This window comes from Corythoichthys intestinalis, chromosome 13 (assembly GCF_030265065.1).
Source record: "Corythoichthys intestinalis isolate RoL2023-P3 chromosome 13, ASM3026506v1, whole genome shotgun sequence".
Taxonomy (NCBI): Eukaryota; Metazoa; Chordata; class Actinopteri; order Syngnathiformes; family Syngnathidae; genus Corythoichthys; species Corythoichthys intestinalis.
Genome location: NC_080407.1, coordinates 4,734,791 through 4,845,718, shown reverse-complemented (window position 1 = coordinate 4,845,718; position 110,928 = coordinate 4,734,791). Strand labels below are relative to the sequence as shown.

The 110,928-nt window shown below is 40.2% G+C and overlaps 5 protein-coding genes across 8 annotated transcripts; 1 reads left to right on the top strand and 4 right to left on the bottom strand.

Annotated features, from left to right (window-relative positions):
• Positions 1-24,407: 24,407 nt before the first annotated feature.
• On the bottom strand, positions 24,408-41,222 carry pfkfb3 (6-phosphofructo-2-kinase/fructose-2,6-biphosphatase 3). Of its 3 annotated transcripts, XM_057855912.1 has the most exons (15): positions 40,962-41,221; positions 37,148-37,276; positions 36,987-37,083; positions 35,427-35,493; positions 35,285-35,359; positions 35,146-35,202; positions 34,056-34,180; positions 33,771-33,978; positions 33,550-33,696; positions 30,994-31,098; positions 30,804-30,933; positions 30,609-30,736; positions 28,626-28,808; positions 28,506-28,528; positions 24,408-25,276 (listed from the first exon to the last, which is right to left on the bottom strand). In XM_057855912.1, exons 1-15 carry the CDS (start codon positions 41,038-41,040, stop codon positions 25,270-25,272), a joined length of 1,560 nt encoding a protein of 519 aa, XP_057711895.1. In that variant the 5' UTR covers positions 41,041-41,221; the 3' UTR covers positions 24,408-25,269. The 3 variants fall into 3 exon arrangements, with proteins under 3 accessions (XP_057711895.1, XP_057711897.1, XP_057711896.1); XM_057855914.1 differs by lacking the exon at positions 33,550-33,696 and having other exon boundaries at positions 40,962-41,222; XM_057855913.1 differs by lacking the exon at positions 28,506-28,528.
• A 3,872-nt stretch (positions 41,223-45,094) lies between these two features.
• Positions 45,095-52,874, bottom strand: rbm17 (RNA binding motif protein 17). The gene is made up of 13 exons (XM_057854945.1): positions 52,713-52,874; positions 52,451-52,582; positions 52,227-52,343; positions 49,268-49,434; positions 49,088-49,200; positions 48,968-49,018; positions 48,720-48,858; positions 47,904-48,055; positions 47,777-47,821; positions 47,446-47,519; positions 47,289-47,387; positions 47,129-47,201; positions 45,095-45,319 (listed from the first exon to the last, which is right to left on the bottom strand). Exons 2-13 carry the CDS (start codon positions 52,571-52,573, stop codon positions 45,222-45,224), a joined length of 1,251 nt encoding a protein of 416 aa, XP_057710928.1. The 5' UTR covers positions 52,574-52,582; positions 52,713-52,874; the 3' UTR covers positions 45,095-45,221.
• Positions 52,875-52,880: 6 nt separating this feature from the next.
• il15ra (interleukin 15 receptor subunit alpha) lies at positions 52,881-86,168 on the top strand. Of its 2 annotated transcripts, XM_057854947.1 has the most exons (7): positions 52,881-53,236; positions 53,916-54,107; positions 54,169-54,216; positions 58,236-58,328; positions 58,530-58,599; positions 58,677-58,762; positions 86,141-86,168. In XM_057854947.1, the coding sequence occupies exons 1-6, from the start codon at positions 53,125-53,127 to the stop codon at positions 58,747-58,749; spliced, it is 588 nt and encodes a 195-aa protein (XP_057710930.1). In that variant the 5' UTR covers positions 52,881-53,124; the 3' UTR covers positions 58,750-58,762; positions 86,141-86,168. The 2 variants fall into 2 exon arrangements, with proteins under 2 accessions (XP_057710930.1, XP_057710929.1); XM_057854946.1 differs by lacking the exon at positions 86,141-86,168 and having other exon boundaries at positions 58,677-60,473.
• On the bottom strand, positions 85,999-103,046 carry fbxo18 (F-box DNA helicase 1). The gene is made up of 21 exons (XM_057854944.1): positions 102,629-103,046; positions 102,397-102,546; positions 101,940-102,316; positions 101,752-101,876; positions 101,545-101,692; positions 101,253-101,479; positions 101,114-101,188; positions 99,572-99,663; positions 99,082-99,250; positions 98,803-99,016; positions 98,613-98,700; positions 98,453-98,548; positions 96,812-96,948; positions 93,125-93,221; positions 92,888-93,054; positions 91,045-91,111; positions 90,776-90,970; positions 90,583-90,708; positions 88,179-88,285; positions 86,577-86,702; positions 85,999-86,487 (listed from the first exon to the last, which is right to left on the bottom strand). The coding sequence occupies exons 1-21, from the start codon at positions 102,645-102,647 to the stop codon at positions 86,383-86,385; spliced, it is 2,907 nt and encodes a 968-aa protein (XP_057710927.1). The 5' UTR covers positions 102,648-103,046; the 3' UTR covers positions 85,999-86,382.
• Positions 103,047-105,632: 2,586 nt separating this feature from the next.
• Positions 105,633-110,571, bottom strand: nudt5 (nudix (nucleoside diphosphate linked moiety X)-type motif 5). Its single transcript, XM_057854948.1, has 10 exons — positions 110,489-110,571; positions 110,224-110,285; positions 110,083-110,150; positions 109,947-109,999; positions 109,771-109,878; positions 107,787-107,882; positions 107,606-107,707; positions 107,417-107,425; positions 106,318-106,371; positions 105,633-106,232 (listed from the first exon to the last, which is right to left on the bottom strand). Exons 2-10 carry the CDS (start codon positions 110,275-110,277, stop codon positions 106,123-106,125), a joined length of 654 nt encoding a protein of 217 aa, XP_057710931.1. The 5' UTR covers positions 110,278-110,285; positions 110,489-110,571; the 3' UTR covers positions 105,633-106,122.
• Between the last annotated feature and the right edge of the window lie 357 nt (positions 110,572-110,928).

Genomic DNA, 110,928 nt, shown 5'->3' with positions numbered 1-110,928 from the left:
TTAGGGTGCGTGTTATAAACGGGTACAATAATTTTCCCTAGATTTTACAAGTAAATTTGGGGTGCGCATTATACACGGGTGCGCCTTATATTCGGGAAGTTACGGTGTTTTGCTTGCAATGAAAAAACACAAAAGAGAATGGGGAAAAAATTTAATCATTATCATTTTACACCAAACTCCAAAAATGGGCAGGACATTATTCCATGACATAGTATTGGCACCCTTCGAAAAATCATGTGATGCTTATTTAATTTGTGTAATTAACAGCACTTGTTACATACCTGTGGCACATAACAGGTGGTGGCAATAACTAAATCACACTTGAAGCCAGTTAACATGGATTAAAGTTGACTCAACCTCTGTCCCGTGTCCTTGTGTGTACCACACTGAGCATGGAGAAAAGAAAGAAGACCAAACAACTGTCTGAGGACTTGAGAGGCAAAATTGTGAGGAAGCATGGGCAATCTCAAGGCTACAAGTCCATCTCCGAAGACCTGAAGGCTCCTGAGTCTACTGTGCGCAGTGACATCAATAAGTGTAAAGCCCACGGCACTGTGGCTAACCTCCCTAGATGTGGATGGAAAGGAAAAATTAATGATTTCTACGAAAGATTGTGCGGATGGTGGATAAAGTACCTCGACTAACATCTAAACAAGTTCAAGCTGTCCTGCTGTCCAAGGGTACAACGGTGTCAACCCGTACTATCCGTCAGCGTCTGAATGAAAAGGACTCTATGGTAGGATACCCAGGAAGACCCCACTTCTGACCCAGAGAGATAAAAAAATCCAGGCTGGAGTTTGCCAAAACTTACCTGAGAAAGCCAAAAACGTTTTGGAAGAATGTTCTTTGGTCAGATTAGACCAGTACTTCTCAATTACTTTCTGTTACGCCCCCCCCAAGGAAGATGTAAATGTTTCGCGCCCCCCCCCCAAACTCTGCCGCCACTGTAAATAGTATCATTTGTCTATAATATTACTATTATAAGTACGCCTCTGCCTCATATTGTGTCCTTTTTTTCTATTACAGAAAATAACAGATCAACTTATAAAGTATAACTTTATCAACATTGTTTTGTTTGTAACAGAAAAGACTAAACACGCATCAATTTGCCTGAATTTAAAAAAAAAAAAAAGTCACATCCAAATTGTAAAAATACACTCAAGGTACATTTTTAACATTTGATACTGAAAAATAAAATCAGTAAACAATAACAAATTCAAATTGATTAGAAACATTAACTCACGAGGACAATATGCCAAAAAAATTTGACCGAAAAAACAAAACTGAATAAAAGAAGAAAAAAAAAAAGTGTCTTTGGACAGAAGGACAGCTTTTATTTTCACTGCTCCCAGTATCACCTCCAGTTTGCAATGGTGTGAGTTATTTTCCACTGAGCATGCTAACAGTGCTCACTGGTTTACTTATAACACTGACAAAGCGGGACAATTATTGGCAATATTCGGCACGTTTTCGCTGAAAAACAACCAAGCGGCTTATCAATGAGATTGGGGTCTAATGTCTTTAAGTGGCGTCTTAATTGATTTGGCCTCCGGCTGTCCGCTATAATCATTTTTAGACACAGTAAACAGTGGTCCTTCCTCACCTACCACTGTATTAAATGTCAAAGCCAAAAGGCAACCGGCCCGAAAAACGCGCATTCTCGGCGGCTGAGGAAGAACCATAGGTGAGGGCGGTCGCCGTGACGATCCCAAGCCGAAAATGGCACTTCTCCAGCGGACACGTGAGAACCGGAGAAGACAGTGCATCGCTGCGTGAGTCCAGCCGGGAAATGGCTTTCGAAAACGGCGCACAGCTCTCTCGTCTGTGTGCTCTTGCTTACTTCAAAAATACTGCGCGCACTTTGAAAATGAGAGCGCCACTGCCACCCACTGAGTGGATGCGCAAGCACACTTTATTCTAGTACGGAAAAAAAAAAAAAAAAAAGCATGTTCCCCGAGGTCACATGCGCCACCCCTGGCATTGCTCTGCGCCCCCCTGGGGGGGCGCGCCCCACTATTTGAGAAGTACTGGATTAGACAAACGTAGAGCTTTTGGGGAAAATGCATCAACATAGAGTTTACAGGGGGGAAAAAAATGAGGCCTTTAAGAAAAAGAACACATGGCGGATGTTCCCTGATGATTTGGGGTTGCTTTGCTGCCTCTGGCACTGGATTGCTTGACCGTGTGCATGGCATTATGAAGTCTGAAGACTACCAACAAATTTTGCAGCATAATGTAGGGCCCAGTGTGAGAAAGCTGGGCCTGCCTCAGAGATCATGAGTCTTCCAGCAGGACAATGACCCAGAACACACTTCAAAAAGCACTAGAATAGGGTTTGAGAGAAAGCACTGGAGACACCTGTGGAGATCTGAAAATGGCAGTTTGGAGAAGGTCTAAAATGGTCTAAAATTCCATCAGAGCATTGTAAGAAACTCATTGATGGATACCGGAAGCGGTTGTTCGCAGTTATTTTGTCTAAAGATTGTGCTACCAAGTATTAGGCTGAGGGCGCCAATACTTTTGTCCTTTGTGTTTTTTCATTGCAAGCAAAATAAATGAAGATATTACTACCAATGCATTTGTAATTGCAAACATTTTTGGGGAGAAATTGAGAATTATCTGACAGAATTGTAGGGGTACCAATAATTTTGGCCAGCAGTGTATATCGTCCCTACCAATGTTGACACCAAACCTACACCCTTGGCTAAAACGATTCAGTTCATTGCTGAGAATGGTGTCCGTTTCTCAGGTCAAAGTTCTTTGCCTGCAGGTTTTCGGACAATATTAAAAAATAAAGAGCATGTGAGAGACTTGTCCAAACCTGGCCCCGTTGACTGCTTCTCCAACTTCCTCTCAGCATTCCACTCTTACGTGTGCTTGCGTGCTCGCTAATGCTGCTTAACAAACCGAAGTCGTCCCAATTGTGGAGTGTGCCGACAGCTTCAATTGACAAATATTGAGATCAAGCGCGGCGTAATGTGGGAAATCCCGATAACGTGCCGTGAAATTGCGGGGTGCGTGTTTACGTGTAAAAGCTCCTCGAGAGGTCCGTTTGAAAATGTTTTTGTGTTGGATGTAAAACAAACTGAACGCAGTTCTTTTTTTTTTTGTCTATTTATGGTTTGGAATTCATCGCTTGGCTTGAAATAATCTGTTGGCAATTGGTTTAGCGCTGTTGGATGACAAGGATTGAATGTTTTCTAGATTTTTTTTTTCATTCTATTCCTGGCGCGGTGGTCTGAGATGCAAATTTGGTAAGTGATCCTTCAAGGGTCTGGAGTGTCCCTGGACCCATGGGAAATTTCAAAAGGAAATGGGGAGGGACATTGGAAAGGAATTCAAAAGGTGAAGTGAAAAGTGTAACTTGTTAAGCGATGATTGTCAGAATATTGCAAAAGTGTGACTAAAACGGACACATTTCTTAGTGACATAAATCACACAAGGATTATAAAAAAAGCAAGGAAATATGAGCCCAAGGGTCTACGAGTTGTTGCGGGCATTCTGGGGTTGTATCTGAGGGGGCTTGTGAAAATTTGACACCTGAACTTTGCCGTTTAAGTTCAGTTAAATTCAACCAGCAATCTAAGAGAGCAGACCTCCGCCTAGGCAGTCAAACGCAACCTTTTTCCGACCTATTTGACCTCTTGACCCCAAAATTTGAAGACATACCTGTGAAGGTATACGGTTTCGGCGTAATTTGTACAAGTGAGCACTGATTTTTAAATGTTACGTCGTGCGGCTGTGGCTCGAGGGCCGGGTGGGCGGGCGGAGGTGGGCGTGGGTTTGGTGGTGCGTCCCCTCTTGCCATTCTGAAGGCCGGTTGAAGGGTGCGCGGGTGGCTATTTACATTACATTGCATGCTATTGGCATTACATTTACATACTATTTTAAAAATTGAGTTTTATTTTTGTTTCATATTGCGCATTTCATATAAAACGTAAGTAAAGATGTCCCGATCGATCGGGTCCGATCACGTCATTTTCAAAGGATCGGAATCAGCCAAAAAATATCGGACATGCCTTTTTTTAATATATATGTTTTTTAATTAAATTGGTTTCTAATTGTATTTAACGTTACAGACAAAATGTCTTACACTCATCCAGAGTCTTAAGTTTTGGCTTAAAGTAGGGCTATAAAATTTATCGCGTTAACGGCGGTAATTAATTTTTTTAAAATCATGTTAAAATATTTAACGCAATTAACGCATGCGCTGCACGACCTAGTCACGCAATGTTGAGTTCAATCTATAATGGCGCTGTTTTACCTATATATAGAGCTAAAAGGCAGTGTAAAATGAGTAGAATGAATTTTGGCAGCCTTTAGAGCTTTTTTTCTAATTGGCTAAAGCCTTGCTATCCCTCTCTCGACAATTAGAAATATCGTGGGAAGCAATGTGGGGAAGAAAGGTAGTAGTTGATCTTTTTCTTAACACCCTAAGTTATTTCCCAACGCAGAGAAGATATATCAATTGGTGCCACTGCGCACAGTCATGGTTGCACTTCCCATCATGCATTTGGGCAGAACAGTTAAATGGCTACAGTATCATTTACTGAAAGCTCAACAAATACACTAGATGGCAATATTTAGTAACATTATACAAAGTCACATTTATCCTTTGAGAATTACAAGTCTTTCTATCCGTGGATCCCTCTCACAGAATGTTAATAATGTAAATGCCATCTTGAGGATTTATTGTCATAATAAACAAATACAGTACTTATGTACTGTATGTTGAATGTATATATTCGTCAGAGTTTTATTCATTTTTTTTCCTAATGCATTGCCAAAATGTATATGATCGGGAAAAATTATCGGGAATGATCGGAATTGAATCGGGAACAAAAAAAAAAGCAGTCGGATCGGGAAATATCGGGATCGGCAGATACTCAAACTTAAAACGCTCGGAATCGGATCGGGAGCAAAAAACATGATCGGAACAACCCTAGTTGTTAGTCACTAATATGTAAGGGCATACGTCACTATTTGTAAGATTGCCAACGGCCTCGGGTTGACAGGTATGTAATCACCTCTCCTGTTTCGTCTTACAAACATTCTACAAGTTTGATAATAATCCCTTTTTTCGTTCTTGAGTTATCCTAAGCACAAACATACGCGGTTTTCACCTACTAGCGGAGGTAAAAAGCTTCTAAATTGACCTATACTTCTGTTTTACCCCGTTAAATATGTTTATAGCATTCCATAATCTTCCAAAAAATAAAAACAATCATCCTGAAATCTGTAATGAAAATGATCAAATCTCCATCCGATGTCGACTCCAAATCCAAAATCTCCAAGCTGGCCAGACTCATGATTATTTAGCCTTGTGATGATTATTGGATGAAATGTCTGTCTGGCATAGTAGAGGAGGTCGCCGTCCCTCAGTCGGTCACATCCGCTTGACACTGTAATCACGCGACGCTCATACTAATCCGACCGGAAGTAAAGATGAGTGTTAATCACTGCTCAGATGGCTGCACGCAAAGATTACACATTGGCTCACTGTATATCAGGGCCGTGCAGGGATTGATGGAGGGGCAGGTGCTCATAAATCAAAAGGGGCACATGAACAAAAATTTAATTCACCTGACAACAACATATCTTCCAGTTGAACCAGCTTTACGTAATAATTGGCTGTGACTGTCACAGACTTTAATTGGGAGGGGGGAACAGAAATTAGAAATCAACACTGTCATCAACACTTTCTGGCTGTGACTCAGTCTTTGCCTCTTCCTTCAACCTCTTTATCAAAACCTTCTTACTCAACTTGTTCATCCGACAACAAACCAAACTAGATGTGAACTTAACTAGAACTTAAAGATGTGTACCTTTCTAGATGAGAACAGACAAATATGGTTGCCTATAGAGCAGTGTTGTTTTCGTCAACGATGACTTTAACGAAACTATTTTGTCGGCGAAATTTTTTTTTCATGACCATGATGAGACGATAACAAGCTAAAAACCTATCCTGGGAGACTAAAACATAACCACACGAATGCCAGTTTTTGTCTGATGAGACAAAAACGAGACGAAAATGTGCCATAGTTTTTGTCCCATGTTTACAATGTGTGACATTTTATGTGTAGTTAGCCTGCCTGGTTGTGTCACTCGTGACATGCTTCAACCCCCCAACTCACCTACTAGTCTAGTGTCCTTTTCAGTCTTCCCATTGCTTGTTTTGAGACACACACGGTAAGATTTGTCGTCTTATCTTGGGAAGAGAGAATATGCAATATTGTTTTAGCCTTTAAAGGTCTGTGCTAAATGTGACTCGTAGCGTTAGCATAGCATTCACGTTCATGTTAGCATTAGGCTACTGCTAACGGCGAGCCTCCTAAACTCTCAACTTTTTTTACATACAATTCGTGGCGTCCAGGTGGGTATAACTAATTAAAAATAATATAGCCTACTGTTTTCTTGCTGACTGTGTATTATCATGTGATAGATTTGTAGACGCTACAATATGTGCTCGTCTGTCAATGTTCATTGGAAACTTTTTCTTAATTTTGGAGTGAAATTTTCAAATTTTACAGATGAAAATATTGACTTAGTGTCGATCAAAACCAGACGGAATTAGTCTGAATTTTTGTCAACAAAAACTAGACGAAGACAAACGTATTTTGAAATGACTAAAATATGACTAAGACTAATAAGTGTTATCATCCAAAAGACTAAAATTAAGACCAAAATTAAAATGGCTGTCAAAAATAACACTGCAGAATAGAGAGTAGAGCCACACGGGTCGAAATAGCCTTGGGGCTTTGGGGTAATTCATCATTAAAGTCGAAAACTAAGAGAAAATTGCATATTGTTATTTTTTGAAAATCCCCACAATAAACCTGGTGTACGAATGTTCACTACAGTATTTGCTCGAACACGGTTTAATAGGGTAGCACCGTTTGTTTTTCAACCACCAGATGTCCTCAGACTCCTCACCACACATCCAGGTCTCAGAGCAACAGCATGCAGGTGGAGGGGGGTTCTGCGTCGGCTTAGCAGCACACAGATGGCTTTTTTTTTTTTATAATTGATTTTATTTATTTATTTATTTATTTATTTAAAAAAAAACTTTTTGGTCTTTTCGGTGTTCAAGTAAAGTACTTCGTAAAGTGCCTGCACACTCGGCCAGCACACACATACGCACAAAAAAAAAAAAAAAAAATCCCAGTCAAGAGGGGCACTTTGGGCAAGTAGGGGCAAAGGGGCAGGTGCTCAAGCACCCTCCGCCCCCCCTCTGCACGTGCCTGCTGTATATGCACGGATGCGTACTGTCATTGGTTAGCTTTAATTATGGCCCGCTGCTGCCTTTATTGGATTTATTTGGTATTGCAAGATATGTTCTCCAAGTTGGATGAACTCTCCTCTCTGAGCTTGCTATCCCTGATGATGTCGTTTGTTTACGGGATAGTCATCTTCCCAATTTTGGAGAAACTGGCTGCTGTGAGAAAAAATGAAAATAACCTATGGGGTCGTTCCAGTGATGCACAGATGGGAGAGAAGCCAGTCCTCCCATCCTTTTTGCTTTTTGGAGATTTTTCAAGTATTTACAAATAGAGTGCCAGTGCTGGCTGCTTCTGTAAAAAATTGAATTAAATACATTCTTTTGAGCTGAAACTCGCAATAATTCTTCTCTATGATTGTGGAAAGTCAGATGCTCACTCTATTTTAGTCAATGGAATTTTAGTTGGAGTGCTTATTGACTTTTACTGCAATTCCCAAGGTAAAATTGACTATAGATGGGAATGGTTTACCCTTCTTATGACAGTGACGGGTTTATGATGCAGCAGAAATGTAAAACCCACCGAGGAAATAAATGCAATGCAAAATACGAGAAAAACTATACATCCCTTTTTTTGTGATTTATGTCTAGAAAAGAAATGACTAACTACAGAAGTGTTTTCTCATCATTGTACAATAACTTATTCCAAAAACTGTACAATTTATAGCCAAAAATGTTCTTTTTTTAGTAAGCGGGCCACAAATGGCAAACCTTTCACCGTATCGTCATTATGTGCACGTTTTCTGCCATCAGGCGGCTAACTAGAGCACTGCATGCAAGACTCTAACAATATTCCCCCCTTATCATGTTCGTGCCATTGACCATAGACTTCATAACCTATTGACATGACACGGGAAACGGGGCCGATTTGTAGGCGGCTTATTTTCAAAAACTTCAAATATTTTCAAATCCAAAGCTGCTACCGACCTAAACCAAAAACAGGCCACCTACCTTAGCCATATATGAGTCTCCATGAGCAGCGGCATCAAAAAATTCAGTCGTTCCCGAATAAAATCCCGATTAATGATTTTTTACATAACTATAACAAAACCTAAAATTGCTATAAAATTCTCAGATTTTACACTCGATGCAGAAAAAAATCACCAAAATGCAGAGATAATCACCTATATTTTCTAGATCAATAGCAATATTTAACATAAGTTTTTGCCCAAAAGACCTATTTTTCTTTCATTTACTGCATGTTTTCAACAGCTAATAAATAACTCAATTTTCACATCAGAAACTTAATACTTGAGGAAAGCATGCAGAATCAATTATAACATATAAATTAGGGCTGTCGAAATTACCACCCGTTAACGCGATAATTAATTTTTAAATCACTTTAACGCAATTAACGCACATACCCCGCTCAAACAGATTAAAATGACAGCACAGTGCAATGCCAACTTGTTACTTGTGTTTTTTGGAGTTTTGTCGCCCTCTGCTGGCGCTTGGGTGCGCCTGATTTTATGGGTTTCAGCACAATGAGCATTGTGTAATTATTGACGTCAACGATGATGGGCTACTAGTTTATTTTTTGATTGAAATTTTTACAAATTAAAACGAAAACATTAAGAGGGGTTTTAATATAAAATTTCTATAACTTGTACTAACATTTATCTTTTAAGAAGTACAAGTCTGTCTATCCATGGATCGCTTTAACAGAATGTTTAATAATGTTAATGCCATCTTGTTGATTTATTGTTTGTAATAAACAAATACAGTCCTTATGTACCATATGTTGAATGTATATATCAATTTTGTGTCTTATCTTTCCATTCCAACAATAATTTACAGAAAAATATGGCATATTTCATAGATGGTTTGAATTGCAGTTAATTACGATTAATTTTTAAGCTGTGATTAACTCGATTAAAAATTGTAATCGTTTGACAGCCCTAATATATAATATATAGCTGTTATAACTGTGCTAAAACAGTTTTCTTTGCATTTTAGTAGTTTAAGAGGTTTGACCCCAAAAATAAATAAATAAATAAATAAATATATAACATTTCTGGATCCGTGGCGACCTTCACGTTGGGGAGTTCCGGCAAGAAATTCTAGCCACTTTCACCCCTGATTGGACGTCTATCGTCGTCAATGACACTTGAACATGATATTTGACGTCCGTAACTCATATTCAGCCTTTTATCCATTCTATTTTCACCTTATTTCCACAAGAGGGCGCAATTTACCTATATAACGGCAAAATGGAACAAGTGGGAGAGTCTTTCCTATCACATGGTTATCTGACTCATTCATACCTTAAGTGCTAGTAGTAAAAGTGAGTCATAGGAATCTCTTCAAGTATTTTCACGCAAAACTAGTATGATGCGCTCATATACGGCAAGATGCTTTCAACCCAGATTATCTCAACGCAGACTAGGAGATTAAACGGGACGCGCCTGCAGATTCACACGCAGACATCCACTAGGTCATGGCAAAAGTGCACTCCCTGACCTCGGCGGTGCACATAATCTGCAGGTCGGGTGGACATGTACTTTAGGCATGGTGAATGAGCTTAAAAGATGTAGCAGATGTGTTGCTGTGTCTCAGTACATCCCGCTGTACATTTGACTTTATGTAACGATTCGCTCATGTGGAACACGGACTAGTATTGAGCTATTGACAGGTTGGCATGAATGTCATCACCATATAATCAACACATTTGCAAGTAAATGTTTGCTTTTTCTGCATGGACACACTCACAAAAGGTCAACACTTGAATTTACATGCGTTTTGCATGGAGGCAGAGGTTCATATGGTTGCGGATTTTACATTGTAATTTTAATATTTTTTCCTCAAATTTAGTTTTAATCAGTTTTTAAAAACTGTTTGCCCTTTTTTTATTTTTATTTTTTTTTTTCAAATGATTAGTTTTAGTATTCGTTTCTCAAACTTGGGGTTATTTGTTAGACAATAAATTACACTAAACAAAAGGCAACATTTGAAAAACGTCTTGGGTCGCTGAATTTTGTCATTACACGTGTGTGAATATGGATAAAATATAAAAACAAAATTGGTTTTAAATTTCAGTTTTAGTATTCTAAACACACAATACATTGATGTATGAATGTGTGCGTGAAAGGGTAAATGTGTGCTAATGTAAAGTGCTTTGGGCATGGTTAATATGTTCATAAATATGCTATATAAGTACTCACCATATACTACATATTAAGTATGTTGATTCATGTCATTTATATTCATTTCAGTCAACAAAGTTTCCGTTCACGATCAAAACTGTGATGCACTGTTGTAAAAAATGTAGGAAAAATGGCAGTCCATTAAATACTGTATGTACTGTACTGTGAAGTTGCCTTGTACAGTGCATCAAACTGGCTCTTTTCCCTCCAATTGGGTGCTTTTTATGATTGCCGTGAACCGTTTTAAATTGAGCACCGAGTTGGTTTCAGTCAAATACAGAAAGTAATAAATACAGTGGTATGAAAAAGTATCTGAACCTTTTGGAATTTCTCACATTTCTGCATCAAATCACCATCAAATGTGATCTGATCTTTGTCAAAATCACACGAATGAAAAAACTGTCTGCTTTAACTATAACCACGAGGGTTGTTCCGATCATGTTTTTTTGCTCCCGATCCGACCCCGATCGTTTTAGTTTGAGTATCTGCCGATCCCGATATTTCCCGATCCGATTGCTTTTTTTTGCTCCCGATAATTTTTCCCGGTCATATACATTTTGGCAATGCATAATGAAAAAAATGAATGAAACTGATGAATATATACATTCAACATACAGTATATAAGTACTGTATTTGTTTATTATGACAATAAATCCTCAAGATGGCATTTACATTATTAACATTCTGTCTGTGAGAGAAAGACTTGTAATTCTTAAAGGATAAATGTGACTTTGTATATTGTGACTAAATATTGCCATCTAGTGTATTTGTTGAGCTTTCAGTAAATGATACTGTAGCCATGCCCAAATGCATGATGGGAAATGCAACCATGACTGTGCGGAGTGCTACCCAATTGATATATCTTCTCTGCGTTGGTAAATAACCTAGGGTGTTAAGAACAATTACTACCTTTCTTCCCCACATTGCTTCCCACGATATTTCTAATCGTGGGGAGAGGGATTGTACAGCTTTAACCAATTAAAAAAAGGCTCCAAAGGCTGCCAAAATTCACTCTACGCATTTTATGCTGCCTTTTAGCTCTCTATATAGGTAAAACGGCGCCATTACAAATTGAGCGCGACAATGCGTGAGTGGGTCGTGCAGCGCATGCATTAATTGCGTTAAATATTTTAACGTGATACATTTTTTTAAAAATTAATTACCGCCATTATCGGGATACATTTGATAACCCTACCTTAAGCCTAAACTAAAGACTCTGGATGAGTGTAACATATTATGCCTGTAACGTTAAATACAATGAGAAAACGATTTAATTTAAAAAAAAAAATATATATATATATATATATATATATATATATATATATATATATATATATATATATATATATATATATATATATATATATATATATATGTTAAAAAAAGGAATGTCCGATATTTTTTTGCTGATTCTGATACTTTGAAAATGACGTGATCTGGACATCTCTAATAACCACCCAAACATTTATAGGTTTTCATATTTTAATGAGGATAGCAAGCAAACAAAACCAATTTTTACCAAACATTTAAGTCAGGTGTGTGCCCAATCACTGATGAGTGGTTTTAAGCTGCCATGCCCACTATAAAACGCACACCTAGTAAGAAATGTCTTAATGAGGAGCATTGTCTGATGTGCATCATGGCTCGGTCAAAAGAGCTGTCTGAAGACCTGCAATCAAGGATTGCTGATTTGTATGAAGCTGGGAAAGGATATAAAACCATCTCTAAAAGTCTGGATGTCCCTCAATTGACAGTCAGAGAAGTTGTCTCCAAATGGGGAGAATTTGGCACTGTTGCTTCTCTCCTAAGGAGTGGTCGTCCACTGAAGATGACGCCAAGAGTTCAGCGCGGAATACTCAGAGAGGTAAAAAAGAACCCTAGAGTGTCTGCTAAAGATTTGCAGAAATCACTGGTACAGTCCCATATCTCTGTGCACACATCAACTATATGTGTATATAACTAAACTATGGCCAAGAATATTGTTCATGGGAGGATTCCACGGAGGAAGCCACTGCTGTCTTAAAAAAAAAAACATTGTTGCTCGATTAGTGTTCGCAAAAAGGCACTTGGACACTCGACAGAAGTTTTTGCAAAATGTTTTGTGGACTGATGAAACCAAAGTTGAATTGTTTTGGAGTAACGCACAACGTCATGTGTAGAGGAAAAATGGAATTGCTGACAAACATCAACACCTCATCCCCACCGTGAAGCATGGTGGAGGGAGCATCATGATTTTGGGCGGCTTTTCTGCCTCAGGGCCTGGACAACTTCTCATCATTAACGGAACAATGAATTCAAAAGTTTTGCAGGAAAACCTGAGGCCGTCCGTCAGACAGTTGAAGTTAAAAAGAAGATGGATGCTGCAACAAGATAATGATCCAAAACACAGAAGTAAATCAACTTCAGAATGGTTTCAGAATAACAAAGTACACATTTTGGAGTGGCTAAGTCAAAGTCCACAGACTTGAAACCCATTGAGATGCTGTGGCATGACCTAAAGACAGCGATTCATGCCAAACATCCCAGGAATCTGACTAAACTACGGCAGTTTTGTCGAGAAGAATGGGCCAAGTTTAGACCTGATCGATGTGCCAGAGTGATCCGCAGCTACAGGAAGCGTCTGGTTGAAGTTATTGCTGCCAAAGTGGGTGGCAAAAAATATTAAATGTGATGGTTCACTTACTTATTTTTCCCCCTTCTGTTATTGTTTGCGTACAATCCTCATCAAAATATGGAAACATATAAATGTTTGGATGGTTTTAGTTAAAGCAGACACGTTTTTCATCTGTGTGATTTTGACAAAGCTCAGATCACATTTGATGGTGATTTTATGCAGAGATGTGAGATATTCCAAAAGGTTCAGGTACTTTTTTTCATACCACTGTAAGTACAGCATATATCCCCTTGAACAAACAGTTGTCAAGTGAAGAAGCACATCTTGGTGTAAGTTGAGATGTTTACACGCAATCCCAAGAAATGTCTAGGACATTCAGAGCATAGAGCGTCTTCACATAATGAGTCATCCGAGCTGAAAACAGTGTCACACATTGGGGAGGAAATTGTATTTATTATGTTGTAGGAAAATGGAGGTCAGGTCTGGCATTGTCGTGTCAAAACGTGACTGAATCAGTTCCACAAATGAAGCGCCACAACAGGAAGCTCTTTTAGATTGTCATCCTGACGCAGCCGTTTTGGGTTCACCCGGTGAACTTTTAGTGTAAACTAGTGGACTTCCTATTCACCGCAGCTCTGAACTCTTTACCGTATGCGAATTGAGCCTGACGGTTAAGACGCTGGCAGCAGGACGGCGTGTTCTTGAGAGCTGTTACGTAAGCTCATAAGTCAACAGCAACTGTTTGTACACACAGCGAACAGGTGGACCTCAGCTTGAACCTCTGACATAAGGGTTGCCAACATAGAGGACTCCTAACCCTTCTTGGATGGCTTTCGGGGTCACGCGTGGTCTCCGATAAAACCAAAATCATCCCCAAAAGTTTAGCTAAGGTGTTTTTTTTCCCCTTCGCTAAAATGCGACCTCACTGCAAAGTTCAGTGTACATGACGTTTTTGTGAAATCCTGCTCTTGGATACACACAATGGCAGAACAATAAGTGAACTTTGGGTGCCCTGAGGAAACATCGACTTCTAAATTCAATCCATTGCAGTGTTTTTTTCTATTCTGCCCTGTCACGACAACCCTCATTTGTATGTTTTCTGTGCAAAATATTTGAGTGATTCTTTCATGTACCCCTAGAGGGAGCAAACCAACAGCTAGCATGCTTTTTTTAAATGGATCCTCTATTTTTAAGACAAGTAATTCTTAAAAGATAAATGTTAGTATGAGTTACAATAATTTGATATTAAAACCCCTCAATGTTTTTGTTGTAGTTTGTAAAATTATTTTAAGTGATAGGTCGTCATTCTTGTTACGTCGCAGTGCGTGACGTCACTGGTCCCGTTGCCGAAATTCCAGCGTGTCACTTGTTAGCTTTCCCAACATGTCGTCAGTTCTACCCTTCATATTTGAACCAGATCTGAAAAGTTAAGAGCAGGACAGCACTGTTGGTCGTTCACAAGACGAGCTTCAGGGAAAAATGCGTGCAGCAAATACCTGATAAGACAAAAGTTGGGCAAAACTGGTGATGCGAGAGAGTCCTGTTGGGAACTCCGGTTGGGAGCGAGAGTGCATGCTGTTGGGATTCGGGAACTCCGGTTTTATTAGCAGATATTCAAGGTTAGCATATTGCGTTTTCAAACTTATCCCAATATAATTATGTAGATTGTTAGCATCCAGAGCTGTCGTGTGCTTTACATACAGTACAGGCCAAAGAGCACACCTTGTGTAATCCATATCATGTACATTGTAATGCGTGGTAGCTAGGATACGTGTAGTGTAAAAGTACCAAAAAGGGGAGAAGCTTCCACTTATGCACATCTTTTTATTCACAAAAAATATTTCCACCTTGACCACTCTTCACTCGGGAGCTCAGCAGTACGCAAACACGCGTTTCCTGACGAACTCCAACATTGTTGTAAGGTCCATGTCAGAGTCACTGTCGTCACTGTAGCGTGCCGTAGTGCTTAAATTATTTTGTATGATTTGGAAAACTCCCACGAAGAATAGTCAACAAAAAAGATAGCAATAGTAATCCAAATCCACGTTTTTTTACTCAAAGATCCAGGAATTAGACCGATCCCATGGCAACATCGCAGCCAAATAAAATAAAAAACAAAATAGACTGATCCGAAAAGCCGCTGTGGGACTGACGAATCAGAAAAATGTACAGATCCAAAACCAATTTTGCAGACGTGGTGGGACCGTCGGATCCAGAAAATAGACGGATCCCTTACTTGACTGAGGATCCAGGAAAAATGTTTGGCCGCCAGTTGTAACGCATGGTGGGTAGGATATGTGAATACAGGGACCAAAAAGGGGGAGAAGCTTCCACTTATACACATTTATTCACTAAATATTTCCTGGGGAAAATTATCGAAAGGGTTGTGTTCGAACAGATCCAGACTTTTATGATGCAAAACAATCTTTTTAACTCATTTCAGTCTGGATTTCGGCCACAACACAGCACCGAGACCGTGCTTATCAAAGTCCTAAATGATATTCGTCGGAATACCGATGCCGGCAAATCATCTGTTCTGTTACTATTGGATCTCAGAGCCGCATTCGACACGGTTGATCACAACATACTACTCAGCAGATTGGAACAGTGGGTAGGGCTTACTGACACTATTCTTCAGTGGTTCACATCCTATTTACATGATAAGGATTTCTTTGTGTCAATCGGAAACTATCAGTCAGAACGAACCAAATTCACGTGTGGAGTCCCTCAAGGGTAAATTCTTGGACCACTCTTATTTAACATCTATATGCTTCCGTTAGCTCAGATAATGGAACAGTATGACATCTCCTATCACGCCTATGCAGATGACACACAACTGTACATTTCTGTGTCCCCACATGATTATAGTCCCTTAGTCTCCCTGAGTAAATGCATTCATCAAATCAATGAATGGATGTGCCAGAATTTTCTCCAGTTAAATGTGGAAAAGACAGAGGTGATCATTTTTGGGCCAAAAAAGGAAAGGTCAAAGATAAGCAGGCAACTTAGCACAATGTCACTTACAGCTACAAATCAAGTCAGAAACCTTGGTGTAATTATTGACTCAGACCTAAAATTTGATAGCCATCTAAAGTCCGTCACTAAATCCGCTTATTACCACCTAAAAAATATAACCAGAATTAAGGGGCTTCTGACTCAGCAAGACATGGAAAAACTTATGCATGCATTCATTTTCAGCAGATTGGACTATTGCAACGGTATATTTACGGGTCTTGATAAAAAAATCAGTCAGGAAGCTGCAGCTAGTACAGAATGCTGCAGCCAGAGTCCTCACAAATACAAGGAAGCTGGACCACATTACACCGGTTTTGAAATCGCTACACTGGCTTCCAGTGAGTCAATAAAATACTACTGCTCATCTACAAAACACTTAATGGCCTTGGACCAAAATAGATGCTTGATTTGTTAGATTCCTATGAGACATCTAGACCCCTAAGGTCGTCTGGAACCGGTTTTCTGCCCGTTCCAAGAACAAGAACCAAGCAGGGTGAGGCAGCATTTAGTTATTATGCTCCTCACCTCTGGAACAAGTTACCTGAACGTCTGAAGTATGCTCAAACTGTTAGCTCTTTTAAATCAGGGCTAAAAACGCTTTTGTTTAGCACTGGCTATATATTTCAATCTACCTGCTTTCTATTCCTCTTGTGCTTATCTCCATTGCTGATTTCAATTATTATTAGTAGTAGTAGTTTTTGTTATATTTTTATTCTATTTGTGATTAAATGCGATCTTTTGTCTTGGTTTTTACGTTGTATTGATTTAAATGTGATTTTTATGATCTTCATGTGATATAAAGCACTTTGAATTGCCTTGTGTTGAATTGTGCTATATAAATAAATTTGCCTTGCCTTGCCTTGCCTAAAGATAATAATTCCACCTTGACCACTCACTTCACTCCCCTTTTTTCCATTTGACTGGAAATCGCATCCAAAAGCAGCAAATCGTGGCATTTTACTTCGCGAGTTTAGGCAGCAATAAACAATTGTTGAACACGAAAGATCCCAATGACGTCATCACTGCAGGCCGCAAACCATGGCGCAAACAAACGGTCAAAATATGGACTAAATATTATTGATTGATTTAACATTTTATGTGTTTCTAACAACATATTTTAGTACAAGAGAACAATTGTGGTTTATTAGAGCCTACATGTATTTAAGTTAGAGGATCACTTTAAAGTTAGAATTGAATATTGGTCATTTTAGAAATACGTGTGTCAGTCCTCAAGGTTAGTTATTCATGGTGAGGGATTAAGAACGAGATGAGGGAAGGATAGAGGCTGAAATGGAGTTCTTAAAGGTGACCTTGCGTGGAATTGATTTTTTTCTCCCAGTTTCATGCATCAGATAGGTGGAGCAGATTCAAAATCGGTGACAATGTGGTGTCACCCAGCGCTTTATTATGCAAGTGCCTGCCTACTTTTTGCTTTCTATTCGCCTCTATAGCGAATAGTTTAAATTCAAACATGAGTGATATTGGATCCAGTCAGCCACTGACTAAATACGGTATAATAAGCCAAACTTTAGCATTGTGTATATGCCTAGAGTACATGGAGTATGTTTGTGTACCTCCACTCATCGTGCAAAACGGCGAAATTGTTCTTTCTTTCTTTGTTTGCACGGGCTATTGATGGAGAGATTTCCGTGTGAATGGAGCGGGTAAGTCTTTCATGAATGGAGCGGAGCAGATTAAATATCCCCGATTACGCTGGCCCGCAAATAAAAGAGCCTTTTACGGCATTCCTCCGCACTGTTATGTCACCCACACAAAAGGCACAAAAGCTCGTCTTGATGAGTCACCCAGCATGGGTGTCATCTTTATTGTTGTGTGTCAACTGTCAAGTTGGCATTCTCCTGACTTTGTGCGTTTGTGCATCGGAGCTCCCTTAACGTAATTGGCTTACGTCCTGTTATATCGCTGTCCTGAAAGCCTCACAAAGTTAATGGATTTATTCGAGCTAATGGGACGCACCAAGGGACCGACTGGGTGGGTTGGGCGGGAATGATCATATCGGTGCCATCGACAGTGATGGATGTCCAAATTTGTTTATTTGCTGCCAGTCAAAATCATTTGGATAAAAAAAAAAAAAAATCAAAATGGTCTTGGCTCTTTTTTTAATGTTTTTTTTTTTTTAATTAAATTTGATTAACCATTTGAAAGCACACTTTTAACATTATGAAATCTCCCCGAAAGTAACTTTTGAACTTTAATATCTAGAGCCATTACCATAGTTTGTTTTTTGTTATACGTGTATTACACTATTATGATTTTTAAAAAATGGTCACTTGCCCTGGACAGCATTCAAACTAATTACCGTAATTTTCACACTATACGGCGCACCTGACTACAAGCCGCCACCCACCAAATTCGACACCAAAACAACATTTGTTCATAGATAAGCCACACTGGAATATAAGCCGCAGATGTCCTCACTGTAATATAGGATATTTACACCAAAAGATATTAACCGATAACACTTTATTTTACCGAGGCATCATAAGACCAAATGAACTACCATGAAGCTTTGAACAAATTGGCTGCTAAGCTTCATTGCTTCAAGAGGCTTCATTTGGCCGTCACTGCTCCCTTGGGGGTGACAGTCCACCTCTGCTGTCAACACTGTTGTTTTCCAACATGCCTCCTAGCTAGAGATGATCGATCGGGTCCGATCACGTCATTTTCAAAGTATCGGAATCGGCAAAAAAATATCGGCCATGCCTTTTTTCTTTTTTTTCTTTTTTTGTATTAAATCGTTTTCTAATTGTATTTAACGTGACAGACATAATATGTTACACTCATCCAGAGTCTTTAGTTTAGGCTTAAGGTAGGGTTATCAAATTTATCCCGATAACGGCAGTAATTAATTTTTGAAAAATGTATCACGGTAAAATATTTAACGCAATTAATGCATGCACGCGCCGCACGACCCACTCGCGCATTGTTGCGCCGAATCTGTTATGGCGCCGTTTTACCCATATAGAGCGATAAAAGGTAGAGTGAATTTTGGCAGCCTTTGGTGCCTTTTTTAATTGGCTAACGCCTTACAATCCCTCTCCCTACGATTAGAAATATCATGGGAAGCAATGTGGGGAAGCAAGGTAGCAATTGATCTTTTTCTTAACACCTTATGTTATTTCCCAACGCAGAGAAGGTATATCAATTGGTAGCACTACGCACAGTCATGGTTCCACTTCCCATCATGCATTTGGGCATGGCTACAGTATCATTTACTGAAAGCTCAACAAATACACTAGATGGCAATATTTAGTCACAATATACAAAGTCACAAGTCTTTCTATCCGTGGATCCCTCTCACAGAAAGAATGTTAATAATGTAAATGCCATCTTGAGGATTTATTATAATAAATAAATAATAAACAAATACAGTACTTATGTACTGTATGTTGAATGTATATATTCGTCCGAGTTTTATTCATTTTTTTCTTAATGCATTGCCAAAATGTATATGATTGGGAAAAATTATCGGGAATGATTGGAATTGAATCGGGAGCAAAAAAAAAGCAATCGGATCGGGAAATATCGGGATCGGCAGATACTCAAACTAAAACGATCAGGATCGGATCGGGAGCAAAAAAACATGATCGGAACAACCCTACTCCTAGCATGCATTGCAGCGCTACAGATGTAAATAATAATAAAAATTCATGTTCTGTGCTAATTATTCCTTCAGTTACTGTTCCAGTTGTTTCATTGATTGCTATTCATTAATTGCTAGTCATGGTATTTGGAAACACTTTATTTGACAGTGGCGCCATAAGACTGTCATTAGACAATCATAACTATTATATGAGACTGTCAGGAGCATTAATGAATGCTTATAACACATGTCGTTTAGTGTTATCCGGCAAATTATCTCTCTTTTGAATTGCTGTAAAAGATCTGAGTTGGACCGAGGGGTGAAAGTGGGCCAGAACGGTCAGGAACGCAGTTCCGGTATACGATTCAGGGCCGGAATGCTGTTCCGGTACACGGTGCTTTGATTCCGAAAAAATGACAGCAACTGTTAAAACGCTATGTAAAAAAAAAAAAAAAAAAATGCTAAGCTACCAGACATGCATTTCATCTCCAAGAAGAAAACAATCTACCAACATCAGATTTACATACACAAGTGTTAACAACAAGCATAATAAAGTGCTTGTGTAGCGTAATCCGTTTCCACCAATATTTGTTATTGATTTTATTCCACGGACGGCATGGAGGTTTCCCCAGCTGCTGCAGTTGTCTGAGTCTGACGATGATGAGTCACATCAGTGTGCGAATGCACTCACTTATTTGTCATATTTAGTTTTATTTGCTCAGATGGGAAGGTTCAGAACATCTTAGCTGTCAATGTGCACTTTGGACTGATATTTGTTCATTTATGTTAGGCTATTTATTCATTTCCTTATGATTAAAAAAAAAAAAAAAAAAAGTCAATGTTTGCGCGATCTTCAAAATATATTACATTTCACTCTGCATCATATAAGTCATTTGTAGCCTACTTGTTTTTCCTGAATGTATGTTATTTGTATCTTTATAATTAGAAAAAAATGTTTACATTAACTTCAATTTTAATATATATCCTATGTTTTTAAGTCATTAAAATTGAGATTTGGCAATTAGTATGTGAGGAAATGAGGGAAATTTTTTAAAAAATTCATTGAAAAATACAATTTTGATTGAAAAATATATAAATAAAATTTCTGGCTCTGTGGCGACCTTCATGTCGGGGACTTCTGGCAAGAAATTCTAGCCACTTTCACCCCTGGCTGGACCTAAATAGGGTTAGTGACATAATTTGCCGGTTAACACTTAATAACATCTGTCATAAGCATTCAGTAAAGCCCATAATAGTGTTATGTCATAATTATGACACCGGTGTCAAATAAAGTGTTACCTATTAACCGAAATAAATAAACAAATAACTAGGACTAGAAGCCGCAGGATTCAAAATGAAGGAAAAAAGTAGCGGCTTACAGTCCGAAAATTACAGTAATTATTTTTTCCAACGGCTTCTGTTTGTTTCTAGGCCATTTGTTTACTCCCTTTTTTGGCTTTGAAGCACTCTAACTAAATAAATATGTATTCTTTGAAACTAGCGGAGCATGCTCGGAGTCTGAGCAGCGCAACCTCATCCAGTAAACTTCCACACATGTGTGCGTGTCCATATAATGTCATAAAATTGCGAAAATCACACAAACTCACATTCCTGAAATGCTGTCACGCGTATCTCTGTTTGCGCGTGTGACTTTGAAATAGGTCGACTTCATTCATGTGTGAGTGTTTGTGTACTTCAGTGTCAAATGAGACACGCCGGTCACATGCACAGCTAATAAGGAAGAGCTAATGAGATATAAGAGGCCCGGGAGCTGAGTCATGATAAAGGACGGCGAGGTTTGAGCGAGTTGAGGTCATGTTGTCTGCGCAAGTTGGCAAAACGGCGCCAATGTGAGGATGTTTCCAGTGTGAAACACTGCTGGCTTTACTTGAAACCTCAACGAGAGAGCGTTAATTTGTCGAGGCCAAATTAAGGCTGCTATTCGTGGAGCGACTGGCTTACCCCGGTGCCGTGTTTTCCCATTCAAGAGCCTGACACGGCAGCTCCTCAGATGACGCATGCGGACGTGCTACAAAACACATACAGTACTTTACATCCATAGTGGGAAAACATGAGCATATTTATACAGTGGTATGAAAAAGTATCTGAGCCTTTTGGTATTTCTCACATTTCTGCATAAAATCACCATCAAATGTGATCTGATCTTTGTCAAAATCACACAGATGAAAAAACCATGTCTGCTTTCACTAAAACCACCCAAAGATTCATAGGATTTCATATTTAAATGAGGATAGTGTTCAAATGACAGAAGGGGAAAAATAAGTAAGTGAACCATCACATTTAATATTTCGTGGCCCCCCCTTTGGCAGCAATAACTTCAACCAGACGCTTTCTGTAGCTGCAGATCAGTTTGGTACATCGATCAGGACTAATCTCGGCCAATTCTTCTCTATAAAACTGCTGTAGTTCAGTCAGATTCCTGGGATGTCTGCCATGAATCGCTGTCTTTAGGTCATGCCACAGCATCTCATTGGGGTTTGAGTCTGGACTTTGACTTGGCCACTCCAGAACATGTATTTTGTTCTTCTGAAACCATTCTGAAGTTCATTTACTTCTGTGTTTTGGATCACTGTCTTGTTGCAGCATCCATCCTGTTTTTAGCTGCAACTGTCTGACAAACAGCCACAGGTTTCCCTGCAAAACATCCTGAAAAACCTTTGAATTCATCCTTCCATTAATGATTGCAAGTTATCCAGACCCCGAGATAGCAAAACAGCCCCAAATCATGATGCTCCTTCCACCATGCTTCACGTTGGGGATGGGGTGTTGATGTTGGTGAGCAATTCCATTTTTCCTCCTCACATGACGTTGTGTGTTACTCCCAAACAATTCAACTTTGGTCTTATCAGTACACAAAATATTTTGTCAAAACTTCTGTGGAGTGTCCAAGTGCCTTTTTGACAACATTAAACGCACAACCCATAGTTTTACATATAGTTGATGTGTGCAAAGAGATATTGGACTGTGCCAGTGATTTTTGTAAGTCTTTAGCAGACACTCTAGGGTTCTTTTTTACCCATCTGAGTATTCTGCGCTAAACACTTGGCGTCATCTTTGGTGGACAGCACTCCTTGAGAGAAGCAACAGTGCCAAATTCTCTCCATTTGTAGACAACTTCTCTGACTGTCGACTGATGAACATCCAGACTTTTGGAGATGATTTTGTATCCTTTCCAAACTTTATACAAATCAACAATCCTTGATCGCAGATCTTCAGACAGCTATTTGACCGAGTCATGTTGCACATCAGACAATGCTCCTTATTAAGACACTTCTTACCAGGTGTGTGTTTTATAGAGGGCAGGGCAGCTTTAAAGCACTCATCAGTGTTTGGGCACACTCCTGAGCAGTGTTGTTAATTACAGTTACAAATTACTTGTCCCAAAAAGTAATTGCGTTAGTAACTCAGTTACCTGAATGTTAAAGTAATTAATTACTTGGCAAAGTAACTAGTGATAATTTTGTTCTGAATCAACCGTTGTTAAAATTGCGTTATTGAATTAGTTCCCTTCTGTCTACTTTCGACATATGTAAGTTTTAAAACTGTTTCATCATTTAAAGATAGATTTAAGTCGCTAGGAAGGTTCTCTACAACAGAGCCTTCCTGAGAGGTCTACTGCTTTAAGATGGCGGCTGTTTACTAACGCATCTAGTTCAATATACAGTATATATATATTTTGCTAATGCCACTGTGTCTGTCATTTGCATCTAGTTCTATAGTATGTGATACCTAACGTAGCATCATGTGGGCATAGTTTGTAGGCTATCGGCTACAGTCAGGAGCCACCTAGCATCGAGTTTGCAACGGCGTCCCCACTCCTGCTCTGCTCTCTTGTCTCCGTGAGTCCGTCTCTCTGACGTTTCTCGCATCATTCATAGTAACGCATTGTAACACACGCCTTCCCCGCCTCAGTAACGGTAACGGCGTTGCCAAGATGAGAAAAGTAATTAATTCGATTACTCACTACTGAAAAAAAAAAAACGCAGTCAGTAACGCCGTTATATTCTAACGCCATTATTAACACTGCTCCTGAGTTACTGTTTGGTAAAAATTGGTTTCAATTGCTCCTGTCTCCTTAGGCAGAGGGTTTACTTACACTGTATTTTCATCTGTGTGGTTTTGACAGAGATCACACTGGATGGTGATTTTATGCAGAAATGTGAGAAATTCCATACCACCTTTTACAGAGTATGTGATGAGATAGTTGATAAAATGATTACTATTGAAATCAAATACTCAATGGCTGCCTTGCAGTTAAAATGAATTGTTGCTTACAAACGTTTGTTGTTGTTAATCTCTGTAATTAAAAAACACTTGCCAAATATTGGCAGAACTGAAATCCTGTCACGTAGCGGGAAATGAGCAAAATTAGTGATGTCGCCAGCACTCAAGTGACTCATGCGGAAATGTCCAGCAATTGTTGGCTTGTGTTCCTTTCTGCACAAGACAAATAGGAACAAGTTGTGTACTCACCTCATCTGTGTGCCAAGTTATTTTTATATTCATTTCGGATTAACATCATCACCATTTTATGTGGTCCTTAGTCAAATTGGAGAAATTTTAATGAGCCATTTTGCTGAAACATCCTGACTTGCACAAGTCACTTGATCAGGAGACACAGCTAGAGGAAGGTGACTCAACAATTGCGTGAATGGGTGTGATAGTGGACACTGTGAGCACTTATGAGAAAGGTGCCATAAAAGCCATTCACCATAAATACGCAGACAAACATGGTACACTTAAATAGTTTTATTGGTCCAGCAGATGCAAAATCAAGTACAACATACTGTCCTTTCCTGCATAGTAACCCCTCTGTGTGTCAAAACACTACATAAAAATAAATAAACATTACAAAAAAAGAAACACTTCAAGTATAGCGTACTAACATACCAACAAATATGTGTCAAGTTGCTTTTCTATGGACAAACTGCTCACTTGACAAAATTTATTTTATTTCACACTTCCCAAGGTTTACAGTCTCACTGTACATAGTCATATTTACAGACATGTTGAGAGCAGAAAAATAGGTGCTTACATTTGTGCGCAGCGGACAACGACAGCAAATTATAGACAGGGACCCTGTTTAATTCAGCGTGTTTCGTAAAAAGTGACGTACAGTATTCCAATGATATGTGATAATAGCTAAAAGGTGAAATCTACAGGCACTCTACGGCAAGAACTCCTTCCTCCGTTACAGTGAAGCATTTTGTATTGAAGCACATTGACACAAAAAAATATAATGCATCCCGAAAGTGCATAAGAAGTCAGTTCAACAATTTGGCGCCGCCTTGACACATAGGTGAAAAAACACCCACAAATCCAGTGTAAAATCAATCAAATCCGATGAAGTTTTCTTGCAAAATCCCAAGTCCCACTTGTAAGAAGGCATGAAATTTAAGATGATTTTTGCTTTGTCTTGACATCTTTGGATGGATAAAATACGGAAATGAAAACCCCACTCATTTTTGGAAGAATTAGGGCACGCTAATTTGAGAGGGGGGAAACAAAGGTTGTCCTTTTGGTTTGTAGAAGAACTTTCATTGTGTCGAGTCATTCCGTGAAGGAGGCGGGATAAGCTGTTTTCAGCAGTGTCTCCTCAGGTTCTGCCAACACACACAAATGCACCGCCGACGTTACCGCCCAAGTCAATGAAACAAACCTACCACTTGTGCGCGATACTAATACGTGGAATCAGACTTCATAATGATATTGGCGGGTACACTGCGCCTCGCCTTCATGTAGGGGGCCAGCCCACATCAAGAGGAGTTATTCTCCAACACGCACGCAGCGATCTAACTCCGGATTTAGGTTGAAAAGGTTCAAAAGCTGTACCGCATACAAACAGGAAGGATTGTCTCAGGAGCGATTTGTTCGAGGATTCAAGGTAATTATTATATTTTTCGTACCATGCATACATTTTGAAACGTCAATGAATAAATCAATTAGCCAAATTAGCCACTACAGCATTGGCGTCATAGTTCGCAATATTTACGTAAAATAACTGCTAACTGCCCGTTTTTTTGCTTTTTAACCAAGAATCGAGACTGTTTTACATCCATATCTATAAAGAATACAGGGATTTAAGCATTTATTCACAAGAATTTCTACGTACAAAGCTCTTTGTGGTGACAAGGCGGCGCCACAGTGACTTAAAGACCATCAGCACATTCGACATATTAACGTAAAAAAAATGCAAACTGCCCGGTTTATTTTGCTTTTAACCAAAAATCGAGACTGAGAAAAATCGAGTCCATATCTATAAGGATTTCAGGGATTTGAAGCATTTATTCCCAAGAATTTCAACGTAAAAATAAGCATTTAGTCAACCACTAATTGTGCAAGTTCTCCCATTTGAAAATATTAGAGGGGCCTGTAATTGTCAACATGGGTAAACCTCAACCATGAGAGACAGAATGTGGGAAAAAAAAAAACTGAAAATCACATTGTTTGAATTTTAAAGAATTTATTTGCAAATCATGGTGGAAAATAAGTATTTGGTCAATACCAAAAGTTCGTCTCAGTACTTTGTTATGTACCCTTTGTTGGCAATAACGGAGGCCAAACGTTTTCTGTAACTCTTCACAAGCTTTTCACACACTGTTGCTGGTAATTTGACCCATTGCTCCATGCAGATCTCCTCTAGAGCAGTGATGTTTTGGGGCTGTTGTTGGGCAACAAGGACTTTCAACTCCCTCCACAGATATTCTATGGGGTTGAGATCTGGAGACTGGCTAGGCCACTCCAGGACCTTGAAATGCTTCTTACGAAGCCACTCCTTTGTTGTCCTGACTGTGTGTTTGGGATCATTGTCATGCTCAAAGACCCAGCCACGTCTCATCTTTAATGCCCTTGCTGATGGAAGGAGATTTTCACTTAAAATCTCTCGATACGTGGCCCCATTCATTCTTTCCTTTACACAGATTGGTCGTCCTGGTCCCTTTGCAGAAAACCAGCCCCAAAGCAGGATGTTTCCACCCCCATGCTTCACAGTGGGTATGGTGTTCTTCGGATGCAATTCAGTATTCTTTCTCCTCCAAGAACGAGAACCTGTGTTTCTACCAAAAAGTTCTATTTTGGTTCCATCTGACCATAACACATTCTCCCAGTCCTCTTCTGGATCATCCAAATGCTCTCTAGCGAACCGCCAACGGGCCTGGACGTGTACTTTCTTCAGCAGGGGACACGTTTGGCAGTGTAGGATTTGAGTCCCTGGCGGCGCGTTGTGTTACTGATAGTAGCCTTTGTTACCGTGGTCCCAGCTTTCTGTAGGTCATTCACTAGGTCCCCCCGTGTGGTTCTGGGATTTTTGCTCACCATTCTTGTTATCATTTTGACGCCACGGGGTGAGATCTTGCAAGGAGCCTCAGATCGGAGGGAGATTATCAGTTGTCTTTTATGTCTTCGATTTTCGAATAATTTCTCCCACAGTTGATTTCTTTACACCAAGCATTTTACCTATTGCAGATTCAGTCTTCCCAGCCTCGTGCAGGTCTACAATTTTGTCTCTGGTGTCCTTCGACAGCTCTTTGGTCTTGGCCATAGTGGGGTTTGGAGTGTGACTGACTGAGCTTGTGGGCAGGTGTCTTTTATACCGATAATGAGTTAAAACAGGTGCCATTAATTCAGGTAACGAGTGGACCCTCATTAGACCTCTTTGACAGTCAGACATCTTGCTTGTTTGTAGGTCACCAAATACTTATTTTCCACTGTAATTTGGAAATAGATTCTTTAAAAATCAAGCAATGTGATTTTCTGTTTTTTTCCCTACATTCTGTCTCTCATGGTTGAGGTTTACCCATGTAGACAATTACAGGCCTCTCTAATCTTTTCAAGTAGGAGAACTTGCACAATTGGTGGTTGACTAAATACCTATTTGCCCCACTGTATTTACATAAAATAAATGCTAACAGCCAGTTTTTTTTTTTGTTTGTTTGTTTTTTTGCATTTAAGAATCGAGACTGTTTTACATCCATATCAAGAATTCAGGGATTTAAGCATTTATTCGCAAAACTTTTCAATGCAAAAAGCTCTTTGTTGTACAAAGGGGGCCGCCACATTGGCTAACAGACTAGCATCCCATTCGACATATTAACATGAAATAAATTCTAAATGCCCGGGTTTTTTTTGCTTTTAACCAAGAATCAAGACTGTTTTACGTCCATATCTATCACGAATTTACGGATTTAAGCACTTATTTACAAGAATTTCTACATAAAAAGCTCTTTGTTGTAACAAGGCGGCGCCGCAATGACTTAAAGACCATCAGCACATTCGACATATTAACGTAAAAAAAATGCTAACTGCCCGGTTTATTTTGCTTTTAACCAAAAATAGAGACTGTTTTATGTCCATATCTATAAGGATTTCACGGATTTGAAGCATTTATTCACAAGAATTTCAACGTAAAAACCTCTTTGTGGTAACAAGGCGGTGCCACAATGACTTGGAGTAGCAGCACATTCGACAATTTTACGTAAAATAAATGCTAACTGCTCGTTTTTTTGCTTTTAACCAAGAATCGAGACTGTTTTACATCCATATCTATGAAGAATTCAGGCATTTGAGCATTTATTCACAAGAATTTTCAACATAAAAAGTTCTTTTTGTTTCCACTCGGTCAGCTTTGAAGGACATAGGCCCCCCGTTAATGCGCCCTGTGTGCCGTCAATATCATTATGAAGTCTATGGTGGAAAGTAATGCTTCTTGTATTTATAGACAGTGTCAGTCAAAACTGCTTTGAAAGTGAGACGACAACCTCCTTTTGAATATTCACACGCCGTAGCGGCAGAGTGATGGTAATCGAGCACAGAAACGTGATCTTGAATACTTACAGGCAAACTTTGCCCAGCCAGTGCTGCAAGGTGCAGAGCCGGAGAAGGCGGCACAGGGAAAAGAGGCAAGTGAGAAAACATGCAACCTAAAATGTGGACGGACAAAATGTTGGCGCCCACCTGGCCGGCTAGCATCACGTGCGAGGGTCCGCAGAGCGCCAACGAAGCCACCGAACGGGGCAGTTCCTGAACGGGGGCCTCGTCCAGGTCGTCGATGCGAGGTTTCTTGATGTTCGTTTCGGGGGTGGTTAGCGGGGTCACGCTGTTCCTTCGGATCAAGCTGCCAGGACCTTTTTTAACCTCCTGGATCAGAATGGCATATATTTTGAACGGTGAATTTGGATCATTAAGTGACAGAGGCGTTACCCACGGACACGCTCTGCCCACCCAAAGAAAACTGGATGTAGTACTAACGGCAGTCTGGGCACGACTTATGCCACTTATGCATAATTACATAATAATAACATAATAATAACTTATGCACTTATGCCACCACTTATCCCATTCATATAGTACTAATGTGTTCTAAGTTTTAACCTTTGCGCTGTTACCTCCTCTTTCACCTTAAAAAAAAAATAAATGTTGGTTTTGTTTCTAGGGGGCGCTACACACATTTACGCATTTTTATTTATTTTTTACATTATATCAAAGTTTTCACCAGTGTTCACCCGGCTGTTGAGTTTGGTGTGTTTTGAAGCATTCTGAGGGGGTCAAAGTAAGGCTCAAAGCGTCGGCAGGACAAAGAATGACTGCTAGGGGGCGCTACATAGTGTATTTGGAATTTGTCTTGACACGGTATCACCCGTCTTTTGACCTGCATGCTGATTTTGGTGCATTCTGAAGCATTCTAAGGGGGGTCAAATTGAGCTCAAAGGGGCTGCGGAACAAAGAATAACTATAATAATAATAATAATAATAAAACCGAGGAACCACAATAGGTTACCTAAAAAAAACATTGTCACCTGCATGTCCATACTGTTCAGTTATGGATGTGTTCTAAGTCAAATAAAATCAAATCAACTTTTATTTGTTTAGACTAGGGTTGTCCCGATCCGATATTTGGATCGGATCGACCGGCAATATGCGCAAAAAAATGTGCATCCGTATCGGATCGGCCGACTTTTTTTTTTTTTTTTTGGGGGGGGGGGGGGGGTCCAGTCCAGGTTTTCCAGCGCACTGCTTTACATAATCCATTCCAGTTTTTGCTTTGGTTCCCCCAAAATCAGGTCCGCATTTTACGACACACCTTCAGCACACTAGCATTACCGTCTCCCCATTTCCGTGCATCTCCTACATTATGAGTGCAATGTACATTTAAAGTTAATCGGTAAAAATGTCAGCTGTCACCTGAGCATCTTGAAATGCTCGTCTTTGTCACACACAAAAAAATCTCCCCATCATGCTGGGACTGCATCAAGGGCTGAGAGAAGTGTGTAGAATGGATGGAGATGGAGCAACAAAGTGTGGAGAAGATTGGGGAGTAGAAGCCATTTTTGGTTTAAAATAGTATTATTTGCACTGGGTTTTTTTAAAGCCTGGGTACAATTGTTCAAGAGCAGAGAATTGATGCTGAGTAAATAGTTTATTTTCCACTGAGGTTGTGTGTTTTGCTTTTTTAAGACAGTTTACAATAATATTTGTACGTTTTACTGACTATGCCATTTCTGTTTGTTATTTATAATGTTTTGTGTTTACCACTGAATAAACAGGTTAGTTTCTTGCTACCAACTATTGTGTGTTATTCAAACTCACCTAATTTAGCTGGCTAGTTGTTATCAAGAGTACTAAAACCCTTTTCAACATGAGTCTGACAACTTAAGTAAGGAGGCTAAATAACTTTAAACTTTAATACATGCTCAGATAGGCCGGTATCGGATCGGAAGTGCAAAAACATGGATCGGGACATCCCTAGTTTCGACCAAATCACAACAATGGTTATCTCAAGGAGAAAACAAAATATTTTTTAAGGTGCAGTAGCCCTACGCTAGATTTCGACCTAATTGAGCATTGTAGCTTTTTTTTGTTTTGCCCCCCTAGGTAAGACTAATGCCCAGCCACACCTGGTAACACCACTGTTAAGTGATCATGTGTATGAAGCTTTACCTCTGGTCTGTCTCTGTGAGTGTTGACTGCCTCCACATTGAAAGAGATGGACTCCACTTTGCACCCGTAGGCCACAGGGGTGAGCTTCAGCACGGTATGAAGCGGACACTTCAAGTAGGGCATTTCATCTGTGAAACGATACAGGAGTTATTTTTCCTCTAATCCACTGTCTTGTTTTTCCTTTTCTATCTGCACCTGCACTTTTATCCAGGAAGTAAGCCAGAAGGCAACGCATGACGGCTTGGTGGCAGATAACCAGCACATTCTCTTGCCTCTCCAACTCCATGATGACCGGCTCCACCCTCTGAACCAGATCCTGGTAGGACTGAAATTACGGCAATATTCATTGGACGTAGTCTCCGGAAGTTCAAATATGGAGACGTACCTCTCCGGCAGGGTAGCGGTAGTAGTATTTATCCTCATCTCTCAAGGCAAACTCCTCAGGGAATTTCTCTTTAATCTCATCATACGTCATGTCCTCACACAGGCCCTAAAAATGTAAGAATAGAACTTTAAAGTGACATGTGACACGAAAAAGCATGTTTATTTCATAATAGACGCGGTATTTTATCCTCCTGAATGATATGGACCGCTGGGATGTGTGTGGAAGCGATCGCTATATTTATTTAGTTTTTTGAATCCCGCGCCATAAAAATGAGTGACTTCCGGCTTCGGTCTTGCATTGAGGAGGAGGGCGCTGTGACGTGTACGGGAGAAGGCTTCCTCTTCACTATACAGCATACTGTTGTGTATGAGGATGAAGGATTCAGCTGATTTTGCAGATGAATACGTTTATTTTTCGCATCACGCCAGCCAAACGGCTGCAGAAAAATCATTCTGTATGAGGGAGAGGCGTATGCGCCTTTTTGGAGTTTCAAAAGGTTCCCATTCACCGTGGATATTGGCCAAGCCTTACTACTGTGGGACTATTGGACTTATGAGGAAGTGAGTAAACATCTTGTTTTGTACTATGTCAAATATTAATACAGCGATTACAAAGTAAACACTACAAACTTTCTTTAAATAAAGGACTATTTACGTTTGATCATTGATAGGCATGTAAAAAGCTCTCCTCATGCACATTAGCAGCACGTTAGCTGCGCAACAACTGCAGCCGCCCTCCTCCGGGGAACGAACTGTAAATTGCTCTCCGCCGGGCGGTTTGCCGATCCGCGAAGACAATCGACAACCCAGTCGTCATGTCAAATAATCCGGGCTAGTTTTGTGTGATTTTCCGCTTCGAAGACTTTGAAACATCACTCGCTTCAGGTTAGCATGTCGGCTAGCATGTCGGCTAGCTGTCAAGCCTCTTGGTTTGTTTAAATTCTCCGAAGCCGGGGAAAGGAAATGACATATGTCTGATTTAGGTGTCATAAAATATCTTTCGGGAGGTGCGACAGTAAAGGTGAAGTCGACAGTTTTGACCATTATGGAGTAATTTTGCCATGTCGTCCTGAATAAATGCATTTTTATTATTTCATCTTCCATTTAGCACAAGACTGTTATTTGTCATGACCATGCCATTTGTTTAGCAATTGGGGAAAATACTTGGATAAAAAGAATATCATGTAAAAATATTGAAGTACAGAGACAGAAACAATGACATTTTGCAGCTCTCTTTGTCGCGTTTTCCTCGTTGTGAATACCCTAATTTTCGCACTATAAGGCGCAGCCCACCAAATTTGGCACCAAAACGGCATGTGTTCATAGATAAGCCGCACTGGACTATAAGCCGCAGCTGTCCTCACTGTATCATGGGATATTTACACCAAAAGATATTAACCGGTACAACCTTATTTGACAGCGGCATCATACGAACGACTGTAATAAGACCAAATGAACCATCATTAAACTTTGAACCAATTAGTGCAAAGCTTTATTGCTTCAAGAAGCTTCATTTGGCCATCACTGCTCCCTTGGAGGAGACCGTCAACCTCTGCTGCCACCTGCTGTTGACTGTTGTCATCCAACATGCCTCTTAGCATGCATTGCAGCGCTACAGATGTAAATAACAATCAAAAATCATGTTCTGTGCTAAATATTTCTTCAGTTACTGTTCTAATTGTTTCACCAATTGCTAGTTATGGTATTTGCTAACACTTTATTTGACAGTGGTGCCATAAGACTGTCATTACACAATCATAATTATGAGATGTCTCTGTCCTGAGCATTCATGAATGCTAATAACAGATGTCATTAAGTGTTATCCGGCTAATGATCTAACTTTTGAATGGATGCAAAAGATCCAAGATGGACAAAAATTGAGTTGGTGACATAATTTGCCAAATGACACTTAATGACATAAGCATTCAGTAATGTCCATGATAGTCTCATGTCATAATTTTGATGATCTTATGACAGTCTTATGACACCACTGTCAAATAAAGTGTTATCTAAAAAAAAAATCAACAAATAAGCCACATTGGACTATAAGCCACAGGTATCAAAATGAAGGAAAAAAGTAGTGGCTTATAGTCCGAAAATTAGGGTAGTTCCCCCTCGACGAGCTGAGTGGTCCTTCTCAAGCCATTTATTTAGCTATTGGGGAAAATACTTGGATAAAAAAAAATATCCTGTAAAAATATTGGAGTAGAGAGACTGAAACAATGACATTTTGCGGCTCTCTTCGTCGCGTTTTTTTCGTTCTGAATAATTCCCCCTCAATGGGCTGAATAGTAAAACCGATGAGCCCAGTCTCCCGCTGACGTCATCCACCTGTTGGGGACGCTAAAGCCCTATAATGGTAGGCGTGGCTAACCGGCAGATTAAAAGACTAATTTCTCGTCATCTGCGCTTTGCTAAATTGTTGTATATAGTCGAATCGTCTCAAAATATGATTCGAATTCACTTAATAATGCCATTTAAGACTTTTTTCTCCTGTCGCATGCTCTTTAACGCTGAGAGAGAGAAGGGTTTACGTGTGTGCGAACGTGACACATACTGCGTCAATTTCATTGAGGGCCTTCCACTGCTCATACGGGGCCCCCAGGTGCTCGGCCGTTTGGATGCTGCAGCACAACTGGCTGGTCCAGACCTTGAGATCTTTCAGTTGCTGGTCCTTAACGAACCCAGCCAAGGCTGCAGAAAACTACAGAAGAGCGCAAACGACAATCAACGATCGTCTTCTACGAAAGCGACGGCGGATTTTCAAAAGCTACGGACCTGTCGGCCCCTCGGCGAGAGTCCGGCGTCGCCGCCCAGTCGACCCTCCAGGTTGTCCATGCTCTCTCCGTGTCGACACAAGTAGATGGTGCGCGGCTGAACGTGGATGTTCATCAGGTAGTAGACGATCTTGCTCTGGGTGTGATCCTGGATGCGGTTGACCAGGAATCGACGGCCCACGTCAATCACCTTGATGAAGGAAAGCTCCCTGCGGGTGGAAAATGGATGAGACCGGATTAACAAAAACTACAAATTTGAGTTTGTGCCATCAGGGAGAATTCATGCCTGTCGTGCTGATCAGGGTCCAGAGGTTGGTAGCTAGCTTTGTAACATTCAATCCTCCTTTGGAAATCCATCATGGCATCAGTCTTGTTGCAGTCTTTGTAATCCGGACAGGACACTTTGACTTCCTGGAACAATATCAGAACTCTCATTTCACCTATTCGATTCTTCTCGCGCCAATTTCCGACGTGGGACTGATGGGGGAAAATATTATGTGATGCCTTAACATGAGCACATTATGCCTTTGCGATGTATGATTGCTTCTGTGAACTACTTCTATTGTTTTTCACCTTGTTCCCATAGTTAGGAGACGCGCTTGAGAAGAGAATCTCACGAGATAACTTGTTTTGCACCATAGTATTGTTTTACTACACGCCTGGGTCCCATAGTTACACGCCTGGGTCCCATAGAGATAACTTGTTTTGCACCCATAATATTTACCATTTGTTGCAGCACAGCTCATTTGTCCCATGTGAAAAGCCCTTTTTCAAGAGGGCTGAACCAAAAGTAGCTTTATTGTTTGTCATTGGGCAGGGCCGCGCTGCTCCGAGACGGAGGTTGTCCTCTCCGCCTCTGCGGGGCGCGTCCCTACAAAAAACGGACATTTCCGGGCGACCCGGGCAGTCCGCCAGCGGGTCACGTACGGATCGCCTGGCTTTGTTCCTTCGCCGCCTTATCGGAGCGTAGGCTCCCGCTCATTTGTCACGGTAAGCGATTTTCATTGCGAAGGGATATTTTGGTTGTGCTGTAACGGTAGCACGGGGATTCTGGGATTGACAAACTTGGCAATTGGCAAACTTTGTTATGCTTGTTTTTGATACTTGTTTGCTTGCTCTTGTGGGATTCATTCATTCATTCATTTCCCATGCCGCTTTTCCTCACGAGGGTCGCGGAGGTGCTGGAGCCTATCCCAGCTAACTACGGGCAGTAGGCAGGGGACACCCCGAACTGGTTGCCAGCCAATCGCAGTCTTGTGGGATTATAACCAATAAATCTAATTTATTCTGCATTTTCTAATCAATAAACATTGTCTATTTTGCAAATGTGTGCGTGTGTTGCACGAACCTGGAAATTTCGGAAAAAAGAGACTCACCATGATGTTTGACGCAATGACACTTGGATCATCGCAGACGGACTCGATAAAAAAGATCTAGATGGGGAAAAAAGGGGGATTTAAAGTTGCGGTGACGCTAGACCCAATATAGAACCCGGTTAGCCTTGTAAGCACGTACTCTGAAGGCGTTCTCACGGCCAAACTGGAGAATCAGATTGCGTCTGTCCCTCGTCGTGTTTGTCGCGTCGAAGACCTGGGGCAGACGCACGGCCTCGTTTTTTTGTTTGTTCCAAACCATTGACTTGAATTGGCAAACTTACCGCTACTTGGCCTCCTTCGTCCTGCAAGTAGGACTTGACATCCCTCAAGGCTGCTAAGGCACATTGTCTGTAAAAGCAAAAAACATCTTGTCTACAAACTGTACAGCATTGCTACAAGATGTAAAAATTAGGGCTGTCAAACGGTTCAAATTTTTAATCGAGTTAATCACAGCTTAAAAATTAATCGTAATTAATCGCAATTCAAACCATCTCTAAAATATGCCATATTTTTCTGTAAATTATTTTTGGAATGGAAAGATAAGACACAAGACGGACATAAACATTCAACATACTGAACATAAGTACTGTATTTGTTTATTATAACAATAAATCCACAAGATGGCATTAACATTATTAACATTCTTTCTGTTAAAGGGATCCACGAATAGAAAGACTTGTAGTTCTTAAAAGATACATTTGAGTACAAGTTATAGTAAATTTATATTAAAACCCCTCTTAATGTTTTTTTTTTAATACAATTTGTAACATTTTCAATCAATAAACTAATAGCTCGCCATTGTTGACGTCGCCAAGCGGTGACGTCACATCAGGCTCCCTGCTGTTCTTCCACAGTGTCTTTAACTACGTAAGGTAGTGATTGAAATACACCACAAGGTGTCAATGGCGAGTTTTAGAGATCTAGCCAAGGCAAAGTCTGATTAAGTTGTATGTGTATTTTGCATAGCTATTTTGACTGAGAATGCCAGTTCTCTTTGCATGAAGCGCTCCTTTTTTTATGTGAATATTTTTAAGCGATGGGAATATTATTTTTGTTGTGCTTTCACTAAATGATACTGTAGCGACTTAACTGTTCCGCCCAAATGCATGATGGGAAGTTGGGCAACCTTGACTGTCAGTGGTGGCTGCAAATGGTATACAGTGTGTTTTGCATTATGTTCCATTAGGCGTGTTAAGAAAAAGATCCGTCTGCTGCTCCGCCCAAATGCATGATGGGAAGTTGGGCAACCATGACTGTCAGTGGTGGCTGCAAATGGTATACAGTATGTTTTGCATTATGTTCAATTAGGCGTGTTAAGAAAATGATCCGTCTCCTGCTCTGCCCAAATGCATGATGGGAAGTTGATCAACCATGACTGTCAGTGGTGGCTGCAAATGATATACAGTATGTTTTGCATTATGTTCAATTAGGCGTGTTAAGAAAAACGACTCCTGCAATGCCCAAATGCATGATGGGAGGTTGGGCAACCATGAGTGTCAGTAATGGCTGCAAATGGTATACAATATGTTCTGCGGTTCTGCGTTGTGTCCAGTTAAGCGTATTAAGAAAAAGATCCGTCTCTTGCTCCGCCCAAATACATGATGGGAAGTTGGGCAAGTTGTTAGTAGTGGCTGCCAAAGCTTAAGCCAATAAAAGGCACAGTCCAATGAACGCCTGCATCCACTCGCATTTCTCTGCCCTTTCGCTCTCAGGGCAATGCATGAACGGGTCATTCCATGCATGCATTAATTGCGTCAAATATTTTAACGTGATTAATTTTTAAAAAATTCATTACCGCCCGTTAACGCGATAAATTTGACAGCTGTAGTAAAAATACTTACTCCCTGATCTTGACAGCGGACTCGTTGTCAGGCTTGAAGAAATCATAGGAGCTGTAGTTCTTGACCGCCTCTCTGCGGTACTCCCCCACGTTGAAGACTGCATACGGCAAACGCAAACATCACAAGATGCTCCAAGATGCTCACCAGGTGGTCTCGCGTACCTTTGGTGGGCTTTCCAATCCAGTTGAGGTAGCGCGTGAGTTTCCTGGATATGTACGTCTTGCCCCGAGCTGGCAGGCCCACCATCACGATGACGGTTGGGGGGTTGGCCATGTGGGGGACACCACCCACTGGAAGTAAATCAAAATGATGCACTGCAGTTACTAAGGGTGGGAACCTCTTAGTACCTCACGATACGATTTGCGATACAAAGCTCAAGATAACGATGATCTCACGATATGGCGATTATCGATATATTGGTCAGGAAATCATTCTATGATATTTCACAAAACAACTCATAAACAGGAAAAACAAGCTTCTGCTGTGAATTGGAGTGAGTTTATCACTAGTCGACGTCCATTCCATTTGAACTGGGAGGGTGGCAGCCCTCCCACTTCAAACGGATTGAACGTTTATGGTCGTCAGTGGCAGCCAATGCCAGGCAACGAGGTAATTTTGAGGCATTTCAGGTCAAAACCTTTTAAATTTTCAATCACTTCCTGCTTATTGGGGGATTGTATGGGTCACGTCCTGTTGATTTTGGGTTACAGAACAGGAAGGGACCCGGGAATCTCCCAAATGAACAGGCAGTGACTCAAAGGCTAGGTTCATACCGCAGGTCTTAAGACTAGAACTACCAGAGGTGAATCAGTTGATAAATCCCTTTTGTATCCAGAGAAGGGTCATCTAACCCTAATCAGCATATCTTTTGTGTGCATTGATGTCCTCATTCGTCATTCCCATTCACACTCGCAAAACCACAAGGTTGGATTGCTCCAATTACCATCTTGAGTGTTTGCAGGGCAGGGCTGCCTTGGCTTTGTCGGACAGTGGATCGCTCAGGCAGGCAATCAGGCGGACAACCTTTTCACATATTCCAAAAGCTGCAGTTTGCCTACAGTACAAGGGACTGTGTAATTAAAAAAAAACATTTTTTTATGTGGTGACATATGACACTCGGCCCTTTTCCCGGGCCTAGGTGTTGGAGCTGTTGCCGAAGCAATTTTTCCTTCTTCACATTTTACGCCCACATGAGAGTGAGCCAAATTCTTTGCAAGACCCACCCGTCTCGCTTGACTTGGAGTTTGCCCCGACTCTCGGCCGTGTAAGCAATCTTGAAATATTGCTCAAATGGAACGGAGAAATACCAAGCATTGTCAGGCTTATCCTCAACCCATTTTATTTTTTTATGACTGTTGTCAAGCCCTCTCCCCAAAAGCAGTGTTCAAGGCAAGCTAGGCGTTTGCTGCACCACTACAGTAGCGCTCTGTCTCTCTCGCTCTTTGATGACGTTATTGCTGCATGAAATCCGATTTGGAAGACTTGACAGTTCAGACCGCCGCGACATTCTGGAAAAATGTGGCCCAGATCGGATTTAAACCACATACGAAAGTGACCCAGATCGGATTTGAAATGGTCCATTTCTATGCAACTTGCCCTGTTAAGACCGTCAACAGTGGCGGACTTGGCAATTTTGGGGCCAAAGGCGAACATATCCAGGGGCCCTCTTCATGGGTCAGGGGTTAAAAAGGTGAGAAGGGTGTGGAGAAAATATGTTCCGGTACACTAGGGCTGTCCTAAACGACAAATTTTCTCCTGATTAGTCACCCAACTAGTTTTACGATTAGTCGACTAATCTAATAATTTAAATAAAAAAAAAAAAATTTAGCAATGAAATTTTTGTTGATGCGTATTAATTCACAAAACAATTTTGGAACACTTACATTCTTTATTAAAGTACAAATAATCATGTAAATAACAATAATGAATCACAAACAAACAATGAGGTTAAATGCTGATAGCATTTACTAGTGCAAAAGAATGGAAAGTAAACAGATTCAGAACTCTGACTTTGCCTTTCCATCATGATTCAAAACAATTCTTTTAAAAAAATTCCAGCGTTATTATTATAGTATACTACAATATATAATAATCGTATAATAATTATAATAATTACGTAGTCATTGCCAATCATATTTGGCATAAAGAGTGTAATTTGAAAGCTATTCTTAGTGTAGAATCTGTATTCTGTAGTATTTACTCAACATAATATTAATTCTGAAGTATGTGGGATTCATTCCAGAAATCGTTATTTATATGACGAACATGACGTGCTTTTATTTTGAAATGTTCACCGGACGTACGTTCACTAAACCGCTAACTGAAAGATTTACACTCCGTAAAAAAACATTCTTCGTCATTGCTTGTGGTGTCACTAATAGATTTCATTTTTTTTCGTTAGCAAATGCTGTTAACCAGTTTATTTTATGTTTGGTGTAAAGAAGAAGAAAGTTAAAAGAGGCATTAGCGGCCTGTTCTCAACTTCTCCCTCACTGCACTTTGGCTCTCATGGAGAGCACGTTTGCTCATGTGTTGGAAATAAACGACAGCCGACATGCAAAGTAGCAAGTGAGCTGTAAAAATAGCGAGCTTAGAGGCGTGAAAAACGCGGGAGAGCTAAGTGAAGCTAACGAACAGCTAGGCGGAGCTAAATGAGGCTAAGCGACTGATATTCAGTCCGTCGTCGTGGAACAGTCCATTGTAGTGCGTGTGTGTGTGTGGGGGGGGATAATATAAATGCAGCATTCAAATGGCTTTTATTTTTGTTTTGATATTTGTCTGGTATGATGACATAATTATACATGACGAATAGTTGGGGGTGCTGCTGGCTCTGGTGGCCCAAGCCCTTGCTCGTTGGGGCAAGGGCAGCTGGTTGGGGGCCCCCTACTGGTTGGGGGCCTAAGGCGATCGCCTACTTCGCCTGAATAGTAGATCCGCCCATGACCGTCAAATTAATTCCTCACTCGAGTCGGAAAAACAGGAAAAATCGGATTCGTGCATTAAGACCTGCAGTATGAACCTAGCCAAAGTAACCTGTAATGCCCCAAAAATTGGAAATAGTGACTGTGAATGCTCTGGTTTCGAATGAATGAACGTTGATTCGCCCCTCACAGTCTAAATGGATTGGGCGTCGAGCACCGTCAATGGAAGCCTTAGCGTTAACTGAGACACTATTATGGTGGAGGATTTTGATAGCAGCTTGTTGGTTCCTTTTTTTTGTTTTTTTGTAAACGATATCTCGATTCTTGGCAGGAGCGTATCGATAACCTTTTGGGATGCAAAGTATCACGATACATCACCATTTTGATATTTTGTCACACCCCTAGCAGTTACTCAGCATTTTTGTGTCTGTCAGGTAAAGCCAACTTAATCGCTGTCGTCACTGTGCCGCGCTAAACATCAGCGGTGCCAGCTCACTAATCTTGTTTCCATAATAGTAGAACCACATGAACGGAAAAAGGAGATTAAGCCTGGTAATTGACTATCAGACAGTGCCAGCGGCTCTGTCTCACCTTATGGAGGACGCCACCCATACTTGTGTAGCCATGCATACAAAAACAAATATTAATACACATTTGCCAAAGTTGCAAATTATAATGAAGTTAGCCAGAAATTAAACATTTGCAATATAAGCACCTCATCACCATCGCGCCATGCAAACCGACCAATAAAAAGCCGAGGTCTTTTGCAGCATCCCACGTCGGGTTGCGGCGCAATGCGGTTACCATGGCGACCCGTGCCTAGTCACGCTCCGGTCGAGGCGTGCCGTGCATTCCGGTGGAGGACAAGTGCACAAGGCAAGCGCGCTTACAAACCCAAATTAGATTTTAGTATAGAGAAACGTGACACGTGTCGATAAAGACAGTCAAATAAAAACATAGGCTTTCAAGTAGTTGGGGGTGACGCAGCCCCATAAGAATGCTAGAGGTCAAATACACATACACTATTACTCATGATAAAATCTATGTATTTTACCTCTACTGGGTGCCGGTTTATCATCCTTGGTAGGAACCCAGATCTTTTGGATCTTGTTCTGGGTCAGCTCTCTGGGCATTCCTTGAGGACTTGTCAAAGCAGCACACGATACGTGGAAGCACGGCAAAAAACAAGAGACGATATGCCTAAGGGAAAAATGAGCAAAAAAACGATCCGGTAGGAACGATCAAGGCCAGTTGAGGGACTAATAAGGAGCGCTGAGTAGAGCTAATCTGCCGGTGTGCGCCGTACATCCGCTTTTTAAACGGAGGGGCAACGTGACCCAGATGACGACATAGACAGTTTAGCGTCAGCAAAGGGCGTACAGTGGGGCCCTCTTGTGGTCATGTTTTACATAAACAGTACAAACGGTACACGATGCTCAGCGCGCTTGCGCATACATCCACACGCATGCGCACATCGGTTAGAAGCGGCGAGTACTCAATATTTTTGTTTTTATTTAGTTATTTAGAACCTTTTCACTGCCTCAAAGATACTTTTTGCAAGTATTACCCTTTCATACTTTTAACCATTGTGTTTTTTTTGTGTTAGCTTTGAAGCAGTTGACCACATTAGTCACGTAGCGTATTTAAACCGTCCTTATTTGATATAACTACTTTGTGCAGGCATTTTTTAGTACGTTATTCCTGTATGCATCTATAAAAAAAACAAGTTTATAGCGCACGGTAGTACTTTGGGCGTCAAATTCGACTAATGTTTCGCCGACGTAGGACATTTTGGCAGAACAACGGTTGTTTTTTTTTGTACGTACTAGTATGTGTAATATTGGTCATTTAATCGGTGTTATAAAAGTGTAAAAGAATGAATATATGGCTTCATAAATATCACTGACTTTCTCGAAGGAATTATTTTTGCTGTGCTTGCAAGGTAGTTGCCTCATCGTGACTCACTAAAAAAAAACAAAAGGGTGTTTACTAGTATTTATGTTGTGATGTAATTATCGTAGTAACTATTTATAACGGTTTCTCTGAGCTGAAACGTGCAAATAGTCACTCGTCTACTGGTCGTGCTCATAACAATTAGTCACCGTGGATAACGTCACGCATAGCACTTCTCTAAAATCTCAAGTGAAACGCTGGAAATTCAGATTGTGCAAACATTGTTGGTTCTCTTTTCAAACTTCGTCTTACGGTTTTTGTTCAAACAATAAGACTGGAACACTCTAGTATTACACAGTGGTATGAAAAAGAACCTTTTGGGATTTCTCACATTTCTGCAAAAAATCACACTGATGAAAATACAGTATCTGCTTTAACTGAACAGTGGCGCCTCCAGAAATGGGTGGCCAGATGGGGCCACTTAAAATCTTGGGGTGGCCAAAACTAAAAGCCATAATTTCAGGTTTTCATTACATTATTGAAGTAAAAAGGTCAGGGGGAAACTATCAGAAAGACTTTAAGGACACGGCTACTGATATACTTTGGTGTATTGTGTAATATTTGATGTTACTCATGATTTAATGTGCATAGTCCATAACCGTCGAGTCAACATTTTGAGTTTCACAACAATTCTGTTTTATTGTGTTATGTATATATTAGGCATAAGGTGTTCATTTAACTAGGGCTGTCAAACGATTAAATTTTTTAATCGAGTTAAATTAATTTTTAAGCTGTGATTATCGTAATCGCAGTTCAAACCATCTCTAAAATATGCCATATTTTTCTGTAAATTATTGTTGGAATGGAAAGATAAGACGGATATATACATTCAACATACTGTACATAAGTACTGTATTTGTTTATTATAACAATAAATCCACAAGATGGCATTAACATTATTAACATTCTTTCGGTGAAAGGGATCCACGGATAGATTCTTAAAGGATAAATGTGAGTTTGTATATTGTGACTAAATATTGCCATCTAGTGTATTTGTTGAGCTTTCAGTAAATGATACTGTAGCGACTCAACTGTTCTGCCCAAATGCATGATGGGAAGTGGTGCAACCATGACAGTGTGTGGTGGCTGCAAATGCTATATCTTCTCTGCGTTGGGTACACTACAGGGTGTTAAGAAAAAGATCAACTGTCATTCTTCCCCACCTCGCTTCCCACAATATTTACAGTTGCTGTGGGAGAGATGACAAAGCTTTTGCCAATTAAAAGCACGGCCCCAATGAATGCTTGTATCTACTCCACTCGATTCTGCCTCTTATCTCTGTATATACGCAAAACGGCGGCATTGTAGGCTGTTTGCGACAATGCGTGAGTAAGTCGTACCGCGAATGCGTTAATTACAATAAATATTTTCATGTGATTAATTTTAAAAAATTAATTACCGGCCGTGAACGCGATAAATTTGACAGGCCTACATTTAACAAAAAATAAATGCATTCATTTGGGATGAAATGCATAACTGATGCTACAACCATCTAACGATATACTGGCAAGCGGGGTGGCCAGTGGAGTGGCCAACCAATTTATAGGGGTGGCGCCACTGTAACTGAAACCACCCAAACATTATAGGTTTTCATATTTTAATGAGGATAGCATGCTAACAATGACAGAAGGGGGGGGGGGGGAATAAGTAAGTGAACCCTCTGCCTAAGGAGGCTTAAAGAGCAATTGAAACCAATTTTTACCAAACATTTTAAGTCAGGTCACTGATGAGTGGTTTAAAGCTTCCTTGCCCACTATAAAACACACACCTGGTAAGGAATGTCTTGATAAGCATTGTCTGATGTGCATCATGGCTCGGTCAAAAGAGCTGTCTGAAGATCTACAATCAAGGATTGTTGATTTGTATAAAGCTGGGAAAGGATCCAAAACCATCCCTAAAGGTCTGGATTTTCATCAGTCGACAGTCAGAGAAGTTGTCTACAAATGGAGAGAGTTTCGCACTGTTGCTTCTAAACCAAGGAGTGGCCATCACCCAAAGATGACTCCAAGAGTTCAACACAGAATACACAGAGTGGTAAAAAAAAAAAAAAAACTAGCGTCTGCAGAAGTTTTGGCAAAATATTTTGTGGACAGATGAAACCAAAGTTGGAATTGTTTGGGAGTAACACACAACATCATGTGTGGAGGGAAAAGAACAGCACATCAACATCAACAACTCATCCACACCACAAAGCATGTGGTGGGAGCATCATGATTTGGGGCAGTTTTCTGCCTCAGGGCCTGGACAACTTGCAGTCATTAATGCAAGAATAAATTAAAATGTTTCGCAGGAAAACCTGAGGCCGTCTGTCAGACAGTTGAAGCTAAAAAGAGGCCGGATGCTGCAACAAGACAATGATCCAAAACACAGAAGTAAATCAACTTCAGAATGGTTTCAAAAGAAAAGCACATGCTGGAGTGTCTGTCAAAGTTCAGACTTCAACCCCATTGAGATGCTGTGGCATGACCTAATGACGGTGATTCATGCTAGACATCCCAGGAATCTGACTGAACTACAGCAGTTTTGTAGAGAAGAATATGCCAAGATTTGTCCTGATCGTCAGCTACAGGAAGCGTCTGATGCAAGTTTTTGCTGCCAAAGGGGGGGGGGCACATAATATTAAATGTGATGGTTCACTTATTTTTCCCCCTTCTGTCATTGTTTGCATACTATCCTCATTAAAATATAAAAACCTATGCTTGGTTGATTTGAGTTAAAGCAGTTTTTTCATCTGTGTGATTTTGACAAAGTTCAGACTACATTTTGGAGTGATTTCATGCAGAAATGTGAGAAATTCCAAAAGGTTCAGATACTTTTTCATACCACTGTAAACCCTTTTAGTAAACTAGATTCAGTTAAATGCGTATTTATAAACTGTAACTATTGACCTTTAAAGTTATGCATCAGGACCTCTTCACCCCATCTCATGTTTATGTGGGTCAAATGGGTTAACGCGCTAAAAAAAACAGCCACTGACAACACACACGTTTAAGTGGATTTTTTTTTTACGTTCAATGAATGACACTCATCCCAAATGGGGTTTTTCAGTTTCTCCATCCGATTAGTTTCTGAATTAATGAAGCTCCTCCAGAGGGATTCCTGCCGGCTGACGTCTTGCCACCTTGCACCCCTAGAGTCCCCCCATTAGAGCACTTACATAAGTTTCGAATGAGGCTGTGGCTCCTTCCTAAAAATGGTGGCGGGGAAAGTAGGTTTCTTAGAACACAACAGGAGGGACTTTGAATTTCAACCATTTAATTCGTTACCATTTTGTATTCAGGTTTTGAACAAAACAAAACAAAAAAAAACCTACACAGCGATACACAAAATAGATGTATGTACAAAACATGACAGAAAATGACTACTCTCCCAGGTTGAAAACACGAAATTTGTCTTGATTGTAGAAGCAGGCTTTGACGACTCGCCCGCCAAAATACCGTCCGTTCAGGTCCACCACGGCTGTGAAAAACAAAGTCAATGAAAAATTAAACGGCGGCCAGTGAGATAATTATTTAGTCTGTGTGATGTAAGCCTAGTACTACTGGGAGAGCGGGTCACATCTGATATAACACCATAGGGAGCCCAGTTTCACCTTGTTTTTAAATCTGGGCCAGCCCAATTAGAGCAGTTATACAATCAAGTAGTCATGAAATTAGGGCTGCAGCCATCGAATATTTTAGTAATCGAGTAATCGGATAAAACATATTTTAGGTGAAGAGCATTTATAAATATACATGAAAAAAACAAGACATTTCATCTAATATTGAACCATTTTCAGTCAATCAATGTCTTTATTTTAGATGTACATTGTTGAAAACAGCCAACAATTGCATCTCAGATGTAACTAGAATAAAAAATAAGAATAATTCACTGCTTTCACTCAAAAAACTTTTAGATCTTATTAAAAAAACATATTTCTTACCTAAAAATGCCATTATGCTTGATAACACACATCACTTCAAAGTTAGGTGTTGTTCCAACGTGTTTCAATTGAATTTCTATTTGTGTGAAGCTATTTTTAAGTTAGTCTAAACTAAGTCCTGATAGGATTTTGAGTTTTTGCAGTTTTCAAAATAAATGAATGATACCTGCTGTATTGGAGCACATTAGGGACCAGTGCTACTTGGTGTTTTATCCAGCAATGACTACTGAGCTAAAATTGACAGTTACCATTATTAAGTTTTTATTTTACACCCTCATCACTCTACAACGCTATGTTTTCACAGATTAAATAAAGCCTGTATGTAAGACACGTTAGCCACGCATCGACAGTGGTCATAATTAATAGAAACCTAACCCTCCGCAGGGCTAACGTTACGTGAGCGAGTGACTGTAACGTTAATCTTATTTATTAGCGCTTAGAAGTCTACTGCTTTAAGATGGCAGCTGTTTACTAACGCCGCTGACTGTCATTTCGCATCTAGTTAAACATACATGTGATCTCTATGAGACGCATCAGACTAGTGCTGCAACGATTAATCGATTCACTCGAGTATTCGATTCGAAAAAAAATATTCGAATTAATTTTTGTTGCTTCGAGTATTCCTTAATTAAAGTGGCGTTGTAAAGGTTTATTTTGAAAGTGTTTGCATTTAGTTTTATTGATTAGGGTGGATACACTGCCCCCTGGTCTGGCTCTTTTCACATGGCTGAATCCAACTGCTCCCTGTTAAGACCAACGTAAGCAAAGTATTTGAGTTTTTTTAATGCATTCATAATTTAGTTTATAGTTATATTTAAATTTTTTGTGGGAATATGTGTCTGAACCATTTGTTAAGAGCATTGTAAAACAAAAAAAAAACTTTAGCATTTTATAGCATTTAAGCTAGCGGACTTTTTCGATGCAAGTTCGCCAATTGTTCTTTTGTTGTACAGAGATCCTCATTTAAAAACTTATATATAAACCGTCTGAGGCTCAGCTTGGGTATTTTCATTTTTCATGTTCCTTATCCGATTACTCGATTATTCGAACTAAGTAGTCCATCAATTAATCGACTACTAAAATATTCGATAGCTGCAGCCCAACATCAGATGCTACCACCGTAGCATCATGCGGGCTAGTTTTTAGCAACGTCGGCGTCGTTTGTAGCGGCTCTCGGCTGCAGTAAGGTTTTTTTTTTTTTTTTTTTTTTTTAATTGCTTCTTCCTCCACGCAAGTGACATCAGCGCGTTGTCCCGCATTAAAAGTAGTCCGGGCAAAATTAAACTGATCAGTTTTTAAACTCGAGTTGCTCGAGTATTCGTTTCAGCTCTACTTGAAATACAAACCTTTAATGGCCGACTCCACCCTTTCAAACTCCAGAAATATCCTGACTGCTTCATCGTCGGGAACTTCAGCAATCTGTTTAAAAAAAAAAGAAGAAAAAAAAAAGCAATATACGGCAAAGCGCGCCGACACGTCAGTCCGTTGCGATCTTTCCCTGCTCACCTCAAAAATGACGCATTTAATCACTTTTCCATATTTCTCGCACTCTTCTTTGGTCTCTCCTTCCAGGTCATCGTCCACCTCTCCTCGTCCCACCATGTTCTAAACAAAATAAAGCTCGTGAAATGAGATTTCATGAGTCTTAACATGACAGACGTACCCTCAGGAGGACCACTTTGGTAGGGGATTTCAGGATTTCTGTGAGCGGGTTCGCGTCAGACTTCTTGCCATCGGCTAGTATAGGTGAGAAAAGTTCCATTTAAAAAAAAAAAAAAACATCTCAGTGGTGCAACCATAAAACAAATAAGCTGTATCAAACGTTATTGTTCAGGTGGAGGAGTAAAACTGGATACAATTGTAATTTCGTGGGATATCTTCTTTTTTTTGTCCTGTAAAAGAACCAAATTTCACAAAAGCACGAATGCAGTGCATGTAGTAATCTTCCACCTGAACTCGTTTCAACCCTGGACAATAAATAAAAGATGTCCAACCTGCTCCTCCGGGGGTCTCGGGGGCAACTGGCGGCAGGGTCCCTGCTACACGGACAAAATGCCACAAAGTAGAAGGGTTTAGAAAATATGCAGTATTAAAGCTGGCTGCCTTGTGGGACTTGCTTACGTTTTTCCAGCGCATCCCCGATGATGATCTTTCCACCCCGTTTGCTTGTCTTCTCCACAGACAGAGCCGTGCTCAGGCCCTGCTCGTGCTTGCCCAGGCCTTGGCCCTCCTTGAAGCCGTATTTCTGCATGATTTTGTGGGCGACGGTACCCCTGCGAGAACAGGTACATTGACAGTGATGTCAGTTAGGGCTAGGCATGTGCCAGCATGAGATTTTGACAGTACGATAACCGTGAGCAAAAATACCGCGGGTTTACGGTATCAATTATAGCTCCAAAATGTGTTATTTTGAGAGGTATGGGTTAAAAAAATAAATAAATAAAAATTACAAACTTTTTTCCAGGATTTTTTTTATTTTTCAGAAAATATTTGCAAATTGGAACATGAATATTATTTTAAATAAAATTACTTTTTAAAAAATTTTGAGGGGGCAAAAGCTCAAGTGAAGTTTCGCCATTTTCAGCCACTGAGTCAACTCTAGTCTGCATGTGTGTTAAAAAGACGCAGAATTCATAAGTTAATAAGTTAAAAATGGATAAATTAGTTAAAATGTGAATGTTGTTGTGTAAAGGTTTCATCTAAAAACACTAGGAGTGATACCTGTCCTTGTCCAGCAAGCGTACATTTATGCTTAGGGCAAGATCATCTGTCGTAATTAGCGATCTTTGATGTTAAATTTTAGTGGTTTTGAAAACCGTGACGTTTTCATACCACGGTAAACCTTGAAACCGGTAACCGGCACATGCCTTGTTAGGACTGGATTGTAATCGTGAAAATAGCAGGCCGTTAATAATCGTTAGCGGCGGCCAAACTGACCCCATGTTGGCCAGGAAGGAACTGGTCGGTAAGGGCGGTGAACGCGAGCGGTCCGACTCCTCGTACATGGGCGGGGGAATGGCGGCCTTTGCACCTCTGGTGGGACGACCTTCATCCTCGTACGAGTATCCGGATGAGCCTTTTTCATGAAAATATTCGAAAATCAATGGAATATTTTTATTGACAATGTCTCCCTCTTCTGGACAAATTGTGCTACTACATATGAAGTGAGTCGAGATATCACTTACCATCTCTGTCCACCAGCGACGAAGGCGGTGCAATAGCAGCACCGCCCATACCTGTTGCACAAAAAAGCAAAATTTAAGTTTACTTCAACCAAAACAAATACAAGCCACAAAAATGCTCACTTCGTTTCCGCCGCTCCTTCTCGTAATCCTCCTCCTCATCAGAGTCCTCCTCCGCTGTGGGGAATCTGGAGAAGCCACTCGGCGCTCCTCCTTCGTGCCTGTCTTTTCTTTTTCTTTTATTCAACAAAACTCCAAAATATTAAAATACATGTTGCGTAAAACAGAGTTAGGAATCCATACTTTTCTCTATCCTCCATCTCCTTCTGGCGCTCCTGCTCTCTCTGCCGCTGTCGATCCTCCCTGTGCCGCTTCATCACTTTCTCATAGTCATTTGGAAACATGGGGTCGTACTCGTCGGCGAGCGGGATCAGCACATCTCCGGCGGAGAATCCTGAGGGCGCGGGCTCCTGAAATGTTCATTTCAGATTCAATTTTCCATATTTATACCCAGGGACGTAGGTTTGGTCTCAACATTGGTAGGGACGATATAACAGCATCTATGAAATTCTGATGTGTGATTTCATTTCACAGATTTTTTTTTTTTTTCATGTCAGTTCATGTTCATGTCTGTGGACCAATTCTTGGATAGCGCCCCGTTTTTTGTTGTTTTTTTTTTTTTTTGCACTCTGATGCCACTGCGTTGCATTACCATAATACAATCAATGATCCAAATGAGGGACAGCTAGCTTGAATTCGTTGGTCCTTGTGGAGGCTGGCCTGACCGCAGTCGTGTTTCAGGTTAGCTTATGCTAACTCTTGATGCAGGTTGGACTTTCAGTAGTAAAATTAGTGGGGTTTCCCCACTTCCACAACATTGACGTCTTTTTACATTACTTTTGCTGAACTTCGAATATCCCTCCTCTTCGCAACGGGCAGAGGAGGCGGCATGTTGTCGACATGAATCTGTCGGGGCTGTGTAGGTGTGCGTGTTGTGCATGGCGGGTAGGGGTGGTCAAATCATCAGCCAATCAAACGTGCATTTGACGGGGGGAAAAAAATAGACCGGCACATTCACCAAGTGAAAAGGGATAGATGTAAGTGTGAACATAATGAAAATAATTCACTTAATAATGGTGGGGTCTATTCTATCCTTACAACTACTGGTGCACGATAATTATTGGTCCGATAACAGGAATTATGACGTCATCCCAATTAATCCAATAACATTATTAATAGGACCGATAATATGTATTGTGCTGGCTGGCCTGGAAATCAGTTGACCATTTGCGGGGCATTGCTGCCACCTGCTGGTCAGAATAATTTGCTGCATCTATATTTTGTTCCACAAACTCATTCACTTTACACAGTGCTGTGAATGCTTTCTGTTACTTACGTTTCCGCCTCGGAATTATATGTCTGTAAGTATTTGTTTACAATAACATATGGATGTGCAATATATGTTTACTTTGGTGGTGAAGGGTCATATGTACAGAACTTCATAAGTTGTTGTGTTATAGAAGCCAGCCAATGCTTAAGGCTAGTAGCTCAAGCTAGTGTGCTATGCTATGCATACATATAATAGTTGTTGTGTAATGTTAGTCCTGTCAGCATGCTTGGTAGGATTTTATACTATGCAGAGAATAAACCTCATACTTTATTGTATATGGGTTCACTCACTGCCGTTTATATTGATTATTATAAGGCAAGCCATTAATCCTTTTGTTCTACCATATTTTTGTCATGAGGAATGAGTGATAAACCTAACTATATAATGTTTACAGTGTTAGTTATAAGTTTGTAAGTTATTGACAGGCCTTTTGGTTATTGATAGGCTTGCTGTCCTAACCTGTCTCCTAGGTTAAGAAAGTTGTTTCATGGACAAAGACCACAACAGTCTCCTGTAGCACCAAATATTTTTATTTGATTACAAAGCACAATACCTGTTGGGTTTATGTTTTGGTTCAGTGCTCATTATTCAGGAAACACATCTTCAATTATACTGACTCAAATTATATTTGGAAAAATAAATATTGGCATTTTATTTGAAGTCAAGACTGTTCTTGTCTTTGTTTTGTTCATTATAGTAATGTTCATGTCATTATGAAAATTCTGGTGAGGTCAAAGGCAAATGTATGTTGAATCCACCATTATTATTATTATTTGTTTGTTTAAACCTCCAGGTGTTCAAAAACTCGGGTGTATATACATTTTAAATACTGGTGCACGATAATTATAGGAATTATGACGTCATCCCGATAAATCCAATAACATTTATAATAGGACCAATAATATGTACTGTTCTGGCTTTGCAGTTTCCACAATAGTATGGGAAATCAGCTGACCATTCGCGGGGCATTGCTCCCACCTGCTGGTCAGAATAATTCAATGCACCTATTTTTTGTTACAGTAGTTTGGTTCAATCACATACAAATTGCGGTGTCTAGCGGTAGCATTGACAGTCGTGAATGCTTTCTGTTACGTTTCCGCCTCGGAAATATATGTAAGTATTTTATGTTTACTATTACATATGGATGTGCAAAATATGTTTACTTCTGTGGTGAAGGGTCATATGTACAGAAATTCATAAGTTGTGTTATAGAAGCCAGCCAATGCTTTAGTAGCTCATGCTAGTGTGCTATGCTGTACATATAATAGTTGTATATATAAGTGTATTGTGCAGTTTGTTGTATATTGAGTATTGAATATGTGTATTTTTCTGTAGTACTTTTACAATATTAAGACGAGTGTCTTCCCATAAAAGCAAAAGACCAAGCCTTGTGGTTTATGGAAGTGCATTCATTCTTAGCTGGCTGTCGGGCAGTGCAGAAGTGAAACGCACTGTTTTGTTCATGTCATTATGAAAAATCTGATGAGATCAAAGGCAAATCTATGTTGAATCCACCACTATTTTTTTTAACCTCCAGGTGTTAAAAAACAAAGGTTATAAATTTTAAAAATTATCTATTATCGGTTATCGGTATCTGCTTTGAGGAGCAGGAAGTTATCGATATCGGTTTCAAAAAATGGATATCGTGCACCTAATTTTAAAAATTATATATTTGTTATCAGTTATCGATATCGGCTTTGAGGAGCAGCAAGTTATCGGTTTCAAAAAATGGATATTGTGCACCCCTACTTACAACATGAATATGTTGTCCCCACCGTGGGGACAATTTGAGCATCCTGACAAGTTGGTAGCGTAAAGTCCCTATGCAAACCTACGCCCTTGTTTATACCGCTTCCATAAACGCGATCCAACCTTGATTCCAGTCGCGACATGGGGAGGAGTGTCTGGGATTTGCCTGTCTTCACTGGGACCTCCTCGTTTTAAATCGATGACTGGAGCCAAAACCGTAGTCTGCTTTGTCCGATGAGTCTGTACACAAGATCACGTAAACAGAACTACTATAAGGAACGAATTGGACGTTTATCACCGTCAATCGCAGCCATTGGCACCACTTTATTTTCGATTATTGTTATTACCTTAGCTTGGGTCAACGCTGCCTTTTTCACCTTCAGCTGAGACTGCAACAGCTTGAAGTTTTTGGACCATCCTTCGGTTTTGGTGTCGCTCGCACCCACGCCGAGGTCATCATAAAGCGACATTGTTGTTACCTGCAATGTGTTGCGCATGTTTCAATTCGGTTTATAATCAATGATGCCCCGAGGATTAGCCAAAAGCTAACGTTATGCTACAGCGGCGAAGATGACGTAAAAAAAACATTAAAATGAAGAGTTAACCTACCAGTTTTAATAGTAGGTTGTTATCAAGTACTCGAAAGCGATTAGTTTAGCTGCACATTGAACAAAAAGCCATGTCCCACGGAAATATAACCGAAATTCGCCAGTCAACGATACGTCATGACGTTATTTCTCAAACTAGTTGCGCCATCTCGCGGCGGGATGACTCAAATTTGGCAACGATGTTTCTTAACGATATTATGTTGCTAAATCTGCATTTTGCTCAAATTTAATACAACTTTTGTTTTAGATTAACCACAGTGGCGGCTGCGCGTGTTTTCGCGACACTTAAAAAAATAGGTTGGTTCTGTTTAAATGAAGAACTACAAACATGGCGGCCGACTACGTCAGCCGCTGTCAGAATCAAGAGTGTTTGTCGGGGAGGGTGTGTAGTAAAAGTGAAAGTGAGGCGTAGGATGGGTCCAACTCTCTTCGGAGTTCTTGTCGAGATGGCTTTGGGTTCACTTCTGCTTGACGTTTGCCTGATGATGGCGTGCGTCCTGAGCACGGCGCGCTGCTCCGACGTCGGTAAGCGTCCAAAACTTTTCGCATTTTTTAAAATCCTATTTTTGTTCGAACCATTTAAGCTGATGTGTGCACGTTTTATATTCATGTAGTAATCGAGCAATTGGTGCAGCCTGCACTAGGTAAAGTGGCAACAAAAAAAAACCTGTAGGCAAGTAGCCTGCAGTACGAATATTCCCAAAATACCGTAAATTTATGTAAACGTACATCATTACTTCCCATAACTCGCTACAAGTCAAACTGCATGCTTAAACATTTATGGGTATGCGCCATTATATATTGTTCTTACTTCAAGCATATTAAAAAAAAACTGTTGCTATCAAGGATCATAAATGTGATTTTGCGTTGCATCCTAAAACAATATTACTGCCTGATACTGAGTTAATCATTCCTGGATTTTATTTTGCGCGTGGGTTAAATCTCATTTTTGTTACTTGAGCATAATAGATCAGCCTCATTGTGATATAATTATGTTCCCATTATTTTTGCATTGTCTACTTAATGCGTATGTAATGAAAGAATCTTCCTTGAGCAATTGTTACTGTAATCTAGTTCAACCTGATGTTATCCTTTTCCTCTTTCTGGTTTAGTTACAGGTTCATTCATGATCCATCTGCAATTTAAAGAATGTGAAATTGCATCACTTGGGGTTTCCTATTTCATCGTGGTGCTCTGTTTTCAGAGCAAAGTGGATGCCCTTGCTCGGAAATCCCTGAGTGGAATCTGACTGAACGGCCGCCGGACTGCCAGAAGCTCAACAGGACTTTCCGCTACACCTGCATCAAAGGCTACGTGAGGACGGCGGGCACGTCCAACCTCGTCAAATGTTCATCAGGTTCTTCTAAGTGGACCACACCCACCCTCGTATGTAAACGTAAGTCCTCATACGTTTGATCTTTTGACGATGCATGTGCTAATACAATTTTTGTTTTTAGCTGACCCAAGAAGCGCCACGCCAACAGTTTCGAACCACGCCGACGAAGGTGAGGGTCATGTAGCGCCGTCAATGGCGGCCAGTGACTGCCCTCTCTATCAGTGTTTTTCAACCTATTCTGAGTCACGGCATGTTTTAACATTGGAAAAAATCTCGCGGCATGCCACAAATAAAAAATGTTCCAAAATTACTTTCTGTGTGGTCTAAGGCGGAATCACTAGGGTGACTTGAAGTTCCGCTCTGAAACCCCCAATTTGGCCAAATTTCAAAATTGTCCTATATGCATGTGTGATACATCATTGGAAAGCTTAAAATCTCAATTTTCTAGGATGGAAAAAAAATTTTGAACAGGAGGGCATTTAAAAAAAAAAAAAAAAAAAGTTTTTTTTTTTTTTTTTAAATGCCCTCCTGTTCAAAATTTTTCTTCCCCCATAAAGTTGAGATCTTAATCTTTCCAATGATGAGTCACATGCATATTGGAGGGTCTCAGAGCGCAACTTCAAGTCACCTGAGTGTTTTCCGCCACATATATATACTGAATATATATACAGTACTGTGCAAAAGTTTTAGGCAGGTGTGAAAAAATGCTGTAAACTAAGAATGCTTTCAAAAATGGAAGTGTTGATAGTTTATTTTCATCAATTAACAAAATGCAGTGAATGAACAGAAGAGAAATCTAAATCAATTCAATATTTGGTGTGGCCACCCTTTGCCTTCAAAACAGCATCAATTCTTCTAGGTACACTTGCACAGTTTTTGAAGGAACTCGGCTGGTAGGTTGTTCCAAACATCTTGGAGAACTAACCACAGATCTTCTGTGGATGTAGGCTTCCTCAAATCCTTCTGTCTCTTCATGAAATCCCAGACAGACTCGATAATGTTGAGATCAGGGCTCTGTGTGGGCCATACCATCACTTCCAGGACTTCTTGTTCTTCTTTACGCTGAAGATAGTTTTTAATGACATTGGCTGTATGTTTGGGGTTGTTGTCATGCTGCAGAATAAATTTGGGATTTTTCTTTTGTTCACTCACTTTGCATTTTGTAAATTGATAAAAATAAACAATCATTGTTTATATTTTTGAAAGCATTCTTAGTTTACATCATTTTTTCACACCTGCCTAAAACTTTTGCACAGTACTGTATATATATATTAATTAGGCCTGTCAAAATTATCGCGTTAACGGGCGTTAATTCATTTTTAATCACGTTAAAATATTTGACGCAATTAACGCACATGCCCCGCTCAAACAGATTAAAATGACAGCAGTGTAGTGTCCGCTTGTTACTTGTTTTTTGGTGTTTGGCGCCCTCTGCTGGCGCTTGGGTCCAAATAATTTTATGGGTTGAAGCACAATGAGTGAGCATGGTGTAATTATTGACATCAACAATGGCGAGCTACTAGTTTATTTTTGGATTGAAAATTTAACAAATCTTAATTTTTGAAATGTTAAGAGGGGTTTTAGTATAAAATTTCTATAACTTGTACTAACATTTATCTTTTAAGAACTATAAGTCTTTCTATCCATGGATCACTTTAAAGCAGGGGTGGGCAAACCGGTCCTCGAGGGACGCAGTGGGTCCTGGTCTTTGTTGCAACTGGTTCAGCACAGACAGTTTAACCAATGAGGTTTCAGTGGAAACAAGAAGCACCTGACTGCAATCAACTGATTGCACTTGTAAGAAACCAGATTGGTGAAAGGCTGTCCTCATGATGAGTATGAACAAAAACCCGCACCCACTGCGGCCCTTTGTGGAATAGTTTGCCCACCCCTGCTTTAAAGGGTATGACAACACCTGGGGAAATGCTAATATTCCATCATTTATCCATCAGCGCATGCCTTTTGAATTCATATCATGCCACTTCGTGTAATTACACACATCGCAACACCAAGAAAATGATAGAAATTAGTTAGATTGTCAAGCTAAAAAGACCCGCCCCCGAGATGCCGGAAATCTAGCATATTGTGTGCGTGACGTCACTTTCGGGAAACCGCTGGCTCAGTGCTTAGTACTGAATGGCGGCGACGATGGCGGACAATTTTGTTTGTATTTGCAGCGACGAATCCGACGTGACGAACATTCTTCTAATGGTGACAAGGAGAGTTATGAACCTTTCTTTGGTGTTTTGGGTTATCAATTTGAGCCCATACGAAAGCCAATGCAGCCTAATGAAAGGATCATTGAGGGGAGCAATCACACTGATTAAACACCGGCGGCAACAGAATCACCGAATGGTTTGTTTTGCATTTCTTTTTGTGAAGCTGATACACCGTGACTATGCTATCATCAGTTTCGCTCTGCCAACCGACACAAATATGAATGGGATTAGAGGATTTGTTCAATATATTTTATGAGCGATAATTTATACATGTGTCCAGTCCTGTATCCAATGCGTGATATGTTTTTTATTGTAAAAGAGTACTCACTCTGGCCATTTCCCTCCTTTGCTTTGCCTGGGGTGGTGAGGTGGTCTCATCAGAGCCAGTCATCGTCCTCTTTCACCGGGCACCGCATCTGCTTTCATCAGCAATTTCTTAGCAAAACCTGATTTCATTTGCCCATAGTTCGTAAAGCTTTCAGGTGTAAAATGCGCACCACACAAAACCGTGCCGGAGGCTGGGTCTGCAAAATTAGCCCTCTTAGCACTGACAAACTTTACTCATTGTCTGCGTAGTCCAGCTCTTTTTCTCGCGTTTGGGAACTCATGGGTACTACATTGCGACAAATGGCTATTTGTAAACCACATAGCATGACAGGTTTGAACCATTTTAGCGATTTTTTTGATAAAACACGAACGCAACTCTCTCGTCGATAAACAACGATGGCACCTGCCTCGACCTTTTGTTTCCTTGTTATGACGTCTCCGCCCCCTTCGGCTGTTTCCGGAACACTTTCGGAAATGTTTGTCATTTTCGATCTATTTTCGATAATTGCTCATTAATGTGATTGATGTTTTTGTTAACTTTATCAATATTTGTTATCTTGACACATAACTGTTCCATTGATGTCTCACACCCCCTTTGCGTTTTCATATCCTTTAAGAGAATGTTAATAATGTTAATGCCATCTTGTTGATTTATTGTTATAATAAACAAATACAGTACTTATGTACCGTATGTTCAATGTATATATCCGTATTGTCTTATCGTTCCATTCCGACAATAATTTACAGAAAAATATGGCATATTTTATAGATGGTTTGAATTGTGATTAATTAATTTTTAAGCTGTAATTAACTCGATTAAAATTTTTTATCGTTTGACAGCCCTAATATATATATATATATATATATATATATATATATATATATATATATATATATATATATATATATGACACTTTCTCGCAGCACACGTGACAATCAGAGGCGTAGCAAGGGTCCCCGGGGGCCCCAGGCAACAAGCAACATGGGGCCCTTCGAGCGTGTGCAAGTAAGGGGGACAGTTAGACTTGGAGCAATAGCATATCTAATTAAAGTATAATGACGTCTCGGTCTCATAGAGCGCTTTTTAGGACACTCAAAGTGCCCGGCTTCTATTACATTAGGACATAAAACTACAGTAACATAGTACACTCACGGCTGTCTTTCTACCTTATCTCCTCATCTGCTTTTTTTTTCTTTCTTTTGTCGCTTCCAGAAGGATAACTTCTCATTTTGGATATACGCCAATTAAAAAAAAAGCCAAATCGCTGCTCACTCTCACTCTGAGTCACGTGAGAGAGAGGGGGAGTGTAGAGCGAGTGAAGGGGCCCCTTCAGGGAACTCAGACACAAGGCTTTCACTGGCAGTAAAGCTGCGTGTGCTAAATCTGTTGGCCCCTGCTGGCTGGGGGCCCTAGGCAATTGCCTGGTTTGCCTCATGGGACGCGACGCCTCTGGTGACAATCTCTCACGGCACATTAGTGTGCCGCGAGAGATTGTCACCAGTTGAAAAACACTGCTCTACCTAACCAAAATGGTTAAACCAAAGAGAGTAATGTTATGGATTTTGAATGTTTACATGGCATTCCTTAAATGACATGTAAACATTGCCACTAACATTCTATATGCTGTCATTATGAATACAGATCATCACAAAACGACATCGGACCCCCCTTTTTTACCGATGGACAGAGTGGATGACGGCGCTTCTCATTCACAAGTCGGCGTCGACATCGGTGGTGAGGTTGCTCTCTATTGTTACTGTGGCCATGGTAATTGCTCACATTTAGCATTCTTTTCTTGGGTTTTGAAAAACTGGTTTGTAAGATCATTGATCTTCCTGCTTGTCATAACTGGCTTGGAAGTTGAGGAAACTGTCCACGTCATTTGGAATGTCAAGCAGCATGTTGGTGCGCATTTCTAATGTCTCTGCCTGGCAGGATCTGCGGTCGCTGTGGTGTCAGCCGTCGGGGTTTTCATTGCAATTGGGATCTTTGTTTGGTGGAAAAGGTAAATGAAGATGTGTGCCATTCTATTGAGCAACTTTGTTGTTCCGTGAGTCTACTGTGTCATCCCTCTTTTTTCAGGAGAGGACCAGGAGCTAACAATCGGTCGCAGACAACAGAAGAGGAAATACGGTTGAATGATGTTGCCAACTAGTATTGAAAAGCAGGTAAAAAATAATTGGGGCGCCAGTTCTCCCCCAAATATATATATATGGCGGAAAACACTCAGGTGACTTGAAGTTCCGCTCCGAGACACCCAATTTAGCCAACTTTCAAAATTGTCCGATATGCATGTGTGATACATCCTTGGAAAACTTAAAATCTCAAAAAATTAAAAAATGTTTTTTTAACAGCAAAACCCTATCTCGAGGTGAGAGGACGCAAGAGCAGAATTACAGACGCCATGACTTTAACGAGATATTGTCGCGTACTTACCTTGTTTCGATCCAAAAACTCCCATGTAGCATGTGTCACTGAGTGTCGGGCCACAGCTGGATTTTCTGGGGATTTTATGGGTGAAACATGGTAATATAACAAGGATTGCGATGCAGAAATCTCAGACATCAAGGAGTGGTCAAGATTTTCTTTTTACATATTTACCCTTTCAAACGTTTTTTTTTTTTCCAAATGTTCTTTTTTGGATCGATTATTTATCATCTTACATATCAGAGAAAAGGTGGCAGTAACAAAAAAATACAATTAAGCGATAGTTATGAGGTAGATATCGGTGACTTATTTACAGACGCCAAAGTTTTCATTGTGACGTAATTTGTTTAAAAGTTTAAAATATGTGAGTGAATAATTTTTCAAAGTCGTTTTTTTTTTTTTTTTTTTTTTTTAACTAAATATTAGACATGAATTAATGATTCTAAGTGGGGTTGTTCCGATCATGTTTTATTGCTCCCGATCTGATCCCGATTGTTTTAGTTTGAGTATCAGCCGATCCCAATATTTCCCGATCCGATTGCTTTTTTTTTGCTCTCGATTCAATTCCAATCATTCCCGATCATATACATTTTGGCATTGCATTAAGAAAAAAATGAATAAAACTCGGACGAATATATACATTCAACATACAGTACATAAGTACTGTATTTGTTTATTATGACAAGAAATCCTCAAGATGGCATTTACATTATTAACATTCTTTCTGTGAGAGGGATCCACGGATAGAAAGACTTGTAATTCTTAAAGGATAAATGTGACTTTGTATATTGTGACTAAATATTGCCATCTAGTGTATTTGTTGAGCTTTCAGTAAATGATACTGCGGTCATTTAACTTCTGCCCAAATGCATGATGGGAAGTGCAACCATGACTGTGCGTAGGGGCACCAATTGATATATCTTCTCTGCATTGGGAAAGAACGTAGGGTGTTAAGAAAATGATCAACTACTACCTTTCATCCCCACATTGCCTCCCACATTATTATTAATTTCTGAGAAAGGTATTGTAAGGCTTTAGCCACATTAAAAAAATGGCTCCAAAAGCTGTCAAAATTCTCTCTACTCATTATACACTGCCTTTTAGTGCTATCTATAGGTAAAACGGCATCTTTATAGACAGAATGTGACAATGTGTGAGTGGGTTGTGCAGCGCATGCGTTAATTACTTAACGTGATTAATTTTAAAAAATTAATTACCGCCGTTAACGCAATAAATTTGATAGCCCTACTTTAAGCCAAAACTACTCTGGATGAGTGTAAAACATTTTGTCTGTCACGTTAAATACAATTAGAAAACGGTTTAAATACAAAATATATATATATTAAAAAAAGGCATGTCCGATATTTTTTTGCCAATTCCGATACTTTGAAAATGACGTGATCGGACATCTTTAATTCTAAGCTAAAAATGACAGATTTTGAATAATAAATATAACTAGGCCTGCAAGCAGGACTGAACGGGCCCTCGCAATCTAGCGCAACTCGGACGTCACGCAACTCGGACTGGGTGCAGGTCAGGGTGGTGGCAGATCCTCCTCTCTAATCATCTCATTAGAACCTACCATGCTCGAAAGTCGCCTATTTACATTCCCACACCCAAGAGATAAAAACCCCTATTGGAGAGAGTACTACAAAAAAGGAGCCACTACTGAGCTGTGCAGCCAAGCCCTTATTCAAAACTAAAATTGATCTTCTAACTGGGCCAATTCGACCAAGTGTGCCAAATATTGTGGCTCTATAAGCTGCCTGAGTCTCTGAAAAAAAATATTTCCTTTAAATGGCGAACAAAGGGTCGTCACGGCAACAGACAGAGACACGTGGACATGGGCCGTAAATAAGTATTTTAATAGGTCTTGAAACTACAATGACCAACCTGAAAAGAACTGGACATGTATTGGAAAAACGAGTGACTTTATATTGCCACTAGTTGGCGCTGTACGGTTGATGCAAATGACCCCTACAAGGCCCTTCAGGGTATGACTCTCAACAAGCACGGGAAGTTTGGCGCAGATATGTTGTATATCTGCCGAGTTATGACTGTTCAAAGTTTTTGGAGAGAAAAACTGTTGACAGTCATTTTCACTTTCCTGTTTGGACCCCTCCGCTTCAACGAAACTTCAATATTTTTCATCAGGCACCTGAAGACAGGTCTTAAGGCTTCCCTTATGCAGGTTTGAGGTAGATTGATTTTTTCCCTTTAGAGGAGGATTGTGTCCCGTAAAAAATGGCATTTCCTGTTCCCACTAGGAGGCGCCAGGCACAAATGGTAAATTTTCAATCCAGTCGTGCTCAGGCTGGTATACCTCACACACATGGCAGATTTAAAATAGATTGAACGTTGTATGAGGGAGTTATCAGTCATTTTCCGAATTCGGTGTTTTGGCGAAAAAATGGCCGACTTTGGCACCCCGCCCAGGTCAGGCCCGTGAATGAAAACACACCATTTTGATAACTTAAGATTTCATATGCCTCATGAACAGTCTCGCCAATTTTGAGAATGATCAAACTAATTCCCTAGGTGCCAAGGTGTAAAATGTGCACACTGTAAATCGATAAAAAATTCACATTCAATCCAAAATACCCGATTTCCTGTTGGGTTTGGAATACGCATGCAAGAGACTTTTTGGAGCAGTTTTGTACAAGGTATTGACTCTCCGAATTTCATCCATCTACGTTGAAAAAACCTAAATGGAGAGGCCTTTTTGAAAATTTCAAGGGGGCGCCACTGAGCCATTTTGTTACATTTTTTCGTAACGTTGCAAGATTATTGAACGTTATGCAAAGCCGCATGTATGTCGAAATTTTTGTGAGTTTTCGTGCATGTTCAAGCCTCCAAATGTAAACTCCTACTGTTAACCGATAAAAATTTCACATTTGATCCAAAATACCCGATTTCCTGTTGGATTTGGAAAATGGGTGCAAGAGACTTTTTGGAGCAGTTTTGCACAAGGTATCAACTCCCCAAATTTCCTCACTCTATGTTGGAAAAACCCAATAGGAAAGGCCTTTTTTAAAACTTCTTTCTGTCGCCACTAGTTGGCACTGTAGAGTTGATGCAAATGACCCCTACACGAACCTTCAGGGTATGACTCTCAACAAACACGGGAAGTTTGGCGCAGATATGTTGTATATCTGCCGAGTTATGACTGTTCAAAGTTTTTGGCGAGACAAATTGTTGACGGTCATTTTCACTTCCAGTTTGTACCTCTCCGCTTCTACAAAACCTCAATATTTTTCATTAGGCACCTGAACACATGTCTTGAGGCTCCCCTGAAACAGGTTTGAGGTCAATAGATTTTTTTCCCTTGGAGGAGGAGCCTGTCTCGTAAAGAAGGCCATTTCCTGTTCCCACTAGGGGGCGCCAAGCCTAATGGGTAAAATTTAAATGCAGTCGTGTTCAGGCTGGGATATCTCATATACTTGCTAGAAATGAAAAAGATTGAACGTTGTATCACGGAGTTTTTAATCATTTTCTGAATTTGGTGTTTTGCCCAAAAATGGCCAACTTTGGGACTACGCCCAGGCCAGACCCTTGGATGAAAACTCACCATTTTGAAAACTTAAGATCTCATATGTCTCCTGTATAGTCTGACCAATTTTGAAGACGATCCAACTATTTTCTTCAGCGACAAGGTCTCAAATGTAAATCGATAAAATTTCGCATTTGATCCAAAATTTCCGACTTCCTGTTGGATTTGGAATATAGGTGCAAGAGACTTTTTGGAGCAGTTTTACGCAATGTATCGACTCACCAAATTTCATCATTCTACGTTGAAAAAACCTAATAGGAAAGGCCTTTTTGAAAATTTCAAGGGGGCGCCACTGAGCGATTTTGTTAAATTTTTTTGTAGATTATCAAAATTTACGCAAAGTTGCATGTATGTGCAAATTTTGGTGAGTTTTCGTGCATGTTCAGGCCTCCAAACGTAAACTCCAACTGTGAACCGAAAAAATTTCACATTTGATCCAAAATATCCGATTTCCTGTCGGATTTGGAATATGGGTGCAAGAGGCTTTTTTGAACAGTTAGGCATAAGGTATCTACTCCCCAAATTTCATCGCTCTACGTTGAAAACCTGAGAGGAGAGGCCTTTTTGAAAATTTTAAGGGTCAAGGGGGCGCCACTGAGCCATTTTTTGAAATTTTTTCAAAACGACGCAAGATTATCAAATTTTACGCGAATCTGCACGTATGTGCAAATTTTGGTGACTTTTCGTGCATGTTCAGGCCTCCAAATTGGCCATTTTCATTTGCCATGAAGAAAGAAGAATAATAACTAGGCCTGCAAGCAGGACTGAACGGGCCCTCGCAATCTAGCGCAACTCGGACGTCACGCAACTCGGACTGTGTGCAGGTCAGGGTGTTGGCAGATGCTCCTCTCTAATCATCTCATTAGAACATAACATGCTCGAAAGTCGCCTATTTACATTCCCACACCCAAGAGATAAAAACCCCTATTGGAGAGAGTACTACAAAAAAGGAGCCACTACTGAGCTGTGCAGCCAAGCCCTTATTCAAAACCAAAATTAATCTTCTAACTGGGCCAATTCGACGAAGTGTGCCAAATATTGTGGCTATATAAGCTGCCTGAGTCTTTGAAAAAAAATATTTCCTTTAAATGGCGAATAAAGGGTCGTCACGGCAACAGACAGAGACACGTGGACATGGGCTGTAAATAAGTATTACAATAGGTCTTCAAATTACAATGACCAACCTGAAAAGAACTGGACATGTATTGGAAAAACGAGTGACTTTCTATTGCCACTAGTTGGCGCTGTAGGGTTGATGCAAATGATCTCTACAAGGCCCTTCAGGGTATGACTCTCAACAAGCACGGGAAGTTTGGCGCAGATATGTTGTATATCTGCCGAGTTATGACTGTTCAAAGTTTTTGGAGAGAAAAATTGTTGACAGTCATTTTCACTTTCCTGTTTGGACCCCTCCGCTTCAACGAAACTTCAATATTTTTCATCAGGCACCTGAAGACAGGTCTTAAGCCTTCCCTTATGCAGGTTTGAGGTCAACAGATTTTTTTTCCTTGGAGGAGGAACCTGTCTCGTAAAAAAAGGCATTTCCTGTTCTCACTAGGGGGCGCTAGGCCTAATGGGTAATATTTCAATGCACTCGTGTTAAGGGTGGGATGTCGCACATACATGCCAGATATGAAAAAGATGGAACGTTGTGTGAAGGAACTATTAGTCATTTACTGAATTTGTCATTTTGCCGAAAAAATGGCCGACTTTGGCACCCCGCCCAGGTCAGGCCCGTGAATGAAAACACACCATTTTGATAACTTAAGATTTCATATGCCTCATGAACAGTCTCGCCAATTTTGAGAATGATCAAACTAATTCCCTAGGTGCCAAGGTGTAAAATGTGCACACTGTAAATCGATAAAAATTTCACATTCAATCCAAAATACCCGATTTCCTGTTGGGTTTGGAATATGCATGCAAGAGACTTTTTGGAGCAGTTTTGTACAAGGTATCGACTCTCCGAATTTCATCCCTCTACGTTGAAAAAACCTAAATGGAGAGGCCTTTTTGAAAATTTCAAGGGGGCGCCACTGAGCCATTTTGTTACATGTTTTCGTAACGTTGCAAGATTATTGAACGTTATGCAAAGCCACATGTATGTCCAAATTTTTGTGAGTTTTCGTGCATGTTCAAGCCTCCAAATGTAAACTCCTACTGTGAACCGATAAAAATTTCACATTCGATCCAAAATACCCGATTTCCTGTTGGATTTGGAATACGGGTGCAAGAGACTTTTTGGAGCAGTTTTGCACAAGGTATCGACTCCCCAAATTTCATCACTCTCTGTTAAAAAAACCTAATAGGAAACGCCTTTTTGAAAAATTCAAGGGGGCGCCACTGAGGCATTTTGCTACATTTTTTCGTAACATTGCAAGATTATCGAACGTTATCTAAAGCCGCATGTATGTGCAAATTTGTACAAGTTTTTGTGCATATTCAAGCCTCCAAATGTAAACTCCTACTGTGAACCCATGAAAATTTCACATTCGATCCAAAATACCCGATTTCCTGTTGGATTTGGAATATGGGTGCAAGAGACTTTTTGGATCAGTTTTGCATAAGGTATCTACTCCCCAAATTTCCTTGCTCTATGTTGAAAAAACCCAATAGGAAAGGCCTTTTTTAAAACTTCTTTCTGTCGCCACTAGTTGGCACTGTAGAGTTGATGCAAATGACCCCTACAAGAACCTTCAGGGTATGACTCTCAACAAACACGGGAAGTTTGGCGCAGATATGTTGTATATCTGCCGAGTTATGACTGTTCAAAGTTTTTTGCGTGACAAATTGTTGACGTTCATTTTCACTTTCCTGTTTGGACCCCTCCGCCTCAACGAAACCTCAATATTTTTCATCAGGCACCTGAACACAGGTCTTAAGGCTCCCCTGATGCAGGTTTGAGGTCAACAGATTTTTTTCCCTTGGAGGAGGAACCTGTCTCGTAAAAAAAGGCATTTCCTGTTCTCACTAGGGGGCGCTAGACCTAATGGGTAATATTTCAATGCACTCGTGTTAAGGGTGGGATACCACACATACATGCCAAATATGAAAAAGATTGAACGTTGTGTCAAGGAACTATAAGTCATTTACTGAATTTGTCATTTTGCCGAAAAAATGGTCGACTTTGGCACCACGCCCAGGTCAGACCCGTGAATGAAAACGCACCATTTTCAAAACTTAAGATTTCATATGTCTCCTGAACAGTCTCACCAATTTTGAAGATGATCCAACTAACTCCCTCGGCGAAAAGGTCTCAAATGTGCACCCTGTAAATCGATAAAAATTTCATATTTGATCCAAAATAACCGATTTCCTGTTGGGTTTGGAATATGCGTGTAAATGCTTTTTTGGAGCGGTTTTGGACAAGGTATAGACCCCCCAAATTTCATTGCTCTACGCTGACAGACCCTAATGTTATAGGCCAATTTTAAAATTTCAAGGGGGCGCCACTGAGCCATTTTGTTATATTTTTTTGCAACGTTGCAAAATTATCGAAATTTACAATTTTCCGGACGTATGTGCAAATTTTGGTGACTTTTCGTGCATGTTCAGGCCTCCAAATTGGCCGTTTTCATTTGCCCTGAAAAAAAAAAAAAAAAAAAAAAATAAAAAAAAAAATAATCCTTTGCAAAACAATAGGGCCTTCGCACGCTTAGTGCTCGGGCCCTAATAACTAGGCCTGCAAGCAGGACTGAACGGGCCCTCGCAATCTAGCGCAACTCGGACGTCACGCAACTCGGACTGTGTGCAGGTCAGGGTGGTGGCAGATCCTCCTCTCTAATCATCTCATTAGAACCTAACATGCTCGAAAGTCGCCTATTTACATTCCCACACCCAAGAGATAAAAACCCCTATTGGAGAGAGTACTACAAAAAAGGAGCCACTACTGAGCTGTGCAGCCAAGCCCTTATTCAAAACCAAAATTAATCTTCTAACTGGGCCAATTCGACCAAGTGTGCCAACTATTGTGGCTCGATAACCTCCCTGAGTCTCTGAAAAAAAATATTTCCTTTAAATGGCGAACAAAGGGTCGTCACGGCAACAGACAGAGACACGTGGACATGGGCCGTAAAAAAGTATTTTAATAGGTCTTGAAACTACAATGACCAACATGAAAAGAACTGGACATGTTTTGGAAAAACGAGTGACTTTCTATCGCCACTAGTTGGCGCTGTAGGGTTGATGCAAATGACCCCTACAAGGCCCTTCAGGGTATGACTCTCAACAAGCACGGGAAGTTTGGCGCAGATATCTTGTATATCTGCCGAGTTATGACTGTTCAAAGTTTTGGGAGAGAAAAATTGTTGACAGTCATTTTCACTTTCCTGTTTGGACCCCTCCGCTTCAACGAAACTTCAATATTTTTCATCAGGCACCTGAAGACAGGTCTTAAGGTTTCCCTTATGCAGGTTTGAGGTAGATTGATTTTTTCCCTTTAGAGGAGGAGTGTGTCCCGTAAAAAAGGGCATTTCCTGTTCCCACTAGGAGGCGCCAGGCACAAATGGTAAATTTTCAATCCAGTCCTGCTCAGGCTGGTATACCTCACACACATGGCAGATTTAAAATAGATTGAAGGTTGTATGAGGGAGTTATCAGTCATTTTCCGAATTCGGTGTTTTGGCGAAAAAATGGCCGACTTTGGCCGCCCGCCCAGGTCAGGCCCGTGAATGAAAACACACCATTTTTATAACTTAAGATTTCATATGCCTCATGAACAGTCTCACCAATTTTGAGAATGATCAAACTAATTCCCTAGGTGCCAAGGTGTAAAATGTGCACACTGTAAATCGATAAAAAGTTCACATTCAATCCAAAATACCCGATTTCCTGTAGGATTTGGAATGTGTGTGCAAGAGACTTTTTGGAGCAGTTTTGCACAAAGTTTTGACTCTCCAAATTTCATCACTCTATGTTAGAAAAACCTAAATGGAGAGGCCTTTTTGAAAATTTCAAGGGGGCGCCAGTGAGCCATTTTGTTACATGTTTTCGTAACGTTGCAAGATTATTGAACGTTATGCAAAGCCGCATGTATGTCGAAATTTTTGTGAGTTTTCGTGCATGTTCAAGCCTCCAAATGTAAACTCCTACTGTGAACCGATAAAAATTTCACATTTGATCCAAAATACCCGATTTCCTGTTGGATTTGGAATACGGGTGCAAGAGACTTTTTGGAGCAGTTTTGCATAAGGTATCTACTCCCCAAATTTCCTCGCTCTATGTTGAAAAAACCCAATAGGAAAGGCCTTTTTTAAAACTTCTTTCTGTCGCCACTAGTTGGCACTGTAGAGTTGATGCAAATGACCCCTACAAGAACCTTCAGGGTATGACTCTCAACAAACACGGAAAGTTTGGCGCAGATATGTTGCATATCTGCCGAGTTATGACTGTTCAAAGTTTTTGGCGAGACAAATTGTTGACGGTCATTTTCACTTCCAGTTTGGACCTCTCCGCTTCAACGAAACCTCAATATTTTTCATCAGGCACCTGAACACATGTCTTGAGGCTCCCCTGAAACAGGTTTGAGGTCAATAGATTTTTTTCCCTTGGAGGAGGATCCTCTCTCGTAAAGAATGCCATTTCCTGTTCCCACTAGGGGGCGCCAGGCCTAATGGGTAATATTTCAATGCAGTCGTGTTCAGGCTGGTATATCTCATATACATGCTAGAAATGAAAAAGATTGAACGTTGTATCACGGAGTTTTTAATCATTTTCTGAATTTGGTATTTTGCCTAAAAATGGCCAACTTTGGGACTACGCCCAGGCCAGACCCTTGGATGAAAACTCACCATTTTGAAAACTTATGATCTCATATGTCTCCTGAATAGTCTGACCAATTTTGAAGACGATCCAACTATTTTCTTCAGCGACAAGGTCTCAAATGTAAATCGATAAAATTTCGCATTTGATCCAAAATTTCCGACTTCCTGTTGGATTTGGAATATAGGTGCAAGAGACTTTTTGGAGCAGTTTTACACAATGTATCGACTCACCAAATTTCATCATTCTACGTTGAAAAAACCTAATAGGACAGGCCTTTTTGAAAATTTCAAGGGGGCGCCACTGAGCCTTTTTGTTAATTTTTTTTATAGATTATCAAAATTTACGCAAAGTTGAATGTATGTGCAAATTTTGGTGAGTTTTCATGCATGTTCAAGCCTCCAAACGTAAACTCCAACTGTGAACCGAAAAAATTTCACATTCGATCCAAAATACCCGATTTCCTGTTGGATTTGGAATATGGGTGCAAGAGGCTTTTTTGAACAGTTAGGCATAAGGTATCTACTCCCCAAATTTCATTGCTCTACGTTGAAAACCTGAGAGGAGAGGCCTTTTTGAAAATTTTAAGGGTCAAGGGGGCGCCACTGAGCCATTTTTTGACATTTTTTCAAAACGACGCAAGATTATCGAAATTTACGCGAATCTGCACGTACGTGCAAATTTTGGTGACTTTTCGTGCATGTTCAGGCCTCCAAATTGGCCATTTTCATTTGCCATGAAGAAAGAAGAATAATAATAATAATAATAATAATAATAATAATAATAATAATAATCCTTTGCATTACAATAGGGCCTTCGCACGCCTAGTGCTCGGGCCCTAATAACTAGGCCTGCAAGCAGGACTGAACGGGCCCTCGCAATCTAGCGCAACTCGGACGTCACGCAACTCGGACTGTGTGCAGGTCAGGGTGGTGGGAGATCCTCCTCTCTAATCATCTCATTAGAACCCAACATGCTCGAAAGTCGCCTATTTACATTCCCACACCCAAGAGATAAAAACCCCTATTGGAGAGAGTACTACAAAAAAGGAGCCACTACTGAGCTGTGCAGCCAAGCCCTTATTCAAAACCAAAATTAATCTTCTAACTGGGCCAATTCGACCAAGTGTGCCAACTATTGTGGCTCTATAAGCTCCCTGAGTCTCTGAAAAAAAATATTTCCTTTAAATGGCGAACAAAGGGTCGTCACGGCAACAGACAGAGACACGTGGACATGGGCCGTAAAAAAGTATTGTAATAGGTCTTGAAACTACAATGACCAACATGAAAAGAACTGGACATGTTTTGGAAAAACGAGTGACTTTCTATCGCCACTAGTTGGCACTGTAGGGTTGATGCAAATGACCCCTACAAGGCCCTTCAGGGTATGACTCTTAACAAGCACGGGAAGTTTGGCGCAGATATCTTGTATATCTGCCGAGTTATGACTGTTCAAAGTTTTTGGAGAGAAAAATTGTTGACAGTCATTTTCACTTTCCTGTTTGGACCCCTCCGCTTCAACGAAACTTCAATATTTTTCATCAGGCACCTGAAGACAGGTCTTAAGGTTTCCCTTATGCAGGTTCGAGGTAGATTGATTTTTTCCCTTTAGAGGAGGAGTGTGTCCCGTAAAAAAGGGCATTTCCTGTTCCCACTAGGAGGCGCCAGGCACAAATGGTAAATTTTCAATCCAGTCCTGCTCAGGCTGGTATACCTCACACACATGCCAGATTTAAAATAGATTGAACGTTGTATGAGGGAGTTATCAGTCATTTTCCGAATTCGGTGTTTTGGCGAAAAAATGGAAGAATTTGGCGCCCCGCCCAGGTCAGGCCCGTGAATGAAAACACACCATTTTTATAACTTAAGATTTCATATGCCTCATGAACAGTCTCACCAATTTTGAGAATGATCAAACTAATTCCCTAGGTGCCAAGGTGTAAAATGTGCACACTGTAAATCGATAAAAAGTTCACATTCAATCCAAAATACCCGATTTCCTGTAGGATTTGGAATGTGTGTGCAAGAGACTTTTTGGAGCAGTTTTGCACAAAGTTTTGACTCTCCAAATTTCATCACTCTATGTTAGAAAAACCTAAATGGAGAGGCCTTTTTGAAAATTTCAAGGGGGCGCCACTGAGCCATTTTGTTAAATTGTTTCGTAACGTTGCAAGATTATCGAACGTTATCCAAAGCCGCATGAATGTGCAAATTTTGGTGAGTTTTTATGCATATTCAAGCCTCCAAATGTAAACTCTTACTGTGAACCCATGAAAATTTCACATTCGATCCAAAATACCCGATTTCCTGTTGGATTTGGAATATGGGTGCAAGAGACTTTTTGGAGCAGTTTTGCATAAGGTATCTACTCCCCAAATTTCCTTGCTCTATGTTGAAAAAACCCAATAGGAAAGGCCTTTTTTAAAACTTCTTTCTGTCGCCACTAGTTGGCACTGTAGAGTTGATGCAAATGACCCCTACAAGAACCTTCAGGGTATGACTCTCAACAAACACGGAAAGTTTGGCGCAGATATGTTGCATATCTGCTGAGTTATGACTGTTCAAAATTTTTGGCGAGACAAATTGTTGACGGTCATTTTCACTTCCAGTTTGGACCTCTCCGCTTCAACGAAACCTCAATATTTTTCATCAGGGACCTGAACACATGTCTTGAGGCTCCCCTGAAACAGGTTTGAGGTCAATAGATTTTTTTCCCTTGGAGGAGGAGCCTGTCTCGTAAAGAAGGCCATTTCCTGTTCCCACTAGGGGGCGCCAGGCCTAATGGGTAATATTTCAATGCAGTCGTGTTCAGGCTGGGATATCTCATATACATGCTAGAAATGAAAAAGATTGAACGTTGTATCACGGAGTTTTTAATCATTTTCTGAATTTGGTATTTTGCCCAAAAATGGCCGACTTTGGGACCACGCCCAGGTCAGACCCTTGAGTGAAAACTCACCATTTTGAAAACTTAAGATCTCATATGTCTCCTGAATAGTCTGACCAATTTTGAAGACGATCCAACTATTTTCTTCAGCGACAAGGTCTCAAATGTAAATCGATAAAATTTCACATTTGATCCAAAATTTCCGGCTTCCTGTTGGGTTTGGAATATGGATGCAAGAGACTTTTTGGAGCAGTTTTGCACAATGTATCGACTCGCCAAATTTCATCGTTCTACGTTGAAAAAACCTAATAGGAAAGGCCTTTTTGAAAATTTCAAGGGGGCGCCACTGAGCCATTTTGTTAAATTTTTGTGTAGATTATCAAAATTTACGCAAAGTTGCATGTATGTGCAAATTTTGGTGAGTTTTCGTGCATGTTCAGGCCTCCAAATGTAGACTCCAACTGTGAACCGATAAAAATTTCACATTTGATCCAAAATATCCGATTTCCTGTTGGATTTGGAATATGGGTGCAAGAGGCTTTTTTGAACAGTTAGGCATAAGGTATCTACTCCCCAAATTTCATTGCTCTACGTTGAAAACCTGAGAGGAGAGGCCTTTTTGAAAATTTTAAGGGTCAAGGGGGCGCCACTGAGCCATTTTTTGACATTTTTTCAAAACGACACAAGATTATCGAATTTTACGCAAAGCCGCACGTATGTGCAAATTTTGGTGACTTTTCGTGCATGTTCAGGCCTCCAAATTGGCCATTTTCATTTGCCCTGAAAAAAGAAGAAGAATAATAATAATAACTAGGCCTGCAAGCAGGACTGAACGGGCCCTCGCAATCTAGCGCAACTCGGACGTCACGCAACTCGGACTGTGTGCAGGTCAGGGTGGTGGGAGATCCTCCTCTCTAATCATCTCATTAGAACCTAACATGCTCGAAAGTCGCCTATTTACATTCCCACACCCAAGAGATAAAAACCCCTATTGGAGAGAGTACTACAAAAAAGGAGCCACTACTGAGCTGTGCAGCCAAGCCCTTATTCAAAACCAAAATTAATCTTCTAACTGGGCCAATTCGACCAAGTGTGCCAACTATTGTGGCTCGATAACCTCCCTGAGTCTCTGAAAAAAAATATTTCCTTTAAATGGCGAACAAAGGGTCGTCACGGCAACAGACAGAGACACGTGGACATGGGCCGTAAAAAAGTATTTTAATAGGTCTTGAAACTACAATGACCAACATGAAAAGAACTGGACATGTTTTGGAAAAACGAGTGACTTTCTATCGCCACTAGTTGGCGCTGTAGGGTTGATGCAAATGACCCCTACAAGGCCCTTCAGGGTATGACTCTCAACAAGCACGGGAAGTTTGGCGCAGATATCTTGTATATCTGCCGAGTTATGACTGTTCAAAGTTTTTGGAGAGAAAAATTGTTGACAGTCATTTTCACTTTCCTGTTTGGACCCCTCCGCTTCAACGAAACTTCAATATTTTTCATCAGGCACCTGAAGACAGGTCTTAAGGTTTCCCTTATGCAGGTTTGAGGTAGATTGATTTTTTCCCTTTAGAGGAGGAGTGTGTCCCGTAAAAAAGGGCATTTCCTGTTCCCACTAGGAGGCGCCAGGCACAAATGGTAAATTTTCAATCCAGTCCTGCTCAGGCTGGTATACCTCACACACATGGCAGATTTAAAATAGATTGAAGGTTGTATGAGGGAGTTATCAGTCATTTTCCGAATTCGGTGTTTTGGCGAAAAAATGGCCGACTTTGGCCGCCCGCCCAGGTCAGGCCCGTGAATGAAAACACACCATTTTTATAACTTAAGATTTCATATGCCTCATGAACAGTCTCACCAATTTTGAGAATGATCAAACTAATTCCCTAGGTGCCAAGGTGTAAAATGTGCACACTGTAAATCGATAAAAAGTTCACATTCAATCCAAAATACCCGATTTCCTGTAGGATTTGGAATGTGTGTGCAAGAGACTTTTTGGAGCAGTTTTGCACAAAGTTTTGACTCTCCAAATTTCATCACTCTATGTTAGAAAAACCTAAATGGAGAGGCCTTTTTGAAAATTTCAAGGGGGCGCCAGTGAGCCATTTTGTTACATGTTTTCGTAACGTTGCAAGATTATTGAACGTTATGCAAAGCCGCATGTATGTCGAAATTTTTGTGAGTTTTCGTGCATGTTCAAGCCTCCAAATGTAAACTCCTACTGTGAACCGATAAAAATTTCACATTTGATCCAAAATACCCGATTTCCTGTTGGATTTGGAATACGGGTGCAAGAGACTTTTTGGAGCAGTTTTGCATAAGGTATCTACTCCCCAAATTCCCTCGCTCTATGTTGAAAAAACCCAATAGGAAAGGCCTTTTTTAAAACTTCTTTCTGTCGCCACTAGTTGGCACTGTAGAGTTGATGCAAATGACCCCTACAAGAACCTTCAGGGTATGACTCTCAACAAACACGGAAAGTTTGGCGCAGATATGTTGCATATCTGCCGAGTTATGACTGTTCAAAGTTTTTGGCGAGACAAATTGTTGACGGTCATTTTCACTTCCAGTTTGGACCTCTCCGCTTCAACGAAACCTAAATATTTTTCATCAGGCACCTGAACACATGTCTTGAGGCTCCCCTGAAACAGGTTTGAGGTCAATAGATTTTTTTCCCTTGGAGGAGGATCCTCTCTCGTAAAGAATGCCATTTCCTGTTCCCACTAGGGGGCGCCAGGCCTAATGAGTAATATTTCAATGCAGTCGTGTTCAGGCTGGGATATCTCATATACATGCTAGAAATGAAAAAGATTGAACGTTGTATCACGGAGTTTTTAATCATTTTCTGAATTTGGTATTTTGCCTAAAAATGGCCAACTTTGGGACTACGCCCAGGCCAGACCCTTGGATGAAAACTCACCATTTTGAAAACTTAAGATCTCATATGTCTCCTGAATAGTCTGACCAATTTTGAAGACGATCCAACTATTTTCTTCAGCGACAAGGTCTCAAATGTAAATCAATAAAATTTCGCATTTGATCCAAAATTTCCGACTTCCTGTTGGATTTGGAATATAGGTGCAAGAGACTTTTTGGAGCAGTTTTACACAATGTATCGACTCACCAAATTTCATCATTCTACGTTGAAAAAACCTAATAGGACAGGCCTTTTTGAAAATTTCAAGGGGGCGCCACTGAGCCTTTTTGTTAATTTTTTTCAAAGATTATCAAAATTTACGCAAAGTTGAACATATGTGCACATTTTGGTGAGTTTTCGTGCATGTTCAGGCCTCCAAATGTGAACTCCAACTGTGAACCGAAAAAATTTCAGATTCGATCCAAAATAACCGATTTCCTGTTGGATTTGGAATATGGGTGCAAGAGGCTTTTTTGAGCAGTTAGGCATAAGGTATCTACTCCCCAAATTTCATTGCTCTATGTTGAAAACCTGAGAGGAGAGGCCTTTTTGAAAATTTTAAGGGTCAAGGGGGCGCCACTGAGCCATTTTTTGACATTTTTTCAAAACGACGCAAGATTATCGAAATTTACGCGAATCTGCACGTATGTGCAAATTTTGGTGACTTTTCGTGCATGTTCAGGCCTCCAAATTGGCCATTTTCATTTGCCATGAAGAAAGAAGAATAATAATAATAATAATAATAATAATCCTTTGCATTACAATAGGGCCTTCGCACGCCTAGTGCTCGGGCCCTAACTAGGCCTGCAAGCAGGACTGAACGGGCCCTCGCAATCTAGCGCAACTCGGACGTCACGCAACTCGGACTGTGTGCAGGTCAGGGTGGTGGCAGATCCTCCTCTCTAATCATCTCATTAGAACCTAAGATGCTCGAAAGTAGCAAAAACCCCTATTGGAGAGAGTACTACAAAAAAGGAGCCACTACTGAGCTGTGTAGCCAAGCCCTTATTCAAAACCCAAAACTAATCTTCTAAGTGGGCCAATTCGACCAAGTGTGCCAAATATTGTGGCTCTATAAGCTGCCTGAGTCTCTGAAAAAAAATATTTCCTTTAAATGGCGAACAAAGGGTCGTCACGGCAACAGACAGAGACACGTGGACATGGGCCGTAAATAAGTATTTTAATAGGTCTTGAAACTACAATGACCAACCTGAAAAGAACTGAACATGTATTGGAAAAACGAGTGACTTTCTATCGCCACTAGTTGGCGCTGTAGGTTTGATGCAAATGACCCCTACAAGGCCCTTCAGGGTATGACTCTCAACAAGCACGGGAAGTTTGGCGCAGATATGTTGTATATCTGCCGAGTTATGACTGTTCAAAGTTTTTGGAGAGAAAAATTGTTGACAGTCATTTTCACTTTCCTGTTTGGACCCCTCCGCTTCAACGAAACTTCAATATTTTTCATCAGGCACCTGAAGACAGGTCTTAAGGCTTCCCTTATGCAGCTTTGAGGTAGATTGATTTTTTCCCTTTAGAGGAGGAGTGTGTCCCGTAAAAAAAGGGCATTTCCTGTTCCCACTAGGAGGCGCCAAGCACAAATGGTAAATTTTCAATCCAGTCCTGCTCAGGCTGGTATACCTCACACACATGCCAGATTTAAAATAGATTGAACGTTGTATGAGGGAGTTATCAGTCATTTTCCGAATTCGGTGTTTTGGCGAAAAAATGGCCGACTTTGGCACCCCGCCCAGGTCAGGCCCGTGAATGAAAACACACCATTTTGATAACTTAAGATTTCATATGCCTCATGAACAGTCTCGCCAATTTTGAGAATGATCAAACTAATTCCCTAGGTGCCAAGGTGTAAAATGTGCACACTGTAAATCGATAAAAATTTCACATTCAATCCAAAATACCCGATTTCCTGTTGGGTTTGGAATATGCATGCAAGAGACTTTTTGGAGCAGTTTTGTACAAGGTATCGACTCTCCGAATTTCATCCCTCTACGTTGAAAAAACCTAAATGGAGAGGCCTTTTTGAAAATTTCAAGGGGGCGCCACTGAGCCATTTTGTTACATGTTTTCGTAACGTTGCAAGATTATTGAACGTTATGCAAAGCCACATGTATGTCCAAATTTTTGTGAGTTTTCGTGCATGTTCAAGCCTCCAAATGTAAACTCCTACTGTGAACCGATAAAAATTTCACATTCGATCCAAAATACCCGATTTCCTGTTGGATTTGGAATACGGGTGCAAGAGACTTTTTGGAGCAGTTTTGCACAAGGTATCGACTCCCCAAATTTCATCACTCTCTGTCAAAAAAACCTAATAGGAAACGCCTTTTTGAAAAATTCAAGGGGGCGCCACTGAGGCATTTTGCTACATTTTTTCGTAACATTGCAAGATTATCGAACGTTATCTAAAGCCGCATGTATGTGCAAATTTTTACGAGTTTTTGTGCATATTCAAGCCTCCAAATGTAAACTCCTACTGTGAACCCATGAAAATTTCACATTCGATCCAAAATACCCGATTTCCTGTTGGATTTGGAAAATGGGTGCAAGAGACTTTTTGGAGCAGTTTTGCATAAGGTATCTACTCCCCAAATTTCCTTGCTCTATGTTGAAAAAACCCAATAGGAAAGGCCTTTTTTAAAACTTCTTTCTGTCGCCACTAGTTGGCACTGTAGAGTTGATGCAAATGACCCCTACAAGAACCTTCAGGGTATGACTCTCAACAAACACGGGAAGTTTGGCGCAGATATGTTGTATATCTGCCGAGTTATGACTGTTCAAAGTTTTTTGCGTGACAAATTGTTGACGTTCATTTTCACTTTCCTGTTTGGACCCCTCCGCCTCAACAAAACCTCAATATTTTTCATCAGGCACCTGAACACAGGTCTTAAGGCTCCCCTGATGCAGGTTTGAGGTCAACAGATTTTTTTCCCTTGGAGGAGGAACCTGTCTCGTAAAAAAAGGCATTTCCTGTTCTCACTAGGGGGCGCTAGACCTAATGGGTAATATTTCAATGCACTCGTGTTAAGGGTGGGATACCACACATACATGCCAAATATGAAAAAGATTGAACGTTGTGTCAAGGAACTATAAGTCATTTACTGAATTTGTCATTTTGCCGAAAAAATGGTCGACTTTGGCACCACGCCCAGGTCAGACCCGTGAATGAAAACGCACCATTTTCAAAACTTAAGATTTCATATGTCTCCTGAACAGTCTCACCAATTTTGAAGATGATCCAACTAACTCCCTCGGCGAAAAGGTCTCAAATGTGCACCCTGTAAATCGATAAAAATTTCATATTTGATCCAAAATAACCGATTTCCTGTTGGGTTTGGAATATGCGTGTAAATGCTTTTTTGGAGCGGTTTTGGACAAGGTATAGACCCCCCAAATTTCATTGCTCTACGCTGACAGACCCTAATGTTATAGGCCAATTTTAAAATTTCAAGGGGGCGCCACTGAGCCATTTTGTTATATTTTTTTGCAACGTTGCAAAATTATCGAAATTTACAATTTTCCGGACGTATGTGCAAATTTTGGTGACTTTTCGTGCATGTTCAGGCCTCCAAATTGGCCGTTTTCATTTGCCCTGAAAAAAAAAAAAAAATAAAAAAATAAAAAAAAAAATAATCCTTTGCAAAACAATAGGGCCTTCGCACGCTTAGTGCTCGGGCCCTAATAATAATAATAATAATAATAACTAGGCCTGCAAGCAGGACTGAACGGGCCCTCGCAATCTAGCGCAACTCGGACGTCACGCAACTCGGACTGTGTGCAGGTCAGGGTGGTGGCAGATCCTCCTCTCTAATCATCTCATTAGAACCTAACATGCTCGAAAGTCGCCTATTTACATTCCCACACCCAAGAGATAAAAACCCCTATTGGAGAGAGTACTACAAAAAAGGAGCCACTACTGAGCTGTGCAGCCAAGCCCTTATTCAAAACCAAAATTAATCTTCTAACTGGGCCAATTCGACCAAGTGTGCCAACTATTGTGGCTCTATAAGCTCCCTGAATCTCTGAAAAAAAATATTTCCTTGAAATGGCGAACAAAGGGTCGTCACGGCAACAGACAGAGACACGTGGACATGGGCCGTAAAAAAGTATTTTAATAGGTCTTGAAACTACAATGACCAACATGAAAAGAACTGGACATGTTTTGGAAAAACGAGTGACTTTCTATCGCCACTAGTTGGCGCTGTAGGGTTGATGCAAATGACCCCTACAAGGCCCTTCAGGGTATGACTCTCAACAAGCACGGGAAGTTTGGCGCAGATATCTTGTATATCTGCCGAGTTATGACTGTTCAAAGTTTTTGGAGAGAAAAATTGTTGACAGTCATTTTCACTTTCCTGTTTGGACCCCTCCGCTTCAACGAAACTTCAATATTTTTCATCAGGCACCTGAAGACAGGTCTTAAGGTTTCCCTTATGCAGGTTTGAGGTAGATTGATTTTTTCCTTTAGAGGAGGAGTGTGTCCCGTAAAAAAGGGCATTTCCTGTTCCCACTAGGAGGCGCCAGGCACAAATGGTAAATTTTCAATCCAGTCCTGCTCAGGCTGGTATACCTCACACACATGCCAGATTTAAAATAGATTGAACGTTGTATGAGGGAGTTATCAGTCATTTTCCGAATTCGGTGTTTTGGCGAAAAAATGGAAGAATTTGGCGCCCCGCCCAGGTCAGGCCCGTGAATGAAAACACACCATTTTTATAACTTAAGATTTCATATGCCTCATGAACAGTCTCACCAATTTTGAGAATGATCAAACTAATTCCCTAGGTGCCAAGGTGTAAAATGTGCACACTGTAAATCGATAAAAAGTTCACATTCAATCCAAAATACCCGATTTCCTGTAGGATTTGGAATGTGTGTGCAAGAGACTTTTTGGAGCAGTTTTGCACAAAGTTTTGACTCTCCAAATTTCATCACTCTATGTGAGAAAAACCTAAATGGAGAGGCCTTTTTGAAAAATTCAAGGGGGCGCCACTGAGCCATTTTGTTAAATTGTTTCGTAACGTTGCAAGATTATCGAACGTTATCCAAAGCCGCATGTATGTGCAAATTTTGGTGAGTTTTTATGCATATTCAAGCCTCCAAATGTAAACTCTTACTGTGAACCCATGAAAATTTCACATTCGATCCAAAATACCCGATTTCCTGTTGGATTTGGAATATGGGTGCAAGAGACTTTTTGGAGCAGTTTTGCATAAGGTATCTACTCCCCAAATTTCCTTGCTCTATGTTGAAAAAACCCAATAGGAAAGGCCTTTTTTAAAACTTCTTTCTGTCGCCACTAGTTGGCACTGTAGAGTTGATGCAAATGACCCCTACACGAACCTTCAGGGTATGACTCTCAACAAACACGGGAAGTTTGGCGCAGATATGTTGTATATCTGCCGAGTTATGACTGTTCAAAGTTTTTGGCGAGACAAATTGTTGACGGTTATTTTCACTTCCAGTTTGTACCTCTCCGCTTCTACAAAACCTCAATATTTTTCATTAGGCACCTGAACACATGTCTTGAGGCTCCCCTGAAACAGGTTTGAGGTCAATAGATTTTTTTCCCTTGGAGGAGGAGCCTGTCTCGTAAAGAAGGCCATTTCCTGTTCCCACTAGGGGGCGCCAAGCCTAATGGGTAAAATTTAAATGCAGTCGTGTTCAGGCTGGGATATCTCATATACTTGCTAGAAATGAAAAAGATTGAACGTTGTATCACGGAGTTTTTAATCATTTTCTGAATTTGGTGTTTTGCCCAAAAATGGCCAACTTTGGGACTACGCCCAGGCCAGACCCTTGGATGAAAACTCACCATTTTGAAAACTTAAGATCTCATATGTCTCCTGTATAGTCTGACCAATTTTGAAGACGATCCAACTATTTTCTTCAGCGACAAGGTCTCAAATGTAAATCGATAAAATTTCGCATTTGATCCAAAATTTCCGACTTCCTGTTGGATTTGGAATATAGGTGCAAGAGACTTTTTGGAGCAGTTTTACGCAATGTATCGACTCACCAAATTTCATCATTCTACGTTGAAAAAACCTAATAGGAAAGGCCTTTTTGAAAATTTCAAGGGGGCGCCACTGAGCGATTTTGTTAAATTTTTTTGTAGATTATCAAAATTTACGCAAAGTTGCATGTATGTGCAAATTTTGGTGAGTTTTCGTGCATGTTCAGGCCTCCAAACGTAAACTCCAACTGTGAACCGAAAAAATTTCACATTTGATCCAAAATATCCGATTTCCTGTCGGATTTGGAATATGGGTGCAAGAGGCTTTTTTGAACAGTTAGGCATAAGGTATCTACTCCCCAAATTTCATCGCTCTACGTTGAAAACCTGAGAGGAGAGGCCTTTTTGAAAATTTTAAGGGTCAAGGGGGCGCCACTGAGCCATTTTTTGAAATTTTTTCAAAACGACGCAAGATTATCAAATTTTACGCGAATCTGCACGTATGTGCAAATTTTGGTGACTTTTCGTGCATGTTCAGGCCTCCAAATTGGCCATTTTCATTTGCCATGAAGAAAGAAGAATAATAATAATAACTAGGCCTGCAAGCAGGACTGAACGGGCCCTCGCAATCTAGCGCAACTCGGACGTCACGCAACTCGGACTGTGTGCAGGTCAGGGTGGTGGCAGATCCTCCTCTCTAATCATCTCATTAGAACCTAACAAGCTCGAAAGTCGCCTCTTTACATTCACACACCTAACAGGTAAAAAAAAACCTATTGGAGAGAGTACTACAAAAAAGGAGGTACTACTGAGCTGTGCAGCCAAGCCCTTATTAAAAACCAAAATTAATCTTCTAACTGGGCCAATTCGACCAAGTGTGCCAAATATTGTGGCTCTATAAGCTGCCTGAGTCTCTGAAAAAAAATATTTCCTTTCAATGGCGGATAAAGGGTCGTCACGGCAACAGACAGAGACACGTGGACATGGGCCGTAAATAAGTATTTTAATAGGTCTTGAAACTACAATGACCAACCTGAAAAGAACTGGACATGTGTTGGAAAAACGAGTGACTTTCTATTGCCACTAGTTGGCGCTGTAGGGTTGATGCAAATGACCCCTACAAGAACCTTCAGGGTATGACTCTCAACAAGCACGGGAAGTTTGGCGCAGATATCTTGTATATCTGCCGAGTTATGACTGTTCAAAGTTTTTGGAGAGAAAAATTGTTGACAGTCATTTTCACTTTCCTGTTTGGACCCCTCCGCTTCAACGAAACTTCAATATTTTTCATCAGGCACCTGAAGACAGGTCTTAAGGCTTCCCTTAAGCATGTTTGAGGTAGATTGATTTTTTTCCCTTTAGAGGAGGAGTGTGTCCCGTAAAAAAGGGCATTTCCTGTTCCCACTAGGAGGCGCCAGGCACAAATGGTAAATTTTCAATCCAGTCCTGCTCAGGCTGGTATACCTCACACACATGCCAGATTTAAAATAGATTGAACGTTGTATGAGGGTGTTATCAGTCATTTTCCGAATTCGGTGTTTTGGCGAAAAAATGGAAGAATTTGGCGCCCCGCCCAGGTCAGGCCCGTGAATGTAAACACACCATTTTTATAACTTAAGATTTCATATGCCTCATGAACAGTCTCACCAATTTTGAGAATGATCAAACTAATTCCCTAGGTGCCAAGGTGTAAAATGTGCACACTGTAAATCGATAAAAAGTTCACATTCAATCCAAAATACCCGATTTCCTGTAGGATTTGGAATGTGTGTGCAAGAGACTTTTTGGAGCAGTTTTGCACAAAGTTTTGACTCTCCAAATTTCATCACTCTATGTTAGAAAAACCTAAATGGAGAGGCCTTTTTGAAAATTTCAAGGGGGCGCCACTGAGCCATTTTGTTAAATTGTTTCGTAACGTTGCAAGATTATCGAACGTTATCCAAAGCCGCATGTATGTGCAAATTTTGGTGAGTTTTTATGCATATTCAAGCCTCCAAATGTAAACTCTTACTGTGAACCCATGAAAATTTCACATTCGATCCAAAATACCCGATTTCCTGTTGGATTTGGAATATGGGTGCAAGAGACTTTTTGGAGCAGTTTTGCATAAGGTATCTACTCCCCAAATTTCCTTGCTCTATGTTGAAAAAACCCAATAGGAAAGGCCTTTTTTAAAACTTCTTTCTGTCGCCACTAGTTGGCACTGTAGAGTTGATGCAAATGACCCCTACAAGAACCTTCAGGGTATGACTCTCAACAAACACGGAAAGTTTGGCGCAGATATGTTGCATATCTGCCGAGTTATGACTGTTCAAAATTTTTGGCGAGACAAATTGTTGACGGTCATTTTCACTTCCAGTTTGGACCTCTCCGCTTCAACGAAACCTCAATATTTTTCATCAGGGACCTGAACACATGTCTTGAGGCTCCCCTGAAACAGGTTTGAGGTCAATAGATTTTTTTCCCTTGGAGGAGGATCCTCTCTCGTAAAGAATGCCATTTCCTGTTCCCACTAGGGGGCGCCAGGCCTAATGAGTAATATTTCAATGCAGTCGTGTTCAGGCTGGGATATCTCATATACATGCTAGAAATGAAAAAGATTGAACGTTGTATCACGGAGTTTTTAATCATTTTCTGAATTTGGTATTTTGCCTAAAAATGGCCAACTTTGGGACTACGCCCAGGCCAGACCCTTGGATGAAAACTCACCATTTTGAAAACTTAAGATCTCATATGTCTCCTGAATAGTCTGACCAATTTTGAAGACGATCCAACTATTTTCTTCAGCGACAAGGTCTCAAATGTAAATCGATAAAATTTCGCATTTGATCCAAAATTTCCGACTTCCTGTTGGATTTGGAATGTAGGTGCAAGAGACTTTTTGGAGCAGTTTTACACAATGTATCGACTCACCAAATTTCATCATTCTACGTTGAAAAAACCTAATAGGACAGGCCTTTTTGAAAATTTCAAGGGGGCGCCACTGAGCCTTTTTGTTAATTTTTTTCAAAGATTATCAAAATTTACGCAAAGTTGAACATATGTGCACATTTTGGTGAGTTTTCGTGCATGTTCAAGCCTCCAAATGTGAACTCAAACTGTGAGCCGAAAAAATTTCAGATTCGATCCAAAATAACCGATTTTCTGTTGGATTTGGAATATGGGTGCAAGAGGCTTTTTTGAGCAGTTAGGCATAAGGTATCTACTCCCCAAATTTCATTGCTCTACGTTGAAAACCTGAGAGGAGAGGCCTTTTTGAAAATTTTAAGGGTCAAGGGGGCGCCACTGAGCCATTTTTTGACATTTTTTCAAAACGACGCAAGATTATCGAAATTTACGCGAATCTGCACGTATGTGCAAATTTTGGTGACTTTTCGTGCATGTTCAGGCCTCCAAATTGGCCATTTTCATTTGCCATGAAAAAAGAAGAATAATAATAATAATCCTTTGCATTACAATAGGGCCTTCGCACGCCTAGTGCTCGGGCCCTAATAATAATAATAATCCTTTGCATTACAATAGGGCCTTCGCACGCCTAGTGCTCGGGCCCTAATAATAATCCTTTGCAAAACAATAGGGCCTTCGCACGCTCAGTGCTCGGGCCCTAATAATAATAATAATAATAATAATAATAATAATAATAATAATCCTTTGCATTACAATAGGGCCTTCGCACGCCTAGTGCTCGGGCCCTAATTAATTACCCGTTTTATGGCTAGGTTGAAAGAAAAGCGGTTGCGTGACGTCTGTAAATGGAGGTTTTCAGGGTAAAACGGACAAATTAAAAATAGTTCGGGGGCTTAATGCGCCATGAATCTGCTATGGCAGCATATAGACATGTTGTTCTATCAAACACAACAGTTGTTTTGGCTTAAAATACAGCAGTTTCTTTTCAAGAGGAGCGCAAGAGCAGAAACTGCTTTTCCAGTCGTCTGTGTTTTCCGCCATATATATGAACAACACAATACAAATTCATAAATACTAAATGAAAGTGCAGTTACAGTGCCTTGCAAAAGTATTCGGCCCCCTTGAATCTTGCAACCTTTCGCCACATTTCAGGCTTCAAACATAAAGATATGAAATTTAATTTTTTTGTCAAGAATCAACAACAAGTGGGACACAATCGTGAAGTGGAACAACATTTATTGGACAATTTAAACTTTTTTAACAAATAAAAAACTGAAAAGTGGGGCGTGCAATATTATTCGGCCCCTTTACTTTCAGTGCAGCAAACTCACTCCAGAAGTTCAGTGAGGATCTCTGAATGATCCAATGTTGTCCTAAATGACCGATGATGATAAATAGAATCCACCTGTGTGTAATCAAGTCTCCGTATAAATGCACCTGCTCTGTGATAGTCTCAGGGTTCTGTTTAAAGTGCAGAGAGCATTATGAAAACCAAGGAACACACCAGGCAGGTCCGAGATACTGTTGTGGAGAAGTTTAAAGCCGGATTTGGATACAAAAAGATTTCCCAAGCTTTAAACATCTCAAGAAGCACTGTGCAAGCCATCATATTGAAATGGAAGGAGCATCAGACCACTGCAAATCTACCAAGACCCGGCCGTCCTTCCAAACTTTCTTCTCAAACAAGGAGAAAACTGATCAGAGATGCAGCCAAGAGGCCCATGATCACTCTGGATGAACTGCAGAGATCTACAGCTGAGGTGGGAGAGTCTGTCCATAGGACAACAATCAGTCGTACACTGCACAAATCTGGCCTTTATGGAAGAGTGGCAAGAAGAAAGCCATTTCTCAAAGATATCCATAAAAAGTCTCGTTTAAAGTTTGCCACAAGCCACCTGGGAGACACACCAAACATGTGGAAGAAGGTGCCCTGGTCAGACGAAACCAAAATTGAACTTTTTGGCCACAATGCAAAACAATATGTTTGGCGTAAAAGCAACACAGCTCATCACCCTGAACACACCATCCCCACTGTCAAACATGGTGGTGGCAGCATCATGGTTTGGGCCTGCTTTTCTTCAGCAGGGACAGGGAAGATGGTTAAAATTGACGGGAAGATGGATGCAGCCAAATACAGGAACATTCTGGAAGAAAACCTGTTGGTATCTGCACAAGACCTGAGACTGGGACGGAGATTTATCTTCCAACAGGACAATGATCCAAAACATAAAGCCAAATCTACAATGGAATGGTTCAAAAATAAACGTATCCAGGTGTTAGAATGGCCAAGTCAAAGTCCAGACCTGAATCCAATCGAGAATCTGTGGAAAGAGCTGAAGACTGCTGTTCACAAACACTCTCCATCCAACCTCACTGAGCTCGAGCTGTTTTGCAAGAAAGAATGGGCAAGAATGTCAGTCTCTCGATGTGCAAAACTGATAGAAACATACCCCAAGCGACTTGCAGCTGTAATTGGAGCAAAAGGTGGCGCTACAAAGTATTAACGCAAGGGGGCCGAATAATATTGCACGCCCCACTTTTCAGTTTTTTATTTGTTAAAAAAGTTAAAAATTATCCAATAAATTTTGTTCCACTTCACGATTGTGTCCCACTTGTTGTTGATTCTTGACAAAAAATTAAAATTTTATATCTTTATGTTTGAAGCCTGAAATGTGGCGAAAGGTTGCAAGGTTCAAGGGGGCCGAATACTTTTGCAAGGCACTGTAGATATCTTTGGCAACTAAAGAAATTTTCAGTACATTTAGATTGGAGTATTTTAAGTTTACAAAGGTGAACCCCCCCCCCCCCCCCCCCCCACACACACACACACAAACACTGTATTGAACAAGCAAACATGTAGCAATGATCTCCCTGGTACATGGTCTGTGTACTAAACTCTTCAAATATGAAGTGCTTTTTTTATATTCGTACCTTCAAAATGATTACTGTATTACAGATCTAGGCAGCAATTGTAGTCACCTTGTTTTTTTTTTTTATACAACTGTTATCAAACATTTTACGCTTGTCATTGTTGAATGTGCAAACTGCAACCATAATAAATGTTTATTCAATTCATCCGGAATTTCCACATTGTTATTCTGGAGCACATTTTTCTCGTCCAGATGTTGTCAGATGATTACGCCTCAGCGGAATGCTTCCAAAGCTAAACAAATGCTGCAACACATCGTCCTTCTGGTAAATACTTTATTCGCCCCGAAGTATGATGCTTTTACAACAAATTACGCTGCTATTACAACAATATGTGTAAGAAAAATGATCTGGAAACAGACCCTCTTCAAACTTACTATACAAAAACGAGCCCCACTGACAATACAACATTGAAGTTGTACGTCCTGTCCTGAGCTCAAGCCATGGATAGAATCCCCTCCGTCATGAGATAGGCCACCGAACCCACGCGAGTCAACACGCATTTCTCGCACAGAGGGCCTCCGTAAGACACGCCGGTTCTCTGGAAGGAGACCCCCCCCCATAAAAAACAGCATGTAAGAATCGTACATCTGCAGTGTATTAGTTGAATGTTACATTTTCATGTCTCACATATTTGATTAGTCTCTTGCACATCATGAAGGCAGCACCCGGCGTCACACAGTTGGGACAGTAGGAAGTGCTGCATATTGCCGAAAAACCTCCTGTCAAAGGCGGGACTGACTTCAAGAAGTATTCCTGTTGATGAGAAGGTAAATGATTCTACACCAGTTGCAATTGCTCAAAGACTGCAAAAAAATACAGTAAGTGAACAAATGTATCCTGTTGTGAGTACATGTTATTGACTAAATATGCGCTACAAGGAGGTGAATTTTTTTTTTTTTTTCAACGTAGCTGCTTGTGTTTGGAGACTTGACTTCGAGCCGGGGTGGGCCATCTTAGGCATCCCTCGATTCGATTCGATTACGATTCAGGGTGCTACGATTCGATTTTTGAAGGGTTGATCACGGTAATCGTGATTATCACGATTATCGATGCATCGTACATTACTGATAAATAAAGTACCCAAACAAATTTATGTCCATTATTTATTTAAAATATCCTCATGATTCAACAGGAACGATGGAAACATGCCCATACAACAAAAAGCTGCCCTTAAGCTGCTTTTTTATTTATTTATTTTTTACAAGAAAGTGCAAAAGCATTAACCATTTTAGAGGGAGTACTTATTTCTCTCAACAATACAATAAAATTTACACTGGTGGAATGAATTCCAAATTTTCTGGACACAAACAAAGTGTCTTTAGAAATAAGACTTCTTTTAACCAATATACTTTGTTTTCACAGTGTTACCTCCCATGTGTAACAGGTGGAAATCACAACTGCTCTTGATCACTTTTAACTTGTGGCGTTTATTGCCGAGCACATAAAAAAGTCCAACAGCCTCCACATCGCCACACACACACTCATTACAGTGCGCGCACTTTCTTCTCTCCCTGCCTGCCCACGCGCACACACGCCTGTCAGCTCCCAGGTAGCACTTTCAACAACAGATTTCTGTACTATTTCACATGTTTGTAGTGTTACCGCTGTACTTAATCATGGTTTTACACGTTCTGCATATGAAATACAGGTTAGCGAATTAGCTAATTAGCTTAGCGCTCCGCGCTAACTATTACCATCTCAAAAACAACAATAAAGGCTAAACAGTACAAGGGGGTTCGTGTACTCACCACTTATAGACGCACACAGGTCTTAGCAACATACTCGGGACATTTTTTTTAATTGAAATGCCTGAGAACTACTGCTGGACATCTGAAAGACAAGGAGCAACGAATTCTCTCTCTTCCCCTCTCGCTCAAAAAAATAACTTGCGCATGCCTGTCTCATACACAAATTTATTTCCCAGTCTTTTAAAAAGGAATAAATCTCTCTCCCAGTAACCGGGAGCATCCATCATGAAGTGTCTTGAATTTCGTTCCGCTACGAGCGGCTGTCATAATGTTATGTGGGAAAATCATCGTTTTTGAACCTTTATGAATCGTAATCGAATCGTCACGTGTTGCATTGCGATGCATGTAATAATCAATTTTTTTGGAACTCCTCTACTTCGGGCACGCTAATTTCTTTCCCTATCGAACAGTCCCTCTGCAGTCACACAGCCACCACTTTCTTCACATACTGTCGGATTGTGTGGTGACATAGATATCTTACGCCAGTCCAAGTTATGATGCAGCGGATGTCTCTTGTGATGACCAGTGCTCTTTTAGCACGAGTCACCGCTACGTAGAGCAGGTTCCATTCATCGGAGGGGACTCTACCTTATTGTTCGGAAAGAAAAGAAAAATCATTTTAAGACTGGACTTACAGTTTGAATGTACAGTCCCTGACAAAAGTCTTGTTGCTTATCCATTTTGTAGAAACAATTGCTAATAACCTGACTTTTAATTATTCAATTGGTTTCAGAAATGGCTCATATGAAAGCTAAGACCCTCCCAAATGATGTTTAAAGTACAAAAATATATTTGTTTCACTAAAAAAAGATTTGTCATTTCATGAGGACAAAGGTTTTGTCGCCTACAGAAAGTAGTGTGAAAATTGAACAAAAAATGTACTTCAAATACAAAAATATGTTACATAACACAAGCGAATTAAGTAGTGGTGCTGTGAGATCCAAATTGAATATTTTGTATGACTTCCATGAGCTTGAAGGACTGCATCCATGCGGTTCTTCAAGGATTCATACAAGTCATCAGGAACATCAAAGAAAGCAGTCTTGCATGACTTCCAGAGTTCATCAACATTCTTGGGTTTGTTTCGCCTTCTGTGCTTATTTTTTCCTCCTGTTCTTGTCTGGTGACTGGGCTGGCCAGTCCTGGAGGATCTTGATCATCTTTGCGACAGAGATTGAAGTCTGTGATGGAGCACCATCCTGCTTTAGAATTTGTCCCTTTTTATGGTTAGGAATGTAAGAGGCAGCTTTGTTGATATTTCAGACTATGTTGCCTTCCACCCTGCAGATCTCTCGCACACCCCCATAATGGATGTAACCCCAGACCATAATTTTGCCACCACCAAACTTCACAGTTTTCTGAGTAAATTTCTGATTCATGTGGGCTCCAGTAGGTCTCGCAATAGTTGCGACGACTGTGGTGTAATTCAATGGAAGATTCATCTAAAAAATCCACTTTTTGCCACAAAACAGTGAAGTTTGGTGGTGACAAAATCATGGTCCAGGGTTACATCCATTATGGGGGTGTGCAAGAGATCTGCAGGGTGGAAGGCAACATAAATAGTCTAAAATATCAACAAATCTTAGCTGCCTCTTACATTCCTAACCATAAAAAGGGACATATTCTGCAGCAGGATGGTGCTCCATCGCATACTTCAATCTCTATCTCAAAGTTTCTCAAGGCAAAGAAGCTCAAGATCCTCTAGAACTGGCCAGCCCAGTCACCAGACATGAACAGGAGGAAAGAGGAAGCATGGAAGACGAAACCCAAGAATGTTGATGAACTCTGGGAGGCATGCAAGACTGCTTTCTTTGATGTTCCTGATGACTTCATCAATATATTGTATGACTCCTTGCCGAACCGCATGGATGCAGTCCTTCAAGCCCATGGAAGTCATACAAAATATTAAAATTATAAATATTAAAATTAAAATATTCAATTTGGATCTCACAGCACCACTACTTAATTCGCTTGTGTTATGTAACATAGTCAAAATTATCACGTTAACAGGCGGTAATTAATTTTTTAAATTAATCACGTTAAAATATTTGACGCAATTAACGCACATGCCCCGCTCAAACAGATTAAAAGGACAGTACAGTTTAGTGTTCGCTTGTTTTTTGGTGTTTGGCGCCCTCTGCTGGCGCTTGGGTCCAACTGATTTTATCTGTTACACCATGAGTGAGCATGGTGTAATTATTGACATCAACAATGGCGAGCTTCTAGTTTATTTTTTGATTGAACATTTTACAAATTTCGAAAACATCAAGAGGGGTTTTAATATAAAATTTCTATAAATTGTACTAACATTTATCTTTTAAGAACTACAAGTCTTTCTATCCATGGATCGCTTTAAGAGAATGTTAATAATGTTAATGCCATCTTGTTGATTTATTGTTATAATAAACAAATACAGTACTTATGTACCGTATAATGAATGTATGTATCCGTCTTATCTTTCCATTCAAACAATAATTTACAGAAAAATATGGCATATTTTATAGATGGTTTGAATTGCGATTAATTTTAATTTTTAAGCTGTAATTAACTCGATTAAAAAATTTTAATCGTTTGACAGCCCTAATATTTATTTATTTGAAGTACATTTTTTGTTTAATTTTCACACCACTTTCTGTAGGCGACGACATTTGTCTTGCCAAAATTTGACCTTTATGTCTTCATTAAATGCTTAATCTTTTTTCATTGAAACAAATATATTTTTGTAGATTCAACATCATTTGGGAGGGTCTTAGCTTTCATATGAGCCATTTCTGAAACCAATTGAATAATTAAAAGTCAGGTTATTAGCAATTGTTTCTACAAAATGGATAAGCAACAAGACTTTTGTCAGGGAATGTATTCCAGTGCTTAAATCCAGAACTCACTTCTGGCAACGAAGTCAACCGACGTGACTTGGTGTCTTGGTTTTGAAACCTTGACAAAGTCTTCACCGACTGCCACATTTTTAAATTCAAGGCCTTTTGCTTTGTGGACCGTACCAAGTATGAAGTCTGTAGGGGAGCAAAAACATTAGACGCAGACGAGTCAGGGGATGAATTAACGTCCAAAATGACGTGCCTGCATTTTTCATGTTTTCCTCCGAGTGCTTCTTAATAAGATTCACCAACATCGGAACGAGAGCATCGTATTTTTCCACAAAGCAGAGCTTAGCCTCCAAGTCGCGGTCCTCGGTTATATCAGCGTAGGTCTTCAGCTTTAAGTAGTTGCTTTCTGGAGATCTGGCAAAAAAAACAATTTGCCGGTCCTTGATCCCTGTTAAGAAGAACAATAATTTCAGTGGCCATTTGGCATGTGCAAAACGGGGGAATGGTGCACGGCAGCCTCACGTTTGTAGTTGCCTTGCTTTAGGTACCAAATGTCCATGATCTTGCTCAAACCCAACTTGTCCACACCCTGCGTGAGAAAGCACATTTGTATTCAACTCAAAGTACAATCTGTGATTCTCATCCTGTACGTCCGATTTATTATGACTAGTGCTGCAACGATTAATCGATTAACTCTAGTATTCAATTAGAAAAAAAGTTTCAAATTAAATTTTGCTGCTTTGAGTATTCGTTTAATTAAAGTGGCGTTGTAATGGTTTGTTTTGAAAGTGTTTGCATTTATATTTATTGATTTGGGTGGATGCACTTCCCTCTAGTCTGCCTCATTTCACATGGCTCAATCCAGCTGCTCCCTGTTAAGACCAACAAAGGCTAAGTTTTTGTTTATGCATTCGTAATTTAGTTTATAGGTATATTTAGCCATTTTTTGTGAGAATATGTGTGAACCATTTGTTAAGAGCACTGTAAAAAAAAAAGTTAGCTTTTACTGCATTTAAGCTAGCGGACTTTTGCTATGTAAGTTAGCCAATTGTTCTTTTGTTGTACATAGATCCTCATTTACGGTATTTATTTTTTTATACCGTTCGAGGTTCAGCTCAGGTATTTAAATTTTTTATGTTCCTTATCCGATCACTCGATTATTCGAACTAATTAGTTCATCGACTAATCGACTACCAAAATAATCGATCGCCCTCCCTCCCCGGGCTGGCTGGGTGGGGGCCGTGGCCCTGTGTCGGCGCCCGCGTGGTGTCTCCGCTCGTCTGCGTGGCTGCTGCATGCCCGGCGGGGCTCGCGTGCGGCTGGATGTTATTGGGCACGCTTGGGCGGGGGGTCCCGGTGCCGGGATTGGCGATGGGGCGGTGTAGGGTCGGTCGCCAACGGGCTTACACTCACAAGGGATTCACACGATTACTGGGTTCTAGATCACAGAGATGATTTGTCTACACTCTACCCCTTTCTATCACTTAGCTTATAGACTCCCCCACCTTCTTCCTCCTCTTTCCCTGGTCAACAGGCCCCCCACATGGTGTCAACCGGAAATACATTTAGCTGACGATAGCACCAACATATTGGTAGTTAGGCGTTCAATGTATTTCTTGTTGTTGTTTGTGTTTCTTCTCTTTCTTTTGTTTTTCTTTTGTTCCCCCATAACCCCTTCCTGTTTGCTGTTTTATCATAATAAATGAGGTATGTTGAATGATCACAAAGGAGTATGTCAGACTCTCAATGTGAAACATTAAAACTGTTCAGACTATCCGGGCACTTAGACTTCCATTCTCCATGTCAAACAGCTGAAAAGGACAGGTTAAAAAAAAAAAAAAAGATTCAGGTGGATGCACTGCCCTCTCGTCTGCCTCATTTCACATGGCTTAATCCAGCTGCTCCCTGTTAAGACAAAGCCTAAATTTTTGTTTGAGCCAAAGTTTTTTTTATGCATTCGTAATTTAGTTTATAGGTATATTATTTAGCCATTTTTTTGTGGGAATACATGTGAACCATTTGTCAAGAGCACTGTAAAAGAACGTTAGCTTTTTACAGCATTTAAGCTAGTGGATTTTTGCTGTGTAAGTTAGCCAGTTGTTCTTTTGTTGTACATAGATCCTCATTTACGGTATCTATTTTTTTATACCGTTCGAGGTTCAGCTCAGGTATTTAAATTTTTTATGTTCCTTATCCGATTACTCGATTATTCGAACTAATTAGTTCATCGATTAATCGACTACTAAAATAATCGATAGCTGCAGCCCTAATTACGACCGAGGCAAATCTTTTCCAAAGAGGATTCTGACAATTCAAAGGTTAACTACGTCTTTTGAAAATGACGCTGTCAATTGATTCCACTTACGCCCACGAAGTGGATGTTGCACTTGTTGTTGGCCTTGATCAGGCGCACGGCTTCGCTGAACACGCCTAAATTACTCCTGAACAAGATGGCGGTGGATCCCTTGCTGAGACTTTTGCCTTCAATTATTTCCTGTTGGGCTTGGGCCGACTTTTCATCCAGTACGCCGCCTTTGAAGTGTAAAAGAAAATGGGCCACTGTGTAAGCTCTATTGTGTGATTTCCAACATGACGTATTTACCTTTCTGTCTTCCCCCGACTAAAATTTTTTCCACATTCTTGCACATAGTGAGGATGCTAGCGCCCACAAACGCGATCTCTGAGCCGAAGCGGAAACTCTGGATTATAAAAAGACAATTAACATCATTTTAAATGATTTTAGTCACAAATATACAGTGCTGGCAAAAAGTATTGGCACCCCTGCAATTCTGTCAGATACCGTAATTTCTGGAGTATAAGCCACCAGCCACCAAATTTGACATGAAAACGGCATTTGTTCATAGATAAGCCACAGTTGTCCTCATTGTATTATGGGATATTTACACCAAAAGATATTAACTGGTAACACTTCATTTGACAATAGCATCATAAGACTGTCATGAAACCAAATGAACCACCATTAAGCTTTGAACCAATTTGGTGCAAAGCCTTATTGTTTTAAAAATCCTCATTTGGCCATCACTGCTCCCTTGGGGGAGACAGTCAACCTCTGCTGCCACCTGCTGTCAACACTGTTGTCATCCAACATTCCTCCTAGCATGCATTGCGGCGCTACAGATGTAATTCATGTCCTGTGCTAATTATTTCTTCAGTTACTGTTCCAGTTGATTCATTAATTGCTAGTTATGGTATTTGGTAACATTTTCTTGGATAGTGGTGTCATAATACTGTCATAATTATATGACACTGTCATAGGCATTATTGAATGCTTATAATAGATGTCGGTTAGTGTCATCCAGCAAATTATCTCACTTTTGAATGGACGTAAAAGATCTGAGCTGGACATAAATGGAGTTGGTGACATAATATGGAACATAACACATTTTGGCATCTGTCATAATAATTCATTAATGCCCATGATAGTGTCGTGTCATGTCATAATTGTGATAATCTTATGATGCCGCTGTCAAACAAAGTTTTACATATTAACCCAAATAAATCATCAAATAAGCCCCACTGGACTATAAGCTGCAGGATTCAAAATGAGGGAAAAAAGTAGCGGCTTATAGTCCGAAAATTAGGGTAATTCTCAATTTCTCCCAGAAAATGATTGCAGTTACAAATGCTTTGCGAGTAATGTCTTCATTTATTTTGCTTGCAATGAAAATCACAAAAGAGAATGGCAAAAAATTAAATCATTATCATTTCACGCAAAACTCCAAAAATGGGCCGGACAAAAGTATCGGCACCCTTTGAAAAATCATGTGATGCTTCCCTAATTTGTGTAATTAACAGCACTTGTTACTTACCCGTGGCACATAACAGGTGGTGGCAATAACTAAATCACACAAAATGACCCGGTTAGGTTGTTTTGTTGAAATGGCTTCGGATTGAAAAATTGTTATCAATTCATATTCCAGGTATTCCTCAAAAAACATGTTTTTGATATAATGCCATTCAAATTTTTTTGATGAACCTTTTATACATTTGAAGAAATGGTCATTTTTGTATTACTACCCTAAGCTTCCACAAGCTTAGGCACAGGCTGCATTTTCAATGGAATCTAATGGGAATCTTTCATTCTTATTAACTTTGGCTGTCAGGAATAAATTTACTGTGGACCACACAGACTAAGTATGCAAAAGGTGACATCCCTTAAGAAGATTATTTTTACACAGCAAGAGCTGATATGTTTACTGTAAGTATTATGTCCATATAGTATTTTGTGTGTGTGTCTTTCATGACTCTTTTTATTATTATTAACAAATAAACCTACGTCATAACTAGCAAGCTAACTAAGACTAGGTTCATACCGCAGGTCCTAAAGCACAATTCCGATTTTTTTGTCATATGTTTTTTGGCGTGCCTGTTCAGACTGCTTTTGTCCATGGAGCCTTTTCAAGTATCACACATGCGCTCTAATTCGCAGTCTGAGATGCGCTGAGCAAACTGACCCGCATGCGCAGGAGCATTGGAGCAGAGAGAAAACCGAGCATTCTCAGACTTATCCTCATTTTTTTATGACTGTTGTCAAGCCTGCTCCTTCCCCAAAATCCGCGTTCAAGCTAGGCGCTAACGCTAATGCACAGACTCACCGCTACCATAGCGCCCTGTCTTTCTCGCTCTTTGCTGACGTTATTTGCTGAAGGAATTCCAATTTGGGGGACTTTACAGTTCAGACCGCAGCCACATTCTGGAAAAATGTGGCTCGGATGGGATTATAACCACATACGAAAGTGACCCGGATCGAATTTGAAATGGTCCACTTTTATGCGACTTTTCACGTTCAGTCGACTCGGAAAAACACGAAAAAATCTTATTCGTGCATTGAACACCTGCGATATGAACCTGGCCTAAGTTAGCTAACATTACTTTATATATATAGTCCGTGTGTGTGTGTGTGTGTGTATTTATTTGTGTGGCGCTAAATATAATACTAATTACAATACAAGTGATTATTCTTCACCAAAATGGCATAAAAACACATTGGTTCTAATATGGGTCATTTTTGACCCACTTATGGAAGAGTGTAGGGTCGAGTAACTTGTGCATCTTAGGGTTAAAATGGATTAAAGTTGACTCAACCTCTGTCCTGTGTCCTTGTGTGTACCACATTGAGCATGGAGAAAAGAAAGAAGACGAACTGATTGAGGACTTGAGAAGCAAAATTTTGAGGAAGCATGGACAATCTCAAGGCTAAAAGTCCATCTCCAAAACACCTGAATGTTCCTGTCTCTACCGTGCTCAGTGTCATCAATAAGTGTAAAGCCCATGGCACTGTGGCCAACCTCCCTAGATGTGGACGGAAAAGAAAAATTGGTGAGAGATTTCAAGGAAAGATTGTGCGGATGCTGGAGACAGACCCTCGACTAACATCCAAAGAAGTTCAAGCTGGGTACAACAGTTTCAACCCGACTTTATGGTAGGATACACAGGACCCCACTTCTGACCCAGGCCAAAAATGTTTTGGAAGCATGTTCTCTGGTCAGATAAGACAAAAATAGAGCTTTTTGGGAAAAAGCATCAACATAGTTTCCCGGAGAAAAAAACAAGGCCTTCAAATAAAAGAACACTGTCCCTCTAGTCAAACATGGCAGAGGTTCCCTGATGTTTTGGGGTTGCTTTTCTGCCTCTGGCACTGGACTGCTTGACCGTGTGCATGGCATAATGAAGTCTGAAGACTACCATCAAATTTTGCAACATAATTTAGGACCCAGTGTGAGCAAGTTGGGTCTCCCTCAGAGGTCATGGGTCTTCCAGCAGGACAATGACCCAAAACACTCAAAAAGCACTAGAAAATGGTTTGAGAGAAAGCACTGCAGACTTCTAAAGTGGCCAGCAAGGAGTCCAGACCTGAATCCAATCGAACACTTTTGGAGAGATCTGATAATGGCAGTTTGGAAAAGGCACCCTTCAAATCTCAGAGACCTAGAACAGTTGGCCAAAGAACAATGGTCTAAAATTCCGGCAGAACATTGTTATTTTGTCTAAAGGTTGTGCTACCAAGTATTAGGCTGAGGATGCCAATACTTTAGTCCGGTTAATTTTTGGAGTTTTGTGTAAAATGATAATGATGCATTTTTTTTTCATTCTCTTTTGTGTTTTTTCATTGCAAGCAAAATAAATGAAGATATTACTACCCAAGTATTTATAATTGCGATCATTTTCTGGGAGAAATTGAGCATTATCTGACAGAATTGCCGGGGTGCCAATACTTTTGGCCATCACTGTAACTTATGTACACTGAAATAAAAAATTTTTTAAAAACCTGTGTGAGGTAGTATATATGCGTGTGCTCCACTGTTTGCAACGCATTAATGGCTCCTCTGAAGGTGTAAATCTGCTGATGCGGATCTCCAACCAGAATTTTGCCGCATTTTTGATGCAACAGAACGTCCATGATAGCTTTTAAATGAGAAAACAAGTCAAAAAGGATGTCTACAACATTGATGTAAGAGCCGTGTTGTTAATTTTACTTGAAAAAAGTAATTGCGTTAGTAACTCAGTTACCTGAATGTAAAAGTAATTAGTTACTTGGCAAAAAAGTTACTTAGGTTCGCTAAGAAGGATCTCTACATCAGAGCCTTCCTGAGAGGTCTACTGCTTTAAAATGGCGGCTGTTTACTAATGCATCTAGTTCTTTATAATACATGTTACTAATACTGCAGTGTCTGTCATTTACATCTAGTTCTGTATATATGTGATATCTACCGTATCATGTGGGCGTAGTTTGTAGGCTATGGCTACAGTCAGGTATTATTGGAGCCACCTAGCATGGCGTTTGCAACGGCATCTTCCCCACTCCTGCTCTGCTCTCTCGGCTTAGACTTTTTTTAATCAACCAACTTGGTAACGCATAGAGGCGTGCAAAATTTCCGATTCTTAGATTATTCGCGATTCGGCCGTGGAAGATTCGAGGAAGATTCGAGAACGATTCAAATATCCAAATTCCGATTATTGAATTATACCAGGTAAAGCGGAAGTAAAACACAGTCAGCGCGATCTTTGGGACGCAATGAGGAACGGACCGAGAGTAAATATCATTTTCAACTCATGCCGCTAGATAAAAAAAAAAACAACCATACCTGACTGCGGCTGACAGCCACTGCAAAGAACGCCAGTTGCTAGTTTCTACAAACATACGGCTACAGTAGATATCATATATATGTAGAACTAGATGCAAAATGACAGACGTCTGTGTTAGACCAGGTATTATTGAACAGAGATGCGAAATGACAAACTTTCCGTCGTAAAAAACAGCCGCCATCTTAAAGCAATAGACCTCTCTAGAAGGCTCTTTTGTAGCGAACCTAATTAACTTTTTATCTAAAATACTCCTCAATCGGCTGAATCTTGTCTTGAATCTATCTTTAAATGATGAAATAGTGTTAAAACTTTGACAAAAGTAGACAGAAGGGAAATTATGGAATAACGGGAGCAATTTTAACAACTGTAACAGTTGATTCACAACATTAATTAATTGAATGTAGTTTAAAGCTGCTGATACAGAATGGGGACTGGAGTTTTTTATTTACTGTTATTTTTGTATATTTGTTTACTGTTGTATGTTAACTTGATACTGAAATAGTAGTTTGGTTTAGCCTGACAGGATTTTTGAACAATTTTGGAACTAATGTACAAAACATTTTTTTAAAAAATAAAGAAAAAAAAAAGGAGGGGGGTGCATCAATAATCGTTTTATAATTAAATCTAACCCTCTTAATCGTAATCGAATCGTTAGGTGCCCAAAGATTCCCAGCTCTAGTAACGCACGCCTTTCCCGCCTCAGTAACAGTAACGGCGTTGCCAAGATGAGAAAAGTAATTAATTAGATTACTCATTACTGAAAAAAATAACGTTATATTGTAACGCCGTTATTAACAACACTGTGTAAGAGTGGGGAACACACTCGGAGTGCAGTCTTGGGCTTCATCCAGGAAAATGATGTCGTATTGGTCGGAGAGGCAGACTTTTGGGTTTTGGAGCTGCCATAATTTAACATATCCTGAAAGAGAAAGAAAAAAATAGTGAAGTTTTCTGAGTGCTAACATGCCAAATCACTTCTTTACCATCGTGAGTCATGAAGTAGCCGTTAACGTTTGTTACTTTGGGGTCCTTCATTTTCATCCAAATTGTTTCGGCATCTTCCAAGTACAACTAAAACGCCCCGAAAATAAAAAGTGTTATTCATGGAGTAGCATTCCATTTACTCTGATTGGTCAACTCCAAATAACGGTTTGCGGCGGTGCTATTGCTTACTGCTTTTTCGCTTTCGTTGATGTAATTCACAGACCCTCGAAGACGTACTTGAACACTCGGCACGTGTTTCAGACCGATGGCGGGATCGACTGACGACAAGAAGTTTTGGAGCGTCTGGAGCACTATTTTAGCCTTGAGGAACCCACCTCGGCCTTTGGGTAGAACCGCATTGAGGGAAAATGTGTTCAAATTAAACGCCAGCTTCTTTTGGTACCTGTTCCCCGAAAGAGAAGTCGTTGCATGAATTTGACTGGACTTTTCATCGGGCACGCGTCTCACCTTCTTCCGATGTCTCTGTAGGCCAGCGAGTTGATGGTCTTGCAGTCTACGTTGGACGGGAAACGTTGCGAGGCCTCCTTCGCCACTGACTTGTTGAAGGCGACGTACAAAAAGCGGAGATGCGGTCGCTGCTCGGCGTACTTGATTAGTGTGGTTGTCTTTCCCGTGCCTGGAGAAAGAGGGGAAAAAAAAGGTACGCTACATATCACCGGAAAAATATAAAGCTATGGACATGTCTCTCTTCCGTTATCACCATAAAGAGAACTGTACCTGCAATGCACATTTTGGACAGCTGATGGCGCATTTAACATTTGTGGTGGGTCAGTTCAAAAATAGAGTGGAAATCTGTCATCATTGTTGAAAGATGTCTAATATGGTGGCCAATCATGATATGAAATGGCCCATATCGTGATAGGTGCTTTTTTTTTTTTAACATATTGCACAGCACTAGTTAGTCATCAGGAAACGGATTGGGATTGTTAAACCATACCTGCAAAAGCGACAATCTTCATCACGTGGTCTTTCTGAATGTCGTGGCTGAGGATCTGCTGCTGTTCGCCGGTCATTTGCAAGCGCGAATTGCTGACAGGAATGCAAATGTTGGCTTAAAAATTTCATCACGTTTTGTACATTTTATCAACTCATTGGCTGCCATTGACGGTGCTAGACGTCCAATCCAATTGAACTGGGAGGGCTGCAGCTACTTGTGACAAACTCATTTCACTTTACAGTAGTGCTGCAACGATTAATCGATTAACTCGAGTATTCGATTAGAAAAAACGATTCGAATTAAATTTTGCTGCTTCGAGTATTCGTTTAATTAAAGTGGCGTTGTAATGGTTTGTTTTGAAAGTGTTTGTATTTAGTTTTATTGATTTGGGTGGATACACTGCCCTCTATTCTGCCTCATTTCACATGGTTGAAACCAGCTGCTCCCTGTTAAGACCAACCTAAGTTAAGTTTTTGTTTGCGCTAAAGTTTTTTTAAAAAATGCATTCGTATTTTAGTCTATAGGTATATTTAATAATTTAAAAAAAATATTTACAGTACTGTGAAAAAAGTTTTAGGCAGGTGTCCTGCCAAAAACTTTTGCACAGTACTGTATGTCGGAACCATTTGTAAAAAAAAAAAAAAGTTAGCATTTAAGCTAGTGGACTTTTGCTATGTAAGTTAGCCATTTGTTCTTTTGTTGTACGTAGATCCTTATTTATTTATTTTTTATACCGTTTGAGGCTAAGCTTAGGTATTTTAATTTTTTATGTTCCTTATCAGATTACTCGATTATTCGAACTAAATAGTTCGATTAATCGAGTACTAAAATAATCGATAGCTGCAGCCCTACTTTACAGTAGAAGGATGACTGACGTCTCATTGACTGAAATAATTCATAAAAAATTAGGGCTGTCAAAATTATCGCGTTAACGGGCAGTAATTATTTTTTAAAATTAATCACGTTAAAATATTTGACGCAATTGACGCACATGCCCCGCTCAAACAGGTTAAAATGACAGAACAGTGTCATGTCCATTTGTTACTTGTGTTTTTTGTCTCCCTCTGCTGGCGCTTTGGTGCGACTGATTTTATGGGGTTAAGCACCATAATGTAATGTAATTATTGACATCAACAATGGCGAGCTACTAGTTTATTTTTTGATTGAAAATTTTACAAATTTTATCAAAATGAAAACATTAAGAGGGGTTTTAATATAGAATTTCTATAACTTGTACTGACATTTATCTTTTAAGAGCTACAAGTCTTTCTATCCATGGATCGCTTTAACAGAATGTTAATGCCATCTTGTTGATTTATTGTTATAATAAACAAATACAGTACTTATGTACAGTATGTTTAATGTATATCCGTCTTGTGTCTTATCTTTCCTTTCCAAAAATAATTTACAGAAAAGTATGGCATATTTCATAGATGGTTTGAATTACGATTAATTACGATTAATTTTTAAGCTGTGATTAACTCGATTAAAATTTTTAATCGTTTGACAGCCCTAAAAAAAAAAAAAGTGACTAGTTCTCACCTATCTTCCGAGGAGCAAACAGAAAACGGGCCGTTCTCCCTCAAGTGAAGCACATAGTAGACGTTGTAATGCAACCTGGAAAGCCAAAATAGAAATTATATTATGGCAAAGGTTAAAGGTCAGCGGAAACGGGCCTCACCTTTCGCTAACGAAAGAGTCGTTTTCCTGTACTCGGCGTTCATTTGGCATTAGTGTAGTTTTGTTCCGCCTGGCGGCGAGCAACAACATGGCCGCGTGGCTGAGGTACTCTGTGACGGCCCCACTCGACATAGTGCCGTTCAACAGATCCACCAACGCTAGGATGTCGTCAACACTCTCGCTGAGGAGCAGTATCACCGCCATGGCGGCAAACGGGTTTGGGCCATTCTGGGATCAAAAATATTGCGTGTTTTTGGCTTATCGTGTCAACTACAAAATGATGCGTTCAAAACCTCAATTTGAAGATTCGGGCATTTCGGGACATTCCGAATGTGTAATTGGAGGGACGCCTCCGCTTGAGGGTAAAAACGATGCTTCTTCACACGCTCCAGAACCTTCTCCGGATTCACCCTCTTGCCAAACTGGTGGTTTGCCATCATGCTGTCCAGAACGAAACTCTGTTAACATTTGGAAACGTTGGGATAGCCGGGAAAACCTACATGACCAGGTTGTGTGTCATTATTGGATTGGTGTCGCTCATCTGGTTCAACAAGGACGTGACCTCCGCCGTTGTAGCTTCTTCCCGCATCATGTAGCGAAAGTACTTTTTCTTGTAGGGCATAAACTGCAAAAAAGGAACAATTATTAATGAGCAATTCCGACTTTGTACGTGTCGCCGCTCGCTCACGTTGGTGTCTTCAATCACGTTGCGCCAGCGGCGGCACACTAGTACGGCACTCCTGTACATGTCTCGAGCGGGAATGAGGCTGAGGACCTGCCACAGCACTTCCTCCGGTAGGTCGTCCACACGGCCGCAAGGTTGCAGCAGATGCTTACTGCAGCCTAAGAGCCCGTAGGCTGCGTCGGGCATGGGTTCCACTTCGGGTTCATCCTGTACCAGCTTCTCTGAGAAGTCTAAATCGTCTGCGAACATCTCGGCGGTTATCCCTTCCAAGTAGTCAATATTCTCATTTTCAAGCTCATCCTCAAAGTATGACGGCGACAAGTCGCCGTCGTTCTCATCCAAAGTGACCACGTTTTCGTGTCCTCCATTTGTGCCGGTCACTATTGAGGGGTAATGAAACGTGGAAAAAGGTCAAAGTTATGTTCGGCAAGGAGATTTTCTGTTAAAGCAGTGTAATTACCGCATTTCTGTCTTTTTGTAGTTGCCCTTGGGTTTAGGTAAGAAGTACTACTCGGGTTTCTGCTTGTATCTTGAGGGTTGGTGAGGGCTTCGTGACCAATTTGGCTTTTCTCCAGTTCCTCTGCATTTAAATGCTTTCTCTTGGCCCGTCCTTGTAAAAAAAAATATATTTTTTTTTCATTAAAACACGTCATTAAAAAAAAAAAAAACCTGGACTTGTCGTGCAGTCTTACCTTTAAGAGCCACTTCCATCCTCGTTTTATTTCATTTCGAGCTCATCCGTCCAAACATCAACATTGGCTTCTCAAGCGATTGTAAACGAATAGTTACATGCATGCAGCCGCTCGTAACACAAAATGTATACGCACGAAAAGAAAAAAACAATGCTTGCAGTATATGGCTGATAGGTTTGTCGAAGTAAAGATAAAAGAGAAAATAAAATCACCCCAAATATGTTGTGCACGTTGTAAGCCTATGGAGACGTTCTTGCTAGCTTCGCGACTTGCTATGGGTATTGTCAACGGAGTGCGTACTTTGAAATAGCTAGAGTTCACACAATTTCAGCCAATAAGACGTTTTTTTTTAAAACAACAAAGCCGTTTGTAAGTTCGTCAAAAAAAAAAACACACTCACTGCTTGTCGTCCTCCAGAGGAAATGACGTTAAACTTTAAAGGTACAAAACTTCACCGGTTTTTGTACTTTACTGCCATCGTGTGGACAAAAAGCGCAAAACTTTTAATTGAGTCATTATTAAGTCAAACATTTTCTTTTTAAACTTAGGGGTGAAAGTGGCTACAATTTCTTGCAACTCCCCGACACGAAGGTCGCCACGGAGCCAGAATTTTTTTTTTTTTTTTTTTTTGGGGGGGGGGGGGGGGTCAAACCTATTACCTGTCAAAACTGTTTTAGCAGTTATTTCTATAACACATACAAAAACTGATTTTCATTCAAAATTGTATTTTTTCAATGATTTGCAAAATCAAAGTTAACAAAAACAGCAAAAACCCCAACCTCCAGCTCCTAATTTTTTATTTTCCCTCATTTCCCCACATACTAAATGCCAAATCTAAATTTTAACTACTTAAGAACATAGGATGTATATTAAGATTAATTAGAATAATAAAAATTGAAGTTGAATATTTATATATTTATAATATACAATATTATAAGAATGTAAATATTTACTTTTTTATAACAAAGATATGAGTAACATACATTCAGGAAAAATAAGTAAAAATGACTTATATTATGCATAGTGAAATGGAATATATTTTGAAGATCGCGCAAACATTAACTTTTTTAAATCATAAGGAAATGAATAAGTAGCCGAACATAAATGAACAAATTTAAGTCCAAAGTGCAGATTGACAGCTAAGATGTTCTGAACCTCCCCACCAGGGCAAATAAAACGAAATATGATAAATAAGCCTCCTCAAGTCTTTCGTTGTTCTTAAAGATTTGATCCATTTAATGTTGCATTGCCCTTTTTTGTCGCATCAGTTCAACAATTTTTTTTTTTTTGCTGTTCCAGAAAACATGTATATTTCAACCAATCAGAGCTAACGATCTCTGCTGATCACATGTCAGTATGACAGCCAATTGAATGGATAAATGAGTCCAGGCGTTTTGCTTTGCATTCGCACATTAACATCATCATCAGACTCGGATAACTGCAGCAGCTGCCGTTCGTGGAATAAAATCAATCATTAATATTGGTGGAAACGGATTATCTTACACAAGCACTTTATAATGCTTGTTTTTAACACTTGTGTATGTAAATCTGATGTTGGTAGATTATTTTCTTCTTGGAGATGAAATGCATGTATGGCAGCTTAGCATTAAAAAAAATTTTTTTTTGACATAACGTTTTGACAGTTGCCGTCATATTTTCGGAATCAAAGCACCGTGTACCAGAACCAGGGGCGCCACCAGGGGTGGTTGGCCACCCCACTGGCCACCCCGCTTGCCAGTATAACGTTAGATTGTTGAAGCATCGGTTATGCATTTCTTCCCAAATGAATGCATTTTTTTTGTTTTGTTAAATGTAGGGCTGTCAAATTTATCAAGTTAACGAGCGCTAATTAATTTTTTAAAAATTAATCACGTGAAAATATTTATCGCAATTAACGCATTCTCGATACGACTCATTCACCCATTGCCGCAAACGGCCTACAATGGCGCCGTTTTACTTATATACAGAGATAAGAGGCAGAGTGGAGTAGATACAAGCATTCATTGGGGCCGTGCTTTTAAATAGCAAAATCTTTGTCATCTCTCCCACAGCAACCATAAATATTGTAGGAAGCGACGTGGGGAAGAATGACAGGAGTTGATCTTTTTCTTAACACCCTGTAGTGTACCCAACGCAGAGAAGATATAGCATTTGCAGCCACCACACACAGTCATGGTTGCACCACTTCCCATCATGCATTTGGGCAGAACAGTTAAGTCGCTACAGTATCATTTACTGAAAGCTCAACAAATACACTAGATGGCAATATTTAGTCACAATATACAAACTCACATTTATCCTTTAAGAATTACAAGTCTTTCTTTCCGTGGATCCCTTTCACAGAATGTTAATAAAGTTAATGTCATCTTGTGGATTTATTGTTATAATAAAAAAATACAGTACTTATGTACAGTATGTTAAATGTATATATCCGTCTTGTCTTATCTTCCCATTCCAACAATAATCTACAGAAAAATATGGCATATTTTAGAGATGGTTTAAATTGCGATTAATTATGATAAATTTTTAAGCTGTGATTAACTCAATTAAAAATTTTAATCGTTTGACAGCCCTAGTTAAATGTACACCTTATGCCTAATATATACATAACATAATAAAACAGAATTGTTGTGGAAAATGTTGACTGGACAGTTATTGACTATGCACATTAAATCATTAGTAACATAAAATATTACACAATACACCAAAGTATATCAGCAGCCGTGTCCTTAAGTCTGATAGTTTTTCCCTGACCTTTTTACTACAGTAGTATAATGAAAACCTGAAATTATGGCTTTTAGTTTTGGCCACCCCAAGATTTTAAGTGGCCCCATCTGGCCACCCCTATGAAAAATTTCTGGAGGTGCCACTGACCAGAACGGCATTCCGGCCTTGAATCTTATACCGGAACTGCGTTCTGGCCCTGAATCTTATTCCGGAACTGCGTTCCTGACCGTTCTGGCCCACTTTCACCCCTGCTTAGACACAAATAAGTGGAGCAGTATTAGTGAGAATGTATTTTAGCATTTAATATAAAGTAAATAAACAAAATCACAGGTCGGAATACATTTATTAATTGGTCAGAAAATTCTCATCACTGGGCAGCATGGATAGATTAAAAGTGAACTTTTTCCTTTTCATCTTACAGTAAGTAGACATGAAATGTTAATACATAAGCTGACATCACTGTTTTCCTATTTCAAATAAAACCATGTCAGCGTATCACACAGCACTGAATGCACCGTTTGTAGTTGGAATAAAAGCCTTGAAAAGTCTTCACCAGTAATGTTTCCAGTGTTATACTCAATTAGTAACTATGTTAGTGTATGTTAAGGAATGACACAAAAACCTAAAACGTGACCTTGATCATACTTCCTACGTATGTGTATGTTCAAACAATGATCCCAAACAACTGGAATGTCAATTTGGAGAGTTGCACATCATGAAGTTTCAGATGGTCCTACGTAGTCACAGCTATGTCAGCCTGCGTCGTGTCACTGCTTGAGCACAGGAAGCTCCCTTGGCTTGAAAAAGGCCTGTGCCATCCCCATGGCGAAAATGTAAACCTTGGCATCCACTATGATTTCTTCTTTTTTCAATAGCTCTGTAGGATTAAATAGTCAACGGTTTAAATACATTCCAATGTGTCACCTGTAAAGGTTAAAAAATAATAATAATACAAATTTCACCATCTATTTTTGTCTGGAATTCATCAAGTGGTAAAAGGATGACTTCCACGAATTCTGGAGGGAAAACAAAAAAGGGTTTATTTTTATTTATTTTTTATTCAGTAGAAAGTAGAGATGTCCCGATCGATCACGTCATTTTCAAAGTATCGGAATCGGCAAAAAAATATCGGCCATGTCTTTTTTTAATATATATATATTTTTTAATTAAATCGTTTTCTAATTGTATTTAACGTTACAGGCATAATTTGTTACACTCATCCAGAATCTTTAGTTCAGGCTTAAGGTAGGGTTATCAAATTTATCCCGATAACGGCGGTAATTAGTTTTTTTAAAAAAATGTATCACGTTACAATATTTAATGCAATTAATACATGCGCTGCACGACCCATTCACGCATTGTCGCGCTCAATCTGTAATGGCGCCGTTTAACCTATATAGAGAGATAAAAGGCAGCGTAAGATAAGTTAATTTTGGCAGCTTTTGGAGCCTTTTTTTAATTGGCTAAAGCCTTACAATCCCTCTCCCTATTGATTAGAAATATCATGGGAAGCAACGTGGGGAAGCAAGGTAGCAATTGATCTTTTTCTTAACACCTTATGTTATTTCCCAACGCAGAGAAGATATATCAATTGGTAGCACTACGCACAGTCATGGTTCCACTTCCCATCATGCCTTTGGGCATGGCTACAGTATCATTTACTAAAAGCTCAACAAATACACTAGATGGCAATATTTAGTCACAATATACAATGTCACAAGTCTTTCTAGCCGTGGATCCCTCTCACAGAAAGAATGTTTATGCCATCTTGAGGATTTATTGTCATAATAAACAAATACGGTACTTATGTACTGTATGTTGACTGTATGTAGTCGTCAGAGTTTTATTCATTTTTTTCTTAATGCATTGCCAAAATGTATATGATCGGGAAAAATTATCGGGAATGATTGGAATTGAATCGGGAGCAAAAAAAAAAAAGCAATCGGATCGGGAAATATCGGGATCGGCAGATACTCAAACTAAAACGATCGGGAGCAAAAAAACATGATCGGAACAACTCTAGTAGTAGATTATGTTGTAAAATGAACAGGCTCAACTTACCTCCATCACCTGAAAAAAAGCAAAAAAGAAAAATGATTTAACAAGCCTTAGAATTCTGGTCATATCCACCAAAAGTACTTTTCAGACACAATGTTATTGTTCTGTCTTGACTACTCTGATGTCATGAGTTTTGAATTATCAGTCTCACATGCTTGTTTATTGCTCTCAAAGAAGAAAACACTCCCTCACCAAGCTGCTGTGTCGGGTTGATATTCTCCATTTCATCTCCATTAATATTGACCGTGACAATCTGGGTGGTGCAGTTGGACAGGCCAGGGTCCAAACAAGTCACTGTGTATTAAACAACCGTCAGAAATAGGTTTCCCAAGCATAAACTTTTCCCTGTAGTCCTTCAAATATGAAACGACACCTGGCGTCACTCCGACCACTTCGCCTTTGTAGCCGGTTTCCTCTTTCAGCTCCCTCAGCGCGGCCGTTTCAGCACTCTCGCCCTCGTCGATTAAACCTGAGCAAACCCGCTTTTAAATGCAGTGGTACCTCTACTTATAAACGTCTCTACATACAGAATTTTCAGGTTAAGACAGGCCTTAACGGAGAAATAATGCCTATTGTTACGAAATTCCAGGATATTAAAGGCAAAAATACACTATGGCTGGTACTCCAGCTCCAGAGTTTACTGAACGCAACATACTTATAGCTCCTCTGCCATGGGCTATTGACTTGCATTCCTGGCATCCAATTGGCTAAGAGGAACCTCTACTGTACAGTGGGGCAAATAAGTATTTAGTCAACCACTAATTGTGCAAGTTCTCCCACTTGAAAATATTAGAGGCCTGTAATTGTCAACATGGGTAAACCTCAACCATGAGACCATGGGGCTGTCGTCGGGCAACACTGACTTTCAACTCCCTCCACAGATTTTCTATGGGGTTGACATCTGGAGACTGGCTAGGCCACTCCAGGACCTTGAAATGTTTCTTACGAAGCCACTCCTTTGTTGCCCTGGCTGTGTGTTTGGGATCATTGTCATGCTGAAAGACCCAGCCACGTCTCATCTTCAATGCTCTTGCTGATGGAAGGAGATTTTCACTCAAAATCTCTCGATACATGGTCCCATTCATTCTTTCCTTTACACAGATCAGTCGTCCTGGTCCCTTTGCAGAAAAACAGCCCCAAAGCATGATGTTTCCACCCCCATGCTTCACAGTGGGTATGGTGTTCTTTGGATACAATTCAGTATTCTTTCTCCTCCAAACATGAGAACCTGAGTTTCAACCAAAACGTTCTATTTTGGTTTCATCAGACCATAACACATTCTCCCAGTCCTCTTCTGGATCATCCAAATGCTCTCTAGCGAACCGCAGACAGGCCTGGACGTATACTGGCAGTGCAGGATTTGAGTCCTGATAGTAGCCTTTGTTACTGTGGTCCCAGCTGTCTGTAGGTCATTCACTAGGTCCCCCCGTGTGGTTCTGGGATTATTGTTCACCGTTCTTGCTATCATTTTGACGCCACGGGGTGAGATCTTGCATGGAGCCCCAGATCGAGGGAGATTATCAGTGGTCTTGTATGTCTTCCATTTTCTAATAATTGCTCCCACAGTTGATATATTTACACCAAGCGTTTGACCTGTTGCAGATTCAGTCTTCCCAGCCTGGTGCAGGTCTACAATTTTGTCTCTGGTGTCCTTCGACAGGTCTTTAGTCTTGGCCATAGTGGAGTTTGGAGTGTGACTGACTGAAGTTGTGGACAGGTGTCTTTTATACCGATAATGAGTTAAAACAGGTGCCAATAATACAGGTAACGAGTGGAGCCTCGTTAGACCCCGTTAGAAGAAGTTAGACCTCTTTGACAGCCAGAAATCTTGCTTGTTTGTAGTTTACCAAATACTTATTTTCCACTCTAATTTGGAAATACTTTCTTTAAAAATCAAACAATGTGATTTTCTGTTTTTTTTCCACGTTCTGTCTCTTATGGTTGAGGTTTACCCATGTAGACAATTACAGGCCTCTCTAATCTTTTCAAGTAGGAGAACTTGCACAATTAGCGGTTGACTAAATACTTATTTGCCCCACTGTATGTGTATGTTCAGATAGCATTACATGAGTATATAAATTTTTATTCTTTATTCTTGTTTTTTTACATTATGCACAACTCTGATTTTATGTTTACTGGGCAATCTAATTGTAACATGTGTTTGTTACATGTTTTGATGCATTATAAAAGATTTATGTCTTAATTTTGGGGGGCTTGGAACAGATTAGGGCATTTGCATGGAAAACGCGTCTCTACTTACAGAATTTTCAAGTTATGAAACTACTTCCAGAACCAATTTTGTAAGTTGAGGTACCACTGTACAACGTTCTTAACAAATGTAGTACAGATTTCCCAACCTGCTGGAAACTCCAGGGTGAAGTGTCCAGTGGGAGGACGAAACTGCTTGACCATCACCACGCAGTCTTTGTGCAGCGTCCTCTTTAGCAGGGCGATGATGCCAACACCTTGGTGAATTAATTGGAATTATTTTAAATTTGGAATGGGGGGTGAACAAGCCTCGGTGATTCCTTACCATCAGCATCTGTGTTGGTTTGCCTGGTTGTCCTCCTCACCGTCTCCCAGATTCTGGAGGATGAACAAAAGGGACATTGACTATAAAATACACACACAAAAAAAAGGTTTGAAAGGTGGGGGGGTTGGAAGCATGCCTGGTGTTTCCAGCAGGATCGACATAGGTTGTCTTCTCCAGCTTGACCCATCTCCCTGATGCCAAGAGCTGTAACAAAAAGACAGGAAAGTGCTCAATCTTACGTAGTGGAGGTACTTTTTTGGGAGTTGACACAAAATACCTCTTCTTTCACCACGTGTGGAGCCGCCTCTTTGGAATCTTCGGCGTGGTTCATTTTATTTTCTAATTTGGTGGGGGAAAACAAAACTATTCAAGCCACCATTTTGATGATGATCGTTTTCTATACAGGAGTTGCCTAGTCTGCTAAATGTTACATTTGACTATCGCGTAGGCACACAAGTGGATCTGCGCTAACAAGCGATAGACGTGTCAGTTTTGAACTTTAAACAATCATGTGAATTGGGAAATGTGTAAAGTTGACTCACGTGAAACGCACCGAGTTGAAGGATGAGTACAAGGAATGAGCGCTCACTCTGGTAGTACTTCCGGGCACAGCGACGCCCTCCAAAATAATTAGTGTGGTCCAACCAATTTGTTTATAAATGTTTAACAATGTCATTTCAAAACGGTTCTTATATTATCGTGTCTTCATCATAAAATTAATACGGATTTATTTTGTGTCGTTGTAGAATCGTGCTTCAAAATAGACAATCTATGCTTCGGAAATCGACTGTAAAAGAGACAAGAGACGTTCTAAAAAAATAATGTAATATATACAAATTTATTAGATTTATTTTCGTCTTTTGTGACAAACAAAAAGCAATCTATTTATATGTTTACTTAAAATAGTTATTTATGATAATGTGTTAAACATCTCTGAAATTGTGCACCCCTCAAATACCTCCCCTATGGAGAATGTGTAAAA

Bases quoted from the DNA above. Each gene is read 5' to 3' on its own strand.
- pfkfb3 (XM_057855912.1), bottom strand. From the start codon at position 41,040: ATGCCCAGAGAGCTGACCCAGAACAAGATCCAAAAGATCTGGGTTCCT. The intron at 37,277-40,961 runs GTAAAATACATA...ATTTACTTCCAG, and splicing joins TAAACCGGCACCCAGTAGAG to TGGGTGGTGTCCCCCACATG. The intron at 34,181-35,145 runs GTGAGTCTCTTT...ATATTGTTCCAG, and splicing joins TCATTGCGTCAAACATCATG to GAAGTCAAAGTGTCCTGTCC.
- rbm17 (XM_057854945.1), bottom strand. From the start codon at position 52,573: ATGTCGCTTTATGATGACCTCGGCGTGGGTGCGAGCGACACCAAAACC. The intron at 48,859-48,967 runs GTAAGTGATATC...TTCATGAAAAAG, and splicing joins GTCGCTGGTGGACAGAGATG to GCTCATCCGGATACTCGTAC. The intron at 45,320-47,128 runs GTTTGTATTTCA...TGTTTTTCACAG, and splicing joins GGTGGAGTCGGCCATTAAAG to CCGTGGTGGACCTGAACGGA.
- il15ra (XM_057854947.1), top strand. From the start codon at position 53,125: ATGGGTCCAACTCTCTTCGGAGTTCTTGTCGAGATGGCTTTGGGTTCA. The intron at 54,108-54,168 runs GTAAGTCCTCAT...TTTTGTTTTTAG, and splicing joins ACCCACCCTCGTATGTAAAC to CTGACCCAAGAAGCGCCACG. The intron at 54,217-58,235 runs GTGAGGGTCATG...TTATGAATACAG, and splicing joins TTCGAACCACGCCGACGAAG to ATCATCACAAAACGACATCG.
- fbxo18 (XM_057854944.1), bottom strand. The intron at 93,055-93,124 runs GTAAATACGTCA...TACACTTCAAAG, and splicing joins AGTCGGGGGAAGACAGAAAG to GCGGCGTACTGGATGAAAAG. The intron at 90,709-90,775 runs GCACGTCATTTT...GCTCCCCTACAG, and splicing joins GGAAAACATGAAAAATGCAG to ACTTCATACTTGGTACGGTC.
- nudt5 (XM_057854948.1), bottom strand. From the start codon at position 110,277: ATGAACCACGCCGAAGATTCCAAAGAGGCGGCTCCACACGTGGTGAAA. The intron at 110,151-110,223 runs GTATTTTGTGTC...TTTTTGTTACAG, and splicing joins CACACGTGGTGAAAGAAGAG to CTCTTGGCATCAGGGAGATG. The intron at 110,000-110,082 runs GCATGCTTCCAA...TTCATCCTCCAG, and splicing joins GATCCTGCTGGAAACACCAG to AATCTGGGAGACGGTGAGGA.